Source organism: Amblyomma maculatum, chromosome 3 (genome assembly GCF_055883805.1).
Source record: "Amblyomma maculatum isolate TAMU_Amacu chromosome 3, ASM5588380v1, whole genome shotgun sequence".
Taxonomy (NCBI): Eukaryota; Metazoa; Arthropoda; class Arachnida; order Ixodida; family Ixodidae; genus Amblyomma; species Amblyomma maculatum.
This window is the reverse complement of record NC_139346.1, coordinates 34919876-35063634: the sequence shown is the minus strand read 5'-3', so window position 1 is coordinate 35063634 and position 143759 is coordinate 34919876. Positions and strand designations below refer to the sequence as shown.

Sequence of the window (143759 nt, the reverse complement as noted above, 5' to 3'; positions counted from 1 at the left end):
TCCGAAAAAGTTCAAGGTTGATCGAGATACGACAGTGGATAAAACACCCTATCTCCCGTGTGCCAGCTATTAGTACGTCAAACTCTGCCGGCTCTGCTTATCTCTTCGTCTTTACCCCGCCGACACTGCAGTCCTTAAAGATTATATCTGTGCCAAACCAGGACCACTTCCAGCTCACCTTCGTTGACGTATGTGTTCCTCACGGCAGCGGATACACGCTTGTTTCGCAGTGACGCCGGCGACGCACGGATGCTCGAACCGTAGCCAGCTACACCTGCAGGGTTAGCGCATTCAACGCCGCTGCAATAGTCTCGGTACGCAGAAATCAACAAACTCGATTGAACTCTGCAAGAGCTGCTCCTAAACATACAAAAACAACCGGATAAACGAGCCTCCCATCCGCCGTCTCTCCGACAAACACGAACCAAACTTGCAGGCGCCCGCCGCGCTGCTGATGAAATGAGAGAGAGAGTAACGTTTACGAGAGAAAGGAGGTTACCTTTTGTACTATGCTTTTGTACAAGGAAAAACGAAACTACGGGTAATTGATCTTCAACGAATGCAGAATGGTCTTCGTATAAAAAAGATCACTTGCGTGGCCACAAATATAGAACAATTACCTTAGATCCTTCGAACTACTGCTACTACTACTACTACTGCTACTGATATTCCATAGCTGCACGACAAAAAATTGCAGGTTTTTATTGTTAAACCAAGATTTAGTGCATCGTTTACTGCATTCAGAACAGAAGTTAACTCTACCAGAGCGTACTAACACAAAAAAACTTAGAAACTAATATTCATGTTTTTTGACAAAACTTGGAAGGGAAAAAAATCTCACGTCTGTTCACCATGGGCAAAACCAAAACCAAAACAAAACGCGTGGGCGGTTCAGTGTCGGCGAGCTTTCAGTGCGCTTTGTTGATCTGCGGACGAGTGACATCGTCTGCTAGCAATGGTCGTCTGCACGGCATCGGCACCGGGGAAGACCATAATTCACGGCGAGCACGCTGTAGTGTTCGGCAAGGTGAGCTACACTGCTGAACAAAGCCACGTCCAATGCGCTTGCAAAGTTTGCCCAAGCTTCACCGCCACGCTGAAGCTGCAGTTTTCCTGGATAGACGAGTCAACAGAACCGAAGCTCGCTCGTGCGTGTAGCGCGTACATTTCCGTCCCGGTTAGGAAGACAAACGCACTCCTTTTTTTCTTTCCTTCTCCTGCTCGATATTCGTTGCCTGGCCTGGTTTTTCCTTAAGTTTCGTGTGACGTAGCTTTGAAGGTATATGAAATCGGCGATATCGTACGTGCCGATCATGCTGCGATGGAACCTGCGTATATATGTATTTTGATACGTACGGTTATTGAACGCATATGTCATTTTTCTCTCATTCCACTCCCCTCCCTAGGCCGCAGTTGCAGCGAGCGTTGACCTGAGGACCTGCGTTAGTTGCAGCGAGCACGAGTCGCTTGTGGTGTTGGAGGCAACGGATCTCGCCTTTGTCGCAACTTGGCCCGTCAGCAAGTTCGAAGTTTTCTCTGTTCCTGAAGAAGGTGCGCATCGCACCTATTGTGCAGGTTTTTATCTCCGATCAGGAAACTTGCGAAGAAAAACACGAAACTCTAGCCGGTACAACTAGATCATGAAATATTCTACGCAGGCTACGCATCCACTGTGATACCATCAGCCAGCCTCGTGCCAGAGATCTGCAGCAGTTTTGAAGTGGATCCAGACTCGACAGACCGTGCAGACCGGAGCAAGCTCGCTTTCCTTTTTCTCTACGTTGGTATTGCACTCAGGCACAACAACGGGTAACTGCATGACTGCACATATGCTCATCTTATTTATATGCATATATATGCTTCCACAGCATGTATGTGTACCATAATGCCCCGTTTCTGACTACACCATATTCTTCATTCTGGCTTCACAACCTTCTGCAGTAGTGAAACAATGTACCATATTATAACCATATTAAAATGAGGGTGAAATATATGCAAGGCAAGTTCTCAACAAGGAACAGTACAGGGACAATATTGAAAACGCAGGGGACACAAAGGAAGCTAGCTCGAACTAGTAAAACAAAAATGTCTTTTTCCTTCTTTCTTCTTGTGCTTCTCGTATTCTTACATCACGTCCCTGCATTGTTTGTTCTTTCCAATTTACACATATATTGTCTGCAATTGATGCTTTAAATTTGGTGGGTATTAATGATTGCCATTTATGAATCCTTTTCCTAAACAGCAGAAGCTTGACGTTGTGAGAATTTATCATTCAATGCTACAACAGTCGTACCAGTGCCAGTGCTGGGAATTAAGCTTTGTGCTGAAAAATGTAAAATTTAGAAATTTGTCATTTTCAGCCACCTACGGAAGGCACACTTCCCATTGGCCACAGTTGCCCACAATTGTTGGCTGGAAAGGCCAATACATTAGGATTATGTAAGTTATCCTCAGTACAGGGAAGCCAGCAAACATGCAGGTAACAGAGGAAGAATACATAAATGCTGGAAAGCAATGGCTGAGAAAGAAATAAAAGCCTCTGCTTCAAAGTATTTGGCGAGTTCAAGCCTGCTTCTGCTTAAAACTATAGAATATTGTGACTGGGCATACCACTTGGGTATAGATAGTATGCAACATTCATTTCTGTCATGTCATCGCTCACGAATTGCAGCTTCCTCTAGAATTGTGGGCAAAAAATGGTGATGTCATTTAAACCAATACATTTTACCAAACTGGAAAATAATCTGTGCAGCTGTCTTTCCTTCTCCCCCTGTTATATGCTTCTTGGTGGCCATGTATGGTGAAAGTGTCAGCAAGTAGGGCTATAAAAAAGTATGTGTTCAAATGCTGACTGTGTGAAGAACACAAGCTGACCAGTGGCCGCGAGCAAATTTTGAAAAATAAAGCATAAAACAAATAAGTCCTTTTCTGTAGCATAAGTACAACAGCAACACAATTCACTCTAGATCAGTGGTGTCACCTGCTGAAACCAAAACTTCCCCTACCAAGGCCCAAAGATTGCTTTTTTTGGTCACATTATCCCTACAGCAGTTTGGAAAAATCTGCATTTGCTTCCAGGTTCTTCTTTTTTTTTTTTTTTTTTCAGTGCTCTTTGCTGCTGTTTGATATTAATGAAAGGTCGAGTGGGCTATTTGCTTTTTCTTTTCTGAGCAAGCAGGAGGCCATGTGGAAGAAGTGTTGGTGACTACCGTCACTTCACAAGGCGCACATGATAAACTTTTCACGACTGCAGTTGTAGCAACTGTTGTAGTTCAAGTTCGAAAGTAAGCAGGATGAAATATTTTCAATGATACTTTCGTATGCGTTGTGCTGTTCTCTCCCTTTTTTTTGTGGGACCTGTAGCCACAGGTTTGCACCTTGCCTAGATTGACATGAACTTCATCATCAACCAGAAACTGTCTAGCTGAAAAATTCCCTTTATTTTCCTGCTAATTTGTAAACTACCCTGAAAACTTCCAAGTATTCCTTTTTCCCTTTAGGTTTGAGCCTAGCCAGAAAATTCCCTAATGAGGGACTCTGGAAAACTGCCCAAATTTAACGTCGCTGATTTCGGAAACTTGAACTGAAATGGGACAGAAAATCAAAGGGAAATATATGGAGTTAAATTTACAGGGTGTGGTGATGTTGATGAGGGAACAGAGCACCAGTTAACTTTTAGTAAGTTAGAACTGCTGTAGTGTAAGAGACTCTGATGTCAATCACAGCCAAGCGAGGGTAACATATGCTTTTGGGAGAACAACTGGGGAAACCTGACATTGAGAAGTGGAGAAAAATTTCATTTGTATGACTCTTGCACAAAAGGAAGCAAACATATAAAACTCAAACTGTATGAGAAGCAGTATGTCAATGTTTTCTTGAAAAATTGCCGGCATTACCTTATATCATTCATTCACTGTACTGTCAAGGCAATGCACACCTCTATCAAATAATTGGCCATTTAATGACATTCTCATCAACCCATTCCAGGGGTTTTCCCAGGAGTTGAAATTGGAGGGAGTGCCTAAATTTTTAGTGGGCGAGGGCACTGATGGTAGAATAGAAGTGATTGAGGGTCATTAGTGGTAGTCATCAACTTAAAAAAAGTATTCATCATAAATTCAGTCAGTTCAGTCGTGTCCGACTCTTCGTGACGCTATGGACCATATCACGCCACGCTTTCCGGTCTCTCACTATCTTCCTAACATCACATAACTTAGGGAGGTGTATTCAGAAAAACAAGGAGAATGCACAGGGAAATCGATTTGGTTTGGTTTATGGGGTTTAACGTCCCAAAGAGACTCGAGCTATGTGACGCCGTAGTGGAGGACTACAGATGTTTCAGCCACCGGAGGTTCCTTAACCTGCACTGACATCGCACAGCACACGGATGCCTTGCTTTTCGCCTCCATTAGAAAGCTGCCACCACAGTTGGAAGTAAATCTGTAGGGAAATCATTTAGGCTTGTAAACCTTTTCAATAATCGGTGGTTGGGCGCCGCCATAGTACTCGCTGGACTGCATTCTGTGCGTGTCGCTAGCACAGTGGTGGAAACCGCAGCGGAATCGGTTTTTCTGCAGTCCAGAGAGGAGGCTTTTTGACATCTCCCCCACCTGATGAAAAGGTCTATACTATGTCACTTTTCCATGGAGACATGACTGATTGTGGGGATGGCCTGTATGTCATTCAAACTATATTTGTGCACAGGTGCTTTTCCCCAGCCAAGTTCACTGTCAAGTCGAGGCTTCCCCTGGGGGCTGGCCTTGGTTCTTCGGCCTCGTACAGCACAGCCTTGGCAGCTGTGGCCCTGGCACAGTGCCATGCCGTGCAGCACCCACTCACCAACGATGACCGCGAGCTAATCTCCTTGTGGGCCTTCCAGGCAGAGTGCTTCCTTCATGGGCGGCCTTCAGGCATTGACAATGCCATCTGCGCTCATGGTGTGTTACTCCCCACTCCCCCTTTCCCACCACAGCTACAGCTTTTGTTAACAGCTGCTGAATGCCATCTCAAGGACTTGGGGAACACTTTTACTAAACAAATATTTGATGAGAAATGTTCATCTATCTAGCCACAGTAGGTGCGCATTGGAAAGTCATGTTAACGGGGTGGCTGCGACCGGTGTGTGACAGGGTTAAATTAGAGGTGATTTAGGGAGGTCCTTTTTTTTTTTTTTTTTGTAGCAGATGTAACCAGTTGGCGATGATGATGGTCATGCAGGAATGAGTATGCATGCTAGCTGTGACCAGTGGGAGCTCTTATCAATAGGATCAGAAAGAATAGTCCTCTCTTTCCAGGAGGTGCCCTTCTTTTCAAGGGAGGGAAAATATGCGATACTCTGAAGAGGTGAGTGCTACCGGTTTGGTGTTTCATTTCTGCAACAGGCAATAGTGACTGAGCTGTAGTGATGATAGATGCTTAGCCAAGTCGTAAGTAATGCTAGTGCTTACAGTAGTATACATGCTTTACACTGCAGAATCATAAAACAAAGGAAGAGAAGGTAGACAAGAATGCTATCCGATTTTGTTTGCATCAATCTAATTCATCGTCTCCACTGTTTTTTTTCATTGCTCTTCCACATTGCAGCTGAAAATTTTATTATTTAGGCCCCAAAACATCCCATTTCAGTGTCTTCCTGAACAAGCTTGAAATCTCCGTTAATTAAAAAAAAAAGAAAAGATGATACTAGTTGTTAAAGTTCCCTGATAATAAAAAAAAAAGTACTTTACGCAGTTTTAGATGAAAGCCTTACTATCCTCATTAGACGAAATTCCGTCAGTGATTGTTGTTGTTGAGGGCAAGAGATGGTCACAAGTGCAATGATGGCATGCCTCAACCAACCCCTGTATTCCCAGCGCTGAAGGGCTGAGAGGAGCCATCTTCTCTCATAGCCTCCAGTATAGTGTACTGGAATTGTAGTATACCATATGCCTGGCTCGCCATTCGCCCGAACGGCATAACTGGCAGCCCTAAATGTGGCATCAGTTTTTCCGTGTCCCCATTCCCCATTCAGTGACTTTTGCGTGACATCACAATTTCTAGTTGCGTAAAGTATACATCTTACTCAAGTTGGAGGCTAGCATGATGCAGGGATTTCAACTGATGACATATAAACACAAAATAAAAAAAAAAGACAATAAAAACTGGTTTTTAGGAAAGGAAAGAACAAATATACATTTCTTTTTGGACATCTAAACCGCACCTTGAGAAAAAGGAAGAAGATAGAAGGGAATAAGAAAGAAAGAGGTGCTGTATTGTCCGGATGCGGTATAATTAGACTGCCTGGGGCAATGGTGGCATAGAGGTAGAACGTCTGCCTTGTGTGCAAGAGGACCGTGGTTCGAATCACTGTGCCGCACAATTCTCCACCAGATAAAAAGGCAAAATCCGCGTTTGGGGTACAACCTAATGCCAGTGATCACCTCCGGAAACGCACTCCCTCGCCACAACAGGATTTGGTCACCCTAATGTAGTAATTGGCTGCAACCTCCTATGATTGCTATAAATGCCCCCCCGGTCCTCAGTCACCAGCGGCTGCGGAGCGACTGACCACAGCAGCTGTCAGACCTGCAACGCAGCAAAGTGTGCTAAGAATGTCTGGCTCTGGCCAGGCACCCATTGGAAACTGAACCTGACAATATTTAACACTAAAACCCTAGCTAGTGAGGCTAGTTTAGCAGTCTTCTTCGAGGAACTAGCATGCATGAAATGGGATGTCATAGGGCTTAATATGGTTAGGAGGTCAAATGATGTATATACTGTACTCAAAAGTGGGTATGTATTGTGTTATTGAGGTTTATCGGAGAGACAAGGCCTAGGAGTAGGGCTCCTCCTCAATAAGAACACAGCTGGTAACATAGATGAATTATAGCATTAACGAGCAGGTGGCAGGCATCGTAATTAAGCCTAATAAGCATTACAATCAGAAGGTTGTGAAGGCCTACGCACCTACATGTAGTCATGATGACGACGCAGTTGAAAGCTTCTACGAAGATGTAGAATTGGCAATGGGTAAAGTAAAAACACAGCGTACTATACTGATGGAAGACTTCAATGCCAGAGTAGGCAAGAAGCAGGCTAGAGTGGGTGAACACGGCATTGACTCTATGAATAGCAGAGGGGAGTTATTTGTTCAGTGTGCAGAGCACAATAACATAAGAAGCATGAGTACCTTCTTCAGCAGACAAAACAACTGGAATGGACATGGAAAAGTCCTAAAGGAAAGACTGTACAATACTGAAGGACGGACATGTATTGTGTTATAGAGGTTCACCGAAGAGGCAAGAACTATGAGCAGGGTTCCTTGTCAATAAGAATTCTATAGCATGAATGAGAGGGTGGCAGACATCATAATTAAGCTTAATAAACAGTATAAACTCAAGGTTGTACAGGCCTATGCGCTTACATGTAGTCATGACGACCAGGTAGTCGTAAGCTTCTACGAAGATATAGAACCTGCAATGAGGACAGTAAAAATGCAGTATGCTATATCGATGGGCAACTTAAAAAAAAAAAAAAAGTCTGAGACTAGGCAGTGGGTGAATCAGACATTGGCTCTAGGAACAGCAGAGGGGAGCTATTAGTTGAGTTTGCAGAGAGCAATAACGTAAGAAGCATGGATACGTTGTTCAGCAAATGAAATGACCGGAAGTGGACATGGAAAAGTCCTAAAGTCAAACTGACTTCATAATGTGTTCTAATCTTGACATTGTGCAGCATGTACATAGAGATAATCAGAAAGGTGTGATCTAAATCTGAAAAGGGAATGAAACAGATTAGTAAGGACGAAGTCCATCAACGAATTAGCAGTGAGAGGGAAGGTAGAATTCAGGATCTCGCTGCAGAATAGATATTAAGGTTTAACTGCAGAAGACAGATTTATTGCATAAGCAATGAACACCTTCAAAGATATCATTACTGAGAGAACAGCAGAGGTAGGTGGTAGCATAGTTAGAGAGGATACCGGTAAATTATCTAGGCAGAAGGAAGATTTGATTAAGAAATGCCAAAATATGAAAGCCTCAAACACAACAGACAGGATAGAACTGGTAGAGCTATCAAAGCTAATCAACATGGAGAAAATCGAGCATCCTCTAAATAATGGTGGCAGCCTTAAAGTGATGAAGGTAAAATTAGGCATAGGCAAAAATCAGATTTATGCGTTAAGGGGCAAGGTGGGAAATGTCATCACTAATATGGACACAATAGTTAAAGTAGTGGAGGAGTTTTATATTGACCTATATAGTAGCCGAAGTAGTCAGGACAATGAGATTGGCATTATTGAAGGGCAATCAGACGTTCTGCCAGTAACGAAGGAAAAGGTTAAGAAAGCTTTAGAACCTATGAAAAGGAGGAAAGCAGCTGGGGAAGATCAGGTGACTGCAGATTTGTTGAAGGACACAGGGGATATCGTGCTAGAAAAATGCCTGGTAATATCGACAGTACTAGAATGATAGAAGAATGCAAATATATTATTTTAATTCATAAGAAAGGGGACGCAAAGGAGTTTAAAAATTATAGACTAATCAACTTATTATCTGTTATGTACAAGGTATTTGCTAAGTAATCATTAATAGAATCAGGATAACCTTAGACTTCAGTCAACCAAAAGATTTCGGAAAATATGCTCTACTATCGATCATATCCATACTATTTTTTCACCAGCCTGACTATACCCACTGCAGGGCGAAGGCCTCTCCCATATTTCTCCACTTAACCCGGTTCTGTGCTAGCTGCATCCACTTGACCCCTGCGAACTTCTTAATCTCATCCGCCCACCTAACTTTCTGCCGCCCCCTGCTACGCTTTCCTTCCCTTGGAATCCAGTTTGTTACCCTCAGCGACCATCGGTTATCCTCTCTTTGCACTACATGTCCTGCCCATGTCCATTTCTTCTTCTTAATTTCTACTAGAATGTCGGTAACTTGAGTTATTTCTCTGACCCACTCTGCACGCTTTCTATCTCTTAATGTTACCCCTACCATTTTTCGTTCCACAGCCCTCTGGGTTGTCCTCAACTTAAGTAGAACTCTCTTGGTTAGCCTCCACGTTTCAGCCCCATAGGTGAGTACAGGCGAGATGCAACTGTTGTATACTTTCCTTTTGAGCGATACCGGTAAGCTGCTAGTCATAATCTGCGAGTGCTTGCCAAATGCGCTCCATCCCAATCTTATTCTTCTAGTTATTTCCTTTTCATGGTCGCCTACTACTTCCAGCATTTCGCTACCTAATGTAAACTGCTGTTTCTTCCTGAGGCTGTTGAACATTACCTTAGTCTTCTGCATATTGATTTTCAAGCCTACCTTTCTACTTTCCCTGTCTAGGCCATCAATCATTATTTGCAGTTCATCCCCTGAGTTGCTTAGCAGGACAATGTCATCAGCAAATCGCAGATTACTAAGGTATTCTCCATCTACCCTTATCCCTACCTGCTCCCATTCCAAGTCTCTGAATACTTCCTCTAAACAAGCTGTGAATAGTACTGGGGAGATTGTGTCTCCTTGCCTAACACCTTTCTTTATGGGAATTTTGCTACTTTCTTTATGCAGAACTATGGTTGCTGTGCAGCCACTATATACACCTTCCAGCACTTTCACGTACGGTTCGCCTGCATCACCGCCGAGGTTTCAACTGAGTCAAATGCTTTTTCGTAATCAATGAATGCTATGTATAAGGGCTGGTTATATTCCGAGCATTTTTCTATCACCTGATTGATGGTATGGATATGATCGATAGTAGAGTATCGTTTCCGAAACCCTGCTTGATCCCTTGCTTGATTGCAGTCTAAGATTGTCCTGATTCTATTAGCGATTACCTTAGTAAATACCTTATACGTAACAGACAGTAAGCTGATTGGTCTGTAATTTTTAAGGTCCTTAGAGTCCCCTTTCTTGTGAATGAGGATAATGTTTGCATTCTTCCATGGTTCCGGCACCGTCGATGACACCAGGCACTGCGTATACAGGGTGGCCAGTTTTTCTAGCACGATATCCCCCCCCCCCCCCCCCCCGTCCTTCAGCAAATCTGTAGTTATCTGATCCTCTCCAGCTGATTTCCCCCTTTTCATAGTTTCCAGTGCTTCCTTGACCTCGTCCTTCGTCACTGGTTTATGGAGCTTATCATAGGAGGTTGCGGCCAATTACTGCACCAGGGTGGCCAACTCCTGTTCTGGTGAGGGAGTGCGTTGCCGGAGGTGTTCACCGGCATCAGGTCGCACCCCAAACCTGTGTATGCAATTCCATCGACACGCGGATTTTTTTTTTTTTTTTTCATCCGGTGGAGAATTGCGCGGCACCGGGATTTGAACCTCGGTCCTCTTGCATGCGAGGCGGATGTTCTACCGCTACGCCACCGCTGCAATCCATACTATAAAGCAGGTTAAACCAGGTGATAGAAAAAAGCTCGAAATATAACCAACCTCTATACATAGCATTAACTAATCACAAAGTATTTGACACAGTTGAAACCTCTGCAGTCATGCAGGCATTGTGAAATCAGGGTGTAGATGAGCCGTATGTGTAAGTATTGTAAGATATCTATAGTGGCTGCACAATAACCATAGCTGTGCATAAAGAAAGTAATAAAATTCTTATAAGGAAAGTTTTCAGGCAAGAAGACACAATCTCCCCACGGTTATTTACAGCTTGCTTGGATAGTGTATTAAAAGGCATGGAATAGGAGCACTTGGGCATCAGAGTCGATGGAGAATATCTCAGTAATCTGCAATTCGCTGATGAGATTGCCTTGCAGGCAATTCATGGGATGAGCTGCAAAGAATGATGGATGACCTAGACAAGAAAAGCAGGAAGGTAGGCTTTAAAATCAATATGCAGAAGACTAAGGTAATGTTCAACAGCCTCGGGAAGGAACAGCAGTTTAAAATATGCAGCGAAGCACTGCAAGCAGTAAGCGAATATGCCTACTTAGGACAGATAGTAACCACAGATCTGCATCATGAAAGGGAAATAACTAAGAGAATTAAATTAGGATGAAGCGCACTTGGCAAGAACTCGTCGCAGATTATAACTAGCAGTTTACTGGTATAGCTCAAGAGGAAAATTATATAACAGTTTCATCTTGCCTGTATTTACCTGTTTGGCTGAAATGTGGAGGCTAATGAAAATAATTCTATTTAAAATGAGGGCAACACAGAGAGCTACGGAACAAAAAATGGTAGGGGTAGCATTAAGAGATAGGAAGCGTACAGAGTGGGTTAGAGAAATAGCTTAATGGCATTCTAGTGGAAATCAAGTAGAACAAATGGGCATGGAAAAGGCGTGTAGTGTGAAGAGAGGATAACCAATGGTCACTAATAACAACAAATTGGATTCCAAGGGAAGGAAAGCATAGCAGGGGGCAGCAGAAAGTTAGGCGGGCAGGTGAGGTTAAGAAGTTTGCAGGGTTCAAGTGGATGCAGCTAGCACAGGACTGGGTTAGTTGGAGTAATATGGGAGAGGCGTTCAACCTGCAGTGGGTATAACCCAGCTGATGATGATAATGGGACCTTTACCGCAAAGACATCGCACATAAGATGGACACATTTTGAGTTTCACTTAGATTGAAACATGGCCGTTGTGGCCAGGTTTGAAGCTGGATACTGTGGCTCAGCAGCTGAGCATCCTAACTACAAAATCATCGCAACGGTGACATATTCACGCCTTCGCACAGCACGTAAGCAGTCGTAATGCCCTCCATACCTTTTACTTCTCAACCTCCCTCCAAAGAAAGCAAAACTTCCCAAATGAAACATCACCGTTTCTTGCCTGTGTAAACCCAAGTTGCTTATGCTTAAACAAAGCCAGACAGCTTCTGAAGCAAAGTTATAACTGAAGGCACTCCGAAGTGCAGGATGCAATGCAATGACACTTGTCTTTTAAGTTTGTCTGTTTGGGGACACGTTTGTCTGCAGCATGCCCGCCTACAAGGTGCTGCTCATCAACACCCAAGTTCCCAGAAATACCAAAGCTCTGGTGGCCATGGTCAAGAAGAGGCATGACCAGGTGACGCCCATTCTGACATGTCGCACTAGAGACTATGAACAAATGCTCCGCAGCAGCTCTTGGCAGATGAGTGAGCAGCACGGCAATGCTGATGTAGCTTGCAACACCAGAGGAGAAAGCTATCTTTTGATCAATTAATAATAATAATAATAATAAGTATAGTTGATTCAGTACCATGTGTGATGATAAATCAATGGTTGGCCATGCACTATGTTTTATGCTGCTTGGGGTTTCACGTTCAAAAGGAGCACACGCAGGCTATGAAGGATGCCACAGTTGATATGGGGTTGCTGATTACTTTCAACCATTCGCATTTTTTTTTTTAATGTGCACTGACACTGCACAGCACACAGGCAGCTTTGCATTTTGACTCCTTCATGGCTACGCAACGGGTCAGTCTCAGAATCAACCTTGCTCTCAGCAAGCATAGCCACTAAGCCACCACAGTGGGTGCTGTGAACATCGCAACGCTTTGGGAAGCAGGCATGCATATTCCTGCTCGAATATCGAATAGCAGAGGCATTTCATCCTGCCTTTTATCTTTTTGTTTGGCAGCAGCGCAGTGGCTTTTTGCAACGAAGCCAATCCAAGTATGCCATTCTCTGTGTTGATATCAGTCTGTGGGAGCAATTTTGCACTAAAAGCCACGGCAGCAATGTCCTTTCCTGACAAAGAAGAAGACATCCATGAAAATTTAACTTAGTAATAGATGGCATTTTCATGCCTTCATTGAAAGGCCCTGCTGTCATAACGTAGGATCATCACTGATAGCACCATACTTGGATTTGTTTTGTCAATAAGTTGCAGGTGCTGTTTAAGATATCTCAGAATTCCAGGCACCTTCAAATTTTCAGTACAAGCAAGTCAGCAGCTTATTTGGGAAGAGCATTAATTCCTATCCTCCGAAGTGATGTCAAATGCATCATTTTTACTCTTCTCCCAAGTTAAACTGCAGGGTTGGGAAATAGCACGTATTTGAGCAGCCACACTGTAAATAATGCAAATGCCCCACACAGGAAAGTGCAGATAAGTGAAGAATGTTTGCAAAACACTGCATCACCTTGAGTTGGCATTGTTCACTGTGCTCACAATTATTGCCTGGCTGACTCACGGCAACATGTCTTTGGCTGCAGTGATCTTGTTAAGAATTACTAATTCAGAGATATGAACTCGCGTTACCATACTTGCGACATCAGGAGCATGCTGAAAGCATTATTTCTAGAGGTGTGCGAATACTGAAATTTTCGAACATGAATCACATACGAATATAGGGGGAAAATGCTTTTGCATAACAAAGATCTATTCAGTGAAAAGAAAAAGAACAATTAAAAAAACAGCAAACATTCATGGACCTGGTTAGTTCAGAATTCACACAATATTTGCAAATAAATTTAGACTAGAACTGCATGAAACTGTATGTCCTACTGAATAATCCAGTGTATATAATTTATGCAGAATTCTGTACACCATATTATTTTTTCTACGGGAAGGACCTACATGAAACCAGATGGAAGTGTTATAGTATCACTGCTGAATACAGTAAACTCATTAATTGAAGGCCGAATTAACCTAAAGCTGAGATTATTGAATCAACTTGAGAAAACTGCTGAAAACTGTTCACTTCACAGTAATTGTCTGATGAACACCTGTACGATGGTTTTCTGGATTTGAAATGAAACTGAAGCCAGAATGGCATTTTTTTCCTGGTTTCTCTTCGCAAGGCACTCTTCGCAAAATGCCCTCAGCGCGTTTTGAGAATGCTTCATTGCTCAGTCCATGTGGTCAAACATTGCAGGAAGCGTGCAGTGCAGTGAAACTGTGGCGAATTGGAAAGTTCTCGGCGCATTCAGTAATTTTCAAACATTTGGAAAATTCTGAAAATCAATTTTTCTAATATTCACACACCTGTAGAACATAATTCACGACCCCATCCATGCAGTCAATTTCCCGAGTGAACGTAAATTCCTTTCTTGTCATTAGTTTCCAGAAATTATCAAGCCTGTCCTGGAGTCCATCGAGGCAATTTCTGAGAACTTCTGGAAGCTTCTCAAGAGTTCAAATGAGCTAAATGGAAACAACATTTTTTCTAAAGCATCGGTGAGTGCCTTTTGCTGGTTCAATACGTTAGATTTGCACCAACTAGCCCAAATGGTCACCATGTTAAAGTATGTTGTCTTCATGTTCTAAAATCATGTAGTAAATTTAAAAGTTGAGTGCCTTGTTTCATCACTGCATTTTTTGCCAGTTTATATGTAGACGGAGAAAGCATAATAGGTGAGGAACAAGAAACGAAGCACCTGAGGCATGGTAGTCTTCCATATGATATAATGTGCGCGTGTATACATATATATATATATATATATATATATATATATATATATATAGTGAAAATGAAGACCGTTTGAAACAATTTATTAATGTTTCAGCTCTGGAACACCCTTTGTCAGACATTCTGATGTCGAAACGGCAATAATTTGTTTCTAACGTTGGTCTTTCTTTTCACCATTCACAGTGCCTAAGATTTCCTTTTCAATGTGTATATATATTCCGGTATGTATGTATATATATTACTTTTTTAATATCTTGGTTACATTTAACTGGGACACCCGGTATGTATGTATGTGTGTACACATGCATACATACCGGGTGTCCCAGTTAAATGTAACCAAGATATTAAAAAAGTAATATGGGCCCTAGCCCAGTGAAATGATTCCAGAGCTGTTCAAAGTCACCTATGCTAATCTGCAGCATTTTTTTCATTCACCAAAGTTAATTAGTAAAGATTAATTAGCTGTTTCCTAGATTATTTCCTTGAGAGAAAAAAGTATCAATACAGAAGTTGTAGATCTTCTCGAGAAATGGCTGGTTATGTTGTTTCCACCATGCTATGACTTGCACTGCTCCATTTTTAAGCCTTCAAAAAATGCTGTCAAGCGGCCAGCTGTTATTTCAAATCATTCACCAAGCCTTCAAAAAATGCTGTCATGCGACCAGCTGTTATTTCAAATCAATCACCAAGTGCGTACAACTAGCTTCATCGTAGAGAGCACGGCAGGGCTTAAACATTTACATGCTATCTCAGCTTTTTTCCGAGCCCTGGGTGCCTCAGCTGTAGCGGGCTTGAACAACTGCGGGCACGTTGTAATCATAATGTACAAACTTTTTATTTTTGTGAGGCCTCAAACTCCTGCCCCTTGCAAGTACCATATATCCTAGAGTACTCTAAATGTATACGAGAACAAAAAAATTGCTGTGAAACAAAAACAAAACGCTTTTTTTTTTTCACGTAGAATAGAGATTTGCTAATTTCAGAGAGCAAACTGCATTCAATGCCTAATCTTGATGCCATGGGCTGCTGGTCTCATTTTTCGAGGCAGAAGCTCCAGTGGTCCATGACCACACACGCAGGCACAAAAAAAGTGCTGTGCTGTGTGTAGTCTCTTTTTTTTAGTCACTGTTCAACATAAAAATTTCCAGAAAAACTTCTTTAAGTCTCATGAACGGCTGCATAGGTCGCGCCGCACTCTGGAGGAGCCTGAGCGCGACCCCATCAAAAGTCACACACAACATCTACTGGGTGCCAGGACACACCGACATAGTGGGGAACGAACGCGCCGACGAGGTAGCTCGAGGGTACACGAGCCGAGCTTCCTTTCAATCGGACGATCTACCCGAGCGAGTCGGCCCTATGTACTCAGACATTCTGAACTACTATAAAGGGGTATGGATCCGCTATCCGCCGTCTCATCGGGACCTAAAACAACAAGAGGCAGTGTACTGGCGAAGACTGCAGACAGGAACATTCCCTAACCTGCATATCCTAAGCAAGATTTACCTGTCACAATATCGGGACACCTGCCCATGGTGTGGTAGCAAACCTTCATTATACCACATCACGTGGCAATGTAGAAATAACGATAGCTTTCGAAAAGACCAGAGTGCAGAACAGTGGGAGAACCGGCTCTCCAGCGGCGATCTGATTGCCAACTAGGTCTGATCCAGCACGCCCAGCGAGCAGCGAAGCTCAGCGAAGCCCTGGAATAGGGGCACCAACCCTGTGAGAAGACAGAAGATGGACCTCTTCTGCTACTAGCACAAGACCTTCCTAGAGAAATTAACGTATATCCTATTCTATCCTATCCTATCCTATCCTTAAGTCTCAAACAGAGCTTTCAACAATTTAGGTTCCATGTATACACAAGCCCTTCTCACACACAGGGAAAGTGCTATTTCTACATTACAAAAAAAAAAGTGCAGCAATTGCCTAACAACAGTACACTGACATTATGATATAATTTAATGAAGACAAGTCATCATCAAAGCAAGTGTTCCGCAAGGTGTCAAGATGAGTAACAGCACAGAGTGCAAACAAATAAATCTTATGTGCAGTTTTATGCATGCTACAGGGACTTATGCGTGATGCAGTTGTACATTGCGCTCATCGCACTTATAGCATTATTTATTTTGCAACATCAGCTGAGAAAATTAATAGCTCTTGCCACGTGTTGCAGGTATTCCACAGGTTAAACACACCTACGAAGCTTTCTAATTCATCCTTTCTACATATAGTATATATCTCTGAAAACTATGCATAAAACCAATCAGATGGCAGCTATATTGTAGTGAGCATCTTGTAGTGTAGTGGGCGGTTGATGCACAAGTTGATGCACTAGTGAACAGCAGTACCAGTTATTGCCATTACGCTGCTGCAGTGGTTAAGCGTCCCTTGCACACGTGCCTGGTGCAGGAGCTGGTGCAGATGAACCAGAGCCTGCTCAACTGCCTTGGAGTAGGACATCCACAGCTAGACAGAGTCGCTGCGGTGGCTGCCTCACACGGGCTCATGGCAAAGCTTACGGGGGCCGGAGGTGGTGGCTGTGCACTGGTATTATGCCCTGTCGGCACTGCGGATGCTGTAGGTATGTGTATGGGAGGTACCCACAGGGCACCCTTGGCAGCAGATGGGGTGATTGGTTTGTTAAAAAAAGAACAAACAGAATATGCATCGCATTGGAGCAAGCATGCAGAAACCCTTTTGAGGCGCTGAAGTGCTTTGTGAGAGTTAGACGACATTCAAGGATTCAAATTGGCCTGTAATGAAGCATTCCAAGTTTCTTTAAAGCGCTAGCATTTAAAACGGTGATGCAGTTTCTGGATAACACTGTGATGACATGCAGCTGATGACTTCATGTTGAAGAAGTTCCTGGACCTCTGATGCCTCTGCCCTCCCATATCTGTGTCTTACGGAGTGCCGCCAAGCAATGCTTGTCGATTTCTTGTTTCAAACAAGCTTTCCATCCAGCCACGTTAGTGTCACTGGCATAACACACACAGTGCTGTGCACTAATACCAATCAGTCAATGGAGTAACATCGTGCATAACATGAGAACACTCCCAACTGAGCAGTCAGAGTAGAGCGATGTCACGACAGATGTCAATCACCAATTTCTCCGAACATGATGATGTCACTGTCACTGTGTAAGCACTTTGCCAACAGCATTTTGCACCACCCCAGCTGCCGCCAAGATTCACATAACTATGATGACATATGTCTGGTCAGTTTTTTGCACCTAGAGGGCGCTTGATGATGGTGATGTTACAGAGTGAGTATTGCAAAGCTCACAAAACTGTTGCTAGTGGCAGCTCTGCCCATATTTTGTATTGAACGGGAGTAGTGTTGTAGCTCTATTACCAGAACTCCAGAAGGGCCCTGCTGAATTCAGTCGCCTCAATTTGGCTCACAGTTTATCAGACCTGGGGCAATACAACATAAAAGAAAAACACCAAGCCTCGAAGTCTCTGCCAGTGGTGGTTGAAATGCTGCCGGAAATGAGAGAAAAATTAAATTTAAAATCAGGCAGGATCAGTTGCAAACTTTGTTGCAGAGGAAGCATAGTCAAGTGTTGTAGTGTCCCTGTGCAGCCACCAGCTGACAGTGCCAAAAAGTAAACACTCAACCAAAATCCACGAAGAAAGGAAAGTGGGTCTTAAGTTTGGTACCAGGTGCCACCTCTTATGCTGGAGTTTTGTGCTCAGGAGTGAACAGAATGATTTCAGTGACACAAAGCACAGCTTCACAAGAACTGGCTTGTGTTCATTCTAAGCGGCAACACTGGCTGAAGGCAAGGATAAGTGCACTATACGTTCTTGATGCAAAACAGTCTGCTTTACTGCTACACTGAAAAGGTGAAAGTAAGGGTCAAAATAGAAACTTCACTGGGGTAGAATTGCAAGTGATAAATAACTGTGCTGAGAATAGACTAAATATATAATCGCTCGGTGTCGGTGCACCCAACTTTTACCAGCAGTCTGGTTACGCCACCAATGCTTTCAATTTAGACTCCGCACTGCTTGCATAAAATCTGCCCAGCTGTTCCAATCACACAGGTTGTACAACTAATATTAAAAAATTAATGCTACCAAGTTAATATACTGCGTTAACATGCTTATCTCGAAATAATTGAATCTGTGCAGGTCCAAGTGGTGAAGTTACTTCGCTCGCCGTACTCAAGCAGCTCGAACAGGAGGGCTTCCAGTCTTTTGAGGTGGACCTGGGCTGCCCTGGGGTGTCACTAGACTGACCACCATTCCACGTGTGGGCTCAGATATGCACCGATGAGGCAACGTGGTGCTGAGATGTCTTCACCTTGCTACTCAGAGCCTGTCAATAATCCTGAGCCCTCTAGGTTATGGCTGGGCTGTGCCACTAACAGTAGTGCAGCAGAAGATACAGGGCCGAGCAGAAAAGTGCAGGTAGCGCTGCATGGGAGATCCAACAATTCCTTTCCACTGGCATTTAATACAGGAAAGTGTCTAAAGTTGTCAAAACACGGTAAATGCCCGTTATGAGAACACTGTGAAGGCAGTCAAATGTGGCAATGCACGCTGTCGGTACCATTGCCCTCAGATTGTGAGAATAACTTCAGATTCACATTTTAACTCTTTCCTTATTGTGGGAAAGGTGGGTACTTTGAGTTGGTTCATTTTATGTTACCTAAAAATTATGCATTATATATGTTAACATGCAGCAGATGAAAATGATGCTGGATGATTTTGTTGGGTTCAAGAGGTTTAACGTCCCAACGCAACTCCGAAAATTTAGACCACCTGGGATTCTCTAACGTGCACTGTCATCACACAGCACACAGGCATCTTGCTTTTCACCTAAATCAAAAAGCGGCTGCCACGGCCGGTATCCGAGCCCGGACCCTTGGGCACAGCACTCAGGTGCCCTAACCACTGCACCACTACAGCGTCGTCCTGCCATGACTCAGGCTATGCGGAATGCCACCAAAGTAGTGCTCCAAATAATTTCAATCACCTGCGGCTCTTAACGCACACCAAAACGCACAGTACATGGGCACCTTGCATTTCACCTCCACCGAAACATGGTTGCCATGGCTGGGATCAAACTCAAGTTCCTGGTTCAGCAGTCGAGCACCCCAACCACTGCACCACCGCAGCACGGTACATGATAAGAAAAGTTGAACACAACACTTTTTGGCCTTGCACCAAAAGTGAGTGTTCTATTGTCTATACATTACACAGTAAGTGAAAGTGCCCTAATTATATAGAAACTACACAGACAGCTTTCTATCTGCAGGTCAGTGGTGACTTATGCTCAATGGGGACAGTAAGGAAGAAGTTAATGTAAATGAAGCAACACAAAAAACTAAAAGAACTAGTTGTAAATCATTCTCCAATTATTACAAATTCAGCCTGCATGACCATCAAAAAAACACCACTGAGCTATAATTTTGCACAACGACAAGAAAAGGCCTTCCGAGGTCAAGTGCACAGCTCTAAGCACTGTTCTGCACTTTTTCAAATAGCCAACTCGCGAGCCAGTTGTAAAGAGATTATGCGACGAAAAACAACCCAGCCATGTGTGGTCCTTAAAAGGGTTGTAAAGAGATAAGTGAGCAGAAATGTGCGTTTGCATGGTATTTTACCCTTTCAGTGCAGGCCAGTTTCAGTATAGATAATGATGCGTGACAGCACAGTGTAAGATGAGTTATAGTCGCGGCTTGTCTGATGAATAGTGACAGGCCAAACTTCGTTACCGTGCTTCCTTGCATATAGGTCGACCTGTTTTATTTTTTATTTAGAACTGCACTCTACTCAGGGAGGGGGGGGGGGTCAACCAATATGAAAATCACAGGCACAGAAAAGCTACGACGCACAAAACAAGGGGAGAAAACAGTGTCAGTGATGTCAGTGGAGAAAGCCTTGCATCATAATGCATAACGCACAACGTCTTAACAATGCACAAAAATCACCTCCACTGTGCAGTGGTATCATCATGAGCCCATCTTTTTTTTTACGAGAATTGGACAGGAGATTTCCAGGTAGTGCCAATACAATAATGAACAATCATGAACAAGTGCAGTGGCTTCAGTTGGAGTCCTTGGTAGCGTTTCACTGAGCCATTGTCTTACTTGTGCTAGCATTGAGGTTGATGAGAAAGTGCACCATGCAGATGTAATGGAAACTGACCCTGGCAACGTTTAATGCTAGAACCCTAGATAGTCAAGCTAGTTTAGCAATGCTCATTGAGGAACTTGCGGGCATGAAATGGGAGATCATAGGGATTAGTGAGGCATGTACAATACTGAAGGACGGACATGTATTGTGTCATCGAGGTTTACCGAAGAGACAAGACCTATGAGCAGGGTTCCTTGTCAATAAGAATTCTATAGCATGAATGAGAGGGTGGCAGACATCATAATTAAGCTTAATAAGCGGTATAAACTCAAGGTTGTACAGGACTACGCGCCTACATGTAGTCATGACGACCAGGTAGTCGTAAGCTTCTACGAAGATCTAGAACCTGCAATGAGGACAGTAAAAATGCAGTATGCTATATGGATGGGCAACCTGCAAAAAAAAAAAAAAAAAAAAAAAGCCTGAGACCAGGCAGTGGGTGAATCAGGCATTGGCTCTAGGAACAGCAGAGGGGAGCTATTAGTTGGGTTTGCAGAGAGCAATAACGCAAGAAGCATGAATATGTTGTTCAGCAAACGAAATGACCGGAAGTGGACATGGAAAAGTCCTAAAGGAAAGACAAAGTCAAACTGACTTCATAATGTGTTCTAATCTTGGCATTGTACAGGATGTAGAGGTAATCAGAAAGGTGTGATCTAAATCTGAAAAGGGAATGAAACAGATTAGTAAGGACGAAGTCCATCAATGAATTAGCGGTGAGAGGGAAGGGAGAAGAAGTCAGGATCTCGCTGCAGAATAGATATTCAGCTTGAACTGCGGAAGACAGATTTATTGCATAAGCAATGAACACCTTCAAAGGTATGATTACTGAGAGCACAGCAGATGTAGGTGGTAGTATAGTTAGAGAGGGTACCGGTAAGCTGTCTAAGGAGACTAAAGATTTGATTAGAAACGCAAAAATATGAAAGCCTCCAACCCAACAGACAGGATAGAACTGGTAGAGCTATCAAAGCTAATCAATAGGTGCAAAGTGTCTGATATAAGGAAGTACATATAGCATGGAGAAAATCGAGCATCCTCTAAAGAATGGTGGCAGCCTTAAGGGGGGACGCGGGTCTTAAATTGGTCAAAAATGGGCGAAAAATTGATTTTGAGAAAAATGCATTTTCGGAATGTCTGTACCTTTGAGCACTAGCCTTCAAAATATCAACACTGAATTCGATCGGGAAATGCGGTAAAATCGACTTTTAAAACGCCACGGGAGCCTCGAAATGGCCAAAAAAGGGGTGAAAATTGTTCGAACTTCCCGCGCGCGCCGCGGGTGAAGCAGCCGGCTGGCCGCCGCCATCTTGGACTTGTTTTGAAGATTTTGCGACATCTCCAAATGACTTCGCTCAAACAGAACGACCACCGTCGCGGGTTTTCCGAAAGCCGTTTCCGGTCCGCTGATTGGCTGGAGCGCGCGCTAGCGAAGCGAGCCCCTCGTCTCGCGCTTCCCATTGGCCAGCGCGACTGACGCCATTTTTTTTTGTTTGTTTTTAACGTTCTTCGTCGCGGGTGCTGCTTCGCTCGTTTATGATGCGTTTTCGCGATCGTTATCAGTCGTTCCAGAAGCTGGTGCTGGTCTTTAGACGTAGCTCGGTAGACGTAGCCGTATCAGGAGTGTATTGAAAACGGAAGCGCCTAGCGAGTGCGCGTCGAAGAACGAGTGCGGCGGCGCGCTGCCAGGGTCGCGCGGCGTGTGCTCGACCTAGCTGCAGCACGTCCGGCGGCATATAATCGTTTGCGAGCGGTTCAGAGGCATCAAAGATAGCATCGATATATTTAACTGTTCAGCTGATACTCATGGTCCTCACCGACGCTACCACTTCGTTGCTTTTTTATCGCGTCGCCTCAGACGACAGGCGAGCCTGACATCGCGCCGTTGCCCGCGTTCATTTTCCGCGGACGGCTTCGTTTTTTTTTTTTTTTCCGCATTGTCTAAGTAATCGCGTCGCTGCGCTCAAGGGGTGTGAAAGTTCGAACTTTAGCTCCAGCAAGGGACTTACTGAAAGAAATTCCCGACTTCCAGGGTGCCTTCAGTGATTGGGCAAAGCATTGGCAACAGTGCATCCAAGCAGGGGGAAAATACTTTGAAGATTTCTGAAAAGGTTGTGATGGATATTGAATAAATGATTTATAAAGAGAAAATTCCAGGAACTTTTTGGACAGACCCTGTATAACAGTTCCAAGCAGCTGACGCTACGAACAATGAGGGTGTGTACTATAAACACTAAAGTGAATATAAGTGATGACAAGGATGCGGGATCAAATCCCGGCATCGGCGGCCGCTTTTCGATGGAGGTGAAAAGCAAGGCGTCCATGTGCTGTGCGATGTCAGTGCACGTTAAAGAACCCCAGGTGGTCGAAATTATGAGTCCACTACGACGTCTCTCATAGCCTAAGTTGCTTTGGGACGTTAAACCCCAACAAACCAAACCACAAACCACCAAGTCTTAAGTGCTCCACTGTGCATTTCTCAGTGTAAAGTGTTAAACTGCAACGTTGAAACTCTCAGTGTCATGCAGCTGTGATATATATACTGCACTGTCATTTGTCTTAACAAAACGTTGGTGGCTCCATTGGTCGACCTATATGGTATATAATTTTTTCCATTTGTCTCGTTCCCAAAGTTCCCTGGGGTGAGGAGAGGAGGAAAGGCACGGTCAATTTATACGAGACAATAATCAAATGAGAGTTCATATATTTCTTTTTTTGTGTGTGTGCATTTTGAAATGTTCATGCTTGTAACAGTTTTGTGTGTCTTGTCAGCCTGTCCTGGTACTACTGTACTACTTCTGGGTGAAATGGCTGTGTGTCCAAATAAATTCCCTCATTTCTGTCCAGCTCTGTTGCTGTATCTTTTTCTTTTTCTCTTCTGCAGTCTACCTCGTGATGCACAGAAAGAGTGCAATGGCCAGAAAAAAAGCTCTGGACGTCAATATAGGCACAGGTTTCATTTCATTATAGCCGGGCGTAGAATTCAGTATTTTAACCTCAATACCATGTGCTCACAAACTTTCAGCTGTTAAACCTGGTTATAACGAAATTGTAAAATGTCTGCGATTTTTTGTTACATCCAAGCTTTTGTTCCGTGCAGTTTTTGCATGAAGATGCAAAAGGACAGTGTATGAAAACCAAATTAAGAATTGCCTTAAGGGAAACCACCTCGAAAGTGTTTACAGCAAATCAGAATTATTCGAAGTCATAGAAGCGGATGTCTCACGATCGCACTGATAGCGCGGCGCGACTGCGGTGGCAGCCTCCACCTCCTCTGCGGCTCGCGCGACGCGCTACGAGGGAGCGGGGAAAGGGGGTGAAGGAGAAATCAGTCTAGGGGAGAGGCATGGAGGGCTTCCTTCATAGGGAGAAGGTGCGCGTTGGCACTGCGCACCATGCCGCGCACGCTCTCTCACCATCTCCATGCCCACCACCGTTCTCCAGCTGACTCGCGTTGCCAGCGTGCTCCGCTGTTCCCGCTACAGACGCGCGGGTGCCCGCGAGCAACCACGTGGCACCGATGGACGCGTGCTGCTCGCCCATGTCTTTTTTCTGTTATTTTTTTTCCAGCTTCTAAGCATGAGCTATTGTAGTGTCATGTTCCGACAGCGAAAGCAGCGGAGACTGCTGCGTCTGCCACGGAGATGCGTCTTCGGCGCTGAAATGTGGCGCGTTGTATCAACTGTCGTCACTCGTTGCTGTAGTAGGCGTTCCTCTCATTTCAGTTTGTGTTTTATCACCCTGAAACTTGCGAAGTTCTACCAAATTTCCACTAACTCAGTACTAGGTAAGAGAGTCAGTGCTGCGAGTTCGTTATATCAAGGTCAACCGCCGCGACATGTTTGTGACAATTTCGTTTTCAAATACATTCACTTCAATGGGGGCAGCGCTGGGGAACTGAAATAGCTAGATGGAGTTTCGTTACATAGAGGTTTAACTGTATATGGAATGAAGTACTAGACAAAGTTTTCCATTTTTGTACAGTGATATTGCATGTCTATACCATCATCATCATCATCAGCCTGACTATACCCACTGCAGGGCGATAGTCTCTTCCATATTTCTCCATTTAACCCGGTTCTGTGCTAGCTGCATCCATCTGACCCCTGCGAACTTCTTAACCTCATCCGCCCACCTAACTTTCTGCCGCCCCCTGCTACGCTTTTCTTCCCTTGAAATCCAGTTTGTTACCCTAAGCGACCATCGCGTATCCTCTCTTCACACTACATGTCCTGCACATGCCCATTTCTTCTTCTTAATTTCCACTAGAATGTCGGTAACTTGAGTTATTTCTCTGACCCACTTTGCACGCTTCCTATCTCTTAATGTTACCCCTACAATTTTTCGTTCAATAGCCTACTGGGCTGTCCTCAACCTAAGTAGAACTCTCTTGGTTAGCCTCCACGTTTGAGCCCAACAACATACGGCAACACAAACTCTATATCGCTGAACCACTTTCTAGTATCCTTCACAGACTCTGCTCCAATCACACAGCAGAACACACACAAAAAACACACAAAAAAGGTGAAAATAAGAGTTGAGAGAGAAGTTCTTCGCGTTGGCTTCAGCACACTTGAATGCGGCATTGGTATGTCTTTCTACAAACAAAAGCACTAGCCTCCCGCATCTTGGTCTTCAACTGTTGGGAATATGCATTTCCAGCACGAAAATAGGTGAAGTAGAGATGATGTTTTTAGCAAAAGCAGCAATTGATAAGGCCAGTCAGTCCCAACCACAAATCTTTTGTGTAAAGTCTCTGCCGAGATGGGCAGAAAAAATTCTAAGCACGATTACAATATTCCCTAATATAAAATTTGACTGCAGCTTGTGGGATTCGGGCTTGCTGCGGCTGCCCTTTGCGCGGCCGCCGCCCGCTTCCCAGTTGTTCTCCCCGTTCCCTTTCTCCCGCCTGAGGCGGCGGAGAGGGGCTCGAGCGACTTGTCACTGTCGTTCGGGCCACAGCTCCGCCCTGGCGTCCCAGTGACTGTTCTCATTGGCGCCTTTTGGCGGGAACACGGCACCGCTTCGACAGCCGCGCTCGCGCGACTGTCCGAGCGGAGCTCAGAGAGGGAGACTCCTCCGAGACATCGCAAGGTGCGTACGCTACTGTTTTTGTCTGCCGGCCTTTGTCCGCGCAGACCAGTGTGTACTCGAGTTCGTCTGCTCCGAGTCTTACCTGAGAGCGAAGCTCGAGCCTGTCGATGGTGATCCAACGATCCGCGACAGGCGTACCTTGCGGTGGTTGCCCACACTCTCTCAAAGGAACCCTTTGGTCACTGCGAGAGAGATCACAGCACGCCCTTGCGTGCTTGCGGCGCGCACTCCGTGTCACTTCGTGCGCGCAGGGGAGCCTAGCTCCTCGCGCGCTCCCTTGACACGGTGACTGCGTATGTGTGTGTATGTGCGTTTGTAAATATGTGTATATGTGTGCGTATGTGCGTTTGTAAATATGTGTATGTGTGTGCGTATGTGTGTGTGTGCCGCTGGAGGCTGGCGTTTCAATAAACGTCTCCTTTGTGAACTCGGAGGTTTGTGTCCTTGCAGCGAAGTGCTCTCCTCCCGATGGAGGTTGAGTGCGCGCTGCAGTGTTTCAGTGTGCGCGTGGTGACGGCTGATCGGGGCTTCGGCTCGCGCGACGCTCGAACCCGCGGTGGTTCGTGGCCTATGTCCAAGTAGAAACCACAAGCTATTTAGGCACGTTCGCAATATATATTGAGGCACAGGATTAGAGAAATGCTTGTATGTGCGTACGTGCAGCACAAAGTGCCCTTTATATTTTCATGAGGCAAAGAAAATTTGTCAGAGGAGAAAGAAGATTTATGAGTGAGAGGAACCAGAACTCACAGCTGTTCTCTTCTTCTGAGAAATTCTCTTTGGCTAGTGACTCTCTCTTGTTTCGTCACACCGGCAATGGTGACGTGGCTCAAGTGTTGAATGGGCGCGGAACTGAGCTCTAAAAAAACTTTTGGAGCGGAGTGCATTACTACTCATGAATTTCTGATGGAGGCAAGTACGAATGTTGTAGCCATCGCCACAGCCCCATATACTAAAGTGAAACACACCCTTGCATTGTGTATTGCACATCGTCATCTCCATCAACTTCCATCTATGCCCATGAGATTTTGCACGTCCTACTCAGTTCAACTATGTAAAAACCACACTATTTGTTTTACAAGTTGGCCACCTATGGCTGAAAGGATAAACACTGTTTAGACAGGATTCCGGACAAATCAAAGCGCACCGAGTATGTGGCGGGCTAGGTAAAGTGGACTGCACTACATTCACCGTACTATTTCAGCAAGTCGGTGTTAGATAACAGTAAGGTAGCTGCTGCTTCACTTGCAGTAAAAAATGCAGCTTATAGATTGAAAGATGGATTTTCACAAACCAAAGTGTCAATGTAGGTGCTGAAGCAGGCCGTGATGGAGATTCCTTGGATTAACTTTGACCCCTTGGAGTTCTCTTACACTGAAACCTTCATCAAAATATAGCTGCCACCATAGAGTTTCTCAATATTACCTAGAGGGGAAGTAGTGGTGCCACTGTCTATGCAACACAACTATACTAAACTACGAGCTAAACTAACTTGCTTGTCTTGCAGTTGTAGCTTTCGAACAATAAAATGACTGCCTCCCACTGTGACATTACGCTGTCATATGCACAGGTATAAGCACAGAAGTCTTCTCATTTGAATTCTGGCTCAGGCTATTGCACCTCATTGAGGGCAAGAGGGTAAGGTGTTATGTTAGAGGTGTACCTATACTCTTCTGTCTTTTCGCAAGGAGTGCTGAGATTAGTGGAATTTCATTTCGACCTTCCTTGGCACTTGTGCTCACAAAGCTTTCTGAAATCGTGAGCAGAATATATTTCTTCCTTCTACTATGTCAGTGAGCATTTTTCTCAACTGCATCTCTCTTATTTGTTCAAGTGCATGTTTTCAAAAACGAACTTCTCAGTTTCCAAGCAAGGTTACTGAAAAGAATGCATGCTCTGACATCTCCAGCCTGCTTGCTGTATTTTATCATTACCATTATACACTCATTCGCTAAGAAGCTCTGAACATTACATTCAAGAATCAGTTTTTGAGGCCACCTTGTGCTTTGCAAGATTGTCTCCCACTAGGAAAACCCTGTGCACAGAGGCACATTCAGACAGATGTTCAGTTCACAGGTAAGAAGTTTATTAATTACCCTGTCGATAGAAAAACAATGCCAGTAAATAGAAACCTTCACTTGACCACCACTTACATGTATGCTCCTTCACATATCATCTTAGTGTCCCACGTCCATTACAAATGGGAGTTTTTTGTTTTGCTTGGAATAATTTGCTTCAGAATGCACCCTGTGTTAGGCTCAGGAGTATGGTGCAATGACTTCTTGCCCTGTCCTTGGCGATAGCTGAACCACAGTGTTCTTAAGGATGCAGGCCGTGGAAGGAAAGCATATGAAAGGAAGGAATAGGAGAGGCATGGAAAGAGATGTGAGAACTAAAAGATAAGGAAAGGGGACACTGCATGAGAGGGCATATATGGTAACATGTAGGGATGCTTTGCCATGTTTGACTGAGCCTATCAAATAGATTTGGTTTATGGGCTTTAATGTCCCAAACCTTCTCAGGCTATGTGAGATGCTGTAGTGCAACGCTCCGGAAATTTCGACCACCTGGGATTCTTTAATGTGCACTGATAGCGCACACCACATGAGCATCTTGCTTTTCGCCTCCACCGAAAGCAGCCGCTGCGGCCGGGATCCAATCCCGCATCCTTGGGCACAGCAGTCAAGCGCCCTAACCACTGCATCACCGCGGCGGGGCTAAGCCTATCAAGTAACACTGAGAGCACCTGAGCTCGCATTTCTCTCCCCTTTCATTTTCATACAGGTCCAAACTGGTGAGGGTCCACAAGTACACTTGTCAGCTGATTACATCTGTGTAAATAAGGTAACCAGCCACATGGCTAGTAGCTGACCGAACAAGTAATTCCGGTACGATTTCACAAAGCAGCAAGTAGACCAAACAGTAGAGAGGTTAGGAACAACCTTTTATGCCCATGCAGCTATAAAAGGCTAAAGGTGGCCTTGGTAACATTAGCTTTTCGCCTAATCAACAATACAGAGTTCTCTTCGAACCGACGAAACAATGAAGCTTCAAATATGCATGCAGGTGCATGTGGCAGGGACCTTCTCAATGACAGGTGCCGAGATGTACGGGCACCTGGACTCCAGGACCACTGCTGCGGGACAACAGAGTCATGCCGACAGCCACACAATGACGCCTGCGAACGATCACTCGAGCAGCTCGTCCCCTTCCTGGACCTCCTTGAGGCTGATGACCTCCAGCTGACCTCGGCCACGGCTCTCCTTGCTCACAAGCTCATCCACTTGGCGGAAGTTGCCCGGGTCTGTCAGCAGCACCTGCACACGACCAGAGCAAGTAATTGGGGTCCTTCCCGCATGCAACTTGTAAAGCAAGTGATGTGCCATTTCTGTGTGCAATTCCGAGTGCCACACTTTATAACTGAAGGGACACTAAGGAAATGGAATAGGCCTGTAGCAATAGATTACTGTGTTCTAATGACAAATGACCATTTTCCAGAAAACGAGTTTTCATAAGCTAGGAAACGTCAAAAAACGAAAGATGCATTGCCACCTCTGGCGATTTTTCTCAAGCAGAAGACTGCAATCACAACAAAACATTTTCCCTATGTAGGCCTCTGAGGCTAACAACAACATTGTCACTGTCCTTTATTTTTATTTATTTTATTTATGATTACCCTCAAGGCCAGGGGCATTTCAGAGGGGAGTGGTTACAAAAATAATAGAACAGAGGTTAAAGAACAAAAATGAAAAATACAAGCGTCATGTTCCTGGTTATACATTTTTAGCTGCTATGAGCTGCTTTTTAGCTGCCTTGAATGGCAACTGAGGAGTTCTTTGAATCAAGCACCAGTAAAAAATAAACGAATGTTCCATACTTACATCCAACTTCCTCGGTAATAAATTGCCCTTTTAGAGCTGAACGAATATCAGCGAGGATGTTGCTTCATCCACCTCCGATTTGTTTGTCATGCTGCTTGCAATGTAGCTAATCCTGCCGTTCCAATAATTTGTGCTTCTCCACATTTTGAATTCGTACTGAGTTGGCAGGTTCAATCGTAGCCTCTGTTCCCCTCATGTACAGTATTTTGCGTTTTTATTGTGAAATTTTCCCACTTCAACCGCTGGCTCATTTGTGGTGAAACTGCGCACAAAGCTTGCGTAGAATGGTAATTCCTGGTAACTTTTTATGGTAATTTTTTTAATCAACCATAAACCTCACCCGAAGTTTCTCATTATAGCAATTTTAAAGAAATTATGATGAGCAGATGAACGAAATAAGATTTGGTGACAACTAAATTTTTATTAAGTGAAAATAAACTCCGATATATGAAAAATAAAAATAAAAAAAGAGAACCTGCACAAACTAGAAAGAAACTAAAACTTAAACAAAAGTGCGCAGGTGGTATCTGTCTTCCTTTAAGGACTCTAAAGGGGCACTAAGTGGTACTGTCGGCAAAAAGCAATTAGACGGTTTGAAAAACAAATGAAAATTGACAGCATGGGTTACAAAGCAAATGGCACCAACTCTCTACGTTCCTTCGCAATGCGTGAAAAGCAATGCTGGCATAAGAATTCTGCCCAAATGCTGCAACATTTATGAGTCATCGCATGGCTGCATACAGTGGAATGACATAAGAGCACCAAGCATTCTATGTCTAGTCAAGAAAGCTGCATTTGTGCAGAACTACGCTGCTTTCTTGGCTAGACATAGGAGTTTAGTGCTTGTGCATAGGTTCCACAGAATACAGCCCTGCGGTGACTCATATATGTTGCAGGATTTGTGCAATAAAATTGGAGCAATTTCGACAGCAATACTTTATCCTCAACATGCCATTAACAGCACTTTTTTAATCTGAACCTTTCATTTTGGAATTTAAATTCCACAAGAAAACTTTTCACAATATTTTAATTTGTTCACAAAAGTGACATTCATATCTGAAAGTGTTTGAAACATGCTTCCACAAGAACACTAGATAGCTTCAATTTCAGAAACCTCCAGAAAATTTCTCAAATAATGCTCTGCGTGCTATTGCATGGCATGAATTTTATTCCTACTGCTGATGCAATCCTACCACTGCAGTGATGCGAGCGCATCCAATTGAATGCATGAAAACAAAACTATACAACAAGAGAGAGAAACCACGTGGGCTATGCTCTACCGAACATGCCCGCGTGGTCTAGCCCTGAGGATTCAGTTTCAGAGTTTTGCCTTTTTATGCCCCGTATGGTTTACAACTCTAAAGAACCTGTCTAACAGGCCAAAATGGCCACTGCAAATACACCCTGTGGAGCGCTTGCGTAGAGTTGCTACACCTAATGAGTTGCAAGTAACTGCTTAATAAAAACTCCCATTACGGTGCGTTCAAGTTCGTGCTTGGGCTTTGCCCCACTGACAACAGTTTTGTTGTTGAGCAGCAAGAACATAGTAGTGGCCGCACGCTATCATCTGTATATGGTGATGGCTTGACACTGCACTAGACCAATTTCACCAGCGGTTGTGCTACACAGCGACAATGCACTCTGGAAGTTGTGGTACTCAAGTTGGAGTCCACTTCATGGTAATGCATGGTGTAAAAGTGGGAAGCACTCCCGTTCACGTTGACACACACATTTTGCTGAATGATAATAGAGTGGAATGCTAAGCTAGTTGGTCACATATCTCTTGGAAGAAGGTAGCAGAGCAGGTAACAACACAAAGCATAACAAGCACACACAAACACAAGGACAACGCTGCTTGTCCTTGTGTTTGTGTGTGCTTCTTATGCTTTGTGTTATCTGCTCTGCTGCCTTCTTCCAAGCGATCTCTGAATGAACGCTGCATTTGTGGGCCAAGCTAGGTCACCTGACAGGTGTCATCAGCTGATAGGTGTCATCAGCTGGTAGGTGTCATAAAAACAAAGCCCTCAGATTTCCAAAGTATTTCAGACCTTGGAAATAGCGTCTGAAGCACTTTTAAGCTTTGAGGCAGGTGCTTAAATTGAGAATAACCCTTGATGCTGCTTCAGGAAGACATCCTTACAAAGATTTCTGTCTGCTGTAAAATTGTGGGTGAAAAACTAACAGGAGTGTGAAGAAACAGGAGTTCATAATAGGTGCACGCTTAATGCGCATATTCACTCCTCACAGTTCATGTCGTTGTAGCGGTATACTGCTTGCTCTGTTTTCAAGGAATGAGGGAATGTGGCTATAAAACCTCACAAATATGGACCAATTCTAGTTATTTTGTTGCACATCAGTATTTGATCATATACAGTTGCAAATTTTAGCAATGTGACGATTACATCATATCACCCACATCTTGCACAGTATTTCAAACAATAAAAAAAGTTGTTAAGTGGCGCTTACCACCAGTCAAACATATTTAGGAATTTACTGAAAATAGAGTAAGTGAGTCAAATGAGAGCCACTCTGACAGCATAGTTATCTCCTTAAAGAAACATGTTGTAACAATTCCTTCAACCCCAACTTGGTACAACCGAGACCTCTACAATTTGTTTTTTTTTTCTCCCTTTACACTGCACACACACATCTGTTGCAGCTCTGAGGATGAAATTGGGCACAGATCTCTCGCATTATTCCAATTTCTTGCTGGAAGGCAAACAAGTGCTTCATGAATATGTTTACTTGAGCATAACAGCAACCATACGACTACCTTTAAATAAGAAGCACACGAGGAAATAAATGCAGCAAGCACTTTGTGACATGCTTAGAGAATGGAAGATGGATACTATAAAATTAAACAGCCAAAATGAAGTGGCAAAAAATGCAAACAATGTATAAGCCCATTCCAATGCATACATCACCTTTTGCAGGAATGTTTTATGTACGCCTGTAAGGCTGTGGTGCTGGCGAAGACTCTTGAGAGTTCCTTGGACTGCCAGACGATCAAATCAGTCGATATTGTCGACCATAAACCCTGACTGCTCATTGGAGGGTCAAATTATAAAGTTAAAGCTCAGCTACATTGGTCATCTGATGAGAAGAGAGGAGTCGCTGGAGAAAGATTTGATGTTGGGAAAGGTTGAGGGTCGCCGGAGAAGGGGTAGGCAGCTAACGCGATGGTTAGATGGCATCCTCGAGGCGCTGCAGATGAAGTTATGTGATGTTAGGAAGATAGTGAGAGACCAGAAAGCGTGGCGTGATATGGTCCATAGGGTCACGAAGAGTCGGACACGACTGAACGACTGAACTGAAGGCCAGTGCACAATGGTGAGTGATAAAAGCAATGCGAAGGATGGCTTTGGCCTGGTTTGCAAGGTTTAACGTTCCGTTTAAAGCCCCAAAGTGACTCAGGCTATGAGAGATGCTGTAGTGTGGAGGTCTCCGGAAATTTCGGCCATCCAGGGTTTTTAATGTGCACTGCCATCGCACAGCACATGAGTGCCATGCTTTTCACCTCCACTGAAAAGTGGCCGCCACGGTCGGGATTCGCCACGGTCGAAGTCGAGATTTGCACAGTCGGGATCCTTGGGCACAGCAGTCCAGCGCCCTAACTACTGCCCCACCACGACAGGGTGTAGTGCCAAGGAGGACCCGCAAGGGGAGTAAGCCATAGATTGGACCCATAAATGCTGTTGAGTAGTAGAAGATAGGCTCTTTTGCATTCCCCTATCTATGCGGTGTGTCCAGCAAAGCATAGAAGCACCAATGTCTGACAGTTGTGCTCCTTTCAAGTTTCCGCTAAAATTTTGGCTTGAAAAACGACATTTTTTGAGGGTGAATTCCTGACACACTTGCTTCTATTTGAATGGCATATTTTGTTTTCAGTTGGCATAAAAAATGCTCTTTTCACCGAGCAAGAAATTTCAATTATATTTTTCACAATGTTTGCATGATCGCTCATTACAACACATGAATGCAGCGCAAGCAACACGAACACACAGGAAGAAGACAATTGCAAGCGCTTCTATCGTAATGAACCATCTACAGGGACTTGAATATTTGAGGGCTGGGATTTAAAACATTCCTATGCAAAATCTACTACCCCCTTCGAGCCGAAATAACGTTCACAAAGTATCAAAATATCGTCTACGTTATCTGATAGGTGATTCAACATCGTTACTTGCCTAGATTTTCCGAAATCGAGGAAAAACTGCTCTCGGTGGCGTGCACAATTTTCGCAGAAGAGAGTCGAAACGCTGCTTTGACATGATGCGTCATCTGTCGAGCAGTGAGGCAAGCTCCATCCCGGCCGTTAGCGCGCTTGCCTCGCTGCCCGACAGATGACGCACCATGTCAAAATAGCTTTTCGACTCTCTTCTGCGAAAATTGTGCACGCCACCGAGAGCAGTTTTTCCTCGATTTCGGAAAATCTAGGCAAGTAACGATGTTGAATCACCTATCAGATAACGTAGACGATATTTTGATACTTTGTGAACGTTATTTCGGCTCGAATTGGGTAGTAGATTTTGCATAGGAATTTTTTAAATCCCAGCCCCCAAATATTCAAGTCCCTGTAGATCAGCCCAAATTGCCATTCCTCATCAGTTGCATGATCACTACTGTCCTCCCATTTAACACTGAAAATCCAGGTTTTAGCTCATCACACGGCTAGAAATATTTACTAGGGGTATGCGAATAATTGAAAGTTCAAATACGAACCAGACATGTTTGTTATTCAATCCGAAGAACTGATATTCAGAATTTTTTGAATACTACAAAATTTCAGAATACACCGAACATTTTCGAATTCACGGGAATTTCACCGCACTGCGCGCTTCACCGTAATGTTTGACCACTGGACTGTGCAGTGAAGTATCTCAAAATGCGACGAGATTGTTTTGTGAAGAGAGGCCACTGTGACTGCATTGCACTGCAAAAAGCATAGCATTGCGCAGAAAAGTTAGCTTTCAGTGGCGTGCACTTTCTGCTTCGTGAAGAATGGAACTATTTTTGTCAGCATGACTGCCGTGGTTGGCACTTCACCTGGCGGTGACTTTGTGCTCTAAAATTATAAACGCCCGTGCATAGCTTTGGCAAGTGCAGTTAAAATTTTGATCACGCATAGAGGTCAAGCATACTGAAAATGGTGCCATTCATGACGAAGCAAAACGAATGTCACCCAAGGCCAAATTTTCTACACAATGAGGAAAAACAACAAACCCTTGCACGAAGCATTGAAAGTTTCCCTTGCAAGCAGTGATGACAGCAGCACGGTTTCGCTTGTACCGGCGATAGGGCAAGCATCAGATCATCGAGATGGGCCATCCGGATGTGCTGAGATGCCCTTGATTTCTTCTGTACATCTCCTGATGAAGCATGCTGGCATAATTTTTTTCCAGTTTGGCCACTGCTCGCACGCTTCATTTTACTTTTGCACTGCACTCAGAGGGTTAAGATGAAAACTGACATGCAAAGGCACTGCTTGTCAGAGGAGCCAGCAGAGATATGACAGCAGTGTGACGCACCATCTCAAGGGCTCCTGTGTCACCATGCACGGTGGCCATCTCCACAGAGGAAGCGAGCGCCTCCAGCCGGGGGCGCACGCTCTTGCCCTGGGGCAGCACCACACGCAGCTTCATCTGCGATCGCTCCAGGGGCATGACCTCCTTCAGCATCCGGATCACCTCCAGAGCCTGCATACAGCCGAGGGAGGTGAACGACCTACAGCACCTTCATGGTTTAGTAGAAGGACACATTAGAGAATGCTTACTCCTACTCTTCTGCGAAGCGTGTTGAAAAGCGGATGGCAATTTCATTACATCCAACACTTCCACAGCGGCACAAAGAGCAAAAAAGAACAAACAAACTACAGGACTGCAATTAAGTCTGCTTAAGAGCAGAAATGACAAAAGCCACTTTAAAGGATTGTTTTCACAATCTGCAGTGTCACTGGCGTCCCTACTGTCATCATGATCACGATGATCATCACTTGACTTACTTTTATCATTATCAGTTAAATGAACTGTCACCACTACTACTACCATCGTTGTCACTATCTGCAGTGACATTATCACTAACTGCATCATTACTGTCACTGCTACTATCATCCTCACGCTAGACAAGGAGATTAGATCGGTTTTTCATGAGCACGGATTGGAGTAGTGGTTTGCACGCTCAGCTGTGGATAAATGGATTGATTCATGGTGGAGATAGATTTAAGTGTCAGTTAATGCAAGCAATTTTGGTCTAATCCAAGCTACAGCTAGAGTACCCTACTGCAGGAATACATTCATACCATTCAATGTTTTCATCATATTCTGATGCAAGGAACTGAGAGAGAAAGGTTTTCACTAAAACAACCTTTACACTATTTTTTACATCACTCATGAGCGCCACATAACACTAGTAATGGTGTAACGAGCAGCATATGTTCTTGCGCCTTCCTGGCAACTCGAAGCATGTTTATGCGTCCTAGCTGCGACTGTTTCACCCTGCGTCTGGCTCCAGCTTCCCGCATACATGCCGCATTTGCTCCACTTCAGCTGCATTTTAGGCACAGTCCTGAGAGTGATGGTTTCAATGTGCCTGAAGCGCCTGCATAAAGGGTTCTCCAGAATTAATTTGAAGGTATGAGAGGTAATGAGACGCATTTGTCCACCAATCAAGTGCAGCTGCCGCTCAGCATACGCAGGTCTAAGAAGCAATCAGTTGACCACCCGCGGGTGCGGCCGGTGCATTCGTCCTGTTGCCCATTTCTTTGCTGTCAGGTGGGACGTAAGGTCGTAGGACACGGCTAAGTGTTTCAAAAGCTGCATTACTTTCAAAGAGCCTATGTTTGGTTTTTTTGCGTGAGAATGTGCATTTGTAAGCCTTAAAATTTTTCTGCTGTTTTTGTAGCAGTTGCTCCCATTCTTATGTTTCGCTGCACACAAACCATGCTTAAGTTTTTAGCAACACTAATGCTGTCGTTGTCACACTAACTGCAAAATGGCCTGAACAAATGTACTTTGCATAAACTTCTATATTATCACATACTAAGTGGCCAGGGGACGAGACAGGAAAGCACCGAACTGTAACCCAGGGAGGACCGTGGAAGTGGCACCCACGCGAAAGTGCGACCAGCTCTTTTTCGTCCTTACTCACTCAGCAAGGTGCCACCTGGCAATGCTAGGTGGCAACATATCTGTATTTTTAGCTATTGCTTGGTTGGTGCAGCTACTGCTCGGGTGGGCATGACTGCTGCAATTCACCTATCTCAGTCAATATTTAGTTTTGCATGCATCTATGCTATCCATTCAAACCCCTCCTGTCAGCATGCAAATGATCGTGACCAAGTTAAATAAGTCACTTCCTTGCAGTGTGGATAGAAAGGTGGACAAACGAAAGGAAGGTGAAATGCAGCTCCCTCCATTACCAATGCAAGTTTATTTTTCCATGCATTGGCGATCATGTCACTTGAAGCAAAATAGATAAATACAAATTGCTAGTTGCTTCCTCTACTCAGTGATGCTTTATTTGGGAAATTTTCACATCATTCCATATAACCCTAGGAACAAAAATTGTCTTTTTCCAAGGTGAGAAAGATTTCCATGAGGAAACAGAAGATTCAAATAAAGATTTTTGGCTCTGAGTGAGCCAATTTTCAGTTCTAGCATGGTACATTACTTCCTCCATGTACTGCTTGAGAAGAGAACAAAATATAGCATTCATAATATGTAGAACTGAATGTTTTAAGAATCACTAAAAAAAGAAAAAAAAAGAAAAAAAAAAACCCTTTTTCAAACTGAAACTAGAGCAGCCACTACTAGGAGCCAGAAATGACATAAAAACAGGAACAATGGGAACTTGTAGTTGTAGTTGTGGCATTTTGAGCTTGTGGAAATTTCACAGAGTAGGAATATGTTACGTTCATGCACTGTGAGCTAAATGGATAGCGATGGTATGAATTTCAGCAGTGCAAATGAATGCCCGCCCATACATACAACTTTCCTTTTTTTTGCTCTATGTTTTTTGTACTTTGGAAGCCCACGTGATGCATGTGTTCTTGCAAGCCATGCGTACCCGTGCTCTCAAACGATACACAGCATTTCAGCATAGTAATCCTGCCTAAGTCATAAAAGCCTCACTACCATATCTAACTAGAACTGCCAAGCTACATCTCAGCAACCAGCTTTTTACTGACATGTCACCAGGTGCATGCGTTGTCTGCTTCATACCTTTTGAAATGCTTGTACCTATGCTTGTAGCTACCTAAGAAGCATGAAATAATGTTTAATTTTATGACACATCGAGCCCATTACAAGGCATTTCAACCAAATGAATTTTTGTGGCAGTTGGTCTTCAAAGGAACAATATCATAGAAGACAGGGAGAGACTTCTACCTAATAGTATCTTAGCCCTGCTTTCTAGGTGCTGAAGGCAATATGGGCCATGGAAAAAATTGCGAACTGCAGTTTAACATCCCAAACCACTGTATGGGCTATGAGGAATATTATGGCGGAGGGCTCTAATTAATTAGGTTAGATTAATTTAGACCATCTGGGGTTTTTACTGACGACGCACAACGCATAGGAATTTCTGTTCATCAAAATATGGCCACCAAAGCCATGATCGAATCTGCAACCTCGCAAATTCTGCCCACTCAGACAACAGGCTATATTTTTACTTTTAGGTGTCAATTTTCATGCTGCATTCAAGATGTCGTGCTGTACCTACTCCTTGAAGTGAAATCCAGCACCATCTGCTCTCATATTTAGAGATGGGACCTCAGGCAGCTTGCATGACCCAAGTGTGAGTGGTCTCACTAAAGCTTCATAGCAGCCATCTCGGGACGGGCACCCCAAGGTGGTGTGCCTTGATGTTGGGTGCCCACAAGCCTCACCTGTTGCTTGGCACTCTTATTGGGCCGCACCGAGAAGTGGGCCTCGCGCATGGATTTCTCCACAATGCTGACCGGGTAGGGCCGCTTGGTCTCTGGGTTGACGCACATGTCGGCCACCAGGGTGGCAATGTCCCGGAAACTCGATTCCAGCTGGCTGTGGCGCTCCTTCTCCGACACCTGTAGCTCACCCTTGGCCAGAATCTGCAACACACATCTCTCAACGCTCACCTCCGCTTGCCCAGGCAGTGTGGGTTAAAGCAAGTTACTGCAAAACAGGATGGACACAAGAAAGGAAGACAGGACGACACGCTACTGGCAACAGATTCTTTTTGGCAACCGAGGATGGACACAAAATATACAGGTTCACCATAACACCACATATGAGCTACGTTACATATCAGAAAGATATGCTTTTATCGCATGATAAAGAGGCGTTTAACACAGCATGTCCAATAAGTGATAAAAATCTATGATTCTATAAAAGTATAAAACACAATGACACGCAGTGTAAAGACCCAAAGTAGCATTTCAGATGGGAAATGAAGAGACGAAATGGCATGCAAATGTATTAAAACAATTCAAAACCGGAAAAAACAGCTAACTATGTGTGTAACATTTCAAAACTCCAGCAATTGCTTCATACCACAGCTGAAAAGGCAACAAAGGAAAGGATTAAAATCAGCGGAAAGTTGCAGACAAGGAGAGAAGCACACAACACAACGCTGACCCAACTGGCCCAAATCTCCACTCTACTGCAACAAAGGACTTTAGAAGAATCATCGATATTGTCATGTGCTAAGAATAGGAAGCAAAGAGAACGGGAAAAAGGTTGAAAAAGAAGCAGAAGCTAGTGAGTCTTGGGAGTCTCGGTTCCTCCCATTGAAAATAAATGCTTTGTTACAACATTTATCCGTTTTCGCCTACCCGATGTTAAATATGCATTTCTTTATCTTTTCGATAAAAGCATATCTTTCTGTATGTATGGGAGCTGATAGGTGGTGTGACTGTGAACCTATATGTATATATATATATATATTTATATAATATTTTACGGCATGTAATTCAACATGCCCTTTCCCCCTCCCCCTCCCCCCCTTCCCCTTCTCCAAATTTCCAGCCATGCTTTAGGAGAAAAAAGTGCTTCATTAAGCAAGTTAATATCGTAATAAAGCTTAGATCCATGCTCAACTGAGCCACCCATAGATGGCAATACTCATAACATTGACCACATTCAACATTATGTGGACACAGCCAGAACTACCAGGGTAGCGGTAAAATCAGAGCAATGATGAATGTGCATCCAGCAGAACCCCGCTATGGTAAACTCAGATACAGCGGAAACTCGGATACCGTAAAGTGAAACTGAAGCCCAGTTCATTTCCATAGGCTACTGTACATTTTTCCCCTTCATAGGAAATATATTTTTGGCAAAAACTGGTAATAGTAAAGTGTGTCTGGCCGTGGCAACAATTTCCCACGAAATGACTGCGTGCGCGCCACCTAAGATCGTGAGGCAAGTTTAAAAAAAAATAATAACAATACCAATGCCTTTTTTTTTTTTAATGGCTTTACCACCAGGCTTAGCAGCACTCGGGAGGAGCCAACTTTGCATAAGATTGGAACAGTGAGGGCAAGCATGCAGCGCAGAGGGGGAAAAAAAGGACGAGATGTCTACAAACATGGAAAAAAAGGCGGGGTGGTTTGTTCAAAAAGTAAAAGAGCAGCTAGAAATAGGGAAGGGAAGAAACAGCCAAACATTCACAGCACTGTGCAGCATGAAGCACAAGGCAGCCCTGGCCAAGAAGTGAAAGCGCGGCGTGCGCGGTTTTGCAGTGCTCGACTGCCAAGCGCATTTCTCATCTATTGCCTTCTAAAGGAGTCAGCGGTGGCGCAGTGGTAGAACATCAGCCTCGCATGCAAGAGAACCGGGGTTCGAATCCCGATGCCACGCAATTCTTCACTGGATAAAAAAAAAAAAACAAATCCGCGTGTCGATGGAATTGCATAAACACGTCTGGGGTGCAACCTGATGCCGGTGAACACCTCCGGCAACGCACTCCCTCACCAGAACAGAAGTTGGCCACCCTGGCGCAGTAATTGGCCACCACCTCCCATAATCAGTCCTATAAAACCCCGGCCCTCAGTCACCAGCAGCTGCGGAACTGACCACGGTGGCGGTCAGACCTGTGACGCAGCAGGGGGTGCTAAGAACTCCTGGCTTCACTGGACAGGCCACCATTGGCAACTGACCCCGGTAACGTTTAACACTAGAACCCTAGCTAGTGAAGCTGGTTCAGCAGTGCTGTTAGAGGAACTACAGGGCATGAAATGGGATGTCATAGGGCTTAGTGAGGTTAGGAGGCCGAATGAGGCATATACACTACTGAAGGATGGGCATGTACTGTGTTATCGAGGTTTACCGGAGAGGCGAGAATTAGGAGTAGGATTCCTTGTCAATAAGTATATAGAGGGTAATATAGGTGAATTTTATAGTATTAAGGAGAGGGTGGCAGGCATCGTAATTAAGCTTAATAAGCGGTATAAACTGAAGGTTGTACAGGCCTATGCACCTACATGTAGTTATGATGACCAGGCAGTTGAAAGCTTCTACAAAGATGTAGAATCAGCAATGCGGAAAGTAAAAATGCAGTATACTGTACTAATGGGTGACTTCAAAAACAATGCCAAGGCAGGCAATGCCTAGCAAAGGCAGGTAAATTTCTCTATCACGAGGGTTGCTGCCCATTACTTCACACCTGCAGTGAAGGCAGAAACAAACAGCTCACTGCACTACTGTCTTAAAGGTTATGGCATTCTGTTGCCTGGAAGTTTACCAAGTCCAATCTAAGCAACAAAGTCTATTCTCCAACATAGATAAAATTTCTTCAGGCATGAATGCATGATGCCTCAGGCATGATGCCATTAACTGTGAACTCTGTTTTCCTACATGATTACTTACCAAGGTTTCATGATCGCTGCGTGAATACAAACTGGAGCCTATTTAAAGAAAATGTTGCTGCGCTCACTGAAAAATATGTTCCACGCTTAGTCATCACCACTAATTGACAATCACCATGGTTCATTCAATCATTAAAATTCCTTTGTAATAAGAAAAACGAAATGCATGTTCCGCTCTGCAAAACTAACCGGCTCCCAAGAACCTTGGACTGCTTATCAGGCTGCGGCCCTTGAATATAAAACTGCACTCAAGCACACCAACGATGTATTTTTCAATGACACATTACTTTCACTCTTATCAAATAACCCTAGGCAATTTTGGAGCTTAGCTAACAAAAATGGCAATTCAGCTATCAGCCTTAAAAACTCCAGTGACAAGCTAATCTAACCTAATGTGTGTGCAAATTTCCTTAACAGTGTATTCATTTCAGCTTTCTCTAAAATTTTGTTCTGTAACCCCTGCATATACCAGTGCTGACTTTTTACCAATGGATTCTGTTGTCTTATCCTGCTGGCATGAAAAAAATAATCAAAAAAAAAAATTTCATCATGTGGTGTTGATAATATTAATTCCACATTCTTGATTAAAACCAAAGTGTACAGCGCAATAATACTATCTAACCTATTTCAGCAATCGCTTCAAACAGCCTGCATACCGGATGACTGGGAAGTCAGGAAGGTGATTCCGTTGCATAAGTCTGGTGATACACATTCCCCATATAATTATCGACCAATTTCACTAACCAGAATTCCATGTAAAATTATGGAATATGTTATTTACTCTCACTTTGCAACATTCCTTGATTCTACTGTTTTTTTTTTTTTACTGACAATCAACATGGGTTTCATAAATTGTTTTCTTGTGAAACACAGCTTTTAACCTTCACACACAATCTAAATTCATTCCCTGATAGGGGTTCTGTTGTCGATTGCATAAACCTTGATTTTTCAAAGGCTTTTGACAAGGTCTCTCATCAACTGCTTTTTATGAAACTAAGTAAACTTAACCTTGACCCCAACATTCTTAGGTGGCTGCATTCTTTTCTTACTGATTGTTCACAATATGTCACTGCTAATAATGTTTCATATCGTGAAATTAACAGTGATACTGATGTAGCTCTCCTTCAATCTGATATCAATCATGTTCTTGAATGGACTAACAAGTGGAACATAGAACTAAACATTAACAAATGCAATTATATGAGTGTTTCTCATAGTAAGACCCTCATACCGCCTTAATAATAGTAGCCTTGAGTCAGTTCTCTGTTATAAATATTTAGGTGTATTTATTTCCCATAATTTAATTGGAAGGCTCATATAGATCATGTAACCAACAATGCTAATCGCATGCCGGGCGACACACGCAGTAACTTTATTCTTTCTTCCAGCTCCATAAAATTGCTCCTTTACAAATCGCTGGTTTGTACTAAACTGGAATATGCTTCGTCCATCTGGGACCCCTACCAAGAGACACTAATCTAACAATTCGAATCTATTCAGAACCGTGCGGCCCATTTCATTCTAATTGTCATTGTAATTCTAGAGTCACCGCCATGAAATCAAGCTTATCATTGCCACTACAGTCACAATGTAGAAATAAATTCCACCTTTGTCTATTTCATATGATTTACTATGATAACCCCACCCTTAAGGGCAAATTCATAACACCATCTTCCTACATTCACCTCGGATCGATCACAGTCATAAAGTTTGCATTCCTTCATGCCAGACAAATCACTTCTACAACTCATTCATCCCAACATTGGTACAATGGAATCGCCTTCCCCCATCGGTTGTCGAAATAAGTTGTCATTCTGCGTTTATATCTACTTTAACTAACCTGATGTTAACATAGTAAATTGAATTCTTGCACACTGCCATTTGTTTATTATTTTCAGTTCATCAGCTGTCTTCAATAAACCTTTTTTTTTTTCCCCTCAAATTGTGCAGCTGTTTAGGTGTACGACAGTATATTTCAGCAACTGTTTTTTTCCTGCCTGCTCGTAAAATCGTTTCTGGTTTTTTACGTGGTATAATTGTGTGATTATATTTTTTGCTCATAACTGTGCGCTAGTAGCTATTAACTTGTATTATTATATTGCTGCAACTTGCTTATTTGTGCCAGCCATATTATTGTTCACATTTAAATTAATACTGGATGCTGTTTTTTTTTTTTCTTCTTTAATTGTACCCCCACTTAATGCCTTCGGACGCTGAGGGTACTGAAATAAATAAGTAAATAAATTAAGATACAATGGGGCAAAATTTTCAACACTTCTGAATTTTGTAAGGAGCGTGCCATTGCATGCAAAAATACCCAAGCTTCCTCGCTAATTACTCTACTGGGTCTTAATATATCCACACTGTGTGCGATTTTTATCCTTGGCTTCTTTCGGAATCCACTAGATTACCCGGAAGGACTATTGTGTACCTGTTCTATGCAATACATGGCTTTCCTGCCAATGCTCATTTCTTCTTTGTCTTCTCAGCTACACATTTTTTACCTTATCTGTTATCTTAATTTGTTATGCATCTGTATATGTTAACGCTTTCAATGAAAAGCAAACAAAAACTGGCACTCACCTGCACAACTACCATAATATGCAAAACCAGGCATTAAGTGAATTCCTGTGCTCATTTCACAAGCCTGAGTCTATCTTTCTAGAAAAAATTGCTCAGATGTTAATATACCTTTTGTATCTGCATTTGTGGAAATTTCCCCTTTAATTGGTGAGACCTGATAGTGCTGTAGTCATGCCTACAAATATGGACAGTGTGCCTGAAGGGGCTAAACATGCACATACCAGGGTTTTGGCATTTGCTTAGAGGGATATAAAAGACAACTTGTTCCGATCCTTTTCAGGAAAAAAAATTCAACATTTGTCCTGCAGCAAAAGACTGATTTTTGGCTGAGAATATTGCATTTCAGAATTCTTGTGGCCTTTGAATCAAATTTGTGTTTACACTGAAAAGTATTGATAGCCACCTTTTTGAAATAAATGACAGTGTAGCCTTGCTTCTGGTATCAATGCACAGGAAACTGTGTCTACAAGCACAGGCAAAATCAGCCAGTAATGACAAATTTTGTAATTTAGTTTTAGCCATTTCTAACCTCTAAATGCTCCCTTTTTTGTGTGAAAGTAGCACCCATGTCATCAGGAAATATACAAAATACGATTATACTATTTAACAGTATTAGCAAAACATACAATTTAGCAATATAAGTCAGCTTTAGGCTTGCCTCAGTATCTCCTTCAAGACTCCACACAGTGAAATTTAATCCAGAGCTGTTAGCAACTAAATCCCTCGATGGAAGTTTTCATATATAATGGTACATAAATTTATTTGCTTCTTGATAGGCGAGTGCACATTATGAAAATATTGAACAGCAAATAGAAAATCCTCTTATTTAATTATTTCTACAAATCAAATAGTGCATCTTCTAGATTATTTAGAACAAACTGAATAAGTAATAAACTTTTTGAATATTTCTTAAATAATAATAATAATAATAATAATAATAACAATAATAATAATAATAATAATAATAATAATAATAATAATAATAATTGGCACAAGTAGTTTTCTTCAATGATTGTTTGACAAACAGTGTCCACAGATTTTCAAGATTATTGAGAACAAACTTTCAGAATAAACATTAAAATTTGAGCATTTTTCAAAAAATTGGCACAAGTATTTTTCTGCGATGATTGTTTAAAAAACACTGCCCGCACTGGGGCCAGATCCCGCGACGGTTCCGTTCGGGAACTGGTTCCTTTCGCCGCTCCTAATTGGTTGCTGCGTCACGTCCGGCGTGGCCCCCAAAACTTCCGGAGGCGGCTCCACGTTTTTCGCCTACGTCACGGAGCGGCACGGGGCGGGGCCACCGCTCCGAAAGGAACCGTTTTGCCGGCCGCTGCAGGAACCGCGACGAGTTGGTCTGCTTCGAGATGGAACCGCTCTGCGCTCGCTGTGGCGCCCCATGGCTGTAGTCGAGCGACGGCGCGCGCCGCGCAGCTGCTTGAGTACGGCCGTGGTATCCTTTGTGTGTGTGTGTGTGTGTGTGTGTGTGTGTGTGTGTGTGTGTGTGTGTGTGTGTGTGTGTGTGTGTGTGTGTGTGTGTGTGTGTGTGTGTGTGTGTGTGTGTGTGTGTGTGTGTGTGTGTGTGTGTGTGTGTGTGTGTGTGTGTGTGTGTGTGTGTGTGTGTGTGTGTGTGTGTGTGTGTGTGTGTGTGTGTGTGTGTGTGTGTGTGTGTGTGTGTGTGTGTGTGTGTGTGTGTGTGTGTGTGTGTGTGTGTGTGTGTGTGTGTGTGTGTGTGTGTGTGTGTGTGTGTGTGTGTGTGTGTGTGTGTGTGTGTGTGTGTGTGTGTGTGTGTGTGTGTGTGTGTGTGTGTGTGTGTGTGTGTGTGTGTGTGTGTGTGTGTGTGTGTGTGTGTGTGTGTGTGTGTGTGTGTGTGTGTGTGTGTGTGTGTGTGTGTGTGTGTGTGTGTGTGTGTGTGTGTGTGTGTGTGTGTGTGTGTGTGTGTGTGTGTGTGTGTGTGTGTGTGTGTGTGTGTGTGTGTGTGTGTGTGTGTGTGTGTGTGTGTGTGTGTGTGTGTGTGTGTGTGTGTGTGTGTGTGTGTGTGTGTGTGTGTGTGTGTGTGTGTGTGTGTGTGTGTGTGTGTGTGTGTGTGTGTGTGTGTGTGTGTGTGTGTTTTGGGCAGCGCTTTGCGGGTTTAGTAAACTGACGCAGTAAAAGAAAAACGAGACAACGCCTTCTACATGTCTCAGGAGGTTTTGCGGCAACACTGGCTAAGGCTGCGTGCCGATCGCGAAGCGAAGTGGGGACGAAGGGGTATGCCGGGCTGCCGTCAGAAGCAAAGGTGTTCTACGCGCTTCGATCGCTACTTTGCGATCGGGAGCCCTCGGCCAACAGCAGTGCGACCATTTGAATCCGGCAGTCGTAGAGACAAATAATTCGCGTCCGTAAGTGCGGGCTCGAGTTTTCCCTCCTTCTACATCAGCGGAAGGGGAGCAGACGGTGGCTGACTGGGTCGAGTGGTGTCGGATTCCATATGTCATCGGCTGCGTCCTACATTGACAGCTATTCACGGAAAGGTCGCGCATACTCACGACGCTTGAGCGGCCGATAAGGCTACGGACGCTGCCCCGCTACATAGGCAGGCGCGGACGCGCCGGCGCGGACGCGCCGGCGCGGTGCCGGTATCAAGCAGCTCGTTCGTACTCGCAACGGCGGCAGCAACTCCTCCGTCAAAGAGCTAGCGTGATTCGGACTGCATACTACGGGCGTTGTAGACATCGTTATTAGGATATTTGCCACTCTGTGCGAAAGGCAGAACTTACAAAAACTTCACAGCGAGCGAGAAAGCAGACGACGCCGCCGCGCGCGCAACACCATCTAGCGGCGAAGAAAGGTACTCATGAGCCAAGATAATTGCTTGGCAGTTGTTAACAGGACGCTTCTAAGAATATTTCAGTCTATTATTCACTAGTTTGCATTACTATGTAATTATTAGATTTATTTCGTGCTTAACACCACTTTGGTACAAGTATTTGGTACCAGAAAAAGCCACATGCTCGTGATGGACACGCCTACAATCTGGGGCCATCGCTGATTGGCCGCTGTCTTTCCCGTCTTCGCCGTAAGGTGGCGCCCGCTGTCTTGCTGACGTCAAATTGACGTCATCTTGAAAGAGAACGGTTCCCGAAAGGAACCTCCGCTGGATATGGCCCCTGATGCTGTATACCATCATGCAGCTATCAGCATGTGCAGAACAAAAGGTTCAGTGCTGCTATGCTTTCTATTCGTGTTTCGGCGTTCATAATTGTTATGCATGGCACCAAAACTAGACAACGCGGTAGGGCTCAGACAAGTTCAGCAATCCTTGCCTTTATTTCCTACCACGGATACCATGGCAAAATTGATATTTTTCCTCCTCCTCCTCCTAAGTAGCTGTAGCACGCCTTGTGCCCTGATATGGGGTCTAGTCTATTTCTTTGTCATCAATAAGAAAAAGTAATTTTTCTGTTCATATAGACAAGTGTCGTTTGAAACAAAGGTGGCGCTGCGATAGGCAGCGACGTGGGGTGTAGGCAAAAACGCAGCATGCCTACACTGCGCCGCATGCGAATATTCTGAAGCGCAAGCTTTGCTTGTGCGTAGAAGTAGTTTGGCGTATGCCTGAAGAATAGTTCAGCACTTTATCACCCGATTACTGCTGGAATTACCTGGTGAAGTGCACTGCATTCTCCGTGGCCTCAACAGCACGCGGCTACTGTGGGCGACTGTAGTGACTGATTAAGTTAAATGAAAACGAGAAAGCAAAATGTATAAGAAAAACTAATAGTCAACACTGTTCAACTCCTGGGCCTATTGCTAGTGCATGCAAGGAGGACGACGATATGAATGACGGGAAGCAAGTTTGTTTTTCATACGATTACTCTTTTGATGGGTTTTCTGCTGCTCCAAACACCTTCACTCTAAAGAACAATATTACCGGCAACTATAATGAACTAGAAATCATATACCGGCAACTTAAGTCATAGAATTTCATTGAATAAGAGCTAAATCTTTTAGTTCTTTGTAACGTATAGTATGCTGCCAACTTGTTTTACCCTGCTCAATTAAAAAAAAAAACGTTTCACTCGTTGATATATACATTAAGGCCTGTAACCATGCTCTCAATTTGTCTTCTTTGCACTATAGGACAGGTGCAAGAGCAGAAATGCAACATTCTCCATGATCGTTTGCTATGAAAATTGTACAATCTGCTGAGCTTTCTTAATATACGAAAAATTTTTATTCAAATGCGCGTCATCTTATTTTACTTAGTTTGCACCCCTAATGGACAATTAAACTTTAGAACATTAAACTCCATGATAGATACAGGATCTTAATGACCTATAAGAAAACTTAATAATCTGCGAAATAACGCTGAGAGACTTTGCCCGGATCCCAACAATGTTTACTCGCTTTCTAGGATCAGTAATGAAGAATCACTCGTTAAAACTCGTGGAAGTGACAACAGAGAAAAGCTAGTTCACAAGTACAGGCCTGTTTCAGCAATACTGCGCTGGAGTGACCGCTTAAAGTAACAACAGTTACCTTCACAGCAGCTTTTGTGTCCTAGCTTTTTTGACATACATATGCACGGTGCAGGTGAATGGAACTCACAGCACAGCTTCTTATGATGTGATAGTATTATATACAACAAAATGTGCACAAACTGCAGGCATTTGTTATTGCGTAATTCATCATATGGCCAAAAACCAATCATGACAATTAAGAGTTGCAAATGAACTGATCAAGTTTCAGTGCAGAAGCACAACGCACGTTAGCCGCGAAACCAATCCGGCGCCGAAGGGTCTACTTGTCGAACTCAACACCGCTGCCCTTCGCTGTCATATTTATCCGACCGCAAGAAATGTGTGAAAACAGGTGCCATTTTCTTTTTTTGTGCCTCGTGGCGCGACCAACCGCACCACAGCTTGCAGGAATACTGGGAATTGTGCCGAAAACACACCAAGCGATGCGCATTCAATGCAGACGGCCCGGGCTTGTTCCTACCCCGCGAAAGTCACTGCTGTCACCAGCGCCAATACATCTCCACTGACGTCACGGGCTGACGCTTGTCTATAACTTGACACTCATAAAGTTAATGCTGAGTTCACATTGCAGCCCTTTAGAAAAGATTAGTGTTGCATCTTTTATTAGCTACAGCTTTAAGTTCATAATTTATAGCACCTAAATACAGCCCCATCGATTCCGCTTAAATGTTTTGCACTATTTCTCATTTTGCATAAATACTCACAAAAATAGCAAGTATTAGTGCAAATATTCGAGTCAGTATCAAAGCTTCACTATTCATATTCGGTTCAGAAGAAGTATTATTCGCGCACCCCTACTTTGTGGATACCATTTGGCTAAGGCTTGACTACCTATAACTAAAGTACCTCTTTGCAGATCTTCGTCTGGTCATCAGTGCCAAAACATTTCACCAGGTCTTCCTTTTTTGCAGCTTGGCCCTTGGAGACATTCGTGTAAACTGTGTGCATTTGAAGAACTTCATCAATGTCTTTCTCACTGTAGCAGAAAAAGAAAGAAGGGGCCAAAACATTTCAATGCTTCTGTCTGCAGAACTTAGGACAGTGTGAGGAAATAATCAACATTTCCTGTCGTTGAAAAGCTCGACCAGGTGGCTACGAGGGACAGCTCCACATCTTTGTTAATCATCCATCAGTAACATACTCTGCCCTAGAAGGCTGTCACTGAGTCAACACCCACTTTAAAAAAGGTGAGCAGACTTGTTAAGTTTAGCTTAATACTCTGTTATGACATATTAAGTAAACACTACAAGTATGGCTTAAGAACTTACGTGTACTAGAGAGGCATATCAGGATTTCTTCAAACTATAAAGCAGTCTCCTCCTTTAGAATGTGTGCCAGTTTATTTACAAAACAATGTCTGTGCAAACAAAGCCAAAGATACATTTGGATATGCACATTATAAACATCTAAAAACACTAAGGCATGGATCCAGGGTAGAACAAGAGAAAGAAGATGGCTACACAGAATGAAAGAGCATTGAACAAAGATTGAGGGGGAACTCCAGTTCACGAGCCGATCTAATTTTCCAACAAGTGGACTTGTCTTCGTCTGGGCCCAGATGAAGACAAGTCCACTTGTCGAAACAATGGCTCAGATTGCGCCCAGACAAGACATCCACTTGTCGGAGTGTTGGCTCGGCTTGTGAGCTAAGGCCCCCTCAACCCTTGTTCAGTGCTCTTTCATAAAGCATGGACACACTCATAAGGCTTTTAATGCCACTTTGGTTATAGTCACAGGGCAAACTACAGAGGATCCAGCCATCACTGCGCATCTAGAATGAGGAAAAAACACACATGCCACCAAAGGTAGGTACTGTATTTACCAAAAGTAACCGAGCAGCACAGCCGACTGGCAAAGCAAGCGCTGGGCCGAGCAGCAGTGTTGCAGTCACCGTCGGTGGCCACTGCTCCCCAGCTGAGAGTGTAAAGTTTGCTGACGTAAGGCTGCTCCCTCACTATCTTTCTTAGGACGATAAAATGTAAGCGGGTAGAATGTGCGGCATCTGATTTTGTGCCAGTAGAGTGTTGTGCTTGTCATGGAGGGCACTGTACACAGCAAAACTCACTCAACGCTCATTTTGGGCTGGCGCCGTGGAGCTGCGCTCTTCGTTAGAATGCCTTGCATGCTGAATCCCATTATACAGCTCTAGCAGATGAAGCGATTTGGAAATGGTTGTTTTGGTCTCATTTGTAATGCTAGCCCAGGAAGATAAGACACGATAAAAACATAGGTGTGGTTTGTTCCCGCGAATTTTAGTCTTCGATGGTGACGCTTCGTTGAGCTAGTGAGAAAGAAAAGCGAGGCAATATTTTCTCCTTTTTCAAGTGCGGCTATTCCTGTCCATGTCATGAGGCGAATTCTTCAATGTCGCATTTGCGGCCGCTTGTTAACGCCCAGACGTGCCTAACGGTTTTCTCAATTGTAATGCCAAACTTAATATTTGCAATCTGGGCAGAGAATGCAATTGCCTCAAAAATATTTGGCAATAGCGAATGAGTGATGTAAATGTTCCCTAGCATATGATCCCCCATGAGCGCCTTGCTATTGGGGAGGGTGATTACGGAGGTTTTTTCTACTTGCATTGAAACAGCCTTGGAACTTCACCTTTTTACGGCCAGAGAGTTCAGCAAAGGCAGAAATCTCAGGTTTGCGAGCTTGATCTTGCATTGCACATGAAGGTTCTATCCCAAAATCTTTTTTATCGAGTTACTGATGGCACCACTCTGCCAGCGGGCACTAAATTACCAGTGAAATCGCTAGGGAATAATGAGTAATGCAATATAGTTAGCAGACCAAATGCCGTGTGTACGGTTTTCTCTTCATTTCCAGAACATGTTGCTTTCAGGTTGGTCGCATGGTGTTCCCGCATAAAAGAAAAAATGGCAGCACTTATTGAGAAAATGGGCGACGTATGTTTGAGGAGGAGAATGACATTTTTCATGCAGTTCACTAATTAAATAAAGAGATTGTCCACAGGCTAACGCATGAAAGTAATTACCAATGCGGAAAACACTATGCACTTTTTGTACATTACCGAATAGCAGGAAATATGACATGAATCAAAAGAGGCACTTGCAACAGCCGAAAATCTTTTATTTTTCTGTCCTTCAGCTTAACGGAGCGTGACAGCAAATTTGGCCGAGATCACAACAGACGACTAACAACTGCAGAGAAGCGCAGTTTTCGAAATCCATTCCCTTCCTTAGTTTTCTGACAATCTAAACGAGTAGAATAGCATGTATTTGTCCATTCATTGCAACTACGGGATCACTGTACTGATATTCAAAGCGAAGGCATTTTTACGAAGATCGCAACTTCACAGCGCCAGCCAAAAAGGCATCATTGAGCGAGTGATGCTTTGCGGAGCGCCCTCCTTCAGTAGCACAGCGTTCAGGGAGCCAAATTGCACCGCACATAACACTTGCTTACTTTTTATTATCCCAAGAAGGAAAGCGAGGGAGCATAGTTACGTCAATCAGCTTACTCGCTGCCGGAGAGCCTCGGTCAGCGACGGGTAGCGCCGCACCTCGGCCCCGTGCCTGCTCGGTTACTTTTGGCAAAGACAGTAACTTGGTAGTTTCATATTACTAGAATTTGGCAGCCGCTTGCTGTCTCTAAACAAATCGCACCACAATGCAAATACGAGTTCGTGTTAAATGGCAGAAAAGTCATGAAAACCGAGGAGCGGGGTGGTGCAGTGGTAAGACGCCCGACTACTGTGCCGGAGCTCCCGGGATCGAATTCCGGCCTCGGCGGCTGCGTTTCGATGGAGGCGAAACGAAGTGGCGTCCGTGTGCTGTGCGATGTCAGCGCACGTTAAAGATCCCCAGGTGGTCGAAATTACTCCGTAGCCCTCCACTACGACCCCCCTTTCTCTCTATCCACTTTCACTCCCACCTTCATCCCTTCCCTTACGGCGCGGTTCAGGTGTCCACAGAGCAAGTGTGACAGATACTGCACCTTTCCCTTCCTATGAACCAACCAACCAACCAACAATTTGCGGCAGATAGAATATACTTTACAATCAGTCAAAAGGTGGTTGGGAGTCATCCTCCGGCCAATAATGTGTCGAGTTTTATGGTACATACATAGGTAGCTGCATCAAACGCAAGGTTTCATTTCCGGCAATTAAGTACCACTGTTTACCTATTTTTGCCAAAGCGGCTGAATTTAACCGCTAGGGAAATTGAAGTGTCCCCGCCCATGTTCCTCTACAGCTGACAATGCGTAGGCATTGCAGTATGCTGGTTGCAACTAAGAAATACGTGCTGTTCATACGCTTTTTAGGAGAGAGAAAAAAAAAAAAAAGAACTAAGGAATTTACACCCACGCGATACATGGAGAGTGCAGAAATACTTACACATTATTCCTCCATGCCACAACCTTGTTCTTGTAACAGGCGATCTCGAAGCGCTTGCCACCTTTCTTCATGCGCACTACGGCGACGTTAGTCAGACGTATCTGGTTAGTGGGCGTAAATATCGACATCTTTAGGCTTCAGAAACAACTTATATATAATAAAACCTCAATATTTCGTACTAAACGTGCGAGGAATGACGCTGATACTCAATAATTTGCTTATTAAACTGCGACAAGTAACCATTCCTTAGCTTTGCAAGCGAGCAGCAATCGCGACCAATGTTATTGACCAGACGAGAAAAGTTGACCACGCTGTCGATTGAAATTCTCTTGTGGTTCGCAGTGAAGTATATGTATATTAATTTTGTGTTTATTTCATCCATAAAATGACAACGTAATTTTTATTATAATTAACGTTCAAACTTTGAAAAAATTAAGAACACATATTATTTTGTTTCTTTAGATATTGACTTCTTTCGTAAGTCAAGCATGACAAGTATTAAAAAAAAAACAGTAAAAAACTGATTATCGATTGAACTAAAATACGCGCTTTAGTTGGGACAGCGACATCCGTAATATGTAGAGAAAAGTTGATGCGCATTACACCTGAATGTTTAGTGGCGACGCCTACTAGCAAACACCAAAAACGAAAGTTTAGAAAGTTTTCATCATTCCATTCAATGATCCTTTCTTGGCAATCCGTGCTTGCGTGGTGCAACGCACTGCGTCCGTTCCGGTGAGTGTGCTCGGGGCTCGGAGGCAGTTCCGTATTTCCCGGTCGTGACACCCGACCGATCGCGTCTGAAGATGCAGCTGAAGCTGAGCTGCAGTAAAACAGAGCCACCCGTGGGCGCCCTCATCACGGCCGCGTATGTCAAGCCGGCCGTGCTCGTCAACGTGGACTGGAACAACAATACGTGCCTGCAGCTTGACGGTGGCAAGTCGTTCGGCTCGTCGGCACTCATCTCGCGGTACCTGGCCCGCGTGGTGCCCGACGGCCGTCTGTATGGAGACAGCGTGCTCGAGCGTACTGAGGTCGACCACTGGATCGAGTTCGCGGCCGCACGGCTGTGTCGCGCCGACGCCGGTTTCCTTCAGGCGCTGGGATGCCTCGACAAAGCGCTCAGCTCAGTTACCTACCTCGTGGGCCAAGCGGTAACGCTCGCCGATATCGCCGTCTGGGAGGCCCTCTACGGGAACGCGGCGTGGCACTCCGCTGTGGCCGGCCAGCGGTGCCCGCAGAACGTCTCCCGCTGGTACCGCTTCATCGCGGAGCAGCCCAACGTGAGGGATGTCATCGCCGGCTTGCCGGCCGGCACCGCGCGGGAACAGCCCAAGGCAGCAACTGAGGTGAAGGTCAGCAAGGAAGAAGGCAAATTTGTGGACCTACCGGGTGCCGAAATGGGCAAGGTGGTGGTTCGTTTTCCTCCCGAGGCGAGTGGCTACCTGCACGTTGGTCACGCCAAGGCGGCGCTGCTTAACCAGTACTACCAGCAGGCATTTAAGGGCAAGCTCATCATGCGCTTCGATGACACAAACCCGGAGAAGGAGAAGGAGGACTTTGAGAAGGTGATCCTGGACGACGTGAAGAAGCTGGAGATCACTCCCGACCGCTTCACATTCACATCGGACTACTTTGAGCTTCTACTGCAGAAGTGCGAGGAGCTGCTAAAGAAGGGCCTCGCTTACGTCGATGACACCGACGCGGAGACGATGAAGGCCGAGCGAGAGCAGAGGGTCGAATCGAAAAATAGGTCCAACACGGTCGAACAGAACCTGAAGCTCTGGGAGGAAATGAAGAAGGGCACCGCGCATGGGCTCAAGTGTTGCGTCAGAGCCAAAATCGACATGAATTCAAACAACGGTTGTATGAGAGATCCCGCATTGTACCGCTGCAAGATCATGGACCATCCACGGACAGGCAACAAGTACAAGGTGTACCCTACTTATGACTTTGCATGTCCCATTGTTGACAGCATTGAAGGTGTGACACATGCTTTAAGGACTACCGAGTACCACGATAGAGATGAGCAATTCTTTTGGGTTCTTGAGAGTCTTGGCATGAGGAAGCCACACATCTATGAGTACTCTAGGCTCAACATGATGAATACAGTGCTTTCAAAGAGAAAACTTACCTGGTTCGTTGAAAACAAAATTGTGGATGGCTGGGATGATCCACGTATGCCTACAGTTCGTGGAGTTCTTCGAAGAGGTATGACTGTTGAAGGTCTCAAGCAGTTTATTATTGCTCAAGGGTCATCTCGGTCTGTTGTAATGATGGACTGGGACAAGATCTGGGCATTCAACAAAAAGGTAATCGATCCTGTTGCCCCTCGACATACTGCAGTAGAGGCACAAGATGCTGTGGTTGTTGAGGTTCCTGGCTTGAAAGAAGAGAGACTGCAGGTGGCAGTTCACCCTAAGAACCCTGATCTTGGTCAACGAGATGTTGTCGTAGCTCCTGAACTGCTCATCGATCAGGTTGATGCCCAAGCTATGAAGGCTGGCGATAATGTCACTTTCATTGGACTAGGAAATTTGAAAATCAAAGATGTAGCCAAGGGTGCTGATGGGAAGGTAAACAAAGTTGTTGCTGAGCCAAACCTTGATGACAAGAACTACAAGAACACCCTTAAGGTCACATGGCTTGCAAAAACGGCCTCGACTCCGTTGGTGCCCTGCAAGTGTGTCTTCTTTGATCACATCCTTTCAAAGCAAGTGCTCGGCAAAGATGACGACTTCAAAGACTTTGTCCGAAAAGAGACCCGCCTTGAGGTGCCCATGTTAGGTGATCCATTGCTGGCCAAGATCAAGAAGTATGACATCGTCCAGATTCAGAGGAAAGGCTTCTTCATCTGCGACCAGCCGTATGACCAGGAGGCAGCACGGCACACCAGTGTAGAAGGGCCTTTAGTGCTCTTCCATATCCCTGATGGCACGCAGTCAACCTCAACTCTCCCTGTAGTAGTGCAAAAGTTCTATGATGCGCGGGAGAGCCCAAAGGAGCAGCAGCAGCGAGCCAAGGGCAAGGCATCTGAAAAGTCACCAGTTGAAGACAGCAAACCGGTGGTTGCACAGGCGGGTGAATTGGGTGAGCTTAACAGCAAGATCCAGGATGTTGGTAATGAGGTGAGGCAGCTCAAGGCCAGCAAAGCCCAGAAAGCAGAAATAGATGCCAAGGTGCAAGTACTGCTTGCGCTGAAGGCCGATTTCAAGAAGCTGAGTGGTAAAGACTGGCAGCCGTCAACAGCTGCACCTGCTGCAAAGCAAGCAGCTGCACAGAGTGCCAATCCATCGCAAAACCCTGGTTCTGTATCTGACTTGGACAGGAGCATTCAAGCTCAGGGAGACAAGGTCAGAAAGTTAAAGGCTGACAAGGCGTCAAAGGAGACACTGGATCCAGAGATAAAAGAGCTTCTGAGGCTAAAGGGGGAGTACAAGGCTGTCACTGGAAGTGAGTGGAAGCCAGGCAGCTCCGCTGTGCCACCAGCTTCTGGAACGGGGGATGTTTCAGCAGCAGCAAACGTGCAAGAGCTCAACAGTAAGATTCAGGCTCAGGGTGATAAGATCAGGCAACTCAAGGCTAGCAAGGCAGCTAAAGATGTCATTGAACCAGAAGTCAAAACACTGCTTCAGTTGAAGGCAGACTACAAGGCTGCAACTGGCCAGGAGTGGAAGCCAACCTCAGAGCCATCAGTGAGTGGCAGCACAAAATCGTCATCATCCCAGGAAAAGCAGAAAGATCAGGGTGACAAATCTAAGAAAGCTGACAAACCGAAGCAAGCCGAGAAGACAAAAAAGCCTGCAGCCAAGGAAAGCACACCCACACCACAAGATGGTCCCAAGAAGGTTACACGCCTCGGTCTAGAAGCCAAGAAAGAGGAGAACCTACCTGACTGGTATTCACAGGTATGCTACATGAGTAGAGCCTTGTAAAATGTCAACATTCTTAGATAGAGACAGTTGGAAAACTTCGCCGTGCAAAGGGGGCCAAAACAACTGCTTATCTGGCGTGAGTTGATTGCAAAGTGACTGCAGCGCCCCTCTTCCTGCTGCAGTAGATGGGTGAAGCCATAGAGCTAATACGCAGGCAGAAATTTAAAAATATTACTAACCCTTTCTTTTCAGCAATGAAACAAAAAAGTAAAACTGCACCTGCGTTTTTAAACACATCTTTGTACGCATAAAACACCACCGCGTTTGCGGACGCATCTGATACAGGCAGGTAGCAGACGACCTGCTTGAGCCGCGTCTGCAACCTCCTTGCTTCAGACGCGTAAGTAGACGCAGTGGCTTTTATATGCATACAAAAGTGTGTTTAAAAACGCAGGCGCAATTTTATTATCCATTACATTGATAAAAGAAGAGGGTTAATAGTATTTTAAAATTTCCTCCTGTGTTTTAGCTCTATGGCCTGGCCCACCTACAGCAGTGGGGGGAGAGGGACGCTGCGGTCAGTTTGCGATCAACTCGCGCCAGTACAGTTTTCCAACTGTGTCTACCTAAGAATGTTGCAAAATATGTTGCAGGGCTAGTTGGTGATGCATTCTGGTGGGTAACAAGTTAGCACAATTTGTAGAAACTAACAAGGGAGGCACACAGGACAGCATACTGCTGACAACCAGCTAGCTAATGCCAGTAGCAAGTCTTATGCATCTCCCTCATGAAAGTTTTCTGTATTGCACTAACTTGTTACCAAAATGAATAATGCCCTGCTAGCGTTTCATAGTTTGGTGTCCTGTGTCTGGAGGGAGGGGGCCATTTTATTGCAGATGCAGAGTACTAAACGTTATTACTACATATGTTTCTTGTCATACTTCTGTATGTGTATGTGTGTATTTATGGAAGCCCATATGTTGCACCAAAAAGGGCTGCAGAGGTAGGCTTAAAACATTACATTCTCAAAGTGGACTTGTCAGTCTAATCCAATATTTTGTTACAGTTTAAGATTTCTGACAACAAATGAAAATTTTGAAAAGTTAATTTTACAGTAATACCTCTACAACCAAAGGAAGCAATAAAATAATTAGTAGCTCACTTTGCAAAAGTGAGGACCATAGAACAGGTAAGTTTTGCAAGGAAGCTTAAAATGATTCAAGGTTTCGTCATTTCGACAGTACACTTTGCTTTGGTCGCTGATTTCACTTTTGCTGAATGCCCAAGTTCTCGATCGATATCTAGCTAGTCCAGTAGCTTAAGTCAAAGTGCTACATCGGCTGCCCTTTTCGTCAACTATAAACCATGTGAGTGTCTACAAACATAAACATGCAAAGCCACTACAGGCAAAAATCTGTAAGCTTTGCCCAGGAAATAGTTGGCATTATTGTTCTACTTTTGTCTTGCATGTTTCACATTTTTCTGTTTCGCTGCACATGGGCATGCACACTCACAGTGGAAACTAGGCATGCTCCTGACATCACCATTGCATCTTAGCGGTACTAACATAAATTAAATTCATAATAACCTATGCTCACCGGTTGTAACATTTTTTGCTTGCTTTTATTTCTGTTGAAGGACAGCAGAACGCAAAATGTTGCTTCTAAACTTTTTATTTTTACTGTTTTAGTACTTCTTTTTAGTTTTTGATACCTAAATATGTGCGTCAAAGTTGTGGCTCTTTCTGTTGCTACGATTTTGCTGAGTTTGATTATTTTGTTCTCATTAACGCCACTGCTGCTGTATGCCAGGAGAGTATGTCAGACAGATGAGTCAATTATTTAACAGTGTGAAAAATACGACGTTAGCACACACAACGCACGAGTCATTGCAGGAAGTTTAAGATAGGATAAGTAGTTTTTTATGTGTGTAGTTTGGCGGGATTATGTATAAATGTCGTTTGTGATAATAATCTTCAGTTGAAAGCAGCGCTCGTGTTGTTGTGTGTGTTAACGTCCTCGTTTTTTCGTGCTGTTAAATAATAGATAACAATCAACTCGCCCAGCTTTCTGTTCTTCTTAGATGAGTCAAGCTTTTGTGTACATGACAGCCACATGGTTCTAAAGCCTTTGCTGCACTTACTGATGACAGCCATCCATTTTAAGTTGTCACTGGCTCACCTTTGTAGCTGCAGGTTTTACCAGTGTGGTTTCATCATCGAAATGGGGCTAGCCAATGCTACATTCATTATACGGTAGCTTTTAACTTTTTTTTTTTTAAAGGTTACTGTGCTGTCCTGCACTTGAGAATTTTTCTGCAAGCATATATCAAAGCATACCGTTATGCTTACTGTTACTTTTGATCATTACATCACATGTGAAGTTCATTATCCTCAGGCTGTCAGTGTTTTTTACATTGAGGTACCATGATTCTTATGCAGTGCTAGTGTTTTGCATGTTCACCTCTCTCAAATGACTAAAAAAAATTCAGTGTTCAGTTATTGCCTACTACCAAAGTGTCCTTAAATGCATACCTGCTGTTTTATAGTAGGAACAGAAAATTTTTGTTGAAATACTTTTTGAAATTTGGAATCGTGTTAAGGCATGAGTGGTCAGGATTGTGATGTTGAGTTTGCCTACAGCCACTGAATAATTTAAAATTCAACTTCTTTTGTCGTGCCGGTTTGGTTTCAGCAGTGTGCCGGTAGCTGTGTCATTACAGATGTGTTGCGACAACATTGCAGTCACTTGAGGCATACAAAAACTGAAATTACCCTTCTTCGACATGTTAATGCACTGGAACCATAGGCCTGAAAGCTAGCCAAGAAACGAATGCACAAAAAAGAACAGAGTATAGTACGCAGGTTAATTCTATGCATTCAAAACTACCCGTGCTTTCCCTTTATCCACGAAAGTGATGTTTTGTGAGTTGAATGGGCAGAATTGTGGACGCCAAACTGACACTGCTAATAAAGGGTCAGGGACCTTTGACACTTTTCAGACTTCTGTGTAATGCTGTGGGGGTGATTTGTTTGCTACTTGGCATCAACATAATGCTATATTTGTTAGACAAAGAGAAGGGGGGGAGATGGAATTGCCCAGCACAGTCTGAAAGAAACAAGCCAAAAAGGTAAACACCTTTTTGCCTTTAGACGTGCACATGATTAGAGCATAAAGCTTCCTGTGGCAAGGACACAACAGCCGCATCTCGAGTCTTTGTGCTTAATTTGTTTGTTTTCCTTTTTTTGCATGCAACCGAATAGGCTTACCATTGATACCTTCCAATCCTTCCTATTTTCTTGCTGAACTTTCTAATTGTACGGCCGCTGTCCTATTTCTCATGATAAGTTGCCTCTCTCTGTGCAAGAATAGTTTTTGCAAAACTGCCACCGGGGAGTTTGCAGCTGCATCATAATTGCTAGCATCGCAGCGCAGTGGTAAGACGTCAGACTACTGTGCCGGAGTACCCGGGTTCGAACCCGACCTCGGCGGCTGCGTTTCGACGGAGGCGAAACAGAGAGGCGTCCGTGTGCTGTGCAATGTCAGCGCATGTTAAAGATCCCCAGATGGTCGAAATTACTCCGTAGTCCTCCACTGCGGCTCCTCTTTCACTCCCACCTTCCTCCCGTCCCTTACAACAGGTTCAGGTGTCCACAGAAACAAGTGTGACAGATATTGTGCCTCTGCCTTCCTGTGAACCAATTATTGTTATTTGCAATCAGTGGCTGCACCAGTGCCATTGCTGTCATTGACTAAGCAGCCAATCAAAGCCAAAGTTGGCGTAGCTCATTGCATTTCATGTTTCCTGTTGCAGTTGTTTGCGTCATTGTTTAGGGTTAGCTGGGCTGCCTGTGTGTGGTGCAGTGCAAAATTAGAATTGTCGTGAGGTTAGTAATGGTGCTATCAAAGCCCAAGAAGAGATGATCGCGGATGCTTTTGCTATCTTATACTTTTGAATTCCTGTGTTTCTGGTGTCAAGATAAGGCAAACATTTTGCATTTGCACAGCATGCGGTTGTGATGCCAGCTTGTCTCACGGCGGTAGAGGGGATTTGAAACTGAAGCTAGAATTGAATTCCGCTCTTTATTTTTCATTTCATTTATTCAACATTTTTTCAACAACATTACAGTGTTTAAAGGGGTGTACGTAGCAAAAAAGCCAGATTAAAGGCTTGACTAGGGCTACGCACTCTCGCCAGGCAGTTATGACAGTGAATATATTGTTATAACAAAGTAGTGAGGAACGACTGACACACACAAGTGCAATACAACCCTCCATCTGCTGGTGAACGGCCACTATTCTGGACCGTGCTTTGAGCAAGATTACTCTTAACAGATTTTTGAAGCTAGCAGTATCTGCTACTGCAAGGTCCATGCAGAATAGCTCATTGGATACATCCTGAAAGTTTGGCGAGGGTAAGAAATCTGACCTTTGTGAAGTGCACTGTCATGTTGATGACCCGCTTTTATATCATGCCATTGCTACATTCTAGCTTCTAGGACATCGGAAATGTATAGAGACCAATAATTAACGCAATCAGTGGGCTACAAATTTACAAGGACAGTCTACTTTTTCAACAATTGTTTTTTCTTGCTTCATTGAGAAGCTCCATCCCAAAATTAGTGAATACCCAGTTGTGGAGGTGAGAAACATGGTAGTCACGTTTTCTTAGTGGTAATCTGTGTCTGTAAACGCTACTGTGCCACTTAAGTCATGTGCAGAATACGTCATTAACTAAGGTGCACAGATTTGGTTACCTTTATAATTGTGAGTGCCAAAATGGCTGAAAATTAAATGAAAGGAATAAATAAGCTTTATAATTCTGGTGACATCTACTACAGGTGCCAACATCCGTTCGTGCCTAAAGCAGCACCGCTACGAGTATGTCAGCTTATGTTTTTGTCGTTTTCCATTTCAAACTCAATTTAAAAGTGAGCCAAGCAAGTTTGAAGAATAAAAGTAGGTGCAGTTTATTTCAAGAGGAAAAGGTAGGCTTCCTTAAGTTCATATGAAAACGAATACCTGTCTGTGTGATGCTGTGGATTAGTCATAAAACATAGTATACTACTTCAGATGCTCCAAACAGATGAAATGTTAGTAGCAACCAACACACATACCTGCCTGTGTGATGCTGTAGAATAGTCTTTAAACATAGTATATTCACTTCAGATGCTCCAAACAGATTAAATGTTAGTAGCAACGAAAAGGCGCAGTATTGTGCCACCATCTGCTAAAACACGACTTGATAAATTTAAAATATAAATTTCTTGTTAAATTGCGAGTTGTTCCCTCGGTATGCCACCAAGTGGTAAGATCTACCATAATATGCCAATATTTTTATACTCATCTCCAGCAGTAGACTGTCCCTTTAACCTTTCACACTACCAGTGTAGGTGACAGACAACCTCATATACATGACTCTACCCAGTTACGGGGGTTCATTGCTCTTCGGTTAACAGTCTCTCGTAGTAATACGTTCTGTTCCTGCACAAAACCTTGCATAATATTTCATGGTTTGTTATAGCTTTGAACGGACCTTGATACGGTTTTCGTTCATTTAGGGGCATTGAACACTTCCGCATGATCACTGTGACAGTGACAAATTGTGTGCCCGTCCTCTCGCCCCAGCGGCTCCACAGCTAAGAGCGATAATTTTCGGTGAGAACGAAGTCTTTGAAAATAGTCGTTGCAGAATGCGGCCAGTGCTCGTATTGTCGACTGCGTATACTTTAGACGGAACATTCGCATTTACGAAAAAAAAAAACGCATTTTCTTTGCTTTGTCGTAGGTCATTACGAAGGCGGAAATGATCGAGTACTATGACGTGAGTGGTTGCTACATCCTGCGCCCTTGGGCGTACAGCATCTGGGAGAACATTAAGGACTTCATGGACACTAGGATTAAGGCCATCGGCGTTCAGAACTGCTACTTCCCTATGTTTGTCTCGGCTCAGGCGCTTGAGCGAGAGAAAACACACGTGGCGGACTTTGCCCCCGAGGTCGCCTGGGTAACCAAGTCTGGCAGCAGTGAGTTGGCGGAGCCCATCGCCATCCGGCCGACAAGCGAGACGGTCATGTACCCTTCGTACGCCAAGTGGATACAGTCGCACAGGGACCTGCCACTCCAGTTGAACCAGTGGTGTAACATTGTTCGGTGGGAGTTCAAGCACCCTCAGCCATTCCTGCGGACCAGGGAGTTCCTTTGGCAGGAGGGCCATTCGGCTTTCGCGACGAGAGAAGAAGCCGTAGAGGAAGTCTACAGGATCCTCGACATATACACGGCAGTTTATGAAGAGTTGCTGGCGCTGCCCGTGGTGCGGGGCCGCAAGACAGAGAAGGAGAAGTTCGCCGGCGCAGACTTTACGACAACCGTGGAGGGCTACGTGCCGGCGAGCGGGCGTGGCATCCAGGGCGCCACGTCCCACCATCTGGGCCAGAACTTCAGCAAGATGTTCGAGATCGTCTTCGAGGACCCTGAGACGCGCGAAAAGAAGTTCGCATTCCAGAACTCATGGGGTCTGACGACGAGGACGATAGGCGTGCTCGTGATGGTGCACGCGGATAACCAGGGACTCGTGCTTCCGCCGCGGGTCGCAAGCTACCAAATTGTCATCGTGCCGTGCGGCATCACGGCGGCAATGACTGAGGACCAGAAGGCGGCGCTCATCAAGTTCTGCCAAGATTTCGAGTCCACGTTGAGCAAAGAGGGCGTCCGATGCAAAGGCGACTACAGGGACAACTACTCTCCGGGCTGGAAGTTCAACCACTGGGAGCTCAAGGGGGTTCCCATCAGAGTGGAGATTGGTCCGCGAGACATGCAGCAGAAGCAGTTCGTTGCCGTCCGGAGGGACACGGGCGAGAAGATCACGTACAGCACGTCCAGCGCCGTGAACGACATCAAGACGCTGCTGGAAACTATTCAGAAGTCGATGTTTGACCGCGCAAAGGAGGACCAGCTCAAGTACCAAGCGGTCACAAAAAGCTGGGACGTGTTCCTGCAGAAGTTGGAGGCCAAGTGCGTCATCATGTCTCCGTTTTGCGGAGACATGGACTGCGAGGACGAGATCAAGAAGAACAGCGCCAAGGACAGCGTGGAGGCCGAGCCCGGAGCACCGGCCATGGGCGCCAAGAGTCTCTGCATCCCGTTCGACCAGCCAGCCAAGATTGTCGACGGGGACAAGTGCATTAACCCCGGCTGCTCGAGGAAACCCGCGTTCTACACGATGTTCGGAAGGAGCTATTGATCGGCTCCGCCTCCCCTAATTTAATTGGATCTGACGGAATAAATGTGCACTTGTTTTTTTTAAGCCGCTACTCGTTCTATTCTGTTATCAGCGTAAGCATCGAAAATGAGAAAACAGGCTTTATGTAATTAAATTGTGCTGGCCGGCTAGGTGCGGGAGTGTCTCCAGAGCCTGGTAGAAAATGGCGTGCAAAGATAGACGACAAATCACTTAGAGCAGCGTTCCTGCAAATGCATATTTTCCATCTGGCCCACCATTGCTGCCCATGGTTATTTACCTCACTTCTCGCCATCACACTGCTGAATAAGTAGTGCGCAATCATGCATACCTGAAGACATTCAAGCGAGGTAAGGATTGTCTGGGGGTAGTCCACCTAAGGAAAGTGTTTTCAAGCTCCCTTTTCCCTTCATTCGAAGGTAGACCTGCCACTTGATTCTTCTTGCGCAATTACTTCAGGTTCACAGCCGTAGCAAAACGAAAAAAAAAAAAAGTGGCTTTAATCGAACGCGTAACCGGCGGCGGTAGTTCGATACGGATGCGATGATGCAATCGCACCGGTTTTCTTGCTCATGCAACCGGCTCACGTAACCGGCCCACTTGTTGTCCCACAAGAGCGGTGAGTTGGCTAGCCAAGGTGTCGCGCGTACGGTGAGCAGGGTCCTCTTCCAGTGCCAAGTCCGCTGTCGTTATCGCGAAAGGGTTCGTCGGCCGCTGCTTTCCCGCGATGTCTTCGTACAGTGTTTTGCTTGTAGTGTGATGCCAACGTGGCTTCAGACAGGAAGGATGAGGCACACATTTAAATGTCTGTATGGAAGGGGAACTCTCCTGGTTAATCGGCGGTAATTGCATGGTCCTAATACAATGAGGCTACTGTCACGTTTCGGTAGCACGTTTTTTAAGAAGGGTAGAAAATATCTGCGTCACTTGATTATAAAACGACACATTACTCGCGCTTGATAACGGTGAATTTTTCTAAACAGAATATAAAGTCAACCTCTTTTGGTGGCTAGGTATATAATGATTATCAAAATGTTAACGCGATAGCGTTAATGACCCCATTCTGCAGAAGAACCGGCGTCAACGTTGTGAGTGAAAAAATTATGGGGGACACTTAAGCTGCGCCTTTGCGGGATGACGCGATAGCGTGCTTCAACCAAGCCGTATGGGCGTGGCCTAGGGGTGAATGCAAGGGTACTGGCAGGCTAATCCTGATATCGTCGTCCCATATGTGAAAGGAGTCCCGAGTTGGCAGTTCCTGTCGAAGGTAATGTCGCTTAGGTAACCCTTCGTGAAATAAGTGCGGGACCATGCCAGCTGACCACCTGCCAGCGCCATGCCCTTGAATTTTCGCTCACAAGCCTATCTTTTCTAGGGGAACCTGACTCTCACGAGAGAGTCACGGGGGCTCTTACATGGGCGCCATTGCTTTTCACCCGCATCGAAAATAAATCGCATGCGGTCGGGATGGAACCTGCGCCTTTGAGTACAACATCCGAGCGCCCAAACTAATTAACCAACGCGGCCTGGCCGACAACAGAAGTTGTGCCAATATATTTCTCGATATTTATGTTTCTTCAATTGAATGAAGACATTCAGTTCATATTCGACTTTCTTCGGCCTTATCAAATTGTACTGGTTCCTCTGTATATGAGCTGCGCTGCTGTTATTAATAATGATTTAATGGAAGTGGCTTTTAGGTCACTGAATACTCGCTACAGAGTTTCAAAATACATTTTAAATGCCGAGCTTAAGCATGTGCCGAATAATGTGCCCGGCTCTATCTTCTACGAACCTAATCTGCCAGATCACTTTATGGTGAAAGCCATGAATGGAATTTTCGTCAAGGTAAAAAAAAAAAAATTAAAATGTATCGTGTGGGTGAGGGGGATGGGGGCTAAAATATTTTTCTTTTAGGTGCGCGGAAGCAATTTGCCAATAATGACGGGAGCGAACGAAAAAGGGTTTTCGTTCCCGTGGGGAGCGACTGCATGCTTTTCCACTAACAGCAGTCCATCGAGCATGGATTTATTGATTCCCGTGGCACGTAGTACGTCTCTTTAGCGACGAGCTTGGGCGAAAATCAGATCTTGCGGCTCCTTCATGTGGGAGGGAAAGCGGCGCGTTCTTCCACCTTGACCTGCTGTGAGGCAGTAAGATGCGGGTGCGCGATCTTTGCGTGATTACTTCGAAAAAAAAAACGAAAAAAAAAAAACGCTTTTAAGTTAAAGGGTAAAAAAGTTCATTTCGGTATTCATATCTTGATGGAGTAGGTGAGCTCTCTGAAATGGTTCTGATTCCAGCGAAGCGCTCGCCAACACCTGCTTTTATCATCAAATACCGAGCTGACTGCATACATATCACTAGATATGTTTGAACAAAAGTCGGAAAAAAAGTGGCAGTGAAGGAGTATATATAGAGTTCGGCTTCTAGCCGGCAGTTCCAAGTTTCAGTTCCTCCCTTAGACGCTTTCTGTATTTTGTCAAATTGTCTCACCGTGGGAGCACTTGTACTCCAGAACAGAATCGGTACTCAGTGCGACTTGGCTGTACTACACCCTTTTTCGAAAAACTGGGCGGCGACCTAGGATGCGCCTTTGATTAAAGGGCGTTAATGGATGATATCGGCGGCTTTCTTTGTTGCCTGTCTTCGTCCATGCACATGCATCTTTTGCTGCTCGCGTAATCACTAATCTGTGCCTCTGATTATCTCGATCTTACTCGTTAGCGTGCAGTCGATAAGTTGCCAAATTTTGTGAAAAACTAAACAGCATATAGATATGAGACCCCGTTTTAATCAAGGCGCATGAAGGCGACTGCGTGGCCTAAGGGTAGCTCAACATTATGTACAGCGCGAAAAACGAAGACAGGGGAAGAAACACGTGAACAAACAAGCGCTGGTTTTTCGTTTCTTGCGCTGTAAATAATGTTGAGCGTTCACCAACTCGCCCAGTTTTCGGTTCTGCTAAGGGTAGCATATCTCATTTGGGCCCAAACGTTCCTTAGCTCACTCTCCCATTTCAAAGGTTGCTTACACATCCTGCCGACTCAGGCACGTCACGCGCCCTGGTGAGGTCACACAATCCTCAATCAGCGCATGTTGGCGGATTGGTGTCCAGGTGGTCGAGGAGCGGACGTGCCTTTCATGGGCTCCGCCAATTTCAGTTATTTTGGGCAATTCATCGGCTCGGCGTTTTTGAATTTTGTGTCGAATCGACGGAACGCATCAAGAGGACCACAGGAATACCAGTTTTTCCGAGGTGGGACTTTGTTTCCGATTTTTTAGGACTTTGTTCGGTGGACTACGTGCTGAAGCTAGGCCTAACGTGGCCTAGCGTCTCGCGGCGCCCTGGGACCGCGGCGGCCCCGTCGGGGACCCACCCCTAGCCTCGTGAAGCTGACTAAAGCTTAAAAAAATGGAAATTGTCGAAGGAACGCCGGTAGATCCGGAGGAATTTCAAGTGCCTGGCCAATGGTATACCACCAAGAAGAAGAAATATGTGCCGCTCGAGAAGACCGTGCAACAAGTTGAGAAGCAGCGAGCTGCTGAGAAGAATGCTGGAAGAAAAATGGCTGCGAAATCGGTGGAAAAGCAGCATGTTCGCCTACCCGATGGCGCCGAGAAAATCATTTTGAGGCCACGTGGCGGCCTCGTGCGTCTGCTCAAGTTTGGTAACGCAATCTTGGCTGACGCAATAATCGTGGCAGCTGGTATCCACCCAGGCGAGGCCGGGGAGGACGTCATCTCGACGAATATTAAGCAGCACTCGATCCTCGTGGCAACTACAAGCGCCGAAAGGAAGAGACGCTACGCGAGCCTAACCCACCTCGTGTTCGAGGGGGAGAAGATTGAATTGACTGCCTACGTGGCGACGCCGGAAGATTGCGGCAAGGGCGTGGTACATGACGTGCCACTTACTTATACTGACGAGATCATCATGGAGAGGCTGAGAATCCACGGCAACCCGCCAGTTTTGGGTGTGCGGAGACTCGGCAAAAATTCCAGAACTGTACTAATTCTCTTTGAAGGGAGAGAAGTACCACGATGGGTTCGCCTGACTCCGATGGCGCAGCGGTGTCAACTTTACCGCAAAAAATATGAGGTTTGCAATGCCTGCGGAAGACTCGGTCACAGGGAGGACGTCTGTCCGGACCCGAGCAACCTCAAGTGCAGAAGCTGCGGAATGGAGAGGCCACCGCAAGGTCACCAGTGCGAGACAAAATGCCAGCTATGCGGCAAGGGCCACCTGCTTGGTGACCGAAAATGTAAGGAAATGTTCAGGACTCCGTACGAGGTGAAGAAGAAGCAATGGGAGCGAAAAGTCAAGGATAAGCCAGCGCACGACAACAGAGGGCGACCGAAAGTCAAGCAAGAAGGAGGAGGAGACTTCCGCGTTAGAGAAGACTCCTTCCCAAGTTTGGAATCCACCGCTAACGAGACGCCACCGCAGCAGCGAGGGCGTTCCAGTTCTCGCTCCATGGGACGCTCCAGGTCTGGGTCCAGGAGACGGTCGAGTTCGAGGGACGCGGCCAACCCATGGACCAAGCGGAACGCCAGCGGAGACCAGAAAAATGTAAGCTTCAACAGCGGGGCCTCCCAGGCTAAACCTAGGAAAGATAAGAAAGGCGACGAAGTCGAAATTCTTAAAAAAGAAATTGAGGAGCTTAAGGGGGTGATTAAAAAGCTAACGCAAAATCAAAATTTGAAACAGCATGCGGAAAAGCAAGGACCTCCCACTCCCGCGAAGCAGCTGCCACCTGCTCAGCCAGTCGCCCCGCCACAAGCGGCGCCACCGGCGAAAGGGGATGAGCAAATGGCGACTGAGGCGTCTCGCCCGCCCCCGGTGAAGCGCAAAATTAATGAAACCGACCCGTTCCAAGCCCTCGAAAATAGGCTTGACGAAAAATTGAATTCATTCATGAGCCAAATGACCCAATTCATGAACCAAATTCAGAGCCAGGTACAGGCACTTGCAGGGGAAGTGCAAAGAGTTCGAACTGAACTCGTAGCCTTCAACACGTGGCAGCAGAATGTCGAGCAAACGCTAACCCAGCTGCAAAATGGCCAGGCGCGTAAATGAAAACCAAATTTGGCAGTGGAACTGTCGCGGCTTCCAGCGCAAGAGAGCGCTACTGCAGCAATACCTTCCACTGATAACTGAGACCCCCCTCGCAATCGCCCTTCAGGAAACAGGGAAGGGAGCCAAACTAATGGGATACCAGGTGTTCAACAGCGATAGAGGCGTGAAATCGACGGTGGCGACCTTTGTCAAGCGCAATGTAGCGGTGATAGAACACGATTTGAATTCGAGAGATGTCGAGAACGTATTTCTCGAGATATTAACGGGACGAAAGAAGGATCCCAGTCTATTCCTTCTTAACCTTTATAGCTCACCCAAGCAAAAGAAAATTAGATTTAGGGCCCTTATGCGCAAAGCTATCAAGGCGGCCGGGAATAATCCCTTGCTGATTGTTGGTGACTTTAACGCCAGACATCAAGAATGGGGCTATGCTTTACAGGACACCAAAGGTAGGCAGCTATGGGAGGACACGCACGAGCTAGGTCTCACCCTCCATACGGATCCCGATCATCCAACAAGGACGGGTAACAGCGTATGTGCGGACACATCCCCAGACCTGACATTTTCAAAAAACTTACAGGGTTTAGACTGGCAAAATTCTGAGCAAAATTTTGGCAGTGACCATTTCATTATCGTTTCGGTCCTCAAAGAGGGTGTCAAGACGCACAGGGCGTGCCAACCGGCCGTTACAGAATGGGATCAATTTAGAGAAATCAGGGCAACCGCGCAATTAGAACGAATTGAGAACATTGAGGAATGGACGGAGGCACTCAAACGCCACGTTGGTGAGGCGACAAAGACGCTGGTAGGAGACGACGCTCCTGGTATAGCAGATAGCCGACTGCTCCACATGTGGGACGCTAAACAAAGCATGGAACGCAGGCTGAAGAAACAAAAGTGGAACAAGAATCTTAGAAGACGAATCGCGAGGCATAACAAGGAAATTGAAAGCTGCGCGATCAAATTGTGCGAACAAAACTGGCTCAGCAGATGCGACGAAATGGAGGGAGGCATGAATCTCTCCAAAACGTGGGGCATGCTCCGGCATCTGCTGGACCCAACAAATTCAAAAACTCAATCGGGAATAAGATTGGCAAAAGTCAGGCACACCTTTGAAGGTGACGATGCGGCGTTTATGAATAAGTTAGTAAAAACGTACGTTGCAGACAACCAGCGTTCCCCACTCCCGAGCTACGGTGGCACGCCCAATGAGGCTCTTGACGCCCCCATCACGGAGGCAGGGGTAAGGGCGGAAATTGTAAGACTAAAAACTAAATCAGCCCCGGGCCCCGATGGGATCACCAATAAAATGCTAAGGAATCTAGACGATGACTCTATTAGTCTACTAACGGAATTCATTGGAAAAGTTTGGGAAACGAGCCAGTTGACAGATCAGTGGAAAACGGCAAACATAATACTAATACGCAAACCGGGAAAACCCCCGCAATTGGAAAATTTGAGACCAATTTCCCTAACCTCATGCGTAGGGAAGTTGCTGGAGCACGTAATACAGACGAGATTAACGTGCTTCATGGAGCAAAACAACCTGTGGCCGCATGAAATGGTCGGTTTCCGACCACACTTGTGCACGCAGGATGTAATGCTCCGACTAAAGCATGATATCATAGACTCGCGATCGAGAGACGCCAAAGTGATCCTGGGCCTAGACCTCACCAAGGCCTTCGACAATGTCACGCACGAGGCTATTCTCGAAGGGCTCGAAGTGCTCGGAGTAGGGGAGAGAACGTACAACTACATAAAAGACTTCTTATCGGGCAGAAAAGCCTGCATGATATTTCAAAATTTAGAATCTCCTACGATAGAGTTAGGAAGCAAAGGCACACCGCAGGGCTCAGTGCTATCGCCTTTTCTATTCAACGTGGCAATGAGAGGCCTCCCGGGTAAACTTAACCAAATCAAGGGGCTAAATTTTAGCATGTATGCGGACGATATTAACCTCTGGATTAACCAGGGGAGCGATGCGAGTACGGAGGAACGCCTGCAAGCAGCGACCGACATCATTGTCGATTACGCGGCTAAAAGGGGACTTTCGTGCTCCCCGCATAAATCTGAGTTGTTCGTTTATAACCCAAAGTACCTCCGCTGCAAGAATAGCGGGGAGTTTCATATTCAGGTGGAGGGCAAACCGGTGCCAAAAGTAGATCAGATCAGGATTTTGGGGATGGTCATTCAATCCCACGGTCACAACGGAGAGGTCCTGAGAAAATTAGAAAGTTACGCGATGCAAACCCTCGGGCTCTTGAGGAGGGTCGCCACTAAAGGAAGAGGCCTCAAGGAGAGAAATTTACTAAAACTAATCCAGGCATACGTAATAAGCAGAATCAGTTACGCCACGCCCTACCTGGACATCAAGGCCGGCGAAAAAGAGAAGTTAGACTGCCTGATTCGAAGATGCGTTAAGAAGGCGCTAGGACTGCCCATGGGTACCTCGAGCGAACGGCTGCTCGAACTCGGGGTGCATAACACGTGGGCAGAATTGGCGGAGGCAGTGCGAGTCTCCCAATTAGAGAGGCTAAGCACGACCGAGACGGGCAGGGTAATCCTTGCAAAAGTAAGCCTTAACCCAGACAGGGGAGTTCAAAAAAAAGTCACAATTAATAGTGAAATCAGGAATGCCTTGGTAGTCCCCCCCTTCCCTAGGAATATGCATCCAGAATTTAATGTCGAAAGAAGGGCCAAACGAGCTGAAGCTCTAGAGCGACGGTTCAAGAACATGGGAACAAAGGAAGTAGTCTATGTTGATGCGGCAAGTGGCAGAACAGGTGCGGCGGTAGCTTCGGTAGTCGATGGCCGAGGGGCACCGGTATCCGCGGCAGCCATCAGAGGCCGCAACATAGAGACTGCGGAGGAAGTTGCGATAGCGCTAGCTTGCGTAGGAACAGAAGCCAAGTTCATAATTAGCGACAGCAAAACTGCCATTCAAAATTTTGGGAAGGGGAGGATATCACCGGAGGCGGCCAAAATCCTCACCCAAAGAACAATAAATAGGAAAATTCAGTTAATTTGGACACCCGCTCACGCTGCCGTCCCTGGTAACGAGGCGGCTCACGAGCTAGCCCGAGCTCTCTACTTCCGGGTAGCCGTCGAGCCCCCCGAACACTGGGCATACGACGAGCGTCTGCAAAATTATGGGGAAATCATCGACCATTATAAATTGGGACGTAGACTGGTACCCCCGCCAGATGTTAGGCTAAATAATAGAGAAGCTGTCGCGTGGAGGCGGCTACAAACTAATACGTTCATGAACCCGGTCTGGGCGTTTCACGCGCTACCAGACTTTAGGGACAATGATCTCTGCAAACACTGTGGGGCGAGAGGGACCCTCGACCACATAATTTGGGAGTGCCCACAATCTCCAGGGATAGGGCAAAATATTACAAGTAGAGAAGCCTGGGATACCCTGCTGCGAAGCGCGGACCCTGCGATCCAGCACCGCACCGTCCATCTGGCGGAAGAGGCCGCAAGAAGCCAAGGGCTACCTGCCAGCCTCTAATCCGCGGGCGCACGACTCCCCGTTTCCGATGGAAATAAAAGTTGTACAACCAACCAACCAATCAGCGCATGTTGAAGATCCCCAGGTGGTCGAAATTAGCCCTCCTCTACGGCTCCCCTTTCTCGCTTTACCCCATTTTTACTCCCACCTTCATCCTTTCCCTTACGGCGCGGTTCAGGTGTCCACAGAGCAAGTGTGACAGATATTGCGCCTTTCCCTTCCTGTGAACCAATTTATATATTACCCGACCCTGGTAAATGCCACCTGCCAGAGGCATGTCCGTGATTTTGCTGACGTCGTATTTTCAGGAGAAAGGTGTTTTTTCATAATGTCGCGTTAAACGCAACTATCAGACAAGTGCCTGCATGCTTGGTTTGCGTGGCAGGACCACAGTGCCAACTTACATGTACGTTATATGAGCCACGCAAGCTTTTGAGACATATATATGCTGCACTGTAATCAACATTCCAGCGAGAGCAACACTGACTACTGAAGCGACATTTTTCCTCTGTGCCACGAGTTCTGATTTAGATTTTTTAGAATGCCGAAGTTTCGACGCCAAACATCAATGACGATTTCTCGATTTCTTCGCCTAGGAATCCACTAGCCAGATTATGTGATGAACATTATCGTACGTCATATTTTGATTCGAATGGTGTAATGGAAGAGAATGACTCAAGTCTCATATCGTACTTTGTGTCGTTTATGTCACTTTTTTTCCGCTCAAGCCTCGCCAAATAAACGCGGAAGCAGTGGATAGCTATGCGATGAGAAAGAATTAAACTTCAAAATATAAAAAGACGCACAATAAACTGGGCATGAAAACAAAAAGAGCTACATCAACATACTACAAACTAAATTCATTAGCTATGCCGGCAATTTCAGAGGCATGCGATATAGACATTCGAGAAAGCAGTTAACAAAAATGATCAAAAAGTTAATTTTCAAAAACCCGCCTTCTGCCAGTGATATATATATATATATATATATATATATATATATATATATATATATATATATATATATCTTAGAATTGCTCAGCAAACAATTTCTTACAGTTGGTTCTTTAGATGTCATTCTGGACATACTCCGTGAAACTAATACCCCTTACAACTGTACAACTTGTAACTTATACCCCTTATACTTATACTCCTTACAACTGAGAAGACAGTTGTCTTCTTGTTCCCAAAGAACCAAAGTAAAGTGTAGGTCATAATTATATGAAATTAAAGTAGTTTTGCCTGTGGCTCCGGCAATATCAAGCCAAAAACGTCCAAAATGGTAAGTGGTACAGCCGTGGTTCCATTGAGGCACATCTGCAACCTTGCTATGATAACATGGTGAATGAATGAATGAAAAACCCTGCGCTGGAGTAAAGGAATGAAGGGATTAAAAAGGGGAAAAGAGAGAAAGGGTGTGGAACACAGTCAGTTGCTCTAAAGTGACAAAAACAAAAACAAGCCTTGAGAGCAGTCGACAGCTGCGGCCACGGTCCAAGGAACTTATCCCCTGTGGTGATCGAAGTAGTTCAATGTGTTACGGCTCGTGCACGTGCACGAGGCCACGGACACCGGTCAGTGACTCATGGACACTGCTGACCGCACCATACCGGCGTCGAGTGGCCCAACTTAGGCATGCTCATATTTGGTATTACGGGACGAAAATCGCCATATATGGACAGCCACAGACTATTCCCGACCTGTAAAAGGTCGAAAGGGCAAAAGCCGCAGGGATGCTAACGGAGGCAGCCGGTGGCCGTGGAAACCGGTCAACCCGTGAGAAGGAGGCACAATAATGGAGCGAAATGGCTTAAAAACAGGAGGCGAATGGGAGAGCGGGGACAGGATTGCAGGCAGCGGACGAAACGGTCGAACAGAAGACGAGCAAGGCAGAAGACTGGGGCATGCGCCCCAACCTGCTAGCCCGGGGTCTAGCCGCCGTTCAAGTTCGGCTTCTGTAATCCTGCCTCCACGCCTGGCAGCTCACCCCTCGCCAGTTGGAAACAAGTAAGCAGCGGCAGCCCTCGGCATTCCACCACCTGGCCGTGACGAACACCCAGCCCTTCTTCGGAGCCCGTGCCGCACCGCGCAACGACGCAGCCCAGTGAGCCGAAGCGAAGCTGAGCGAGTTGTTTTAATTAAATATGTTTAAAATTATATCTCGAGTCGGTGCCTCTATCTTCTCATGCCCAGTGTCGACCCAGGACCACTTTAAGTAACTCCAGTCATCACATTGATGACAGAATTGGGGTCCACACTTAAATCTTTGGGCAAGCTGGACTGTACCCCCAGTGAGAGGAGCTTGAGGCCTTGCAATTGATTAAAAATGGAAGGAACCCAGTCAAGTGCACAGCCCTTTGGGGCAAGCGTATTTGCTTTAGTTAGCGTGGTAAATTCACTGGTGACGATAACAAGTAATAAAGATGGGCGGTTTCACTGAAGAACAGCTGACGGCGAAATGTCGAATGTCGGGAGCAGCACGCGATTTTGCCTGTAGAGATGATGGAGTTAGGAACGCAAAAACATTTGCTGAATTTAAGACACTGGTGTTCAAATACTTTGACAGGGATCCTCCCAGTGTAAAGCTCCAGTGGTTTCTCGACGCTAGACAGAAGCCGAGAGAAGACGCACGCGCGTTTGCTCTTCGCTTCCTTGGTAATGACACTCTAGCGCGACAGCCAGGTCCTAATAGTGCTAAGCAAAAGCACGCCAAGGAGCTTATGCTTGAGCATATGAAGCGTTAGTTTATCACCGGGCTGAGGAATCCAGTGCGCAGGTTTGTCCTATCGAATGCGCAAGCTACATTTGAAGGGGCTATTGAGGCAGCCGTAGACGAAGAGCGCAACGAGTTGTTGGTCTCCAGTGAGAAAAAAGTGAGGTTTGTAACAACGCAAAAAGGCTTAAACGCAGACGCAAGTGTAACCCTGCTAGCCGATAGTCTAGACGTTCTAGACTGACTGGAGGCGCTTCTTGCAGAAGGATTAAGATCAAACAAGAGAGCTAGCAATTTTCGGAATCGCGAAAGGCAGATTCGCTGCTGTGGTTATCGCGGTTACGGGCACGTCGCTAGAAACTGCCCCAGGATAAGCCGCGAGTTTGATCGGACTAATGATCAGCAGCTTACTTTGACGGGGGCGGAACAAAAATCCAATCTCCCAAAAAATGCGTAGAGTCCCCCGCAGCTGAGCCGTTTGCGGGGAAGAGCCTGAATAGTGCTATTGTAAGCGTGTTCGGAGAGTCCGGCCTAATTGCCAAATTTGTGGTGAATGGGGTCACCTGCCATCTGTTCACCGACTGTGGCTCCAGGATAATGCTCATAAAGCACAACGTTTTCGATGTGCTGACGAGGATGGGAGATAGGCAGGTGCATGAAGTCGATAGTATCCTTATGTAAGGTTTGTGGGGATCCCAGGTGCGGATCTCGGAACTGGAGGCCCGTACCTTTTCCGATTTACAATCGGAAGCGAGAGCTTTGACCATTCCAGCTACATTTGTTCTGAAGCTGTGCCGATACCGAATCAGATAGCGGGTCTCGTAGGTCAAGACATGATGCGGCAACATGGCATCGATCTCATACTAAGCCAGAACTGCCTTTCCTGCCGTGGGCATTTGATGCCACTAGAATACTGAGAGGCTGAGTATGTTGCACGGGTAGACTATACGCAGCAGCCAGCGGAAGACTCGAGATAACACGAGGAAGTTAGTGTTCGGACAATAAGAGAAACAGTGGTGCTGCCTCGGTCAGAGATATGTGTGGGCGCGATTTCGCCTCACATTGATGAAGGACAAATAGGAGTGCTTGAACCTATAGAAGGGCTCACACTGAGTGTGAGTGGCTGTGTTGCCACTGCAGGGTTAAAGAACAGTGTTCCTGTCCGCTTGTATAACTACTCGCACGAAGAGCCACGCCTGCCGAAAAAACAAAACAAAAAAAGAAAAACGTTGCGACTTTTACTACGACTGATGTGAATGAGACGGATGGCGCAGTTTGCTCCACAAGGCTCTCGTCAGTAAAGGGAAAGGTAGAGAAGCGATCCTCCATTTTGACCTCTCTCATAATAAGAGCCAAGAGCGAGGTGAGTATCCTACATCGTTACTCCGATGTATTCGCAGCATCAAGGCTAGACTTGGGAAAAAGCGGAGTGATTAAGTGCTATTGCGTTTCGCCACCGACAAGTGCGATAGCCGACGCGGCCGCAGCGTAGCATCAGTCAAAGCTGCGAGCATTTCGGTCATTTCAACGCAGTGCAATCGGTCGCCCAACGCTTCCTCCCGCGGGCATGATCAACGCTGGACGTTTTCCACGCACCGCTTCCCGTAGAAGCCGATTTTGACTTGTTTGACGTTCCGCAGAGCGATGCAGTCGGGAGCTATTTTTCCCTTCCCGCAGAGCCGAGTAGCCAATCGGAGCCGACCACAGACCGTGACGTCAGTCCAAGTTCAATGACTCCCGGTGGCGGCTGCGCGAGCGAAGGGAGCATCGCTGGTGTCACTTGAGTAGCCCGCTCAAATGTTCACGAGAAAAGCACGCGCTTTCCCTTCTCTGTTGTCACGTGATTACCCGTTCTCGCTCCGATCGCCTTCGCCGTCTCTACATATCACAACAAACGCAGCAGGAAAACGGGCGTAGTGTGAGCGTCCTTCCGAGGAGCTGCGATGCAGCGGCGCCGTGAGCGTTACGCCACTGCGGGAAGTTTCGCGCTAGTCTGAGCCGGGCTTTACACTTGCCGTAATGTGTGTGTGTGTGTGTGTGTGTGTGTGTGTGTGCGTGTGTGTGCAAACGCTGGCCATAGCCCGGCGCTCGAGGTAGAGAGCGTCGCCCTCGCCCGTTAGCAGGAGGTGGAGGCGTTTCTGTCGCGACACTGAGACTGAGTCATCACAGCTTGCTCGAACACGAAAACCAGAAGTGCCAAAGGGTATTCTTGCGTTGGAAGCTGAAGATGACGAGCTTTCGGAATGCCTTGAGATCATTGAACCTCACGAGAAAGAAAAACGTCAAGAGAAAGAGGAGCATGAAAGGCTAGAGCGCGAGGAAAAAGAAAAGTGCTTTGACCGCGTAACGCAACTGAGGCTGCTGGAGATTTCAGCAGATCGAATGAGCTTGGAAAGGCTCAAAGCTTTCAATTCCATTCAGTGTAACGGTTTGAAACCGCCAGACAGTCTGCAACCGTTCCTCATTGCCGAGAATGTGGCCGAGTATTTGGCAGACTTTGAGACTGTCTGCAGAAATAAACGCTTCGAGTGAGATAGTTGGGCACAGAAATCGGCAGCTCTCTCTCCGCTGAAGTGTCGGAAGAAATCAAGCACTTGATTGGCGACCGCTTGAAAATTACAATGAATTGAAAGAGTCGTAGCTAATACGGTATCAGCTGTCGCCTCTAGATCTTCGGAAGGGGTATGAGCGTGAGAAAAACTGTACCAAGTCGTACTTTGATTTTGCTTATCAGTTGAAGCCGCTGTAAGCGAATGAGTAGACAGTGCGGACGTTCTGGAGCAAATCGAACTTGCACCGGAGTGTGAGACACAGCTTGGGGAAGCGGCCGAGCAACGAGACCGCAGTAGCGAGGCGACCGAGCCTCGAATAGAAGAGTATCGGGTTACCTTGGTCGAGCCACTGGCAGCTGAAAGCGCCGGCTCCATCTGCGAGAAATCCGCAGGGACGCCGTCCAGCCAGGCGAACTGCACGCCGACCCAAGCAGCTGTAGCTGGTCTGCATGGTTCTGTAAAATGAGTGTGAGGAACTGGCAGTAACTGAGCCGCCTCTCGAGTCAAAAGCAGAAGCTTGTGTAGGGCGTGGCGGAGATGGAAACGAGCTATGATATGACAAAATTGCGGTTTCCAGAATCAGCTGTGCGGTAGAGCTGGTCATGCAGAAAAATAAAGTGCCGATGAGATCAGCCAGGGCAGACGCACGATGAGTGCGCGTCCGCTGTAGAAGGCCACACTTGCGAAGGCGACAGCTATAGCAACCAGAGCGGCATCAGCATCGTTCGTGCCCTGACACCACGCCGGGTTGTATCAACACCACCTGTTGTATTCGCGAAAGCAACAACTCCAGTGCGAACGCATACGTGGTACACATTTCCCTCCCGCAATCCGAAGCGCCCCAGTTGTCGAAAGAGCTTGATCGTGCGCCGGTTAGCGCTGAGCGATGCGGTTCACCGGAGGACCAGGGTAACGTGAGTGGCGAGCCGCGAGAGGAAACGCCTAGCTTGAGGGCTGGCATGAGTGGTAGTTTTTTTCCCCTTTGATATTTATTGCCTCAAGGCATCAGTAGGGTATGAGATTAAGAGTGAGCTAGTGATTAAATGAATGGAAAAAGGTTGGCTGATTTTATGAAGTCCAAGAGTGAGCGATGATGTGGTCCCTGCGTCCAAGCGAGATACGAGGCAGGATTGCTTGCTGAAAGGCCAGCTATCGTCAAGTGTCGGATTCGTGTTAGTTTCAAAGCTGGGCAGACCCACAGCAAATGGTGAATGTCGGCTTCAACATTTTCGTCTTTAGATATCGGACACTCTGATGGAGATATAAGTATCGGAAGTGAGACTACGTCCGAGTGACAGCTGGTGTGAGGGCAACCCCGACCCGGATCCTCCTAAGCGCAACCTCCTCTGCACGGGTGAGACCGCGAGGGAGGGATACCGCATATGGAGGGATAAAAGTACCTGTGTGGCGCCGGAGGTGTTCCTTTCGTGATAAAAGGAGTGTAGCGTCGTCCACATCAAGGAGCCGTGGTAATGACGAGTCTTGCGTCACGAGGCGCGTCGCTAAATCTGCTTGACTTTGGGAAGGCAGAAGGTCTCGTGGGACCCACTCAATAAGTACTGACTGCGGGATGCGCTCCGCAAGCTGGTGAATATCTTGACAAATGTTTGGACAACGGCTGATACGTCGGAGCAAACGTACCGCTTGAAGTGCGTCAGTGCAGATGACAACTTACGCACTTCAAGATTTGACTGAAAATGAGTCATGTGCTGCTGGCCGCGGTGCAGACGCGGCGCCGCCCTTTCACCACTCAGACGACGCAGGTGCCATGCTCGCTCCGGTTGCCGCTAGCTTGCAGGAGCTGGCGCTGAAAGAAAACAGAAAGCTGGCATTCAAGTCCATGCCGCCGGAAAAAGCGGAAAGGCAGACGAGAGAAACAATGGATGAAGTTGAAGCTATCGCGAAAAAGAAAACGGCTATCCCAACGGCGGAAATGCGCCCGTGCCGAAAAAAAGAACGACTGGTGCGCAAAACGTAAGAGGGACAGATCATTCAGCAAAGCTAGTGACTCAAATCATCCTCATGTGTTTCTTCGCACAGAAAAAAAAAGAGTAAGAATGTTCCGGGAAACGGACAGCCGGAGCTTCAGTGAAAATTGTGGTCTCAATGGTAACACCGATGGTATAATTAAGTTGGAGTCCCTAATGTGAGAATAAGCCTCAAAGTTTTCACTTGTTGGTATTTTTCTTCCTGATACAGGATTTTGAACGTATTGTATTATCTTTGTTTGAAAGTAATGTTCTTTTGAAGTGCAATTTACAAATTTGTGGACGCGTTCCAAGTGCTGCTGAGCTACCATTTTGATAGATGGGTGTATAAAACGGAAAGAGTCTGGCATAACTTAGTAGAGTTTGTGCCGTGCTTGCTGGCTGACCGGTTGAGTTTTCAGCGTAATTGTGACGTTGGGTACGACGAAAAACTCTCCGGAAGACATTTTGCAGAGTGCTTTGGGAAACGGAACGTGCGAAGGAAGCCTTCTGGCTGTCTGGGCTCAAAATAAGCAGTGTGGGACGACCCCGGCTAGCAGCATCACAGCAGTCCCTCTGGACAGCGGATGCAGTCCCCTGCCCTACGAGATCTCCCTCCCCCGGCGGTGCAGTCTGTTACGTTTCGCCACCGACAAGTGCGACAGCCGACGCGGCCACAGCGTAGCATCAGTCGAAGCAGCGAGCATTTCGGCCATTTCAGCGCCGTGCAATCGGCCTCCCAACGCTTCCTCCTGCGGGCATGATCCGGAGTGCTGAATTACACGTGCCGTAATGTGTGTGCGTGCGTGTGTGTGCGTGCGTGTGTGTGCAAACGCTGGCCTAGCCCGGTGCTTGAGGAATACAGCGCCGCCCTCGCCCGTCAGCAGGATGGGGAGGAGTTTCTATCGCGACACTGAGACTGAGTCATCACTGCTTGCTCGGACATGAATTCTCCCTTTCCATCTGAACTGAGACTACTACGTATAGACTTGGGAGACAGACACCAGCTTTGTGAGCGTGTCAGTTTTTTCTTCGGGCCAGATTCTCTACCGGTTCCTAAGTGATGTTAAATTAAACGTTGTTCTGGTTGTCGACGCCTCGTCTTTGCTGGGACCGCTGAGGCCTTTCGCGGAGCCGCCAGGCCAACGCTACCGATGGGGCTGCGACTCGCCGCCAGTGTACCAACGGACCTATAGAATTTCTTATTCACAAAGTGAGGAAATGAATAGGCATGTCGAGGAGTTGATCGGGAAAGGAATTGTTGAGCGCTCCAAATTTCCGTGGGGAGCGCCGACGCTTCTAGCTGAGAACAGCACTTTAAGCAAACTTCATGCATGATGTGCTTGCAATGGATTGGTTGTTAATGCAAAAAAAAAAAAAAAAAAAAAAAAACTAAGGTAATTGTCTTTCGAGCTACAAGCAAAATAATCGTATCAAACAGTTATCTTCACATAAACCAACAGCCTATTGAAATCGTCACCGAATATCGAACTCTTGGAGGAATTTTCTCAGAGTACATGCTGCGGGATGATCATACAAATCCCGTCATAACGAGCTTAGTTCGCATTAAAGAATTATTGTATAGAAATCGGGATTGATTTCCGTTTAGCACAAGACTGCTCATCTATCATACATTGTTTTTATCACACGTAAACTACTGTTTTTTAGTGTGGGGCAAGACAACATCAACAAACATTAGAAAAGTTTCAGTAGTGCAAAATAGGGTAATCCGGATTATTACAAATTCCAAACCAGACTGTTCCGCAGATAGTTTGCTCAGGAAATTGAGACTAATTAACATGGAGAACCTCTATAACAATCGCCTTTGTAAAAATGCTAAGAGAGGAAAAGAAACAGAACGTTAAACCTATCACTGATCTAGCAAACTTACGAAGAAACAGGCATTTCTATACAACTAGGCATCCTGAGCTCTGGGTAGTGCAGCGCAGCCCAACTAACTATGGCGACCAAACGATACGACAGACAGTACAAAATTTATTAAATTATTTATACCAGAAAGACGTTGACTTGATGAATGTTCCAAAACCAGTGTTCAGAGGTTTATTCCTTCAGTAAACATTTCTGTAATTGTTCATTGTCGTGATATATGTGCACTGTACTTCACAATGTTTCTTTTTTTCTCTCTTTTTCTCAGATATCGTTTGTCTTTTTATTGTTGTATTATGCTTTCAAACGACAGGGTATTGTTGAGCGTGAATGTATGCTGTTTGCTTGGGGGTTTCATGCAGGTTATAGTTATTTCTGATTGCTTTAGTATTGTATAGATTTATCACTGTATGATTTTTGTATGGATGATCTGTACGGACACGTTTTTTATGCGCTCTGCGCCTGTCTGTGTGAAAACGGGGGTTGAGAGCTTTTCAAGCTGCGGTCCAGGAGGTTTTTTTTTTCATCTCCACATGTTGTGGAAAAACATGAAATAAACAGTATCTATCATAAACCCGACGGTTCATTTCGATTGGTAATAGATTACCGGTGATTGAATTCCGTCTGCTAGGGTCAACCAAATATTTTACGGTTGTTGACCTTGCATCGGGGTTTTGGCAGATCGAAATGGATCCGAAGGATGTCGAGAAAACCGCATTTAACACCCATCTGGCCATTATCAGGGGAGACGCATGCCATTGGGACTTTTTAACAGCCCTGCCGTCTGGCAGAGAACCGCGGACGTAATCTTGGTTGGTATGCTGGTAAAGAGGTGCTTCGTCCACGTGGACGATATCATTTATATTAGCACATTTGGTGAGCACTTAGAGGCAGTCGAGGAGGTGCTGATTAGAACTTCTCCAGCAGCAAGTCAGATACCCTGGACATATTGTTTCTGTGGACGGAGTAAAATCCGAACCAGGTAAACTAAGTAGCGTCCGTGACTTCCCTAGGCCAACCGGAGTTCAATGTGTGCGCGAGTTTCTCGGTTTAGTCGGATATTACAGAAGGTATGTTCGAGACTTTGTCCGAATCGCGAAGCCATTGACTGCATTAACTACAAAAAACACGGAGTTCCTACGGTCGGACGAGACACGGACGGCGTTCGAGGATCTAAAAGAAAAACTAGTAACGGCCCCTTTGCTGAAATACCATGACTTTAGCGATCGACGCCTTCAAGCTCGCCGCAAGTGCGGTGCTATCTCAGAACTTTGATGGCAGGGAGCACCCAGTTGCGTTCGCAAGCCGACAATTATTCAGCCCAGCCGAGCAGCGTTACAGTGCCACTGAGCGCGAGTGTCTTGCGGTAGTTCGGGCCGTGCGGCACTTCGGTTCTATCTCTACGGCCGCACGTTCATGCTAGTGACCGACTCGTAGCCCCTTAAGTGGCTGTTAAATGTCCCAATCTCGAGCCTCGCGCGGTGGAACCTGCAGCTTCAGGAATACGATTTTGAGATAGAACACAAACCAGGCAAGGCGCATACTAACGCGGATGCGTTAAGCAGAAATTTGGTTCTCACCATCAATGAGATTTTTCTGGCCATAGACATAATCTCCGCACTGAACAGCAAAATGACAAAGCACCGGAGAAATTATTTCGCACTGCTTCGGGGGATATCAAACAGGACAGTGCTTATTTGGTGGACAACCAAGGGACACTACGAAAGCGCACATGGCCTACTCGGTCAGGAAAAAAAGGCTGTGCCAAAGTCATATTGAGGGCTTTTATGATGCTCCGTACGCGGGCCTCTGTGGAGCAGCAACGACACAGAGAAGGTTGGAGCGCTACTACTATTGGCAAGGCATGCGTTCTGACGTGCGAGACTACTGCGCAAAGTGTCAGTCTTGCCAAGAAAGACCCCGAAAAACCGCAGGCCAGTTCCCCTTCAGGAATTGAGGGTTTCGACGCCTTTTGAAAGGGTGGCAATAGTTATCAGAGGTCCACTTGCAACGACGACGACAGGAAACAAATATGTACTGGTGTGTGTGGATCACTTGACGAAATACGCTGAAATAATGGCACTGCCTTACCAAAAAGCAGAAACCGTGGCGCGCCTTTGTAGAAGCGGTCGTTTTACGGCATTCCAAGGCAGCTGTTAACGGATCAAGGGTCAAACTTTCTCTCGAGATTGATGAAAGATATTTATCGGCTTCTTGGGATTGACAAAAGGCAGACAACCCCTTACCACCCGGCTTGTAACGGTGCTATGGAGAGGCCTAACCAAACCGCAAGCCAACTGTTCACCCACTATATGTTTTGCGAGATCAACGTGACTGGGATTGGATACCGTTTGCTGTCTTCGTGTATACCCTACTGAAAAAGCAGAAGTTCTACGGGGCAATAACCTCACACAATCTCATCAAATCGCATATACTCTGATACGGTGCACATCATTATTATAAAATATATCCCATAATTTATGATAATGTGCAAGAAACTATGAGACCCTATGCAATTATATGCGACTTGTACGTGACTTCTTATGTGAATTGCATGAGAGTGTGCGAGAAAATGTGAGGTTATTGCCTCATACAATTTTTTCAGTAGGGTAACACGGCGGTACATGAGAGCTCCGGTGACTCGCCTTTCTACCTTTTATTTGGTCACGACCCAGCCACGCCAAATGCGGTGGTTGACGGAAAGCGACGGATGCCATACGGGTCGCTGGAGGATTATCGAGCAGAACTGACATCTAGATTGCTGGTGGCCCATGACGTGACAGCTAAATCATTACGGGAAGCAGCCGACAGGAGGAAAAGGCAGTACGACACTAGAGCTAGGGCAGGTCCATTCAGGTTGGGAGACCGCGCATACCTATACTGCGTGCAGGTAAAGGAAGGACTCGCCCGTAAGTTGACCCCTAATTGGAAAGGAGCCTACCGCATAATAGAGCAGCTCTCGGCAGTCAATTTCGGGATTCTGGAGATCGCATGGGGCATCGACGGCTGTATTTCATGCTAACCGACTAAAGCAAGCAGCAGCCTATATACTCGTCTCTAGCCGACACAGTTGCCTCATAGAAACAAGAGGGGGAGAACGACCAGCACACAGTCCCTGCCATTATTAACAACCCTGCATTAGAGTACAGGGGAAAGAGCAGCCGGCGTGAAAACTTTAGTCCCTGTGATTAACTGGAAAACTTTCTCCAATCGCAGCTCGGCGGCGCCCTCCTCGAGGGGGAGGCATTGCAATTGGCCGAAACTATATAACACAGATAACATTGCAGCATCAATGCCAGCTGGCCCGGTTCCCGCTGCTTCTCCTTCCAGCTGCTAGGCGTTCTAGGTACCACCTCCGTAACCGAGTGGTTGGCGCAAAGTCTCTGGCTAACAGTTAAAAAGGATCAAGCAGCTAAGCTCTGTCGTGAAGAAAAAAAATGCTTTGTACCTAACGCTTGCATTGATTTTAGTTAGATTTTTCTTTGTTCGTTCCCGAAGTTTTTGTATATAGCCTTCATTATTGTCTCATTGTGATATCGAATAGTATTTGCAGTGAAGAATACTTTTGAAATTATGCCCTGGCTCAGTGCTCATGACGAAGAAAACAGTGACATTCGTAATATCATACCCGAAAAGTTGTGAGTGTGTGTGCGTGCATGTGAATGTACGATGAGATTCTAATGCACGATGAACTCCGGATGTTCGGCGAACATTTGGAAGGAGCTGATGTGACAGCTCGTGCACGTGCACGAGGCCGCGGACGCCGGTCAGTGACTCATGTACACTGCTGGCCGCGCCATACCGGCATCGAGTGGCCCAACTCTAAGCATTCCCATATTTGGTATCACGGGAAGAAAATCCCCATATATGGAAAGCCACCGACTAGCCCCGACCTGTGAAAGGACGAAAGGGCAAAAGCCGCGGGGGAGCCAACAAAGGCAGCCGATGGTCGTGGAAACCGGTCAACCAGTGAAAAGGAGGCACAACAATGGAGCGAAAGGGCTTAAAAAGAGGAGGCGAACGGGATGATGATGATGATGATAAGCTCTTTATTTACTCCCAAAAATAGGGGAACCAGCCGAAGGACTGGTTGCACTGCTTATAGAGGAGGTCAGCAGGGATCCCTTGGGACTCTGCGGCCTCCAATGCGCGCAGAATGACCTGGCGCTCTTCGGCGAGCTCGGTGGTACGCAGGAGGGACTCCCACGCATCCATTGTAGCTGAATTGTCTGTGTTGTGTACATGTCCACATCATGGGAATGAATGTGGCCGGTTGTGAGCAATGTTGGCACGTAGATGCAATAAGATTTGGGAAAAGTTTGTTATTAGCCATGGGCTTGGAAAAGTTCCCGTTTGTATTTTGCGCCAATGGACGGCCTCGCGCCGGGATAGTTCCCGGTGTGGTGGGGTATAGACATCGTTAGAACCGACAGTGTTAGACGATGTCCGTGTACGTAACAAGGCGAAAATTAGTACCTTGGGGGGCTGTCAGCGGAAGCGGCAGGCAGAGGAGGGCGCTCCGTCTGGTAGTTGAGTTCTCGGGCTAGAGCATGCGCCTGTGCGTTCTCGCTGAGCGCCTCATGGGCGGGGCCCATATGAGAAGACGAGGTGTAGACGGTAAGGGGAGAAATCGGAGGATAGTATGTGCCTGTCGGGATACACGACCTTCATCGAAGTTACGAATTGCTTGTTGAGAATCGCTAACGACTACTTTGGTGAAGGGGTCGGTCGGAGCTACCGCGATGGCAACCTCTTCTACAGTGGTAACAGTTGCAGCGCCGAGGATGCTGCAGGCATTGTGTCAGTTTCGGTGCGATGCAAATGCAACCGCAACAGCGGGGCGAAATGGGTGGTGGAAGGCATCTGTTTCTATAACGTCGGGACAACCGGCAAAACGTTTGTGGAGTTGGCGGGCTTGGTCGGCTCTGTGGTCTGTATGATACTCTGAGTGCATACGCTTGGGAAGCGGAGGTATACGAAGACTCGAGTCTCTGCTCAGGCGTGAGATTCATATACGTAGAAGTCGCCCTCAGAGGGGCGATTCCTACCTGGCGTAGCACTGCGCGGCCCGCATGTGCCAGCGAGAGGCGATCACATTGGGAAGTTAGAGTCGCTTCAATCAGCTCGTCGACTGTGTTGGAGGTCCAGAGGGTCATCAGTTTGGTGGTGGAAGTAGATAGACCCAATGCTGTTTTGTATGCCTTGCGTAGTAATGCATCCAGTCGCTCTCGATCTGTTCGCGTGAGGCGAAGTTAAGGAGCGACGTAGGCAATTCGCGTACAAAGGAAGGCTTGTACGAGGCGCAAAAGGTTGGATTCGCACATGCCCTTATGCTTGCTGGTGACTCTCTTGAGCAGGCGGCTGATCTGGATTACAGATTGATCAATTCGCTGAAGAGTAGTGGCGTTTCCTTCATTATCTTGTATATGAAGGCCCAGGATGCGGATTCGGTCGGTACGGGGTATGAGGATGCCCTATACTTGCAGATTGAAGGATGCCGGAGGTAATCTGGGGCGTCTACCCGGGGTCGGGACAATAATGTATTCAGACTTGGTGGCCGAGCAGGACATGCCGAATGTGGCCAGGTAGGTACCAACGCGATTGATGGCTGTCTGCAATCTCTCCTCGATCTGGCCGTCACTGCCGGGTGTAATCCACAGAGTGAGGTCGTCGGTGTAGAGACTGTGGTGCAAGTGGGGGATGTTTGCCAAAAGCTTGGGTAGGTCAAGCAGCGCAATTCTGACCAGGAGTGGGGAAAGCACCGAGCCTTTGTGTGTATCCCGGCTCCCAGGAGAGATAGTGGAATAATCTCCTGGCCCGGTGTCAAGTTGCACTGCGCGGTTCGTGAGAAAGTCGCGTATATGTGCACACGTCCGCTGTCCCACGCCCAGGTTCTGGAGGTTCTGCATATTGGCTTCGTGCCGTACATTGTCTTGGCTTGGCGACGTGTAGACCAACTATGACTTTGGCGTCGAAAGTGCTGTGTGTTAGCACCCGATGCTTGAGCAAGAGCATGATGTCTGGGGCCGCAAAGTGCGGTCGAAAACCAAACATCATGTCTGAGAGTAGGTGATGTTCTTTTAGGTAACGAAGAAGACGGGTCTGAATTACATGCTCCAATAGCTTTCTTACGCAGGACGTGAGAGAAATGGGGCGGATGTTCGAGAGAGTAGGTGGTTTGCCAGGCTTGAGGATGAGAACGAGGTTGGCGCATTTTCACTCTTGAGAGATGGCTCCCAGCTTCCAGCATTTTGCAGAAAGTCTGTGAGAGCATGAATCGAGGCGTCGTCGAGGTTCCGAAGCATACGGTTAGATATCCGGTCCGGCCCTGCAGTTGAGTTTGTCTTGTGACGATTGAGCTCGGCTCGTACCTCCGGTAAGGTGATGGAAGCATCTAAACGGACATTTTCCTTCTGATAAGGAGAGCGAGGTATCACTGGTCCCGGGCAAATGTGTCTACTAGCTCTTGTTTGAGGGCGTCTGAGGTGCTGGGAAATTGGTGGAAGATAAGCTAGAGCTGCTGGCGAGCTTGGAACTTTCTCCCTTCAGGGTTCAGGAGGTGACAGAGTAGTTGCTAGGTGCTTCTGGTGTTAGGAGCCTTGTCTATCTGGTCACATATATTGTGCCAGTTCTGGCGTGTAAGCTCTACGGCATAGTTCTCGATGTTAGTATGCACTCGGGCGAGCCGTCATCGAAGATCCCGATCCCACTTGCGAGTTTGCATTAAGGCCTCCAGCTTGCGCTTGCGGTCTCACAGTTGGGCATAATACCTGTCGCAGTTTGGTATGGAGTCCTCCACAGCTACTTCAGCAGTGACATCTGCAACTTGTTTGAGGATGTCGTTTGACCAAGCGGCGATGTCTGTGATAGCTTGGGAAGAGCCTTACTCTTTGCGCTTGGCGCGAAAGCAGTCCCAGTTGACCATTTTAGCTGGTTGCGTACGTTGTCGAGTAGGCTCCTTCATGACAGTTTCTAGAACGTAGTGGTCGCTACCGAATGTCTCCCGAGTATTGCACCAGGTAGCTGCGATCCCCGGTCCTGTAAAGATGAGATCCGGGGTTGTGTCCCGAGAGACTCCTCTTCCTTTCCGAGTAGGTTGGGTGATATCCGTTAAGAGGATCAGATGGAGCATGTGCCAATTATCTCAAAGCACTGGGCGTTTGTGTGTATAGTAGCGGTAACCACATGCTTGATGCGGAGCGTTGAAATCACCCACAATAATTAGAGGCTGCCCTCGCGCTAGCTGCTTTACTCGGAGGAAATGTGGCCCGAAAACGGCCTTTTTTGATCGGGGTGGGCTGTAGACGTTGAGCACGAAAAGGCATATTAATTGCCTGGTCCCAAGAGAGGGTCCGGGGGAATTTTGAGAAGGTTATGGTCTAGTCTAGCTCATGCAAGATAGCCATAAGGTTTCGCTTAACCAGAGTAGCCACCCTGGAGTTTGCTCTTTCCGATGTGCAAGTCCGATATCCAGCCAATTTCTCGTGTTTCGCTGCTTCTTGCCGGGCAAATATTTCCGGGAGGTCGCTCGCGGTAAGGAACTGCTGAAGTACCGCACTCTTGCAACCGAACCTCCTGCAGTTACGTTGCCAGATGGTAGTTTTACCCGAGTGAGCCGCCATGATTAGGTTGGAAGAAGTCGGGAGGGGAGGTCGCTGTGATATTTGGCATCTGAACCGGGAGTGGGGTCATGCCTTCATGTTTGCAGAGGAAATCGATTACTTTATCAAGAGATTCTAACTGTAGGGCAAACTGAGAGCTGAGGGTGCGAACGGAGTTCTCAATATGTTCCTCCAGCGATTGGATACGGCCTTGAAATAATTCGCCCCGTGCTTCGAGGCGCGCGATCTGTGCGTGTCTTCCGTTTGCGTATCACTCGCGGCAAGAGCCTTACGTTTGTGAGTAGTGCCAGTTGACGTGGGGGATGTAGGAGGAGGAGCGTCTAGGTGTTTCTCGACAGTTTCGACTCTATGCATGGGCCAGTTGTGCTACGACGGCCGTAAGGCGTGTAATGGCTTGCTCGAGTGCGTGAGAAGCGGGAGTCCCTCCTAGCGTACTCACCGTCTGAGGTGGAGCCGATGGCGGTCCTGGCGGAGCCGGACCCTGGAGCTGCCCCGGAGAAGCAGGCTGCCGCCGCCGAGCTGCCGCTGCCGGCGCCGCTGCTTGCCGCCGCTTGCTGCCGCTTGCCGCCGCTTGCGGGGGCGGCGTTAGCAGCAAGCAGCAGCAAGAACTCCTTTCACAGCCTCAGCTCTCAGTTTGCTCTACAGCTAGAATCTCTTGCTTGCTGCTGCCGCCGCCGCCACCGCCGCTGGACGACTACAGGCATGCCTGGCCGCGTTCTGGACGGCGTCCGAGATGATCGTCTGGATGAATTGGGCCCGAGGGGTGGGAAGAAGTCCAACCGATCCTTGTGACTGCGCTGATTGCTGCCGGAATGTTGACAGTCCCAGCGGCTGGCGTGTTGTAAAGTTACCCGGCGTGAGGGTAACTTTACAACACTTTTAACTTTGAGGGTAAGCGAGACTTTGGGCGACCGAATTAGCCTTCTCCTTTCCTCTAAGTCCTTGGTGAGCTGGTGCCCAAACGCGCCAAGCCAGTTCTTTGAGTACTCTTTTCCTGTTTAATATACGGATGACAGCCTCCATCACCATCCTCGATTCATAATTTCCTGCAGCTTTTTTTGAGTCGCGGGTGACCACGTTGACCCCACCTTGTTTGACTGCCAAGGCTATGGCCACTTTCTCAGCGTCCGTACATAGGACGCCCTGCCGACCAGGATACCTCGATTTTAATGCCTCTGCCCTGTCTTTAAGTCCCCTTTCGTGAAAGGCAGAAAGCGGAAATATTTTAGCATTTTTCCTGATTTGACGCGGTATCTTTTGAGCGCACCTGCTCCTGCTTGGGCTCGTAGCCCAATTTCTCTAAAATTTTCCTCCTTTTATATCCGAGTAGTATTTGATGCTAAGCGGTAATGACAGCTATGTATGGGGTTTTATGGCGCATAAACAATTCTGGCTCCGATGCGCCAAAAAAAAAAAACGGCAGCCTCAATCAAGCTCGCGAAAGTGTTCAAGACTCCTAGCTTTTTAAGTCTGTCAGTAAATGTGCTCGGGGGAAGTCCAAGCGCCACCTTGACATTTTTCCTGACAATAATTTGAAACCTGTTCCGTTCTACTCCGGTGTGATTGAGGTAGGATAGACTATCCTACTGAGTATGAATACTCGAGCGAGTCTAAAGAGCTTCCCCTCATCCATCCCAGCGTGTCCTCTCGCTATTTGCCTTATAGAACGACACATCTGATTTGCACTGGCTTCTAACCTGCGTTTCATGATTGTTACGATTAGCCTGAATTCTTAGCCCTAGGATGCGGATACCATCGACCACAAGGATCTCTCTGCCGTTTACGGACATGGAGATGTCTGCCTCGCGCTTTTGGTGAAGCCGTCGTTTTCCAGGGGGCACGAGGAACATGGCTTCCGACTTTTCGGTCGAATATTAAGTCCTTCTGCTTTCAGGTAACCTTCAATGATGTCAATTGAGTTTTGTAGAGAGCTTTCAATTTTCCCGTCGCTCCCCTTGTTTATCCATAGTATTTAATAATCTGCATATATGGTTTGGTTTAGATTCTCAATATCCGTTAACTGTTCGAGGAGTCCCATCTGCATCTCGAAGAGGGAGCCCCGAGACGTCCTCCTGTTACTCAGTTCAATGTCCTAGATCGAGTCTTCGCCTACCTTGATAGTGGCTTTCTTGATCGTAATAAAATCGTTATTGTAATTGTATACTCTTTTCCCGACATTAAGGAGTTCAGATTCTCAGACATCAAGACGTGCCTCACGTTGTCAGATGCCTTTGCCACATATAACCCCATAATCACTTTCGTGTCTCGGGTTTCTTGTCTATGATTTGGTCCTTGAGCTGCAGCGGCATGTCGCACGCAGACAGGATAATGGACTGTACCCGGACATCATGACCGGTTGGTCATGGTGTCCGGATACACTCCGTTATGCACTATAGTTATTGAGGCGCGTCTGAACGACGTTCTTCGTAAGCTTATCCACGCAGGTCAGTAATATCGGCCTGAGAATTTCTGGAGGAAAAAGAGTTGGAGGACCGACTTCGAGGAGATGGAACTAGAATATCAGGAAATAGATAACTGCTATAAAAAGAGAAATTGAAGTGAACGAAATCGCTTTCACCAAGCTAAATTGGCAGACCATCTGCGATTAGATGGATACGAATGTAAGTACCGTGCGGACGTGGCGACTTCTTCGTCATCTCTTAGATTCGGATAACACAAAGTCGGTGTCAAGACGACCAAGGAGGAAAACCATATTTCATTCGTGGTACAACTGCTGCGAACTGTAAGACTTGAGAGGTGAGCGTGATGCGCGTTGCGATCGGCCAACTTGCGCGCCACAAAACTACCGCTCCAAGAACTCTCTTCACGGCATGCGTTAATGCTATGGTACCTTGATTTGGTCTATTTTTACCAACTAGCCCAACAGTGATAAATATTTTGTCTCGTTCTTTGTTATTTTTACTGTAGGTACAGAGTTGTTGGGAACAGCAAAGTGGGAAAATATTATTAACGAATAGGAAGATTGGGTTTAACCTGTGACAAGAATAGGTTTGGCGTTCCCTCGGAAGGCCGTGGAGTCTGCCATTTGCACGCATGTGGATACGCTGCTACACAGTCGACCTTCGGGACCCAGAGGCCGTTAACGGCGAATAAATGGCGATGGTAGACGTGACTGTTTACGCTATGCGTCGTCTTCAACAAATGCCGCATTGTGGTACTGTCATCGTTGGCGTTGTAAGACAAAGCGCCACACTGAGCCACAAGAAAGGAGTGGTGTCATTTATGCAGTTCTCTTTATATAGAGCTTTTCTTCATATCAACGTTTTTTTTTGTGCTATATCCACGTTTTCTGTTAAACCTCACCATTGCGTTATATGAGCGCTTTACGACCACGTCTTGAGGATCATCGCCACACCGCTTTTTACCTCTTCCTACGACTGCGTATTCAAACCCACGACGACGCTTTTTAATGAAGTTGTGCTTCTATTTGGCGCAGTAAAACTTTAACCTTTAATTCACCTGTCGCTTGTAGCTAGTGATAGTCATGTGGTGCATGGCTTGGGCTCACTTTCTTGAGTCCATACAGACTATGTAGATTCGAAACCGCTAATCAGCAACTTAGAAAGCCTTATTGAAATATGCGGAAATTGGAAGCGCTTGGAGCTATTAGGGAACGGATGAAAACTGTCGTAATGAGCATGCGTATAAATGCTGCGGTACAATGTAAACAAGTACGAGGAGTCAAGCGGGTAGCGCGATTTCAGTCTCGTGTAGTGTGACGCGCTGGCAAGAAACAGCTCTTGGCCGCATCTGCAAAGCTTCATATGGCTTCGTTGCGTCTTGATGTGCGCGTCAGAACTGGGAACCACACATTACCGGTTTTCTAGAGTCACGTCTCTACTACTTTAGGTAGAAACCCAGAAAACGTCTCGTTCCGTCAACCTCACCTACCAGCTCATTACAGGTTACACTAGAAGTTCGCTCCCCTAGCGACAGTGTCGCTTAGTATAGTGTGCTATGGTGAACTCTTTCATGACCACATGACTAACCGAACGCTATACTAATTACGCTCGTAACTGCAGTTAATTTGTGATTAAAGCTTGTGAACGAAATAATTTCACTGGACTAATTGTAGGCCCCGCCGGGGTGGTGCAGTGGTAAGGCGCCCGACTACTGTGCCGGATGATGGTGATGATAAACTCTTTATTTACTCCCAAACAAGGGGAACCAGCCGAAAGACTGATTGCGCTGCTTAGAGGAGGTCAACAGGGATCCATTGGGACTCTGCGGCCTCCAATGTGCGCAAAATGAGCTGGCGCTGTTGAGCGAGCTCGGTGGTATGCAGGAGGGACTCCCACGCATCCACTGTAGCTGTATTGTCTGCGTTGTGTCGTGTACATGTCCACACCATGTGAATGAATGTGGCCGCTTGTGAGCAGTGTTTGCAGCTAGGTGCAATAAGATTTGGGAAAATTTTGCTATCTAGCCATGGGTTGGGAAAGGTTCCTGTTTGTATTTTGCGCCAATGGACGGCCTCGCACCGGGATAGTTCCCGGTGTGCAGGGGGGTATAGACACTGTTCGAGCCAATAATGCTGGAGGATGCCCGTGTATGTAACAAGGCGTGAATGAGTGCCTTGGGGAGTGTCAGAGGAAGCGGCAGGCTGAGGAGGGTGCTCCGCCCGGTAGCTGAGGTCTCGGGCTAGAGCATGCGCCTGTGCGTTCCCGCTGAGCGCCTCATGGGCTGGGGCCCATATGAGAAGACGAGGTGTAGACGATAAGGGCAGAAATCAGAGGATAGTATGCGCCTGTCGGGATACACGACCTGCATCAAAGTTGCGAATTGCCTGTTGGGAATCGCTAACGACTACTTTGGTGGAGGGGTCGGTCAGAGCTAACGCGATGGCAACCTCTTCCGTGGTGGTAACTGCTGCAGCGTTGAGGATGCTGCAGGCGTTGTGCCAATTTCGGCGCGGTGCCAATGCAACCGCAACCATAGCGGGGCGGCGAGGGTGGTGGGAGGCATCTGTGTACGCAACGTCGGGGCCACTGGTAAAACGTTTGTGGAGTTGCCGGGCTCGGTCGGCTCTGCGCTCTGTATGATACTCTGGATGCATACGTTTGAGAAGCAAAGGTATACGAAGACTGTGTCTCTGCTCAGGCGTGAGGTCCATATACGTAGAAGTCGTCCTCAGAGGAGTGATTCCTACCTGGCTCAGTACTGCACGGCCCGCATGTGTCAGCGAGAGGCGCTCATATTGGGAAGTTAGAGTCGCTTCAATCAGCTCGTCGACTGTGTTGGAGATCCCGAGGGCCATCAGTTTGGTGGTGGAAGTGGGCATGGGTAGACCCTATCTTGTATGCCTTGCGCAGTGATGCATCCAGTTGTTCCCGATCTGTTCGCGTGAGGCGAAGGTAAGGGGCAACGTAGGCAATGCGCGTACAAACGAAGGCTTGTACGAGGCGCTAAAGATTAGATTCGCGCATGCCCTTATGCTTGTTGGCGACTCTCTTGAGCAGGCGGCTGATCTGGATTACAGATTGATCTATTCACTGAAGAGTAGTGGCGTTTCCTCCATTATCTTGTAGATGAAGGCCCAGGATACGGATTCGGTCGGTACGGGGTATGGTAGTGCCCTGTACTTGCAGATTGAAGGATGCCGGAGGCGATCTGGGGCGTCTTCCCTGGGTTGGGACAATGATGTATTCAGACTTGGCGGCCGAGCAGGATAAGCCGACTGTGGCCAGGTAGGTATCAAGATCGATGGCTCCTCGATTGGCCGTTACTGCCGTGCGTAATCCACAGTGAGGTCGTCGGCGTATAGGCTGTGGTGCAAGTGGGGGATATCTGCCAAAAGATTGGGCAGGCCAAGAAGCGCAATATTGAACAAGAGTGGTGAAAGCACTGAGCCTTGGGGTGTACCCCGGCTTCCAGGAGAAGAGATGGTGGAAGGATCTCCTGAGCCGGTGTCAAGTTGCACTCTGCGGTTCGTGAGAAAGTCGCGTATATAGCATACGTTCGTTGTCCCACCCCTAGGCTCTGGAGGTTCTGCAGAATGGCTTCGTGCCGGACATTGTCAAAGGCCTTCGCGACATCTAGACCAACTATGACTTTGGTGTCCAAAGTGCTATGTGTGTCTATGACTTTGGTGTCCAAAGTGTTATGTGTCAGCACCTGATGTTTGAGCAAGTGCATGATGTCTGGGGCCGCAAGGTGTGGTCGAAAACCAAACATCGCGCCTGGAAGTAGGTGATGTTCTTCTAGGTAACGAAGAAGACAGGTCTGAATTACATGCTCCAATGTTTTCCCACGCAGGACGTGCGAGGCATGGGTAGGAGGTTCCAGAGAGTAGGTGGTTTGCCCGGCTTGGAGATGAGCACGAGGTTGGCGCATTTCTACTCTTGCGGGATGGCTCCCGGCTTCCAGCATTTTTTCAGAAAATCTGTGAGAGCATGAATCGAGGCGTCGTCGAGTTTTCGAAGCATACGGTTAGATATCCGGTCCGGGCCTGCAGCTGAGTTTGTCTTGAGACGATTGAGCTCTGCTCGTACCTCCGGTAAAGTGATGGGAGCGTCTAAACGGACGTTTTTCTTCCCTTGATAAGAAGAAAACGATTTCACCGGTTCTGGGCGGATCTAGGTGTCTACTAGCTCCTGTTTGAGGGTGTCACCCGTTAATAATTAGGGGATGTTATTAACGATGCGCCCTTAACGGTGCGCACACTCCCAGACACCCTTTGAGTGAGTGGGGGTAGCTGTTCCGGTCGCAAAGGAGATGCCCTCGACCTGCGTGGCAAGCTCAGCCGGAATTCAACTACCTTGTGGTGACAGAAGGGGGTGGTCGTTTGGTGCCCAGCGGTCGCCGGTTCAAACCAGAGAAAGGATCGGAGTCAGAAGTAACAAACAAAACACAATTTATGCACAGCAAGAGACGATACAAAGGAATACACAAGATCACTTGAAATACATAGACGAGAGGTTCACAGAATACAAACTCTAAGCATGCAATTACACAGGTATCCAATAACGTAGAGGCTTTACAACAGATGAAACACGAGAGAGTACATAAACAAACACCAAATTGTTCACCGGGCACTGTTGCAGTCCGACGCCTCAAGAGTCACGATGTGGCCGCCATACGAGACGAGCGCCGCTCCCTTGAAAGTCCGTGGGCTTGCCAGCAGCGGGTGATCCCCGGGAGTCCAGCCGAAGCACAGGCGAATACGTCGCAAAACACGGACGAACTGACTGACTGACTGACTGACTGACTGACTCATCAAGCGGCGCGGTCTCTTTAAATAGGGCGCGCCGCGTCTGTTTGTTAGCACGCGTCAAAGCTAGCGCGCACACACACATAGCTTCGCTGGTTATAGCTCCCTCTTCTCCTCCAGTCGAGCTGCGCGTCGTCATTGGCCAGGTCCCATAGAAATTTCTCGAAAGGCCTGGCACATTCCAGGCCGATGAACCACCGTCCTCCCCGGGCAATGGGAAAGAGGGTCACGGCAACGCGTACAAAGCTACGCGCTCTCCCGCGCGGGGAAGGGGGCTTTTCTCTCCATGCCTTCCACGCGACGCCGTGCGGGCCTCGCGCCGTACCGGCTTGATGAAAATGGGCGCCGATTTCGTGACAGAGGGCGTCTGAGGTGCCCGGAAATTGGTGGAAGATACGCTGGAGCTGCTGGCGAGCTTGGAACTTGCTCCATTCAGGGTCGAGGAGGCAACGGAGCATTTTCTAGGTGCTTCTATTGTTAGAAGCCTTATCCATCTGGTCACATATATTGTGCCAGTTTCGGCGTGTAAGCTCTACAGCATAGTTTTCGATGTTTGTATGGACTCGGGCGAGCCGTCGTCGAAGATTCCGATCCCACTTGCGAGTTTGCATCAGGGCCTCCAGCTTGCGCTTGCGGCCCCACAGTAGGGCATAATATCGGTCGCAGTTTGGTACGGAGTCTTCCACAGCAACTTCAGCAGTGACATCTTCAACGTGTTTGAGGATGTCGGCTGACCAAGCGGCGACGTCTGTGATAGGTTGGGAAGAGCCTTGCTCTTTTCGCTTGGCGCGAAAGCAGTCCCAGTTGACCACTTTAGCTGGTCGCGTACTTTGTCGAGTAGGCTCCTGAATGACAATCTCCAGAACGAAGTGGTCGCTTCCGAATGTTTCCGGAGTATTGCACCAGGTAGCTGCAATCCCCGGTCCCGTAAAGGCGAGATCCGGGGTTGTGTCCCGCGAGACGCCCGTTCCTCTCCGAGTGGGTTGGGTGATATCCGTTAAGAAGTTCAGATGGAGAGTGTGCCAATCGTCCCAAAGCAATCGGCCTTTAAGCGTGTCGTAGTGGTAGCCCCATGCTTGATGCGGAGCGTTGAAATCACTGAGAATAATTAGAGGTTGCCCTCGCGCTAGCTGCTGTACTCGGAGGAAAAGTGGCCCGAAGACGGCCTTGCGTGTTGGGGGTGGGCTATAGACATTGAGCACGAAAAGGCATTGCCTGATTGCACGAGATGGCCGGGGGAGAATTTCGAGAAGGATATGGTCTGGGAAAATGGAGTCTAGCTCATGTAAGATAACCGTAAGGTTTCGCCTAACTAGAGTAGCCACCTGAGAGTATGCGCTTCCCGATGTGTATGTCCGGTATCCAGCCAATTTCCCATGTTTCCCTGCTTCTTGAAGGGCAAAGATTTCTGGGGTGTCGCTCGCGGTAAGGAACTGCTGAAGGACCGCGCTCTTGCGCGCGAACCCCTTGCAGTTCCATTGCCAGATGGTAGTGTTACCCGAGCGAGCCGCCATGATTAGGTGGTGAGAAGTTCGGAGTGGAGTTCGTTGGCTGATTTGGGCGTCTGAACCGGGAGCGGGGTCATGCCTTCATGTTTGCAGGGGGAGTCGATTGCCTTACCAAAAGATTCTGGCTGTAGAGCAAACTGAAAGCTGAGGGTGAGAAAGGAGTTCTCATTATGTTCCTCCAGCGATTGAATACGGCCTTGAAAGAAGACGCCCTGTGCTTCGAGGCGCGCTATCTGTGCGTGTATGTCTTCCGTTTGCGTATCGCTTGCGGCAAGAGCCTTACGTTTGTGGGCAGTGCCAGCTGGTGCGGGGGAAGTAGGAGGAGCAGCGTCTAAGCGTTTTTCGATAGTTTCGACTCTATGAACCAGTTGTGTTACGACGGCCGTGAGGTGTGTAATGGCTTCTTCGAGTGCGTGAGAAGTGGGAGTCTCTTCTAGCGTACTCACCGCTCGAGGTGGAGCCGGTGGCGGTCTTGGCGGAGCCGGGCCCTGGAGCTGCCCCGGTGGAGGAGGTTGCTGCTGCTGCTGCTGCTGCTGGACGACTGTAGGCGTACCTGGCCGCGTTCTGGACGGCGTCCAAGATGATAGCCTTGAGGCAGTTGGCCCGAGGGGTGGGAAGGAGTCCGAGCGGTCCCTGAGACTGTGTTGATTGCTGCCGGAACGTTGGCGGTCCCAGCGGCTGGCGTGTTGTAAAATTACCCGGCGTGAGGAGGCTTGTTCTTGTTGCTTAGCAGCTTCAGCCTGTCTGCGATTTTCCCACTGACGGCGCTTGACGGCGTAGGGAGTGCGAAATATTTCTTTGCATCGCCTGTCGCCCGTGAGGTGTTCTTTCCCGCAGAGACGGCAGGTCGGCGTACAGGAGTGATCGCTGTCCGGGTTGGGAAGCCCACAGCCTCGGCATTTGGTAATTGTGCTCACGCATACGTCGGATCGGTGGCCGAGCTCTGCGCAGCGGTAGCATACCTCATATTTGTTTTTGAAGATGGTACAGCAGTGTTCTCTGCTACAAAAATAGATCCATGCAGGGACCTTAGGTTGAGAGAGGGTGATCAGCATGGCAGTGGTGTTGCCGAGTCTTCTGAAGTTCTCGATAGGAGGGTTTCGGTTGTCCTGGAGTTCTGCTTGGAGTACCCGGGCTCGAACCCGACCATGGCGGCTGCGTTTCGATGGAGGCGAAACGGAGATGTCCGTATGCTGTGCGATGTCAGCGCACATTAAAGATCCCCAGGTAGTCGAAATTACTCCCTAGCCCTCCACTACGGCACTCCTTTCTCTCTATCCACTTCCATTCCCCACCTTGCTCGCTTCCCTTACGGCGCGGTTTAGGTGTCCACAGAAACAAGTGTGACAGATACTGCGCCTTTCCCTTCCTGTGAACCAATTATTATTAATTGTAGGCATTCATCAATCACTTTTGACAAGTTAGTTGTAGTGACTACACGCCGACTTCGTTAACAGACGAGACAAGCTTAAGCCCTGTCGCGGCACAAACTCCGCAAGCCTTATTGCGCGCTCGCACTTATACAGTGAAATGGGGCAACGCCCCTTGCGCTGCTTATCATCTGCAACTAGGCACGATAAGATGCATTCTAGTTTGGTTTTTGGTTTGGTTTTGGTTTTGGGTTTAACTTCCCAAAGCGACTCAGGCTACGAGATACGCCGTAGTTGAGGACTCCGGAAGTTTCGACCACCTGGGGTTCTTTAACTTGCACTGACATCGTACAGCACACGGACGCCGAGCTTTTCGCCTGCATCGAAAAGCGGCCGCCGAGACCGCCTTTTCTGAGGGAAATATTGAGTAGTGCGGTAATTTTCAAGTGGGTCATGAAAGCTGTCGCTTTCTTTATGCGACAGCTTGTAACGAAATATAAGATAAATAGGAACATAGCGAACTTGAGCTTGTTCAAATTCTGGTCGCACTCCCGTCTTAGTGGTGGTCTTCTCTGCCTCAGGGATCTCCTTGGTGCTGGCTTTGGTGGTACACTGTTTGGTATGGAGGGGTTGATGACGTGCTGTTGGCTAGTACGGTACTGACATGCGGAGTTGCGCTCGAGCACTCTGGCTCCCCGTCATCATGACTGAAGCCACATCGGAAGGCTTCTCCCGTTGGCAGCAGGTGTTTTCGGTTGAGCCTAAGGGCCCGCCCCTACTACGTGATGCCTTGGTAAGACCTTGGGTACACTGTCTCTTCCTTGAACGCTTCAAGCGGCTGCACGGAAGTCTGAAGGTCTGAAGCTGACTATGCTTGATGACTGGACGGGGTGGTCCACATCGATACTCTGGCAGTGCTTTCCGTAGCCTGCGGCCCTGGAGGATATCTGCCGGTTTCCGTCACACTACAAAGGAGGGGTCCTGTAAGCCAAAAGTCCAGCCAGAAATCTTGTTTTGCTCCGGTAGTTTATTTAGCAGTGCCTTTACCTGTCGCACACCCTTTTCGGCTAGCTCATTCGAACGCGCGAATCCTGGGCTAGAGGTAATACACTTGAAATCGTTGGCGCGAGAAAAGTCGGCGAGTTCCCTGCTCGAATAACTGCAGACCGTTGTCGGAAATAACTTCCATGGGTAATTCATAACGAGGAAAAGCAGCACTGCATACATCAATGACGGCTCTGGCTGAAGTATTATGCGGACTTTTTAACCCTGGGAGGTTTGGCAAGGTGTCATAAACACAAAGGTGCGCCTTCCCGCCAAAAGAAGAAAGGTCCATTCCGACTGTCTGAACAAGAGCAGGCCGGGTTATGAGAGCTCCCTTTGGCTGACTATGTGCGTATACTTTTGTACATGTAGCGCAATTGTGCGCAAGCGTTTTAATTTCAGAGTTCATACCAGGCCAGAAGACAAAGTGACGGGCCTTTGATTTACACTTGTTAGCCCCATATGACCTTGGCGAATACTTTGCAAACTCTATCACCTCCTACTGCTTGGAATGTTGACTTTACATCCCTTAAGTAATACGCCTGTGACACGAGAAAGCCCAGAAGAGAAGGGATCTTATATCAATTCATTCATTTTCAAATTTGCTGGCCGACGTAAGAAACACGTCTGGGAACTTTGGTCCGGCCGAGGGGGTGGGGCGGGGGGTAATGAAGCTAACGTGGCGTCGTAATAAAACGTGTTCGTGCTGTTCATGTGAGTCGTACTGCTCGCTGCTTGTTGGGTGACTCCGGTACACCCCAAGTGGACAAGTAGCGACGAGTCTCGCATGAAGATGGGGTATACGCACAACATTCGCCAAGTAAACCCGACGACTCTACGTGAGACGCAGAAGCCCGCAGCGGCGCGCAAGTGAGTAGCATGGCGAACACAGTGAGTGCATTGTTCGTGGCACCGCCATAATTCGGTTCGAATGCCGAAACGTGGACAAACTACCCCGAGAAACTGCAATCGGTGCAAAAGGAATCACTGACGACGCACGCAAGCTCGCAATTCTTATAACGTGCCTCAGCCCGGAGGTATATGGTCGTATTCGAAGCTTACTGGCGCCGAAAAAGCCGCGGGATAAACCCTATGACGCCATCGTTACACTGCTAACGATTACACCGCCATCATTACACTGAATCCGGCCTCGTCGCATATCTATGAACCGTACCGGTTCCAAACCCGAGTACAGAACACCGGCGAGAAGGTAAGCGAATACCTGGCAGAACTTCGCAAAATTGCCGACAACTTTTGCTTCGGCAGCGCGTTGGAACGTAACCCGCTGGACTGATTTGTTATCGGTCTGCGAGAGAAGATTGTTCAGGGCGTACGCCTTGCTAAGACGAAGCCTCGCACTCTTCAAAAAGCAGTAGACATCGCTATGTCGACGGAATTGGCGATACAGAATGCTGAGCGCCTCCGCCGTGCGAATGCTTCGGAAATGGCGATCAAGGCAACGTCGTAGCTTTCAGGAAGAAAACGAAGCACGACAAGTAAAAGACATAAGTGCATTCGCTGTTGCGATTGCTCGCATGATGCTCCTAACTGTTCGCACCAAACGTAAGTGCCGCAAGCAATGACATTTATCCACAATGTGTTTCGGCAGAGGAAAAGCGAAAAAGCCAACTAAGTTTCAGTCGAACGCGGTAAGTGCGGAACCGGGCCACAACAGCACTGAAGTCCTTGACATTTTCAAATTGACAAGCGAATGTACTGTGGTTGAGTCGGTGTACAAGATGGTGAAGTGGGGACCAGTGGATCTCGACATGCAGATTGATACGGGATGGCGCTAGTCTGCATAATTCCTGAAGAAACGTACCATTGCCATGCCAAGCAGTGGCCAGCCCTGAAGACCACAAACAAGGAGCTTCATTGCTGCTTGGGAAAGTTACCTGTCAGAGGGTGCTTCATATGACAGTGCAGCACCAGGACTACAAAGCTGCTGCTGAACTGTACGTCGTGCAGTACCCAGAACCTTCATTGCGCGGTGCATACGTGATCCGAAAGCTTCATTTTTTTCATTTGCTGCCTGACCAGGATGTAGGCTCAATACTGTCCCCACACAGGGAAATCTCACGCGTCACAGAGTAGCTGAAAGAAAAGTTCAGACCTCTTCCAGCCGGGAACAGGACTGATGAAGGGCCCTCCTGCCAGATTTGCTGTGAAGAAAGATGCAACTCCAAGATTCCTGAAATCCCGTTCACTATCCTGTGCACTACGCAAAAGAATGGGACTGGAACTGGACAGAATGTACCAGCAAGGGATCCTGTTTCAGTCAGGCACTGCTATTGGGCAACGCCAATTGTTCGAGTGGCAAAAGCAGACGGAACCTAGAGAATCTGAAGGGACTTCATGGTCACAGTCAATACTGAGTGTTGTTGACCCGCTCCTAAAAATGGAAGACATTATTAGCTAGAGCTAAATTGGCCACAGCCTCACCATTTCGCCCTGCCTGTTGTCAACTGTTAATAATTATGAGGATTATTAACGATGCGCCCTTAACAGTGCGCACACTCCCAGACACCCTTAGAGTGAGTGGGGGTAGCTGTTCCGGTCGCAAAGGAGATGCCGTCGACTTGCGTGGCAAGCTCAGCCGGAATTCAACTACCTTGTAGTGACATAAGGGGGTGGCCGTTTGGTGCTCAGCTTTGGCCGGTTCAAGCCAGAGTAAGGTTCGGAGTTTACATTAGGTAGCGAAGTACTGGAAGCAGTAGGCGAATATGTCCCATTCGCACTCATAACTTTCGCTGCTACAGTGCCCTGGCCTTGACGAATCTCGTTGGATATGGTTTAGCTTGTGCCTGCGGTCAAACACAAGCGCACAGAAAACACGTTGCAGTTTGCTTATCTTGGAAACCCGACGAGAGCTACATTGGCCACAGTCTCGCCATTTCGCCGTGCCTGTCCGAAAAGAGAAGAAGACAGATAACCCGGTAGTTATACAGGCAACGAAAACGGCGACTTACTAGGACAGAAGGTTCGTTCGAACGTTGTGATGGCGATGTGCCCCGGAGTTCGACGTAGAGACGATGTCATACCACTAGAAGCCTTCTACACTCGGATGAGAATGGTCGACGACGAAAGGCAAGGGGTGCTCGTTACGTGAAGTGATTGCCGTATGGCATAAATAAAGCTGAAACCATAGAATAAACTACTATGTGCTCAAGCTATTGCCTTTACTTTCAAGCCGAACCTAAGTGTAGCCATGCAGATTGCTCTCGCGTAATGCCAGGTTTAACCAAACCACAGCTAATTTTTTAAGAGATATTAATGAGTGATCATGTCTTCCTAACAAGTAGTTACAGCACGGGGAAGGCTCGATCTGAGTGGAGACAGTTATTGAAGCGAAAGTTTCACTGCGCCATATAAAGCCAAGGTCGCCGTGTGGAGCCGGAGTTTCTACAGCGCATGCGCCGAGCAACAGGTGCGACGCACGTGACGTCGAAGTTGCACACCCGCAGATCGGCCGCCACCGACTCCACAGTCTTGATGCGCACGTTGGGCATGCGCAGTAGCTACAGATGCGACATGCGCGACGTCAAAGTTGCTCGCTGTGCGCTACGGCCAATCTCGATGGAGAGCGGGCTTCTCTTCTCGCTCTCCGTCGAGACCAGCCAAGGTAGATCCCTTGTAGCGGCCGTGCTACAGATGGCGTCACTACTCGGTCACTTATAAAAGGAAGATGAGAAGCGTTCGCTCTTCATATGAACGATGGATGAAGCAGTGGAAAGTCAGCGCGTATATTAGGACCGACATCGACGGCGACTACGGGGAGCCACGTCGACGCATCCCTGAGTGGCGGCGTGGTATACGGCATGTCGACAATGCGACGTTCAGGGGCAATCGCTGTGTGAACCTAATACCGCCTGGCCAGCCTCTTCAATTTTGATCACCCTTCAATGCCTGAACTAATATTTGAACCCCGCGGAATCATAAAACTTATTGAATCACTGAAACTTACTTCATCTGCTGGTGTGGATAGAATTAATGCAAATATATTACTCAACACCAAGCACATATCAAGTATTATCCTATCTCATATTTTCCAACAGACCCTTTCATCAGGCTTGGTTTTTAGATTTGAAGGTAGGCAAGGTCATTCCCGTCTCGAAAAAAGGTCCCCCACAGTCACCTAGTAACTGTTGGCCTATATCTCTCACTTGCGTCGCTCTAAACTAATGGAACATATTATTCATTCCCACGTCGTAAACTTTATATCAGCCAATAACTTCTTTCATCCCAACCAACATGGATTTCGTAAAGGTCGCTATTGTGAGGCACAACTATAATTATTAATGCAAAAGCATTACTTCGCTATGTTCACAGATTTCTAAATCATTCTCAGTAGTCTGAAGATCGATGTAAAAGAGGGCTGCCCTAGCATAATGCCCACACTCAGAGTGTATTTGAGTCCACTCACTCATCGGCCCTTACTGTTTGCAATCTCATAGCTCTTGAGATATACGCGGCTAATTTATGAGCAGCATTATACCACCAACATTGATGGGGGCGATTCTATATAAATAATCTATCCGTAGACCGTGTCCGCAGGCCGTGTCCGCAGAACGTGTTCGCAAAATTTTGTCCGCTGCAGTTGTGAGTAATTGAGAGGTAGTAGAGGTTAATGAGTGGTGTCAATCGATAGAGGGTGACGTAATGATGTGTCTGAAAAAAATAATTAGAACAATAAGGTAATTGGGAAATTAATTAGAATAACTGGTTCACAGGAAAGGGAAGGCGTTGTATCTGCCACACTTGTTCTGTGGACAGCTGCATTGCGACTTAAGGGATGAGAGGAAGGTAGGAATGAAAACGGAAAGAGAGAAAGAGGTGCCGTTGTGGATATTGCGTCAAGGAAGTGACGTCACAACTGGAAGTAGGGCCGAAAAAAGGGCATAGGGAGGAATTAGCGCGCGATTTGAAAGTACCAAAGACTAAAATGGGCAAACAAAAAGGGAATTAAGCAACTAGAAGCAACCAACTGCAGCATCCGTGCTTTCGTATTACTACAAAGCAGATTCTGCAGTGCTTTTTAATTTTTTCATTATTGACCTCAGTTGTAGCCTTGATATTAGCATTCCAGTTCATGCCCTATTTGTACCTTCGAAAAAGCTTTCGACAAGGTTCCTCACAAACGGCTATTCTTAAAACTTTTGCACCTTAACCTTCATTCGAACATTTAAGAATTGATCTATGACATTTTAACTAACCATAAACAATTTTTGAATGCTAAAAATACTGCTTCTTTCAAGTCTTCCATATACTTTCAGGTGTGCCCCAGGACACTGCCCTTGGTCTCCTACTCTTTCTAATTTATATAAATGGCATGACTTCAAACATTTCATCTATACCATTCGCCTATTTGCAGATGATTGTATTATTTACCGTTTTTGTGATCCGGCGAGCGGCGAAAAAGATCGAGACGGGAAGCAGGCGCCACTCACCCCTCTATTGTGATCGGGCGAGCTGCCCTCCCAATCTAGAGCGGGGAAATCGTCTGGCGATCAGCGCCCAACCTCGGCGCCGGTGAGTACGTTATAGCACCTGGCGCCGGCCGGCCGGAGGGAACAGTTCGTCACGCGGCGGCAATTAGGGCCCCCCCAACAAGTCGACGAACGGACAATGGAGTGGTAGCTACCAAATTCCGGTCGTTCAATCCTCGCTACGGACAGCGAGCGCGCATTCTTTCCTTTCTTCCCGTAGTGAGCCACGGGGACAGCTTCGGCTCAGGCCTCGCGGAATGCAGCCTGGCGACACCAGGACGGATATGTCAGCCCCAGGTGCACACACGCATGGAGACAAGCGGTTAACGCTAGCTACGCCGTCTAGACGACCACCTCCTCACCCTCAAGCCAGAACCCGACAGAGGGGCGTGTCAACGAGTGCGAACCGTGTTGGTGCGTGTGTGTGAGAGTGCGGGAAAGTGAGGTGACAGAGACATTCCCTCTTAAACTGCTCTGCCTTCATCTAGGGGACATAGGGAATCAGTCCTATAAAAACGGACGAAGTGTGTGTTGAGTGTCATAGAACGGAGAATGTTGCTCTAGTCAGTATCCCACGAAAAACGCTACCATGTAAATTTTTTACATAAAGTTTTCCCATCGCACTTCAAAGTCCGGTTTCCAATGCCTCGTCCTTGCTAGTGCTCCGACATCCAACCAGGTCTACAACACGCAACCTGGGTCATGACGGCTGGTGGCAGCGGTGGGATGTCCTGCGCGGTATCCTTGCTTTGGTTTGGTGAGTGTATCGCCTTCTCTTCTTGGAGTTTTGCCAGGCTTAATGTAAGGTGTTATTTCTGGTTGGAAAGTTGGTTGTAGAAGCCTGTTCGGATTTGAACTTTGCTTGCACCAACGTACTCCTGAGAGACTTGTGGTGTGTGGTCACAAATACGGGCAGTCATGGACCGAAAAAGCTACGAATTACGTAGCTAACTTTGAAGTGAGGAATTGCGGATTGATTGTGGGAAATCGAGAAAAAAGCCGCCGATTGTCGGAGAAATCAGCGGCATCGAAAGCAACGGTTATGAAGACCATGAGTTGTGAGGAATTGCGGATTGATTGTGGGGAATTGAAAAAAAAAAGAAAAAAAAAGGCAGCCGATTGTCAGCGCGATCAAAAGCAACGGTTATGAACACCAGGATTTGTGAGGAATTTGGGATATGATGGAAATTTGCCAGGCTTGACGGAAGGGGTTCTTCCTGGTGGGAAAGTTGGCTGTAGAAGCCTGTTCGAATTGAACCTTGCCTGCACCACCGTACTCCTGAGAGACCAGTAGGAAAGTTGGTTGTGGAAGCCTGTTCGGAATGAACCCTGCTTGCACCAACGTATGGTAATCTTGCCAGGCTTAAGGCTGGTTCACACTAGCGACTCGCGGAAGTCGTGCGGCTCGATTCGTCACGGAGGGGGAGACCCGCGACAAGCGGCGATCGACAAGGAGTGTTCACACCAGCCTACGACTCGCTTCGCGACAACCCCCTCTTCGAACGAGATTTGAACGAAGAGTCGACGTTTACGCCTTTACGACTTCTGCTACCGCGCTTGGGATAGATCAGTTCGGACTCATTTCGGGTATGAATATGTGGAATTATCAGCGAGGAATTATGGGTATGCCCATGTTTAGGGCTGTTTCGACAGCCAAAGTGCTATAGTTCTACGAAGACGGAAACGGCGGTGTGCGCGCTGTTGTTTTCGGTCTCGCGAAATAGCAGATCACGAAATCACCTCATGCCCGAGCTTCGAGCACATGATCAAGGATACGCGTACAAACGTGAATTAGTACACTTCACTCTCGCAGAGCTCCTTAACATGGGTGCCGAACAACTGCGGGCGCAGTAAGTCGATCGTGCACACACGCGCATGCACTCTTGAATTTTCCTGCCTTGGAAGGAGGCAGAAGCGCTGCGGATCGTCTCAGTAGTTTCGCGTCGCAAGAAATCGGTCAGCGAGCAACTCCCTCAAACGACCTCAAACGAGTCGCTAGCGACTCGTTTGGGTCTTTTCCTCCGTGACGAATCGTGTCGCGCTACCTCCGCGAGTCGCCAGTGTGAACCAGCCTTTAACGTAACGTGTTATTCCTGGTAGTAAAGTTGGTAGGAGAAGCCTGTCAGATTGAACCTTGCTTACACCAATGTATTGTAAATTTGGCATGCTTAACGTGAGATACCGATTTAGTATTTCCCGGTAGGGGTACACCCTCTTTCACTGGAGTTATCGAGAGGATATGTGGTGATTCAAAATTGCAAAACGTGGCGTGAATAAATCAGCCACGTAGTTTGGTCAGCAGCTCTCTCCACCGGGCGCCCGTAGAGTGACCAGAAAAGGGGGGAGGACATCTTGCAGCCTATGGTTTAACGCTTGTTATTTGGTTGCCTGGCACAGCTCAGGAGGTGGCGGTGCTCTTGCCTTGCCGGGGGGGGGGGGGGGGTATTGTGCGGACATTATCCCTAATGCCCTACTTGAGACCTTTGGCCTGCAGGCATCTCACTTCTGGATGTCAGGGGGAACCGGAGACCAGCCCAGCTGATGCGGCCTCTTCAGAGGACACCGATCAGGTGTAGCCCCTTTCGAGGCCTCTACCTGGCGGCTTACGAGCTCTTGTGATCGGAAAGCCAGCGGCGAAAAAGATCGAGACGGGAAGCAGGCGCCACTAACCCTTCTATTGTGATCGGGTGAGCTGCCCTCCCAAGCTAGAGCGGGGGAATCGCCCCGCGATGATTTGATTCAGTGATTCTTGAATTTAGGGGGGAGGGGGCGTTCTAGGGGGGGGGGGGTGAAGAGTGGGGTGCTTTGCCCCCCTATTGCTTCCTGAGCGCCCAACCTCGGCGCCGGTGAGACGCTATAGGGCAAAGCTGGAGTTTGCTCCGCGACGTTAGCGCTCGGTTTCCAGCCGAGCGGAACTACAAAACCTACGCGCATCTGCGCTGCGCGCGGCTGTCTGCGGAGTCTGCGCAGCCCGCTCGCTCGGGAGCGCGTGCTACAGGCAGCCGCACGTGCACGCGGACCGGGAGAAGGAGAGTGAGGACGAGGGGGGTGGTCGTGCGTCTGTGCGCGCAAAGCCGGCGCTCTTTGCCTGTGGTGTTTCTTATTTTTGCTTTTTTCTGTGCCCCGACTGACATAGAGGTTGGCTGGAGGCACGCTTTTTATCGGTGTTTTCGAAAATGAGAAATTATGATTAATTGATCGCCGCGGACATTGTTTTCAAAGAGCGTTTGTTGGCAGGCTCAGACAAAAAAAAAAAAAACATGAACGCGAATTCGGTACTCGAAGGCAGAGGCAAGCGACAGGTATTTTGAAGGACTTGAGGCGGCACCTCTTGATGTCTCTTCCATGTTGTTCAGAGAATGAAGGGTCCAGCTTTCTCGTTGAGAATTGATACGCGTGTACACAGCGACGAGTGCTCCGGGCGCTGGTTGGAGAGCTTCCTTTCCATTTACGACTGCTCACTTGAAAGAGGCCTATTCAACTCTTTGGGGACAGACGTTTTAGGCGATGATGCCGGCGCCGTGGTGCCTGCTTTCGGTGCGTTTAGGACGCGTTCCCTACAAAGGCACAAAGCATGCCGCCTTACCCTTTGGTTCCTGCTGACAGTGGTCAGGGGGAGTTCGCTGCTGTGGCGCTGCCATCGGAAATCAATGACTTTTCTACCTTTAACGATGCGAGGTTTCTTAACGACCTGGATCACTGACGAGAAGCCGAGGCATGCTATTTTTTCGGCAGTTTCCTCTCTCCGCGAGACGAAGAGCGAGGAAATGCCTGACGACTTTTCATGCAGGCGGAGATATCTCTCCAAGTAAACCTTTGTCTTCTTAATTCCACAGCTACGCTGTGCAATCCCTAGTTCAGTTATCTCCTCTAGCGAATGCGCAGTTTTGAGCTTCCGAAGCAGGATCGCGTATGAGGATAGAACGATTAACGTATCTGTTTTCCCTCTATAAGCGCCGAGTGATGGCATTAATGACATATATATGTTTCTTGAGGCCGACTTGGTTCCGCGATGGCTGCTGCGGCACCGCCAGTTACAAAACAGAGGTGCGAGATACGAGCGGTACGAGATACCTAAAAAAACAACCGACAACCATCGTTTCAACACGAAAGAGAGAAGAGAAAAAAACACTTTCACGAGTTTTGCGAAAAAGCGCGCCGTCACTTTTTCATTGCAGTTTTTTTTTTCTTTGCCCCCTTTGTTGGAGCGCGACGGCGGCCAGAATTCGGCCGGAGGAGGAGAGAAACAACCGAGCGCGCGCGCGCAAACACGTGCTGGAAAGCAGCGCGGAGCAGACGACAGCATGCTTTTCTATGCGGCGGGGAGCAGACGACGCGGCAGCACTGCGCGGAGGTTTTGACGGGGTCTCCATGGAGGGCGCTGACGCACAGAGCGGCGCAGCGCCCCCTGGCCAGGTTTTCCAATCCATACGCCATGCGCAACGCCCATAGGGGCGCCACTGAAAGCCGCGTAGCGGCGGTCGTTGGAATCGCAGGCGGGCCTCGTCCGGCAAGCATGGCTGAGGTGCGTGCGTGCGACCTGCCGTTTGTGCGCGTCCCGGACAGTTATTTCTGCGGTGACAGTGTGCGCAAGAGGATCGCACTATATAATAGTGGGCACGTGTCCGACGTCACGGCTGCCTGGGATGACATCATCTCCATAGGCGCCAAGTGCCTGCCGCAAACAAGTGTAAACAAGTTTGCATACGAAGTGGAGCTCATTGTGAGTATGCCGATTTCATTACAACGCCACGCTAATGCTTTCCTACGTTGACCCATGAACCAGTGGTCCCTCTGCTTAATGATACATGCTCGCTTCGCATACGTGCAATGTATTGCACAGTACAGTAGGTTGAGGGAGCGCCGCCGCACATATTGAACTCCGGTAATAAGCGTTGAACATTTTTATGCTTGCGCTTTACTATCGCCTGTACAGCGTGGATTTCACATATTTCATTGTTAAAAAGGCAAAGCGCGTCGACATTTCATGACAGAACGGGAGCGAGATATCAGTAGAGGCGATAGCTGAAAATCTGCCTCATATATTAGCTATCGGAGCATATTGCTCTCATATTTCATATTTATTTTATTATCACCACCCCCATTTTCATTCGTATCGCTCTTGCGCTGAAATGCAGATTTCAGCGCATTTTTTTATCAGCTTTAGTACCTTTAGCCTGAATAGCAAGCGCAGCGATGCCTTATTGTTTAAGTGTTCTTACCAGATTACTAGAACACTGGCTCTAGCTTTCAAATTATTTGCAGGACAAGTTTGAAGTGCATAATTCGCAAATATCGGTTCAATAACCCGCGCAGCGGCTCAGCGGTTTGAGAGCTCCGGCTCCTGAGCCGCAGTTGCCGTAACGAACCCGGCCGGCGCGACCGGGTTTCGGTGAAGGCGAAACGCAAAAGGCATTTATGTGCTGTGCGACGTCGATGCACGTCAAGGATCCCAATTGGTCGAAATTATCCCGCAGTCCTTAACTGGAGCAATCTCCTTTACTCAAAAACTTTTTTTTTTTTTTGCCGAGTGCCACACGGGGCTAGTGAAACTAAGTTGACGCAAGCTTTCTAAAGTGCATCCTTTCAAGTGTAATTTAATGCCTTTTTTTAGCAGGTGCCCGATTTCTCACTGGAAGATGCAAGATGCACATGCAAGGCAGGGAGGACGCTGTAAACACATTGCTGCTGTGGTGCAATATGTGAACAACAAAGAGCACAGTTCAAGGACAAATGACCCAAGGAAGTGGGGCAAGCCATCAGTAAAAAGCTTTGGTATTTATGAAAAGGGAGCCTGCCTTGAAAGCTTCTATGGGAAGCAAGTGGAAGAGGTGGTTTCACTGCCTCCAGCAGCCCCTAGCTCCTGCTCAAGATGCGACAGCTGTAGCCGCTCTACTCGACGGCCTTTGGGGAGAAAACTGCCCACTTCTCACTGCGATTAGCAATGAGCTCTCTCCTCAAATTTTACTAGAACGAACTGATGAAGCAACCGAGAACTTGGAACCAGTTGTAGAGGGAAACATGCGCACCTCGGCACTTTTCCGGTCAAGTGAAAACTGGACGCACACAGAAAAAGAAATAGACTTCTATATGTCAAATATTGTAGCCACTCCGAATCAGATACATCAAATAGAAGTAAAGACAAGAGAACCGGACAGAGATTTCGATTAATGGAGAAGTATGAGAGCCACTCGGATGTCTGCCAGCAGCCGGCCACACACTGTACTAAAACCCAGATGGGATCCCTCCGCCGTTGTTGAAGGGTTTTTGAAGCAGAAAAGATTCTGGTCCCCTGCCACAGCTTATGGAAGTGCCTTGGAGGCTGAGGCGATCAAATCTTTCAAAAAAGAGATGTGCACCGAAGTCTGTACTTGTGGGTTGTCAGTAATGCCCGAACAGCCGTGGTTGTGCTGCACACCCGACGGCATGATATTTCAAATATCAGGGCTGGCATTGCTTGAAGTGAAATGCCCTTATACGTGCAAGGACAAAAATATCATTGAATTCAGTGAACATACAAGTAACATCGCTTACTTAGTATATAAGGACTCTAGGCCTGAATTGAAAAGGACACATCAGTATTATACACAAATCCAGATATCTCTCTATGTTCTTGGAATGGAGAAGTGTTTCTTCTATGTTTACTCAAAGAAGCTGCAAATTCTTGTTGAAGTTGAAGTGAATGTGGACTTTCTCGAAGCATCTGTTCCACGGCTGGAAGCATTCTACTTTAAGTATTTCCTCCCAGCAATAACAAAAGCATCAGACCAAAGCGAGCAATAAGAAGCGAGAAGCATTAAATTTTATTCCTTAGGGTCTAAAAACATTGTTCACTAATGCATTGTCTCACTTACAACACATCTGCTACAAAGTATAACTAAAAAATCATACTTAATACGGCATGCATATTGTGACAAAGTGATAGCAGTGGTGAAATCAGTGATTTTAGCTCAAGGGTGGTCTTTTGCTTTGATAATTGGCTTCTGCAGATTCGCAAGCACCCCACACGTCTATTATTTTTCCCACATGAGGAACCAGGTCTGAAGACAGTTTTTCAGACAAAATCGTATATATTTTCATCCACTGGATGGACCTTTCCACATGTATTCGGGCACTTGCAACATTATATGTTGTCTTCACTTCTTCTCGAGTAAACGGTTGGTTAGGATGGGCAGAAACTGGCATTTAAGTTTTATGCCATGCTCTGCAAACTTGCTTCTAACCTGAGGAAACCCTTTATCTGCGAGCACAAGATCCCCAGCTTTGAAAACGTGCAAAATTCCAAGTCTGCAATAGTAAATGAATCTGTGGAACGGCCACCATAAGGTCTGGAAATGAAGCTTATGATGCCACCAGGCATGATGCCTATTAGAAACTTTATAGTAAAGCATCCTTTATAATTTGAGAACATGAGAACATGTTCATGCACACTGTTTGGTGTAGCACAGGCAACCTCTGTGCAGTCAATTATAACCTGGCAGTCCACGTAATGTGGCTTAAAGCTTTCTGGCATCATCATTTGGTTAGTTGATCGTGATGGCCAATATATAAGGGGCCTCAATTTTTCGTGTAAAACATTCAGAACTGAGAAAAAATGCCTGGAACAGGTTGATCTGTGTACCCCAAACAGTACTGCTAGAGAACAGTATGACAGGTTTAGTTTTATCTTCATCAAAAACGACAGAAGTTTGTTTGAAGCACTGACCACCTCTTCAGCTTTCTGTGCTTTAAAAGAATCAACAATGATTGCACGTAGCTTTTTTAAGACTGGGACTGAGACACCAGCAATCGATTTCAATATGTCTGTAGCTTTGTCTTGGCTGCAAGCATCTGATATCCTTGGAAATTTGCAGTGTTTGTTGATACCACCACATTCATCGGGTCACACGCAGTGTCTTTCAGCTCTTTTGTTGTGCCCCATGCAGCATCCTTGGTGCTTTTCTTCATAGGAAGCAAGGCCTAATGAATATTGACATCATTTGTTAATGTTCACAACTCTTCAAAAACAAGATAAATCTAGCTACTTATTTCTAGCATGCTAAATTTTGAAAATATGGTATTTTTACTGAAAGTAGTAAATTCCAATTAAGGAATGTACAAATCACACAAAAAGAATGCAGAATTTCTTCAAGAATAGCATAAAAACTATCAGAACCATGGGAAATAGTCACCCTTAATTTTAAATTGTACATGCGAGTATTTTCCCCTGAAATTATATGCATTAAATTCATGTCTAGTATACAATAGAAATATATAATCATGCAGTGTGAAACAATGATAAGAAATGAGTTACTTACTTGCGTCTCAGCATTGCAGCCTTGCATGCAGCAAAAGAACAGGTTTGGCATGTCAAGTTCTGTTTTCCATGGACAAGGGTCAGTTTGCATTCCAACCTGCACAATGAACAAACAAGGTGTGAAAACCCTGACAGTTTCTTCTTCTGTAATGAGCCACTAAAATGCAAATGAATCACAGCAATGTGATTACCTATGCCACCATGCGGCACTACAGCTATGATGCAGTACAACAAAATGCAAAATTAAAAGTAAGAATCACCTTGAAGATGTGATATATAATATATTATATATTGTGAAGGAGAACAAGCAGAGACGCGGCCGTTCTTTCGAACGCCCAGCTTTATTCTATCTTCATCGTCGTCTCCTTTTCTCCTGCACTGCTCACTTCGTCGTCGCCTAGTACATTACACTCGGCCACGACTGCGCTCGTCCCTAAATAGAGCACCACGGCATCGCAGACATCTAATCTGCTGCACATGGCGTTTTTCTTGGGCGCTGTCCTCCTGTGTAGCCATGATGATATTCGCACCAATAATCTTTGCTTATTGTCTGTTTCACCGATTGGCGCGTTGCTCTCTATGCGGGACTCTTTGGGCAGTTGCCGCTTGGGCCTTCTGCCGAGGCCTTGATGATAGTCATGCTCCTGAACTTTTCTCCAATGCCAGTTATTTGCTGTTGACTTGCTCTCCTTGCGCGGTATTCGATGCTTTTCCCTGATCTGGTACTGCCATCGTGAGGCATCCGCAGTGGTGACAAAAATTGAAGAAGCTTCACCACAATACTTCTTACTGCTGCCATCGTTTCCACCGGAAGCACCGCGCCATGCACAGCTTCCCTGAGTATGCCGGTAGGTGTGGTTCCTACCTTCCCGACGAACTTGCGCGGTAATCCCATCTCGCACACTGACATTGGCCGCAGTGAGGCCTTTTTTCCCTGGAATTGCTTCACATTCAACTTCCTACCCTTTCCGGATGCGGCGGAGTTTACGGGAGTGTTGTAACGCGGTGCGGTGGACAAAAATGTCCTCGCCAGTGTCAGTTCGGTTGATGAAGCCATAGCCGCCTACCACGTTAAACCATTTCACAGTCCCACTCATGCGCTCTCGGGAAACAGAGGCTTTCTTTGGGTGTTGCACCGCTTCTTGTTGGTGTTGCATGCGGTTAACCTCAATTTTAGGATGCTCGCCCACGGGCAGGTTAGAGGCGGTACGGCACGAGCGGAGCTGCACATTACCGTTTTCGATGTACAGAGCCACGTCCCCGGACATGAGGTAGTCTGCGCCCAAGATGAGGTCAGCCGGCAAGTCCACAAACACCGGGACGCCCACCAGGACCTTACTGCCAGCCTCAGTCCGGATGCAGATATCGACTGCACCGACGGGAACAGCGCTTCCCCCCAAGCCTTGCAGAGGAGACGAGGTCCATTGACTCATTGGGCCCGGTGCATGACGTTGAAGCAATGCCGTTCGCTGAGCACCGGTGTCAACAAGTGCTGTCAACTCGCCGATGCCGTCAACATGAACCAGCAGGAAGGGAAGAGGGTGGTTCTGGAATTGTATGCGTGGGCGGGCAGCATGAGGACAATCTTTGTACATGTGGCCCTGTTGTCCGCACGAAAAGCAACCGCGGCGTTGCTGTGGTGCTGCAGCAGATGTCCCGGCGGCAGCAAGGATCCCGCGACGACTGGCGGTGTCGTGCAAGGAGGCCGCTCGGTAGACAAAGACGGAAAGGCTGTCAGTGTCCAGTGTAGACATAATCGATGCGTGGGTGGCATCGTGAAGCCCGTCGACGATGTATTGTTTGGCTGCGGACGTGGGCCACTCGATGTTGCAGGCCTGAAGAAGACGGACCTTTTCATAAATGTAAAGGGCGACGTCTTCACCTGGAGTCTGGCGCCGCGCTCTCATCATCGTGAGTTTGGCGTCGTGCGCACTGGCCAGAGGCGTAAACGCAGCTAGGAGGGCAGAGGTCCAGGCCGGCCAAGTGGTGTAGCGGCGGCCTTCGTACTGGTGCCAGGCGCGGGCGGCATCACGGAGATGGTCTTCCGCGACGGCGAGCGTGGTGGCTGGGGACCAAGCGAAACGCCGGGCCGCAGCGTCGACAAGTTCAACCCATGCTTCGGCGTCATCAGAGAAGCCACGGAACTCCGGAAGCGGTACCGGTGGTACTGGGCACCCAGAGGACATCGAGACGCGGCCAAGCGCTGCGGCGAAAGTGGCGGTTACCTCCCGGAGGGTTGAGAGCACTTCGGGAAGGAGGGCCGCCAGAGTCGAATCCGCCGAGGAGGCATGGAAGCCGTTCTCTGGTGGAATAGGGGTCCCAGGCGCCGAATGTACTGGCCGTGTGACTGCCCGGCCGCTTCGAAGGAGGAGCGGCGGGTCGTGGAGGTCCGGGTCGGGCCCGACGTTCGTCGACTGCGCCATTGTGAAGGAGAACAAGCAGAGACACGGCCGTTCTTTCGAACGCCCAGCTTTATTCTATCTTCATCGTCGTCTCCTTTTCTCCTGCACTATATATATTGTAGTGTGGTAATCTTCATCGATATAACCACTGACATGCGTCGCGTGCTGCCGCTCTCAAGGACGAAGAAGTTGTTCGCTGCCTTGCTCTTTCGCCACGCCTGACGCTTCGCTGCGAGTCTCCCCTGAGCGGCTGGTATCATCTGGGTTCACCGAATAAACACACCCCTACAATTGGTGCAGGTGCTGCTGGGTACGTTCCCGTCCACCCTGGAACTAAGAAGCCGCACGTTACCCTCTGCTTCCAGCATGCCGGACGACACTGCCACGACATCGTCGCCCCTCCCAACCACCGTGCTGTGTTCTGGAGCTCTACGGCAGCGTGATCCGTGCTTCTTCAGTGGCACAGCCGACCAGGACGTCGACGATTGGTTGGCGGCATATGAGCGCGTCAGTAGCTACAACAGATGGGACGACGCTATCAAGCTAAGCAATGTAATCTTTTATCTGACTGACGTGGCGAACCTCTGGTTTCGCAACCATGAGGCAGACCTGCCATCTTGGTCTGCATTTAAAAAGAATTTTGCAGAAGTGTTCGGCCGCCCTGCAGTTCGCAAGCTCCGGGCAGAACAACGCTTGCGTGAGCGCACTCAGCAAGTCGATGAGTCGTTCACTAGTTATATAGAGGACATCGTGGACCTATGCAAGCGTGTCGATCCGCTAATGACTGAAGCGGATAAGATCGAGAACATCATGAAAGGCATCTCTGACGACGCGTGCCAAATGCTCTGGGTAAAAAATCCTGCCACGGTGAGTGACGTGATCAAGCTTTGCCAGAGCTACGACGTGCTTCGTAAGAAGCGCGCTTCTACCCGGCGGTCCGGTGTTAGAGACGACGCCATCTCTACACTTGCGCTGGGCGGTTCTACCCCATCAGAGGACAGCCCTTTACTTCAGCAAATCAAAGCCTTCGTTCGAGAAGAGGTCGCCCGCCAGCTATCGCTGGTCCCTCAGTTACAGGATAGTGGCCGCCTTGTTCCTGACATGGCTCCGTCTTTGGCCCCTACCATACGGCGTGCCGTTCAAGATCACATCGCTGACGTCCTTCCTCCCAGCTCCATGCTCCCGCCCAGCCCTGTGCTGCCGCCCAGCCCCGTGCCAGCGCAAGTAACGGCACCACTGACTTACGCCCAAGTTGCGGCCAGGCCGCTCATGCCATCAGCATCTCTTTCCTACCAGGCCGCTCCTTCCAACCTTCCTTCGCCTTTGCCTGGGTCTGCATTCCATGTCCCTATTCCAAGGGTACGCCAACGCCCTACGAACCCTTGGCGTACCGCGGACAACCGACCAATCTGCTACTCTTGCGGGCTGCCGGGCCATGTCGCACGCCTTTGCCGCCAACGCCTTCCACCTTCTCGACCTGAACTATGGAACTACTCCTACAATACAGACCAGCCCTCGCCGAGAAATCCGCCCAGTTCCGAATTTGTATCTCGTGACAATCAAACGTACACAACTCGCCGATCACCTTCCCCTCGTCGCCGTTCCCCGTCCCCACTCCGACGTTCTACCGGCACCGTTGAGGGAAACTAACAGTCGCAGTTCCCGGGGCAAGAACTGCGCTTGGTTCGAACTCTTCAAGTCCTCGGTGTTCTCCCACTAACGTAATTCAAGTGTTTGTCGACGGCGTCGCAGCACTCGCTCTAGTCGACACGGGCGCTGCCGTATCAGTCATCAGTGAAGCTCTTTGCCGTCGTCTTCGTAAGGTGACCACCGCACTTTCCGACTTTTCGCTTCGCACCGCCTCATCACAGCGCATTCATCCCTCAGCGGCGTGCACGGCCCGTGTTCTCATCGAAGACGTCTTATACACCATCGAGTTTATTGTACTGTCTCGCTGCTCACACGACATCATCCTGGGCTACGATTTCCTTTCCACTCATCATGCCGTTATTGACTGCGCCCGCGCGGAAGTTTCCTTTTTACCTCTTTGTGATACCGTCTTGTGTGACGTCCCTACCCGGCCTGCAAAACTCCTCGTCGCCAGTGACACAGACATTCCTCCATTTTCTGCTGCCCTCGTTCCACTCTCCTGTGAAAGCGTTATTAGTTCGACTGTCTTCTTCACACCTTCCGACGCCGCTTCACGCCATCCCTGCCTCCTGCTTCCATTTGCGGTCCTCAAGTTCGAAGATGGCCTTAGTGCAATGTACGTCTCAAATCCATTTTCGTGCCCGTCCGTCCTGCTACGCGGCGAATGTCTCGGTCGTATTGAAGAACTTGATCCCGCGCTTGTAAATACTCTTCCTGCAACGCCTACTTCATTAGACGTTAATGTGCTCAGCTCTTGCGATACAGCGACCGCTTCGACACCACCCGATGTTCTTCAACAAGCTATTGACGCAGATCTCCCAACCGCACAACGCGATCAACTCGCTGCTCTTCTACAGAACTTCACTTCTGCCTTCGACCTTCCTCACACTGCTCTGGGTCGCACGTCTGTCGTTACGCACGCAATCGACACTGGTACAAACGCACCTTTACGACAGCGTCCTTATCGCGTGTCGGCCTCTGAGCGCCAAGTCATTGCTGACAACGTGGACGACATGCTTCGCCGGGGCGTCATACAGCCATCTAACAGTCCATGGGCTTCTCCGGTTGTTTTGGTCACCAAGAAAGATGGTTCCATCCGGTTTTGCGTCGATTACCGTAGGCTTAACAAAATCACGCGCAAAGATGTCTATCCTTTGCCGCGAATCGACGACGCCTTGGACTGTTTACAGGGAGCCGAGTATTTCTCCTCTTTGGATTTGCGCTCCGGCTACTGGCAGGTACCGATGGCTGATAATGACCGCTCGAAAACTGCCTTTATAACACCGGATGGATTATACGAGTTCAACGTTATGCCCTTTGGCCTCTGCAATGCCCCGGCTACTTTCGAGCGCCTGATGGACACTGTTCTTCGTGGACTCAAGTGGCAGACCTGTCTTTGTTATCTGGACGACATCGTAGTTTTTTCTGCCGACTTTTCTTCTCACCTTCTCCGCCTAAAGGATGTCCTCACGTGTCTCGCCGGCGCTGGGCTTCAGTTGAATTTGAAGAAGTGCCACTTTGCCGCTCGAAAACTCACAATTTTAGGCCACGTAGTTTCTAAGGACGGCATTCTTCCCGACCCCACCAAACTTCGCGCAGTTGCAGAGTTCCCGAAGCCAACCTCCCTGAAGCAGCTTCGGAGCTTTATCGGCCTCTGCTCCTACTTTCGACGTTTCATCTTGAACTTCGCCTCTATCATCGCTCCTCTGACCCAGCTCCTTGCCGGCAGCTCCGATCTTTCCGCCTGGACTCCAGCCTGCGATAAAGCCTTCGACACTTTACGCCGCCTTTTGGTCTCGCCGCCCATTCTACGCCACTTTGATCCGGCTGCGCCTACGGAGATCCACACTGATGCCAGCGGTATTGGGCTTGGTGCCGTCCTTACCCAACGTAAGCCTGGTTACAGCGAGTATGTTGTGGCATACGCCAGCCGAACATTGACAAAGGCAGAATCTAATTATTCAGTCACAGAAAGGGAATGTTTGGCCATTATTTGGGCTATCGGAAAATTTCGTCCTTATGTGTATGGTCGACCGTTTTACGTTGTGACCGATCACCACGCTTTGTGCTGGCTTGCCTCTCTGAAAGACCCATCCGGTCGCCTTGCTCGCTGGGCTCTTCGTCTCCAGGAGTTTGACATTCATGTCATTTATCGATCAGGCCTGAAGCATACGGACGCGGATGCTCTTTCCCGCTCGCCATTGCCTAGAGATAATTCGTCTGACCACGTCTGTGCCTACGATTTGTCGACTCTTACAACTATCGACATGGCTACCGAGCAGCGGAATGACCCCTGGATCAATGCACTTTTGAATTTTCTCTCAAGTCCTACTCCCGGTCATTCATCCAAAGCGCTCGTCCGCCAAGCCCACCACTTCTCCATTCGTGACGGTCTTCTCTATCGCCGCAATTATTTGCTTGATGGACGGAAGTGGCTTCTAGTCATCCCGCGTCATCTCCGCGCCGACATTTGTGCTGCGTACCATGGTGACCCACAATGTGCTCACGGTGGCGTATTGAAAACCTACACGCGCCTACGTCTGCGATTTTACTGGCGTGGAATGTACCGCTTCGTAAGACATTTCGTGCGCGCTTGCGAATCTTGTCAACGCCGAAAAACTCCTCAGAAGTCCTCTGTTTCGTTGCAGCCGTTACCCTGCCCTGCTCGTCCGTTTGACCGCGTTGGCATAGATCTCTATGGCCCTCTTCCGACTACTCCTGCTGGAAACCGGTGGATTATTGTGGCAGTAGACCATCTGACTCGCTACACTGAAACATCACCGTTACCCTCTGCCTCTGCAAGAGACGTTGCTTTGTTCATTCTCAACAACTTGATTCTTCGCCACGGGACTCCGAAGGAACTGCTCAGTGACCGCGGACGCGTTTTCTTGTGCGACGCTCTCGAGGCCCTACTGAAAGAATGTCGCATCATTCATCGCACCGCTACTTCTTACCACCCTCAGACGAATGGCCTGACAGAACGCTTCAACCGTACTCTGAGTGACATGCTGGCCATGTACGTCAACGACGCTCATTCCAACTGGGACCACGTTCTTCCCTTCGTAACCTACGCGTACAACACTGCGATACAGACCACCACTGGATTCTCTCCCTTTTTTCTTCTTTACGGGCGCGAGCCAACCTGCACAATGGACGCGCTTTTTCCCTACCGCCCTGATGTTTCTGAATCGACGCCACTCTCGGACGCCGCCCAGTATGCAGAAGAATGCCGTCAGCTCGCTCGTTCACTCACAAAGGAAAATCAGTGGCAACAAAAACACCATCGTGACACTGGTGAGGCGCCTTCATATGCGCCCAACTCCCTGGTGTGGCTCTGGGTTCCTGCCACAACCGCCGGCCTGTCAAAGAAGCTTCTTGCTCGGTATCACGGTCCATACCGAGTCCTTCAAAAAACATCTCCTGTGAACTACGTAGTTGAGCCCGTTACGCCATCTGCGGACTTGCGTCGCCGTGGACGCGAAATAGTTCATGTGGACCGAATCAAGCCCTACTACGATCCGTCTGTCCTTTCGGCACCATGAGTCGCCAGGATGGCTCCTTCTCTGCCCGGGGGGAAACTGTAGTGTGGTAATCTTCATCGATATAACCACTGACATGCGTCGCGTGCTGCCGCTCTAAAGGACGAAGAAGTTGTTCGCTGCCTTGCTCTTTCGCCACGCCTGACGCTTCGCTGCGAGTCTCCCCTGAGCGGCTGGTATCATCTGGGTTCACCGAATAAACACACCCCTACAATATATATATATATATATATATATATATAGGGATAATGTGAATGGTGACGTAAAGGTAGAATGCAACTAATCAATTCAGGTAAAGATAGCTCTGCTATATTTTCATTTACCTTTGTTATCTTTGTTCTTGGCAAAACTCATAACTCACTGCTTGAACAATGGTACGTGTCGCTCATTTCTTATGCTGAGCAAAAAACTGATGCCACATCATAATTTACATTTGGTTCATGCACAGTATTTTCTGTTTCAGCTGGAAATGATAGCTACAAAGTTGCATCAGCACTGAAACTACTCAAAGAATTGGCATGTAAATTTGGTGTATGACCAGCTGAGAGCTACTGTGTAGCAGTAATAATGATTTTTGCTGACTTTGATAGCTTTTGAAAGGAAACAAATGTCACAGACCCATGTTTGTTGACATTTCAAAATAACCACTGATCAATATTAGCCATGAAGCAACTGTACATACACTTGTCTTTTCTGGCTCTGTATTGTAGTCAGCCACAACATCTTCAAGGGGTGTGATGTCTGAAGGAACACTGCTCTCCTTTTGCTGACGTGCACATAACCTGCAATCATAAGATCTCAAAATGCATTGCTTGTACTGGCCTCATCAGTTCAAATACGTTTATTTATGTGCAATACATGATGTGCTTTTCTGAATACACACATTTAGCCTATTTTATTCTCTGCCTTTGCTTGCATGATGCACAATAAGGTCGCTCAGCTGAATACCAACCACAGTGAAATTAAGCTTCTATTTCCTTATTATATAGTCAAACGATCTGTTAGATGGTAACAAAAAGAAGAGTATGAAATGAATATAAAAGGCAGGAGTAGTTTGCAATCTTGCATGCTTAGAAATAGTCTCTAATGGTCTGATATGTTCTTTTTTGAAATTCGATGGCAGTGCACCTAAAGCTCTGAATAGGCTTGTCACCAACTGCTTTCATTACATTAAGCAAATAGCAAAAGTGAGCTAACAGTGCCATCACACGATACTTAAGACCTTCATAGAACCCATTTCGCACAATTACTCCTGCCTACAAGGTCTTGAAACAAATAAGAGAAACAAACAAAGCTTTAAGAGCAACCATCGTGCTGCTGCTCTGCCTCAGTTGTCTCATGTCAGCCAGTGGAAAACACCTACCGTTAACTTTAATTTTACCTTTGACACCTTTCCGAACTGCTAGGCTGTACACAGTTGGAAATATTCTGGGAACGTACGCAGGACTTCTGGGATCATTTGATCTTTCGCCGTTCAGAAAGTGCTTGCTGCAGATCCTGCTGTTTTTCGTAGGCTCCCAGGGGCTCCCATCCTCTCTAAATGATCGATTAGATTACAGAAAGGTGCAAAAATTAAGAAATTTAAAAGGGTACATAATAATAGTGCAAAAGCAAATGCATGATACTAAATATTACCTTTAAGAACTCGGGCTAGTCCGAGTTCTTTGGGACATTGAACCCCATAAACTGTCTCCACTTTGTAAATGATTTCAATGTAGCGCACCCTTTAAAGGCAATATTTAGTATCATGCTTGCCATTTGCATTTGAGGCACTCTGTAGTGCAGCGCTCTGGATAATTTCGACCAGTTGTGGCTCTTTAACGTGCACTGACATCGCATGGAGTACATGAGCCTCCTAGCATTTCGTCTACGTCGAAATGTGATCATCGCCACGGCTGCGATCGAACCCGCGTCTTTCGGGCCAGCATGCCGGGTATCGTAATCACATGAGGCACAGTGGGGCTTTCAAAGTAGAGTTGCCATCACAACGAAGCAACATGAACATAATTCACCCATTTCATACGAAAAATAAAAATAAAATCGGCGCGTGGTAGCCCCTCTAAAAATTAGAAAACAAAAATTGAAGGTATCAGAAACGTTTACAACTTCACCGTGACCACTACGCATAACCCCCCCCCCCCCCCTCCCCAGCCGGATAAAAATATGTTTAAACTGAATGCAGCAGTGTTTCGAAGGTCAGGCTATTTAGATTACCGCGAATTGTTATGCTACAACGAAGCTGGATGCGTTGTCAAGTCAAAAACCTTTAATGATCAGATGCAAAAGGTTAGAACGGCATGCGGATAGCTGAGGTGAGCGTTCACCGAAAATTTATGTTGTTATTCCGTGCCATCGATAGGCAGAGCAGGAACCTGTTCCATGCAAGGCATGGGTGATCGCGTGATGCTTTTTTAAGGCGCACAATCCTTTTTTTTCTTCTTTTGCACAAGAAGCATTTTGTTCAAAGCTTTCAAACGCAATGAGCAATTCACAGCTTCGCTCTGCGTTCTCTGGCTTGGCGTTTCGCGATTTAAACAGGGGAGCATTCGCGGAAGGTGTAGTGACAAGCAGAAAGGACTGAAAGCATAGTAATCGATACAACACTGCAGTAAACAAAGCGCGATTGCTTACCTTCTGCGTCGAACGGCCGCGATCCACCGACGCCGTCGTTCTTGCTCGTGAGGCCGCACTGGAAACGTATAGAAGCGCGTTCCTGGCGAGTTTTTATATGTGTTCGAACAGCCAACTACACAGCAGTTGTTTCTGGATATTGCTGAAGGTTGACAGCAGCGTGAAATCGGCTAAATCACGATCAAAGACGCAAACACGACCGCGCGCGCATAGACTCGGACGGGAGCAACGCTTGACCGAGCCCGCCTACTTTTTGGGGCTTTGACGACAGGCGGCGCTGGCGCTGGCCAGCCGCTGCTGTTGCATTGTGGGTAATTGAGGCGTACTCGGCCATTTCTGTGTCCACGGAACGAACAGGGTGAACGTACGTATCAGTTGCTGTCGTGCGGTTCTACAAACAGTGGCATCCGCAGCTACATGTTGTTTATTAAACTATTGTAGACTGTAATAGACACGTGCACAGTGAAAATAACTGAAGCTGAAGAGCTGCGCAAACGACCCCGGCATTTTAAGGCTCCGGAAGTACACACGAACAACTCCACTCGAACGAGACAACTCACCGAGATGCGACGTCACGTATGGCTGGCACGGCTCAACCGCACAAGTATAATGAAATATGAGAAATGAATGTCAAAATTGGCTGGACTGGAATCTTCCGGATGTGCCCTAGCAGCCAGCTCTTGTCACTATCCGTGCACGACTGTTCTTCACGAACTCGGAAGACACATTCCCGGTAAAAGAGCTGCGCGGCAATGTATCGCCTCCAGTTATGCGCATGCCTGCAGCGCGCCGCCAACACCTCCTCGTCGTGTTCTGCTGCAATAAAATTCTTCAGAGAGGGCTCGCTAAACCTTGTGTTTGCCGTACTTGCCTCATTCGATAAGTCGGATGTTCGCATCGTCTGTGTCCGCTGCTAATCAAAGCAGACCGCGTCCAGATTCGGCGATGGAGCGTAGGCGGGCAGAGTTGTTTTGCAGAAGGTTTGAAGAACTTTATAAACTTATTTATCTCTAATAATAAATCAAGTTTAGCTTAGCCAAAACTGCGCTGTATTTCAAGAGTTTTGTTGCAAAAAGTTATTTCGAGCCCGCAAGGCAATGAGGTGGCGCCACCGGTGTCATCGCTGTGGCCTGTGGCAGCGGTTTCTCTTGCTTCCTTACCGCCACAGACGATGCAAACATCCGACTTCTTCTGATCGATTAAGGCAAGTACACCAAACAAGTTTTGTATAAAAGATACTGACTACCAAACGCCATTTCTATGCAGAATATCAGCTACAAAAACTCAGCGGTTTAGCTGGTATAAACATTGGACGGCATGCACGTAATTGCACAAAGAGAGAGTTCGTCTGCTTCAACCGCGGCTCTAGACCCAGCCGCTTGTAACGTAGTTGCGTTCTTCGAGTGGTCAGTAGGCTTGCGATTGGTTTCTTGTGACGAAGCTCGTCCGTAGGACAAGGAATTCAAGAATGTCGCACATATTTATCGTGGGCATAGGCCAACGCTTACCGCACAGTTGCGCATATCGACTGCACACGGGTCGGTACCAAAGTTTTGTTTCGTACAGGTCTCTGTCCGCATCGCGCACACTTGGCCGATAAATCGAACTGTCACTCATGATACCGATTGAGTCTTCATAATAACGGTGCTGGCATGAAGCAGAGTGACAGAGCAAACGGACGCGCACGAACAGCTAAGCTAACCGCCGCCCCGTACTAGTACTAGTCAGAACAGGACGCAAAGATGGCGTCGGCTGCATACTGACGTCAGTGGCGACGTCACGTGAATACTCCCTATATGATACACCTGGAACGGAGGATACAAAGTAATCTAGGTTTTAAGATTAGGTGGAAAGGCAGTTGAGCAGCGCCTCCCCGGTTTGATGTATGCAAACGATATTGTGCTGCTAGCTGAGGGTCTGGAAGAATTGCAAACTCCAGTTAAGTATTGCGGAGACGAAGGGGATGCTCTAGGCTTCAGTTTTAGTGCAGTTAAATCGGGTCTGATGATTTTTAACGGCTCAACTGATCAGGGTCTTAAAATACAAGGCCATGAAATACCCAGAGTAGAAGAATATAAATATTTGAGGGTATGGGTAAACGAAGGATTGGCATACATTAGAAAGCATGAGAAATCACTTAAGGCCAAAGGGCGAAGAAATGCCGGGATAATGAAGCATAGGGCATTGTGGGGATACAACAGGTATGAGGTTTTGAGGGGTATTTCGAAAGGAATTATGGTGCCCGGACTTACTTTCGGAAATGCGGTTTTGTGCCTAAACTCAGAGGTACAGTCGACATTAGAAACAAATCAGAGAGCCGTTGGACGATTAGCACTAGGTGCCCACGGCAAAACCACAAGTGAGACGGTACAGGGAGATATAGGCTGGGCATCTTTCGAAGTACGGGAAGCTTAGAGTAAAGTATTATATGAGGAACGCCTGAGGAAATTGGACAGTAACAGATGGGCAGCTAAAGTATTTAGATATCTATGCTTAAAAAGCGTTAACTCACAATGGAGGAAAAGAACTAGGAAAAAAACTAGTAAGTATGCTAGTCACAAAGACGGAGAAATAAAGAGCGTTAAGCAACAGGTGAAAAACAGAAGGTAAAAATTGGATAAATTCGATGGAAAAGAAACAGAGTGTGAAATTATACCGAAAGTGGAAAAGGCAGATCAGGAAGGAAGCTTTCTTTGATAACTCAAGAGGCAGTGCCCTACTTTTTGAAGCTAGATCAGGGTGCCTTAGAACACGCAGCTACAAAAAGAAATTTAACAATGAAGATCCATCGGAGGGAACAGTTCGTCACGTGGCGGCAATTAGGGGTCCCGCCAACAAGTCGATGAACGGACAATGGAGTAGAAGCTACCAAATTCCGGTCGTTCAATCCTCGCTACAGAGAGCGAGCGTGCATTCTTTCCTTTCTTTCCGTAGTGAGCTACGAGGACAGCTTCGGCTCAGGCCTCGCGGAATGCAGCCTGGTGACACCTGGACGGATATGCCAGCCCCAGGTGCGCACGCGCATGGAGACAAGCGGCTGATGCCAGCTACGCCGTCTAGACGACCACCTCCTCACCCTCAAGCCAGAACCCGACAGAGGGGCGTGTCAACCAACGCGAACCGTGTTGGGGCGTGTGTGTGAGAGTGCGGGAAAGTGATGTGACAGAGACATTCCCTCATAAACTGTCCTGCCTTCAACTAGGGGACATAGAGAATCAGCCCTATGAAAACGGACGAAGTGTGTGTTGAGTGTCATAGAACGCAGACTGCTGCTCCAGCCAGTCTCCCACGAAAAACGCTACCATGTAAATTTTGTACATAAAGTTTTCCCATCTCACTTCAAAGTCCGGTTACCACGCCTCGCCGTTATTCCTGCTCCGACAAATAACCGGGCCTGCACCTCGCAACCTGGGTCACGACACCGTCCTATTTACAATAGTGCCAATGTTCGCAGCCTTCAAACCGACCTTGTAAACATTGAATATAAGCGGTTAATGCCTTTGAATGTCAAATATTTTGTTCTTTTCTTTCCACCGGCACAGTTCTTACCCAGCACCTGTCTATATGCTTTGCGCTCCGTTAATTTCTCCAATATCATCATGTAAGTACCTAGGAATCAATATCTCACAGCATCTTTCCTGGTCCGCCCATATCACACCTATAACTAGCGAGGCTAATCGTGTCCTGTCTTTCTTACGACGTAGTTTGTCATTAGCCTCTTCGTCTGTCAAATCTCTCGCCTATGTAACTTCGGTTAGTCCTAAGCTAGAATATGCACGCGCAGTTTGGGACCCTCACATTTCTTATCTGACTAAAGCACTTGAATCAGTTCAAAACAGCGCTGTTAGATTAATCGACTCATATTACTCATACTTCACTTCAATACCTTAAGGACCCTCATTAGAGGGTATTACGTAAGAGGTGGGGCGCACAGAAAGGGAAAACAGAATTGGTAACAGATATGTGTAAGTAAGCAATACAAATACAAGGATGAGAGGAGGAGGAGAAAAGGAGGGCGGAAGGCAGGGATGCTAACCAGAAAGAATGCATTACGGTTGGCTACCCTGCAGGGGGAAGGGGAATGGTGGATTAAAGGGGGAGGGTAGAAGAGAGGAGGTGCGAAAGTCGCAATCTGTCAATCAGATTGACTTTCGCACCTCCTCTGTGACGCCGCCAGTTGGGCAGAACTGGTGGCGTCGTCCGCCTGGTTATTTCCTGCAATGCCACAGTGTCCTGGCAACCACTGGTAGATGATGTTGGGGCCTTTGGATATTGCGGCGTAGTGCAGCGTGCGGATATCTGTAATTAGTTATTCATTTGTGCCGTGGTAAGTGCCGCTTGCATGCCTTGAAGGGCTGCTTTTGAGTCAGAGAAAGCTGACCATTCTTGGGGGAGTTCCCGGCTGATGTATTCGACTGCGGCCCGTAGGGCAGCTATTTCTGTGCCAGTCGAAGAGGTGAGATGTGCAGTCTTTAGCTTTATCAAGACGAACCTTGCCGGTACTACCACTGACCCCGCGGAGCTGGCTGACGTAAGTGAGCCATCCGTGTACACATGTATTCGGTGATTGCCCTTAGAGTGAAGGTGATTCAGCGTCATTTTTTGCAAGGCAAGCATTGGTAGCCCAGCTTTCTTCTTTATGCCAGGAATCAGTAGGTGAACCTGAGGTTCATGTTGGCTCCATATGGGTGCGCACGGTCTTGAAGCAGGGGTGAACTGCGAGGGAAGATAAGTGCGGTGAGCTTCAATGGTTTTGGAAAAGGCAGTACATTGACTAGTTGCTGAGATATTTGCAGATGGTGACTGGGAACTCGTGCGAGGTGTATAAGGTGTGTTCCCAGGGTTTCGACAGCAATATAGGTAGTGACAGGATGTTCCCCGGCTAGAAGAGCAGTTGCTGCCGTTGAGGTGCATTTAGGCAAACCCAGGAAGATGCTCTCCCACACTTTGGAGAGTCCAAATGTCCGTCTTCGTGATGTTGTTGAATGTCGGAAGGCTGTACAGCATGTACCCCATAAACAATGATCGATAAAGGTGTAGCATCGAGTGCACTGGTGCGCCCCATAACTTTCCCCAGAGGAAGGAGAGAACATAGACAACGGCAAGTAGTCTCTTTTACATGTCATTCGGATGTGGGCTGCACGAGAGATTCCTGTGGATAACAACTCCTAGGAAGCTATGGCTTTTTTTCACAAGGAAGGGCTTTCCAGTTTATAGATATGGTGTAGTGTGACATTGGTTTTCGTGTGAAGGCCACAAGAGAGCATTTCTCACTTGATTTGCTAAGGCCCTGCAAATGTAGGTATTTGAAGTCAGGCACGGACTTGGGGACGAGTCACACTTGATGCCCAAATGCAGATATTATCAGCATAAATAGACATCTGAGCAGATTGTGGCAGCAAATCGACCAGGCCGATGAGAGCAAGGTTGAACAGGGTTGGGCTCAACACCTCAGCCTGCGGGACTCCGCGTGAGCACCGGTGTAAAGAGGTTGGTCCGTCCTGAGTCTAAATAAAAAGCGACCTCTCTGATAAATAGCTGCGTATCCAGCAGAACCCCAGGTGGTCGAAATTTCCGGAGTCCTCCACTACGGCGTCTCTCATAGCCTGAGTCGCTTTGGGACGTTAAACCCCACAAACCAAACCAAACCAACATACGGCCTCCAATCTCAGCGGTTTGCAATGCTTCCATAATAGCCTGATGTGTAATGTCGTCGTAGGCACCCTTAATGTCCAAAAACAACGCCGCAGTCAACCTTTTCAATTTTTTTTGCACATGAACGGATGTGACCAGGTCAACTACGTTGTCGATGAATGAATGGCCACGTCGAAAACCAGACATAAAGCCTGGATACACTTGGTATCTCTCCAAGTACCACTCAATGCGCGTGGCAGCATTCTTTCCATAACTTTGCCGACACAGCTGGCAAAGTGCTATCGGACGATATGATGAAAGCTCGAGAGGTGATTTCCAGAGTTTCAGCAGTGGAATGAGCCGGCTGATCTTCCAGTCATCGGGAACTGTGCCGTCGCACCAAGACTTGTTGTAAAGGTCCAAAAGAGCCTGACGAACCTCCTGGCCAAGGTTGGTAAGCGCGGTGTACGTCACACCGTCGGGCCCCGGCGATGACGATCGTCTGCAACAAGCTAGCGCGGCATCGAGTTCTTCTAAAGAAAATAACAGATCGATACGGGAATCCCTAGATGATGGAACATCACAGCAATGCTCCGCTGCCGTTGGGTTTGGGAGGCCAGTCATCTTTGCACGGAATTCTTCGGCTGAATCCACCTCGCTGCGTCGCTGGTGCAGCGCGAGGGATTTGAACGGGTAGCGCTGTTGAGGGGATATTCGGAGGACACGAATCACCTTCAAAACTTGTGACAAGGACTTCCATGGATTCAGTGTTGCGCAAAAAGTCTGCCAGTGTTGACTGTCAAGTGTCTGAACTCTGCGCTGTATCTTCTCTTGTATGCGCCTGGCATACCGAAGGTCTAGGTGCGACTTCGTGCGACGGTATCTGCGCTCTGCTCGACGCCGTAGCGATCGCAGTCACTGTAATTCAGTATCAAGATGGGTGTAGTCTTCCACAGAGTTGAAGAAGCGGGTCGCTCTTTCCATAGCCTCCTTAATCTTTCCTTCGATACCCGTGTAAAAGCCTTCAACGCGATCATCTTCCATAATTTTCTTCAAAACTTTCCAGTCAATGAAGCGCATACGGGGTGCTGAGGAAGATGTGACATGGTCGGTAATGGTAAGGTAGGTCGGGATGTGGTCGTTGCCATGGGTTTCAATATCTGAAAACCAACGGACGGGTGTTGTAACGCATTCCGAAACGATAGTCAAGTCCAGGCAGCTGCTATAATTCACTCCTCTAATATACGTCGGGAATCCGTCATTAAGGCATTGAAGGTTATGGTCCGAGACGAAGGAAACGAGCTCTCTGCCCCTGATGTTCATCCTAACACCTACCCACAAACGGTGATGGGCATTGAAACCTCCTGTGATAATCCATGGACCACTTGTGACTCCCATCAGATTTTGACACTCTCACAGTGTCACACAGCCACAAGTGTAAATGTCAAGGCGCGGCTCTTCACGGTCATGCCGACATACTGGTTATCATTGTTCGGAGGAACTGGATGAAGCACGCATATTAGTTCACGTCAGATATATACCATAACTTTACTAGTTCTGGTGCACACATGCGAAGAAAATGCCTCGTAACCAGATATTCGCAAATTTTTCGATATGTTCGGTTCACAAATAACGAGTACAAATACAAATACAAGATTTTCACTAAGCAAGTACACGCGCGATTCTTTCAAGAAATAAAGATGGGCATGTGATAGCAGCAAGTTCTCGGGGAAGGCCGTTCCAGTCGTTGGCAGTCCGGGGGAAGAATTATGAAGAAGATGTAGTGGTGCGAGCGCGAGGTCGTGCCACTTGCTTCTAATGACCGGTGCGGAGGGAGATACGTGGTGGGAGTGCGCAGATGTAAGGTTCTTGTCGTAGCTCGGAGTGAAAAAACTTGTGAAACGAACAAACTAGCAATGTAGCGACAATGAGCAAGAGTAGGCAGGTTGGACTGTGATTTTAAGGATGATATGCTGATATTAAAAGATTACGATGAATGAATGTATCTAGTAGCTCGGTTGACTCTAGTGTGACTACCATATGACATCAAGAGCTAACCTTCCTGACCTCGAGCTGCGATGCAAAATCTTGACTACCCCTCAAAAATTGTATCACTTATTTCTCGCGGATTTAAAACCGGCTCCCCATGTTTCCCTTCTCACCAGCCACGTCAAAGCCGTTTACTCCCTTCGCGCACGTACCACTGTGCACCTGCACTCTTTCTTTGCCCAGACTGCAATCGACTGAAATGGCCTGCCTGTTGACGCCGCACTCCACTTCAGCACCGTCCATTTTAGAAACTCCATCGAAAATATTCTGTCAAACCAATGTCTTTAGTTCAAGTTTATTTTGTGTACTGTGGTTTCCCTCATGTAATACCCTTGTATAGGGGCATTTGAGGTGTAGAATAAATAAATAAATACGCCTTACCTAAATTGGCGACAAACAGAAGTAAACAAGTTGCGACAATAAAGGACTTTACAGCGTGCAACCGTGCGTGCAAGCTTTCGCGACAAACAAGGTTTAAACCGGAGCTAAACCACAGAATATTTTTTTATTTTTCACTGCTCTCATGGAGTCCGCAGTATTCGCCGACTGTAGTTGCTTTCGTATCTGAATAGATACAATTAAGGTACATCTAAATAATATTTATTTATTTATTCAAATACCTCACGGGCTCCGATTGGAGTATTATGTGAGGGGGGTTACATAACTGAGGTGCGAAACAGAAGCATGTAGAAGATGGTTATTTTAACATCGTTATGTTCAAAACGTTAACATTATACAATGGCAAACACAAGAAAAGAGAACAAAATTTGAAAAGCACACTATAGAAACACTTCAGTAATAGCACACTTCAGAACAAAATGTTGCTTATTTTTTCTTTGAAAATAACATAATCTGAAGTGTGAACAATGTTATCAGGATCCAATAAATGATGGCACGGGGCAGGGCTGATGAGTTGAATGCAGCCCTGCCCTAGTAACCGCCGCACCTAGTAACAAAAACCCGTAGATAACGCCTCTACTGAAACGTAAATCTCGTCAAGTCGAGCACTAGAGGGATAATGAAAATGAGTAAAATGAATATCTTCACCCGTATTTAGTTCAGAATTATTCACATGCCGAATCAGCGAGTAAAACAACACTCATGACGCATGCTAAAAGGTCTTCATCCCTGCCAACACCATTGAAATCACCCAAGAGCAGGATTTTACAATCTGTGCGCAAATGGTGAACAGGAAGGAAATAGCCTTCTATCCTGCTACTTTGCAGGGGCATAAAGACAAATGCAGCTAAGTCGCCCTTGATCTTCTGTGCAATATAACATGGCAGTAATATTCCTTGTTTTGGCCCGGAATAGCATGCAGCCTCCAGATAAGCCTACCAATCGAGTGGCGAACGATAATATTTAATTCTTGCAAAGATTTCTTCAGAGCAGCTTCCGTATCCTTATCACAGGACAGCTTGGCTTCCCGGATGCCTGCCACACGAACACTCCATTTCCTTTTTGAGGATGCCGTAATGGATGTTTAACAAGTGCAATGTCGGACTGTAGCATACTAGTTATGTCGTTGCCACAGCTCGACATCGCACGTGTTAAACAGCCACTAGTTCTCGCGCTGTGCGTCGTTGTCTTAAACTTACATGTATGCGCAAGTCAGTCCAAAATAACCACGCAGGCACGTATAGGAGCAGAAATTTGAACGCGTGGCCGCTTCCGTTTGGGCAGCTGTGCAGAGCCGCAGACACTACGACTTTTCGGACTGAACGCTGCTCTGGGAAAGAAAAGAAATAAAGAGTACTGCCAACTGTCGGAGCCTTCTATGCACCTATACATATTTCTACTTCAAATGCCAATGAGTTCACGCTGACTGATGCGCTAAGCCGCTAAGCTTGGCTTTTCCAACTTTTAATCAGCCAGTTTAATGCGTCCCCATTGAGATCAACATTATTATGAAGGCAGATCATGCAGAAATCGTTTTGGTAAAAACATACTTGACTTATGCATGTAACCTGTTGCCTTGAATTATACTCAGTGTCAAATTTATGCTGTACGTACTTGTAAAGCACAAGAAATGTTGTTCGCCGCTATCACGCAGGTTTCATGTTCTAATTATTGCGTGCTTCTGCTATGCGCAAAGAGCGTATGCGCAGAATCTCGTGTTTGTCGTGAATTAAGAACTAATTTGCGAGACTTAACTTATTACTGTGTTTTCCTCCCTCTGCACTTCGTTTTTAATTGCGCCGTTTTATTGGTTCTGATATCGATAGAAGCTGGAACAGCGTAAACACCGTGATGTATTCGGGTGTGGTGAAATGGGTACATATGATTCCAAGGCAACAGAAGTGTTCATGACAGGTATGTGCGGGTTCGAGGGGTGTCCGCTTGCAGGTTGTGACAAAAGCCTCCATTGAACCAATATGTCCAGTAGTAATTACCTCGACTGTTCTGTTTGCGTGCACTCTGCTATCTAAATATGTGCACACTTTATTATTCGAACCCCGCACGCTCGCTCCGCCTTTTCAGCATGTAGCACGCAACTGTCACGCTCGCAGCCGTTTAATATATGCGTATGAACAAGCGAAATGGTGTGTTGAAATATGCTGACTATCTCTCTTAGGCACGGGCTCGACTTCCAGCCCGTTGTGAGTTGAAAGCGAATCTAGGATGTTTGAAGAGCAGCTTAATAAAAACCGGCGCCTGCACTACGGAGATAAACATTTATGCCCCCCTCCCCCCTCCCCATTCGTGTTTCTTTTTTAAAATCTGGAATCGTAGCTTATTTCCGAGGCCAGTACTTGCGAAATCAAATTAGACAACAAACACTGAAGTCGCGCGGTTTTTGTCGATTCTGTCCGCTGAGTGCAAATATTTCCTCTCTGCTTACATTTTGTCTTAGCGTATGATAAAGTGCTCGCCTTCGAGAGCTGCAGCAGTATAACAACGATGGCTCAATCTGCGATTGAAATGCGGCCGGGAGGTACAACTGACGCGGTGCACTACCCTTGCCTTTGCACCTGTGCTGGTCGGTCAGTCACGCACGAGACGCGGGGAAAACATTGTTTGCCTACGGGAGAGTCCGAGTGAGCTGGCAAGTACGACCCGCTGTTATCAAGCGAATGAAAAACACGAGGAAAAAAAAAAGAAAAAAGAACAAAGAGAGAGGGGGGGGGGGGGGGGGGGCTTGGTGCACCTGGTTGTACTTGTAATATGGAGTAGTGGCGTTTAAGCAGATCGGCAGACTGCAATGCGTTCGTTTTATTTTTCTCCTGACGTGAAGAATGCACAATACAAGGCACTGCAACAGCTATAGGTAGAGCTGTTTAAACAGGCAAGAGAATAAGTTTGCGCAGTGGATTTTCATCTGTTGTGCAGTAGGCCACTGGAAACAATAATTCTTAAAGGAAAACGAAAATGCTAGAATTCAATATTGAACTGTGCTCTTCAGCAGATGTATTCAATCAGGCATGATAAACTATTCGCTTCGATAAGGCAAGTGATAGAACTTATCTAGAACCGAAGATTTTCAGGATGCTTGTGGCGTGTCTTGGTTTACATATTGTGAGAAAGTGTGTACTTCCAGCCTAGCGCAATCGATTTCGCTGATTTTAGGATTGCGTCCGCCTGTCTCATGCAGTGTTTCAATGACAATTAAGACATTGCTATATATGATTATATTATGACTAGCTATAAGGGATCATGGTAACATGAGTATGAAGACCATGACCAAAGTAAATGTTAAAGCTTATTATGCCTTATTAACATCAATTTAACCCGTGTGAAGCACCGGTAACGAAATCATATCTGAAGATATCTCAACACACACTGGCGTAATTAAACCATCCTAAGCCTAATTGAGCGTACTGGAATTAGTCAAGCCTAAAGTTCTCTAAGGTTACGTTACATCATTGTACGTTGCTGTCTGAATGTGTATTGGTCGTAATCCCACATTCCAGCATAATGTAAAATGTAAAAATGTAAAATGCCAGCATAATGAGACTTGATTAAGCTTCTATAAGTCTAATAGGCCTACCTAAGCCTCTTAGTGTGATGTCACCTTCAACCTTCGCATGTAGAACTTGCGCTTAGCAATAACTAAACCGTTGTCATTTTTCCCTGAAATTTTGAAACTTCATATCTGGCTAGCTATTAACAGATTTCAAAGTAAGGTCTGTGTACGAAGTTATGGAGCTTGCACAGGATCATGCAATGCGCCTAACTTTAGTGGGACTCTTCACCAAAACCTTGGTGGGGGTGGTGGTGACAAACGTTTATTGATCCAAAAGGGGTGGAGGCACGCATGGGCCCGAACTTTGAATATCCAGCCCTTACAGATACTAGGTGGGGTCCCTTGTACGGGACCTCGTTTCACGCAAGCGTGGTTATGAAAGTTGTATGTTCACGACATGCATGCTATCCTATAGGAGGGGTTCTTAAAGGCACTCTTGATAATTTTGGTTGAGAAAGGAAGGCACCTTTTCAGGCGGTTAAAATTCCGCCCGAGTAACATTGATTTATGGATTGAGGTTTAGCGTCCTAAAGCGTCTACGCTATAAGGCCATTCTTGAGATTTACCTTGGCTGCCATCTATGTAGATCGATTACTGTATGTTCTTTGCAGAATGCACCTTCGGCGGTATAAGAAGGATTCTATGCATTTGCTTTTTCTCTCCAAGTTTATAAATCGCCGTGTCCCCGTGTTAAAAAAATAACTTTGACATCTTGTTGAATTCGTACAATAAAAAGAAAGCCAGCATAAACCCAATGCTTGATGACTTCACTCATCAACTGGTACAAAAAAAAAACTTAGGTTGAGCTTCACCCAACAAAGTTTATGCTTGAGAATTTCTCATAGTTCTCAGCTGTGCTTTTACACTGCAAATAAATAGCAAACGTATGATAAACCAGTTGAAACGCGAAAATGACATTCTATCTCCAGTGGGCAACCAGTGGGAATTTATGATGTCCTGTACCATCGGCTGATCTCATGTGACTGCTCGGATTTTATAGGCGGAAAATCTTGTTTCATGCGGATGTATAGTTTACGAAGCTGCACATTCTTGTGAAGGCTCACAAGCTATTCTTGCGCAAGAAAAACCACATCTTGCGACAGATCCCTTGAACTCTTTGTTTGGGTGTTGTACTGTTATTTTGCGGGCTGTGTGAGGAGGAAAATTTGAGATGCTCGCCCCATGCAATTGTGTGAAAAAGACTTCCTCCTATGGTCGCTCAGGACATCCAGCGAAAAGAGCACATATTCCCTGTAAACTTGTTTCTCTTAGCATCGTCTGCCTGCACCGCTGCTAAGTGAACACAAGTGTAAAACTGTTCACCATGGTGAAGGCAATGCCAACAAAATGTTGGTACATGCATTATCTGTTGGCTGATTTGTAACAAATCCTTGATTCAGTCAATTCACCTAAGCGTAACTAAATTAGATGAGGCCGAACTTTGATATACTTTGCGTATACACAACAATACCACGTTTTGCTTCGTAACAAATCCAGACCGGTTAAGACTCAAGTAAACCACGGAAGCTCTTCCTTTCATAGCAGGATAAAAGTGGCGTTGCTGCATTGATCCATTAGATGATTCGTACGCGGACAATTTGTGTGCGTGCTCGTATGAAACAGGCTCTTACGGCTTTGTTATTGTATTCAAGGGAGGTATGAAGGTTTTCAGCTGACCGAACATCGTACGATAATCTGTTTGATTATACCGCACACAAGATGAATATGTAATGCCGCAACGTTAAATACTTATTGGCTCAGCCATGTGGTCGAGCTCGGAAGAATCACGCGTTCGTCGTCTTCGCTCTGGGAGCTCGCTCGCGAGTCGGTTAGCCCGGTCGTGTCTTCTTTCGTCAGTGCTTATGTGTTGGTGCCAGTAAATCTGCCTACCTAGCAGTAAAATCAGGTTCGTTGTTTTAATAATTCTGCACCTCTTCAAGGTGCTTGTCGACTTGGCGGGCGATGCGTAGTTCGTACACACAATGAGAGACGAAGGACGACGAACTTGCAGTGAGAAGGCGATACTTTAATTCATGCAACTAAAACACGAAGTACTGAAAACTTGAAAGCGGTTGGATGAATGCGTGGGCCAGCGTGCCTTTTCGCACATTGCAACGGGGGCGAGCAGAAGCAGCGCGGTGGCCGGAATCGGCTGCGCTTTCGTCTGAAAACTGCGTGCGGTCCTTCCATCTGCGCCGCTTTCTTCGGCGTGTGCGTCGAAACATTGGAAAGTGGACCACCGCGGCCTTACACTAGCTCTATCGGCTTCTGTGACATTTTTGGTGTAGGTGCTGGGTACATCCCATGTACTAAGAAGCTTATGGGTGCCCCCAACGCCCAGCTACACACCGCGGACACGATACCTGTGCACAAGCCGAGCCGCTGAATGAGAGGCTTATTCTCGAGTGTGGCCCCGTTGTTATCTCAGCGCGAACTATGGCGACCACGGCGGCAAAGTAGACCGTTCAGCTTCCTGCGAGTGCCCAGCCGCGGCTCTTCTTTGCTCCTCGTATGCCGTTTCATGATGACGAATTGAGGACGTTGAGGACTGCCTGACCACCTACAACATGTTCGCTGCGTTTAATACGTGGGACGAGAAGCGCAAGCTGCGGAATGTTTATTTTGATTTTGAAGGCGCCGCCAGATGTGGTTCGAAAACCACGAGGCTACCACCACCACTGGCGAGATTTCTGGCGGCAGCTGCTCGGACCTTTTGAAGGAAACGCTACAAAAGAGATGACTGACTTGGATCTACAGTCCCGAGCGCAGCGACCAATGAGAGCGTAGCCATGTTTGTGGAATAGATGACTCGTCTGTTCAAACGCGCAGATTTATCCATGTAGGAGGCAAAGAAGGAGCGCCATCTTATGCGAGAACTCAAGGAGCAGCTCTCCGTAGGCCTTGTACGTGACCTCCGTGTACTGGGGCTGATTTTACGAGGGAAGCGACAAGCATGGAGCGTGGTAGCGATTTGCGCATTTTGATCGTCCTACAAACATCACTGCTGTGGACTCATTGGCCGATGCCGGGGAAGTTATCCGCAGTATCATGCTCGAAGAGCTACAGAAACTGCCCTCTCTCGAACAACACCCGCGTGTTGGGGGATATCTCGGATGTTGTGCGTGAATGACTACACCAAGCAGTGCCGGTAATATCAACAAGGATAACTGATACTAACTGTGCTGATCGGTATGTTCATTACCTGCACACATCTGCACATCATACGCGGCTTTGGGGGACCACGAACACAAAATGGACCAGGTTGTGGACTCCAGTGTGTGGGGGGTCACGTGGTAGCTAAAAACTTATTTTCAATGCTGTAGCTATGATCATGTGACTTGGCCGCCATCTTGAATCTGAGAGCGGCGGAGAAACGGACAAGAAACCGGCGAATGCAAGTAGTAAGAGCGGACGCACTTAAAACTGTTCCCCGGAGGCCAGCCTTTCCAGTGAGATCGGCAACACACCAGCTATGGCATGCCTTCCCTGGGACCCCGTCTTTTTCGTGGAGGTGAAAAAACGTTGGATCCTATTTGTGCAAGGTCAATCAGCCATCGCGCCTTGCTTGTGCTACAAAGCCCAGATTGTCGTTGCGCGATTACCTTGGACTGCGGCCGCATTCTTTTACGTTTACTCCTGCAATCTGGCGATATTGAAGAAACGCCGGTCCCCAATACTCGATCTAATACTGCTAACGCGGCATCTCATGCACAATCATCTGTTTTTAAGGGTATCGTGAATTAATCATGGTCTTTGACCTAAAATCGGGTCAGTCGACTCTGTTAGACGAGACAAGATTCATAAATGCACAACTTGCCGAGAACAATAAAAAAAAAATCACAGACTTGCAAGAAAGGCCAACAAAAAATAAGATAAGAATGTTACGTATTCAGTCAAGGAAAGTATATGTACGCCGTCCAGTAGCTATCTGCGAGCAACTCGGAGCAGATCGCCGTTTTGACAATTCGCCTTGACGACATCGAAGATAGGACGCACCGATTAAACCTCGGGCTTTCTGGCCTGGCCGACACCGAAGGTGAGACATGGGCGCATTCCGAAAAAAAAAATAAATAAAGATCATTGAGGCTGTATTCACGCAGCTCAAAATCACCATCCAGCCATGTGATATAGAACGTGCACACAGGCTAGGACCGTATCGAAACGACAACAAAAGTCCCTTAATAAACAGGTTTTCCCAAGATAAAGAATCAGTTCTTTGGGTTGCAGAAACTGCATAGGATCTGACGTTAGCATCTCCGAGGATTTCTACCCCGAAATCACTCCGCCCGAAAACACCTTCTAGAATTTGCTAAAACTCCGGCATGATGTCCTAAAAACCAGGGACAAAGCCTATAAGTTTGATCATAAAAGCCAGAAAGTGAAACAACAAAGGCGATAACAACCCGCATAAGCTTAGGTTCAAAACTGCGGCCACGTATCGTTTCTCTTTACTAACATCAGAAGCATCCCACCGAAGAGTGACGCACTGAACAGTATTATCAGCACATTCGGCGCCAACTATATAGTGCTCACAGAAGCCTGAATGAAGGCATCTTTTAACGATTCTGAAGTTGAATCCTTCTTTCCTGATTTCGACCTTTCTAGATGCGACCGTGTCGACCGGAGAGGCGGTGGCGTCCTCGCAGGTGCTCATCCCACTCTGCTTTGCGCGCTCGTATCCTGATAAACTCTCCGTTAGAAATTCTTTTTATCACATGTAATACCGCCCATCCACCGTTATTCCACAGTGTTTGTTACCGCCCCCCCCCCCCCCCCCCCCCCCAGACATTATAATACCTCTGTTTCCAAGTTTCACGATGCCCTGCATGCTGTAACTTCTCAGTTCCCAAACGCACCCATCCTCATGTTTGGGCACTTCAATTTTCCGTCAAATACCTCGTCAGATCTCACTACTACAGCTTGGAAGCAAACTGTTGAAATGAGCCGCTTTGGGACGTTAAACCCTACAAACTAGAAACAAACTATCAAAAGACATTTCGATTACACATGTTTAACATTTCGATTATCACAAATGGCAAATCCGCCAACTAGAAGCCCCACATGCATTTTCAACATACTTTATCTCCTATAACATTGCGTCCTGATAATCTCTTCCCTAAGCTTCTTTCACATCGTCAGCGACCTCATAGTAATCCACGGAAAATTTAAGTGCATGTGCAAACATCAGAATTACAATACTAAAACAATATCGTTATGCGATAAAGGCGATTAGATATTTATAATACTGAGCTTAGCGAATTCTGTGAATAATCCATTCTCAGTTTAAAGAACGTGCAGTTGAAGTAAAGTTGTCAACATTTGAAAATAAAATGCAAATATGTATATCCATGTGAAGAAAATTTACGACCGTCCTTTATCGCCATGGTATACGTAATCTCTTAAACGATTAAAAAATAAAATGATACTTCAGAATGGCAAAATCTATACTAACACCTCGAGTGGAGAGTACAAACATCATTCTACATCAAAACATTTTCGCTTGTTCCCAATAGAGTCTAAGCGGTTATTCTTTTTATCGACGCTGCTATTATTAATCCACAAAAACCTTAAACAACTCTGGAGGATTATAAAGCCAAAACTTTGAAATACACGCGTGTCCATAACTAACAAGCCAGACATTCATTCCTATATCAGATTGCGATGTTGCTGAGACCCTCAACCGTACTTTATCCGCATTCTTCACTAGAGAGACTGACATAACCCCCCCCCCCCTCCCCACTTCCCTTTAAACTGATCTGAACATAACGGACATCACGCTCACACCTCAGGACATAACAAATGATCGATTCTTTGTAGCTTACATAATCTGCAGGCATCGGCGGTATTAGCTCAAATGTTCTGAAAAAGACTAAACACATAACTAGCATCATCCTAGCACGCATTTTCAGCACTTTTTATAATCTGGCACTGACCCTCAATACTGGAAAATGGGCAAGGCTCAGGCAACACTTTTCGTCCCATTTGTGTTCAAAAGTCAAGAAACACGTTATTTACTAACATGTCAATTTCCTCACATCTGCCAAATTTTTTCATCCTATTCAGCTCAGTTTTCAGAGAGGTATTTCATGTGAAACTTGCATTGTTTCTAAATGACGCTACTTCCACCTTAGACATATTACCATTCATGTGAAACTTGCATTGTTTCTAAATGAGGATACTTCCACCTGCCTGCCGGGGTGGCGCAGTGGTTACGGCGCTCGGCTACTGTTCCCAAGGACGCGGGATCGAATCCCGGCCTCGGCGGCCGCTTTTCGGTGGAGGCGAAAAGCAAGGCGCCCGTGTGCTGTGCGATGTCAGTGCACGTTAAAGAACCCCAGGTGGTCGAAATTTCCGGAGTCCTCCACTACGGCGTCTCTCATAGCCTGAGTCGCTTTGGGACGTTAAACCCCACAAAACCAACAAAACCAACTTCCACCTTAGACATGTTACCATTGATGTGCTCTTCTTAGATTTCAAAAAAAAAAAAACGCTTATGATAAGGTTCCCCATAAGGGTCTCTTACTAAAACTTTCAATATTAAACTTAAAGACGTCTGTATTTAATTTTATCAAATATTTCTTGCTAACCGCTTTCAGTTTATTCTTGGTAGCGATGATTTTTCCAGCTTTGTCCCGGTTGTCTCCGGTGTACTACAAGATACCATGCTTGGCCCTCTTATTTTTCTGACATATTTTAATGACCTACCCTGCTACATCTCTCAACATCCGCCTTTTTCGCCGATTGCGTTATTTTCCCCCTACTGATACTTTGGCTCTTCTGACCGATCTAGTGAAAGTCGAAGAATAGTGTCGAAATTGTTTGATGACTTTAATGTTAACAAAATGGCACTAATTATTTTCCAAAATGTCAGCATTAAGTTTTGCACAATTACTTAATAAATTGAGCTATTATCTCCCCGTTATTCTCTTTCAAATATTTAGGTGCTACAATTCCCAGTCGTCTTACATGAAATTCTCACATTACATCCGTTACTATAACGATGCTAACCGCACCGTTGCTTGCTTCGACGTAACCTAGCTCTTTTTTCATTTTTTTTTTTTTCATTTTATTACCTTAAAGACCCCTCGCGGGGTGTTACATAAGGGGTGGGATGAGCAGAAAAGGTACAAGACAATGCAATATATGTTATCATATACAAAAAAATGTTGTTTAGATTGCTAGCAAACGATAAAGGGCAGGTGATGTCGACGATATGCTAGGAAAGGCCGTTCCAATCTTTAGCTGCACGTGGGAAGAATGAGGCTGACAAAGTAACAGTTCGGGCACGTGGGCGAAACATTCTAAGCGTGTGGCTATTGCGGTGGGAAATGTAAGATGCTGGCGTGATGTAGGGGGCACGGTTAAGTGATGAGTGAAAGAACTTGTGGTACAGTGATAGCGTGCACGCGACGACGAACGAAAGAGGCGATATTGTTGATTTAGCTTTTAGGGCTAAAACACTGACGTCCTACGAGTAAGAAGAATGAATGAACCTTGTAGCGCGGTTTTGAACGGCTTCTAGATCGTTTATGAGGTTAATATGATGCGGGTCCCATATGGCGGATGCATATTCAAGTTTAGGTCTAACGAGTGACTTGTAGGCGAGCAATTTCACGTGATGCGAGGTGAGGCGAAGGTGACGTTTAAGAAATCCCAGAGTTTTGTAGGCAGATGATATCACGTTAGCAACATGTGCATTCCATGTTAGGTCGTTAGATAATGTGACGCCTAAGTACTTGAAAGA

At 46.9% G+C, this 143759-nt stretch overlaps 5 protein-coding genes, 1 long non-coding RNA gene and 2 pseudogenes across 8 annotated transcripts in view; 3 read left to right on the top strand and 5 right to left on the bottom strand.

Annotated features, from left to right (window-relative positions):
* LOC146194502 (3 beta-hydroxysteroid dehydrogenase type 7-like) overlaps positions 1–458 on the bottom strand; it is a 24736-nt gene extending 24278 nt beyond the window's left edge. The window contains exons 1-2 of one of the 2 annotated variants that reach the window (XM_084597440.1): positions 371–458; positions 179–274 (exon numbers count right to left, since the gene is read on the bottom strand). The gene's annotated coding sequence lies outside the window, so the exon portion shown is untranslated. Of the gene's footprint in view, positions 107–178; positions 275–370 lie in introns of those variants that run through there. The other variant, XM_084597442.1, reaches the window with a different exon arrangement.
* A 427-nt stretch (positions 459–885) lies between these two features.
* On the top strand, positions 886–21840 carry Mvk (Mevalonate kinase). Its single transcript, XM_084597439.1, has 9 exons — positions 886–1027; positions 1407–1551; positions 1659–1809; positions 4705–4937; positions 5295–5343; positions 11906–11996; positions 13977–14093; positions 16744–16915; positions 18471–21840. Exons 1-9 carry the CDS (start codon positions 956–958, stop codon positions 18575–18577), a joined length of 1137 nt encoding a protein of 378 aa, XP_084453565.1. The 5' UTR covers positions 886–955; the 3' UTR covers positions 18578–21840.
* Positions 21841–28497: 6657 nt separating this feature from the next.
* Positions 28498–53070, bottom strand: Sbds (SBDS ribosome maturation factor). Its single transcript, XM_084597438.1, has 5 exons — positions 52764–53070; positions 49250–49379; positions 38340–38540; positions 34984–35151; positions 28498–28891 (listed from the first exon to the last, which is right to left on the bottom strand). The coding sequence occupies exons 1-5, from the start codon at positions 52889–52891 to the stop codon at positions 28763–28765; spliced, it is 756 nt and encodes a 251-aa protein (XP_084453564.1). The 5' UTR covers positions 52892–53070; the 3' UTR covers positions 28498–28762.
* Positions 53071–53435: 365 nt separating this feature from the next.
* Positions 53436–63943, top strand: GluProRS (Glutamyl-prolyl-tRNA synthetase). The gene is made up of 2 exons (XM_084597437.1): positions 53436–56671; positions 62426–63943. The coding sequence occupies exons 1-2, from the start codon at positions 53570–53572 to the stop codon at positions 63878–63880; spliced, it is 4557 nt and encodes a 1518-aa protein (XP_084453563.1). The 5' UTR covers positions 53436–53569; the 3' UTR covers positions 63881–63943.
* Positions 63944–85642: 21699 nt separating this feature from the next.
* Positions 85643–103873, bottom strand: LOC146194498 (uncharacterized; annotated as a pseudogene).
* A 6458-nt stretch (positions 103874–110331) lies between these two features.
* On the top strand, positions 110332–112658 carry LOC146194497 (uncharacterized). Of its 2 annotated transcripts, none has more exons than XR_014705455.1 (2): positions 110332–110573; positions 111468–112658. It is a non-coding gene; the product is annotated as an uncharacterized LOC146194497 (long non-coding RNA). The 2 variants fall into 2 exon arrangements; XR_014705454.1 differs by having other exon boundaries at positions 111465–112658.
* Positions 112659–113042: 384 nt separating this feature from the next.
* Positions 113043–115041, bottom strand: LOC146194496 (uncharacterized; annotated as a pseudogene).
* Positions 115042–115105: 64 nt separating this feature from the next.
* On the bottom strand, positions 115106–116053 carry LOC146194495 (uncharacterized). The gene has a single exon (XM_084596575.1). The coding sequence runs from the start codon at positions 116051–116053 to the stop codon at positions 115106–115108; it is 948 nt and encodes a 315-aa protein (XP_084452701.1).
* Between the last annotated feature and the right edge of the window lie 27706 nt (positions 116054–143759).

Coding starts and splice junctions, on each gene's coding strand:
- Mvk (XM_084597439.1), top strand. CDS start 956: ATGGTCGTCTGCACGGCATCGGCACCGGGGAAGACCATAATTCACGGC. Junction 4,938..5,294: donor CAATGCCATCTGCGCTCATG/GTGTGTTACTCC, acceptor CTCTCTTTCCAG/GAGGTGCCCTTCTTTTCAAG. Junction 14,094..16,743: donor ACATTTTTTCTAAAGCATCG/GTGAGTGCCTTT, acceptor TGCCTGGTGCAG/GAGCTGGTGCAGATGAACCA.
- Sbds (XM_084597438.1), bottom strand. CDS start 52,891: ATGTCGATATTTACGCCCACTAACCAGATACGTCTGACTAACGTCGCC. Junction 38,541..49,249: donor AGACGAAGATCTGCAAAGAG/GTACTTTAGTTA, acceptor TGTGTGTTGCAG/ATTCTGGCCAAGGGTGAGCT. Junction 35,152..38,339: donor ATAAGAGTGCCAAGCAACAG/GTGAGGCTTGTG, acceptor GGCTGTATGCAG/GCTCTGGAGGTGATCCGGAT.
- GluProRS (XM_084597437.1), top strand. CDS start 53,570: ATGCAGCTGAAGCTGAGCTGCAGTAAAACAGAGCCACCCGTGGGCGCC. Junction 56,672..62,425: donor TACCTGACTGGTATTCACAG/GTATGCTACATG, acceptor GCTTTGTCGTAG/GTCATTACGAAGGCGGAAAT.
- LOC146194495 (XM_084596575.1), bottom strand. CDS start 116,053: ATGAGAGCGCGGCGCCAGACTCCAGGTGAAGACGTCGCCCTTTACATT.